This window comes from Gymnoscopelus microlampas (genome assembly GCF_963454915.1).
Source record: "Gymnoscopelus microlampas genome assembly, chromosome: 19".
NCBI classification, from domain to species: domain Eukaryota; kingdom Metazoa; phylum Chordata; class Actinopteri; order Myctophiformes; family Myctophidae; genus Gymnoscopelus; species Gymnoscopelus microlampas.
In genome coordinates, this window is record NC_139956.1 from 34,695,724 (window position 1) to 34,808,213 (window position 112,490).

General features: G+C 41.8%; 3 protein-coding genes across 8 annotated transcripts; 2 read left to right on the plus strand and 1 right to left on the minus strand.

Moving 5' to 3' along the window:
• Positions 1–9,196: 9,196 nt before the first annotated feature.
• On the minus strand, positions 9,197–32,380 carry LOC311034619 (uncharacterized protein). Its single transcript, XM_084042511.1, has 13 exons — positions 32,223–32,380; positions 29,451–29,576; positions 22,780–23,220; positions 21,771–22,154; positions 20,613–20,756; positions 19,935–20,046; positions 18,220–18,367; positions 17,922–17,969; positions 16,005–16,082; positions 15,364–15,501; positions 14,593–14,676; positions 14,380–14,430; positions 9,197–12,714 (listed from the first exon to the last, which is right to left on the minus strand). Exons 2-13 carry the CDS (start codon positions 29,536–29,538, stop codon positions 12,604–12,606), a joined length of 1,827 nt encoding a protein of 608 aa, XP_083898637.1. The 5' UTR covers positions 29,539–29,576; positions 32,223–32,380; the 3' UTR covers positions 9,197–12,603.
• Positions 32,381–36,430: 4,050 nt separating this feature from the next.
• On the plus strand, positions 36,431–96,262 carry acox3 (acyl-CoA oxidase 3, pristanoyl). Of its 6 annotated transcripts, none has more exons than XR_014599725.1 (20): positions 36,513–36,648; positions 38,667–38,870; positions 39,675–39,772; positions 40,104–40,239; positions 44,391–44,465; positions 45,867–45,956; positions 46,668–46,811; positions 48,806–48,894; positions 51,537–51,633; positions 58,099–58,281; positions 60,015–60,137; positions 60,695–60,815; positions 61,481–61,603; positions 62,920–63,033; positions 68,472–68,587; positions 79,235–79,409; positions 79,876–79,943; positions 82,126–82,212; positions 92,960–94,260; positions 94,383–96,262. XR_014599725.1 is itself a non-coding variant. In XM_084043757.1 (19 exons), exons 2-19 carry the CDS (start codon positions 38,700–38,702, stop codon positions 93,077–93,079), a joined length of 2,130 nt encoding a protein of 709 aa, XP_083899883.1. In that variant the 5' UTR covers positions 36,431–36,469; positions 38,667–38,699; the 3' UTR covers positions 93,080–96,262. The 6 variants fall into 6 exon arrangements, 4 of the variants coding, with proteins under 4 accessions (XP_083899883.1, XP_083899882.1, XP_083899885.1 ...); XR_014599726.1 differs by having other exon boundaries at positions 92,960–95,563; positions 95,615–95,649; XM_084043757.1 differs by lacking the exon at positions 36,513–36,648 and adding an exon at positions 36,431–36,469 and having other exon boundaries at positions 92,960–96,262.
• Positions 53,515–53,766, plus strand: LOC311034928 (cytochrome c oxidase subunit 7A2, mitochondrial-like; the record flags this gene model as incomplete). The annotated part of the gene is made up of 1 exon (XM_084042956.1): positions 53,515–53,766. One exon carries the CDS (start codon positions 53,515–53,517, stop codon positions 53,764–53,766), a length of 252 nt encoding a protein of 83 aa, XP_083899082.1.
• Positions 96,263–112,490: the final 16,228 nt, after the last annotated feature.

Sequence of the window (112,490 nt, forward strand, 5' to 3'; positions counted from 1 at the left end):
TATTGGCATGAGAAAACACACACTTACATTGCCAACGCAAGTGTCAAATGAAAACAATACAAACTGAGACATGTATGTACAATTAGAGGGAATAAAGATGTGTACAGAGTAACAGAGCTATCGCAACTTGAAAAACTAGCTTACAAAACCACAAAAATGTTCATTTGCTGTTAAATATTTATATCCAATCCCTGAAGAAGACCATTCCAAGTCAAAACGTTGGTTGTCATTAAATTATTTTTTATCGTGGCAATGGGTGCGCAGACTTTTTTTTTAATCACTTTTAGTCTTCTGCACCAAGGTCAGCACCTCAGCAATACTGGTGTCCGCCCTTCTCCTGTTTATTTGCCAGCACTGTACACATATAGATCAGGGTAGCTTGGTATAATGCTTTTGGGACACAAATAGCAGCAGTTTTTCAAATGTGTTATCATTATTATTATTATCATTTAATGTTCACCTCGCCTCAGTACAGATAGTGCAGGAATACACAATGATTAGTGGTCCTCTATATCCCATTGAACATCCTTCTGTCACAACAGCTCACAAATCTTGTTGTGTTTACACATTGTTGTACTTCATCCAGCAAAAATGGGAGTTTTTTTGTCATTGTTTAAAAGAATAAAAGTCTGCACAACAGCATTGCTCCTAAACGTTTTTTTTTACTTTAAAACACAGAAAGTGGTACAGGTGGCCTTCATCAGGCATAATCAGGTGAGATGAAGGCCATGATGTGTGGACGAAACATTGTACCACTTTTTGTGTTTTAAAGTAAAAAAAAAAAAAACACCTTTAGCAGCAATGCTGTTGTGCAGACTTTTATTCTTTTAAACTGTTATTCTGTGTCCAGCACCAGCGACGAACTGGATGTGTGCAACCCACTTCTGAACTAGTTTTTTTGTCATTGGTCATGTTTTCATCCTCTCTTTGGGTATTGTAATTTGAGGGAAGCATGTGCCTCTGAAGTCTTGATGCCACTCCCCATGTTGACTCCCCTCTGCTAGATATACATACATGAATATCCTCTGTGAAGCCTCTCCAACTCTTCACCTGGCCTGAGCTTCAACACAAAGGCGATGATGGGCTGGGAGGAGGGGTTGATGGGTCACTGATTTAAATTCAAAAGAGCATTTACATTTTAGCACCACCTAAAACAATTCAACCAAGACACGCTTCCATAACAAAGCCACAGAGCGAGATGCCCCATCAAACAACTGATTCTTGGACACTATTCACAAGCAGTTAGCAGACAGAACCCCCAACTCAACTAAACCAAATTAGAAAAAAACAAAAAGAAAACTACCTGACACACTGGGGAAAATGACCCAAAAAACTGAGCAAATTGGAAAACTATTTGATCTTATACAGTCAGAGAATACAGTGGTAGAATACCTGAGCACAGTGACTGGTCCAAAACGATGGAAAGTCTTCACTATACGTACAGACACAGTCTCACAACCAGTGGTGGAAAAAGTACTAAAATGTCTTACTTAAGTAAAAGTATCAATACTGCAATGTAGAAACACTGTTACTGTTAAAAGTTTGGTAATCAAAATGTACTTGAGTAAACGTACAAAAGCATTGGCATCAAAATATACTTAAAGTACCAACAGTAAAAGTACTCATTATGCAGATTAAGTTATCATTGTCTAAAATGTACAAGAAAATCTTTTGAAAATAGCCAAAGTTTAAATAGGGCTGGAGTGGTTAATATGTTTTGTAATAATTATCAAAATCTACAAAGTAACTAGTAACTACGTTTTCAAATAGTTTACTGGAGTAAAAAGTACAATATTTGCCTCTGACATGTAGTGGAGTAGAATATGTTGCAACACCACTTTCCTGGGAGAGAGAGAGGGAGAGAGATGGAACCGCCATGATTATTTTTCTAACATTTAACCTTCATATTCTTGTAAACTGAAAGCCTCCAATTAAATAAACATTTTCTTTATCTTCCTCTGCGTTTTGGCTTATTGACCTCCTTGACCTTGACAATCAAAAATGCATGCATCATACATAATGGATATTAAGTTACTGTATGAAGTTTCATGAAGTTGTGTTGTTATTGGATACAGTGTATTGAATCTGTGGACCGTCATTGTGGACAGAGTTATATAAATACACAATCACACTGCCTTAGATTAGCGGGTGGAAACCTCATATGTCCAAAACTGATACTTTTCAGGATTCAAATTCAAAAGTAGCAAAAGCAGCAGATCTACAAGCTCAAAACGTGGCGCCTCGCGCAGCGTTTCGAGCTTGCAGTCGCAGATCTGCTACTTTTGATGCTTCTGGTGACGCTGTAGTATGATCAAGTAGGGCGTTAATATACGAAAAAACACAAAAAGTTAAAACATGGAGATAAGAGGTTTCTGCCCAACAGCAACGATAGGTCAAATGTGGGTATATGTAGGCCTACTCTAAGGGTGCGTGGAAGTATGTAAGAGAAAGTGGAAAATAGAAATGAACAGACTTTGTGTGTGAGTGACCCTGCTCATCTTTATGTGTTAAACCAAATTCAGTTAAAAATGTACTAGCACAACTGTTATTGAATAGATAGCAATACTTTTGATTGATTGATATCTTTATTGATCGTGAAATAAAACATTATGTCACATGTACCATACATCTGACCCACCATAATCAAAAGGATGATGCAAAAAATCCTGTTTTCATTGCTGTCCTTTTATACTCCTTTGTCATTATGTTTACTGAAATGTTATTACAGTTTAAACAACATTTGGTCAGGAGGCACTAATTGCAACACTCCATTTATTATTAATTCCCAGCATTCAGTTTTCTAAGCATTTTGCTTAAAAAACTGGCTACAACATTTTGTTGTTGCCAGGTAGGCTAAAGGGGAGGGGGCGGGGTACTTTTCGACATCAGGGAAAAGGGGTACTGAAGCCAAAAAAGTTTTTAAACCACTGACTTTAGGGGGTAGACATTAAGCCATTCTTCTTCAAATGAGTCTTCCGGGTCATTCTGTCATTGATTCATGGCCCATTTCATGGACTTCATTTGGGCCTCATCAGAACTGTCTTACTGTATTTTTTAATAGCCTGTTGTCATTAAGAAGGTTAGCTTTTATTAACCACTGACATCTACTATTTTGCACAGGTCTAACTCTATAATCTCTACAATCTCTATAATCTCAAAGGCAAAGCGCATTGCATCGTGAGCTTGTAGATTTCCTATATAATTTAGTTTCGTCATTTGACTGTGTCAGGGTGAAGTTGTTTTAAACCCTTAAGGCCCTGCTGGTCTTAAATTAGAAGCACCACCTCATAAGGAGGAATGTGTATAAAGTCTTCCAATGCAGAATAGAAGAGTTTACATTCCACAGAGCCACACTTCCCTATGCTCATTGAGAGAACGCTGGAACACTTCCACTGTTTATTGTTCATTGTTTATTAAGGCTCCCCATTAGTCTACACCTTAGTGGAGACTATTCTGCCTGGGGTCCAGGCAAAGAACATCACAATACGAATCATAAAATACAGTACAGCATGATCAATGTTAGTGAACAAAAACACAAACTTAGAGAACACAATTTACATTCAAATTAAAATAATAATTAAAAAACAAAACAGGTTTGTCTGTCCAAAAATACCAATAATAATAACAACCTAATCTAATTTCCTTTTTGATTATCGCTTCCTTAAGTTTCTTTTTTAAACCAAATGCATTTCTAGTTAGAGTCAAATGTGGGGGGAGCACATCCCAGTATGCTATGGCTCTGTACATTACTGTTTTCTTGTGTGCATTGGTTCTGGGCAGAGGTAAAGTAAAGTGAACACTTAGTGCCTGTCTAGTATTATAACCTGTCTTGCCCATGCTCATTGAAAGATGGAGAGATGACCCTATGACCCCATGCCCAAGTCAGAGCCTTGTCCTTGAGCCTTTAATGATGACAAAGTGTTTGTGTAGCAACAGTAACTGTATTTCTTAATCACCCCGTCACATTGCTTGTACGGCAAAAACATGGAGCAAAGCGCAATCCAGTAATGCTCGAATAGAATGACCGCATTACATTTGTTTATATGAAAATGTGTTTAGTAGACAATGTGCTCATTCTTTTGCACAGATGAATACCGAACACTTAAGTTTCCTGTCTCGTAGCCGTCTTCTGTACATAGCTAGTTTGGCTGTTTTTTGTTTTGTTTTGTTTCAAATCTTAAAAAAGTCACCACATGCTGCATCCAATGTTCCCTCTAAGCTGTAGACAGACACAGTACACAAACGTGCACGTTTGTGTACTGTGTCTGTGCCATGCATGGCCATGATGGCTTGATCAACTCAGGGCGGCGGCCAGACACAAATCTATCAACACAATGGTGGACAAAGTAGCCTTAACCCCAATACCTCAGTCAAAGTATAGATATTCCCGGGCAAATATTTATTCAACTAGTGAAAGATGCTCTGTGAAATGTGTACTTGAGTTAAAGTACTGGAGTACTTTATTTTAAAGGTACCTTAGTATTCAAAATGACACAGTTTACAGTACAAAGTGCATCTATTTCATATCAATGCATTGCTGTTTGAAAGATGTTTTCCAAATTCTTTGTAGATTGGCTATTTTCACGATATTTGAAATAGGTCTTCGGAGGTTAATTCATAATGTACCTTTTTTCCCTTTTTTTCCTTTTGAAATGTAGTAGTGAAAGTCATAAGCATCCAAAAAAGTAACATACAGTACAGTGCTAAGTAACTATACTTAGTACTCAGATGTTTTACTTAAGTAAATGTATCAATCCCACAATGCAAAAAATGTAACTGTAAAAGTTCGGTATTCTAAATTTACTTAGTAAAAGTATAAAAGTATTGGCATGAAATATACTTAAAGTACCAAAAGTCATTATGCAGAAATGTACGTTTTGTAATAACAATCTGAATCGGCAAAGTAACTAGGAACTAAAGCTGTAAAATAATTGTAGTGGAGTAAAATGTACTTGAGTACATGTACTTAGCTACTTTACACCACAATTGATGCCTCAGGCTGCCACCCGAGTGGCTGTTTTCATTATTTTGTGTTACCGTATGTGTGTACTTTAGTCTTTTGTGTGAGGTATCTGCCCGGGCGTAGCCACACCCACCTACCCCCACTTTGCATAAAGTATTCAGCTACTACATCAGTACATCCCATACTCAGTATAAATAACACTCAGACAGCAGTAAGTCAACACATAGCTAGCTAACCATCATCATGAGTAAGCCGCTTAAGAAGAAGATGAAACTTACAGGCAGCAGTGGTCAGGGCTCTGAAGGCCGGATGCCCGATAGGCCCGCTCTGAGATCCAGCTCTGGCGGCGCTGCATCCACTGACCTCCAGGCCAAAGATTCCAAGAAGAAATGCAGTTCTTTCCAGACGGAATGGCTGTCACAGTTTGTGCAAACGGTGGACAAACAATCGGTGAAACTGGGAGATATTTTTTCTTTTTCAAGCGAGAAAGGACTGATCTGCAAAACGTGCCGCGAAGCCAAAGTTCCGGGTGACTTTTCGGAGGGGAAAGTGTGGAGAGAGTGGAGGGTGGACTACCTCAGACGTCATGTCAAGCAGAAAAGCCATGTGAACGCTGTTGGAGTTCTACGAAGACGCATGCAGGGATTTGGAATCGGCGCATTACAGCAGGAGAGTGCAGAGGAGCAACATCAGAGCGATGAACTGCCTCACGAGGACAAATCTGACGCCCAGCAAGCGAAAGTTGTCATTGACAACATTCTACTCGCCATCAAAATGGACTCATCACTGCTGAACGTTCAACGAATCCACGACCACATGGCAAAGTATGTGAGTATACCAGAAAAATTGCGAAGCGAAAATGAATTTGAATTTCTGGACTCAATCAGTGAAATTGTACGGTGCGAGACAATGTGCAATATTCGAAAAGCCCCGTGGCATACCCTGATAGTAAGCCTGCACGAGAGAACAGACCTGCTAATGTTGTATATAAAATACCGGGAGGAAAACGAAGTCAGCTACAAAACTGAGTTTGCTGACCTCATTCCGTTAACAGCACGCTGTGCTCAGGATATTGCAACGGCCATCCCTTTATTTTACTCCAGACACGAGCTAGACATGCAGAGAATGGTGATGCTGACCTCTGATGATGCCTTAGTGCTAGGAGAGCACGACGGAGCTGCAGCGTTATTAAAACGGCAAATACCGCATCTCACAGTGCAGCACTGCATGATCCACGGGAAGGACAAGCGCCTCGACGCTGCTTGGGAAGACGTGCCGTTGATGCGAGAAGTGGACGCTCTTCTTAAAGCTTTAACAGTTGTCACCAAGTCAGCGTTAGAGGACACGTTTGTGATGAACCTAGAAGAGGTTCTGGGCAGACTGTCATCCAGGCCTTTGAGTGACTTTGAACCACAGTGGCTGGCCCGCTACCGAGCTATGCTCGCTGTTCAGAAAAACAGGAGGATTGAAGGATACTGCAGTGACGTATACAGCGATACCGGAGATCCGGTGGCAAAATACTGCGGCAAAAAGCTGAGCGAGTACAAGGCTGCGTTCCAAGCTCTCCTAAAAGTGTTGGATGAGGTGGTGGGACTCGACGATTGTCTCAAAAAAGGCGACCTGACTGTGATGGAAGTGCACCGCGTGGCAAGAGCAAAGGTCGCGACAATGCGGAAGGACAAGGAAGACGAGGAGGTTGAGTGGAGTGAAGATGAGGCAATGATTGCCTCGACAGATGAGGACATTGACCTGTTCACTCGTAAGGTGTGTGATCTGCTCGACGCTCATTTCCCAGCGGACGGTTTATTAAGCGAGTGGTCTGCGTTTGACATCGCGGCGCTGAGACCTGCGAACCTCAGTTCTGACTTTGGCTCCACGGACGTCGCTATGCTGGCAAAGAAGTACGAGGCCATTCTCCGCCCACAGTCTATGGATGCCATCAAGCGGGAATACGCTGACCTCAAGCGCAGAGTGAAACTGAAACTTAAACGAGAGCCTCATTGGGGCTCATTCTCAGACCTGCTGGATGCTACACTCAATTGCGCCGAGCTGAGAGACGTCTCACAGCTCATGGACATTTGTGGTACATTTGAAGCATCCGTTGCAGAATGTGACAGAGGATTTAAATTGATGAATGAGATCAAAAAAGCATCCGGAACATTTAGCGAAGTGCAAGATTTGGAGCACATGATGCGCATCAAGTCAAGGCAAGAAGCACATGGGGCCATCGACTTGGACAAAGTGTACAACCACTGGAGATGTGAGAAGGACAACTATTAGGCCCCTAAACTGGTGCAAATATCATTCACATCATATACTCTCTAACTTAGTGTGATGCATGCTTCCGTTCATTATAAGTTCAGTTCTCAGTTGTTGATCAAATCTGTGCCAAGTATGTCAATGTATTGTTGGCATAAACGTGTGTGAATACCATGTGTCAAAATGTGTTCATCTATAATACCAATAAATGGACAAGCAAAAACAATATTTGTTTCTTTTTCATTGTAACTGGCCTAGATATATAGTACAATTTATAAAATGTAATCTTGCTGCAAATTGCAATTACTTCTGTAAATACTGCATATTCACTACAGACAAGTGCAGAACAACATTTCATATCCAGGAATTCACAAAGGTGCCATCATTGACTATCCCTCTAACAATTTCATACACAGTGGTGGAACAAGTACTCGGTACTCGGTTAGGGCACGGCCACACCGCACTTTTATTTTACCTATGGGGCCGAATCTGCCAATGCTTTGTCAATGCAAATGCGTGGATTCGCAAGAAAGATGCGCAAGACCATGAATCCACGCATTTGCATTGACAAAGTATTGTCAGATTCCGCCCCAGAGGTAAAAATAAAAGTGCGGTGTGACCGTGCCCTTACAAGTAAAAGTCTATATAGGGCTGAAGTGGTTAATGTAAGTTTTGTAATATTATTAAAAATCTACAAAGTAACTAAAGTCGTCAAATAATTGTAGTGGATTAAAAGTACAATATTTGCCTCTGAAAGTATTGAAAATTGGAAATACTCCAGTAAAGTAAAAAATCCTCAGTAAATGTACTTTGTTACTTTACACCACTGTTCCAGCCTATATACAGGTTGTGTTAGTGGCTGTGGTATGTTGACAGGGTACAATTCTGAGTATTGGCAGGTATGAGAGAGTAAAATGGAACCAAATGAACCCTTATGGGTCCGTTACCTCTGAGCGACTACAAATGGAACATTAACCCTATGTTCGCCCCCTATGCTGGGGGCGAACATTCTGCAAAAATAGCAGATCCACAAGATCATAATGCTGAGTCTGTAGTATGTGAGTCTGTAGACTATTTTCGAGAGATTTGTTGTACAGGGGGAAAAAGGAGGGGGCTAATTACAGACCACTGGGGGACCCCGGTCAACAAATAATATAGGGTTTAAGTGGTTAACTGATATCAACTGAAAAATATGAAACAAATTATCATATATATATCAATTATTATATATCAATTATTATATTAACATTTTCTGTATGAGAAATGACTGTATATCATCAGGCATTACATTTTGTATAGTCAACACACACTCATGTTTGTCACGTCATAATCATTATGAAATTCAGATCTAACAAACATCTTGTCATAATGCAGACTGTATTGTAAACTTCAAAAAGCTATCTGGAAACTCTTTGAAGATTTCCAACAGTTTCCAACAGTTACAGCAAAGATTGCCACTAATATTGCAGTAATACACAGTGGTGGAAGAAGACCTCACATTTTATCAATACTACAATGTAGAAATACTCTGTTACAAGTAAAAGTCTGGTATTCAGAATTTACTCAAGTAAAAGTACAAAAGTATTGGCATCAAAATATACTTAAAGTACCAAAAGTAAAAGTACTCATTAGGCAGAATGTCCCATTTCAGGTTTTCAAAATGTTTCAAAAATAGATCTACAAGCTCACAACGCGTCACGATATGACGTGTTGTGAGCTTGTAGATCGGCTATTTTCAAATAGTCGAAATATATAATTGGGGCTTAAGTGGTTAATGTATGTTTAGTAATAAAAATCTAAATCTAAAAAGTAACTAGTAACTTAAGTTTTCAAATAATCATAGTGGAGTAGAAGTAAAAGTATTGAAAATATTAAATAATTACCTCAAAATTGTACTTAAGTACAGTACTTGGGTAATGTACTAAGTTACTTTCCACCACTGAAAGCAACGCATAAAAAAAACAGACTGCTATGTCAAGTCTTTGTCATGTACATGTTTATTCTTAGCAACCATAATGCATTTTTAGAAGATATAAAACAGTCAATTATGCTCCATCAACTCCTGCTTGGAAAACAAAACAAAAACAAAGAAACAGCTATCAACAAAGATGCGTTTAGTTACAAAATAAAAAGGAGATTAAAACACCACTGTGAACATATTACTGTAACTGTACTAGTTGTCATGGTCCTGACCAAAATATGACTTCATAAGAAATAGCAACTGGAGGAAACGTTTTTTTTTTATATCCAAAAATATTAAAAGAAATTTGCCTTCCTCCTTTTAACATCTTTTCTTTTTTCTTCCAACGATAAGCATAGCAACACATTTACTAACAGAGGAAAACAAATAAAGAGTGTGAAAGATGAACGCAACTACAAAGACCAAGTAGACCAGTTGCTTTTTTTTTTGTCGTTATGGCATGAACTTGAAGGCCATATAGTTGGGCCAATATTTGTTTTACAGACTACAAAGAACCTTGGTTAAGATGTGTAAAAATGTCTCCATGTCTCAGAAGAACTTCCTCCGTGTAAGAAGAAGCCTCATTTCAACGGTTAAAATGGATTTTTAAGGTTGACGTTGCCAAAGATAACAGATTGTCAAGGGGAAAACTGTGGTGTCAAGTTGAAAATGTGCCATTATTGGCGAGTGATGAAGTATAAATTCCCGGTGAATCTCTCTGTCCAAGTGATGTCTCGTTATTTAGTGAATCCGGTTGCAATACACTGTTATCACCAATGGTTATCAAATCATAAGCGTTACGTATAAGAGTTGGCCTGCATTTTCGCTCAGGAATGTTCTTTCCTTCCATGTATTACATGCTCCCCGTTGAAACAGTGTTTTTATTACTTTATACCGATTACAACAACAACAAGGTGATGTGGGACATAGCCATGTTCTGTCAGCAGCACTACAGTATCCATAATTACAGTAAAACAGCGTCCCCTCCAGGGGTATTATTAGCTACAAAATGATACCTACACAAACTGAAGAGTTTTAAGCCCAAGTTCTAAGTTGTATACAGGAATAAAAACATGACAAATATTTGTTGTTTAGTCTTTGCATGTACATCCAAAAACAAAAAGTAGTGGTCACTTTTATCATCTAGCCTCTTCTGTGTCATACAAGCCACACTTGTCATTAACCCAACAACCTAAATGTATTATTTTTTAACTTTTATCTTTAAACAGAAGCTTGGCACAGGCCAAACTCATAGTGCCCCCCAACAAAAACGGCAAAACAAATGCAAAGGTGTAAATCTACCGATATCGTACCTTAAATACGCAGCTGCTATTAAAACCAACGGGCCTAAACTTGCAGGGGATTCAAAGTCACCAGCTTTCAGAACTTTTTTTTTTTTAATAGGAGGGCAAAATCTCATTACTCAACGCAAACTCCATTTGTGACGATTAAACGTTACCCAAAATAAACAGACACCTGCCTACCAAAACAAGTCTATGCCGTTTTTCTGCACAGTAAAATCCTCAGTGTTAATTTATCTCAACTGTAACCAAATATGGGTCCATTTGTACCCTCTCAGTTAAATTAACACCCAGGAGAATGTACAGTTTACAGTGAAAGGTCTCCAACCTTCTTTTTAAGTTGGACAACACCTACGCACTTAAACCACACATTGTCTTGTAGTCGTGGTGAGTTTTTTGTTTTGGGGAGGCACTGAGACGTGAGAGATTTGGTTTGAGAGAGGGAGAAACTGAGAGAGGGAGAAAGAGAGATAAGAGAAAAGTAGAGAGAGTGGAGAAAGGGTGGCGGATCTTTTCAGAAAGAGGCAGGGTGTATGGAATGAAAAGAAACGAGAGACAAAAGAAAAGAGGTGATTGATAGACAGATGTCGTGAAAAACAAAAACGGAAACGTTAAGTAAAGAGGGCATGAGAGAAAAAAAAAAAGAAAGGGAAAAATGCAGTGACAGCTGAGGAGAGCAGACTTGTTTGACTGAGACAGAAAAAAGGATGAAATGTCAAAGCGAATAATTTAGGGAGAGGTCCGATTTTCTGTATGCCAGTGTCCAGGGAGTTTTTTTTAAGTGGTGATGATTGACTCAAAAACCACATCCACTGTGAAGAAAAGAGAACACCACAGGGCTTTATGAAGGTGACGTCGGTGAGAGTTAGTCTCCATCTACAGGCGCCAGAGTGAATCACACCTCAGTTGACAACAGAACCACAACCACTTGTTGCCGTGTAACCAGAAAAAGAAACATTTTTTAATTCTCATTTTCAACAAAAACACATGTCATTCACCAAGATCCTCATTAAAAGAAACGTAACTGCAGTGAGTTCAGTTCACTGTTGGCTCAATATATTCTACATACAACATATCGTTGTTGTCGGGCAGAAACCTCTTCTCTCCATATTGTAACTTTTTGTGTTTTTTTTCGTAAATGAACACCCTACTTGATCTACTACAGCGTCACACAAAAAGTATTAAAAGTAGCAGATCTGCAAGCTCGAAACACGACTTGTAGATCTGCTACTTTTGCCATTTTTGAATTTAGATCCTGAAAAGTAACCGTTTTGGACATGAGGTTTCCACCCGACAGAGACAATACGCTGGAACCAAAGGAACTGTCAGGGTCTGGAGTTTCAAGACCCCTTACTTTATAAAGAAATAAAGACTGAACCATAAACATGTCAATAAACAACAGAACAGAAGAAGAAACTGTCACAAAAAAAGGGAGAAAAAAAAACGAGAGAGAAGCAGCGAAAGAGGGAGGCAAAAAACAAACCAAAAAGGCAAAGAAGAAGAAGACGATCGTTATTTAATCCCCCGCCAAGGGATGTTAAGTAGTACTAAGAACAAAATGTCTCTGGATGATGATGTCATCAGGGGGAGGGGAGGGTGGGGGCTTTTGGGGGGGGCTGTTCCTTTTTTCTTTAAAAGTTCCTCTTTCCTTTTCAGACGATTTGATTTGCTCCCTTGCGTCCTTCAACTGTTATATCCGTGTGTCCTTCCTTCTTTGCTCCCTTCCTTCCTTACGTCCTTCCGTTCTTCTAAAGGCTGACGAAGATGATGAAGAAGGCTTCCCCCTGGGGAGGGGCGGGGCGGGGTGGGAGGGGGCTTGGGGGTGAAGTTGCTCTTATAAGCGCCGACTAGGGGTCAGCCATCGCCCCCTTTCCTCCCACCCACCCCCCACACCCACCCCAAAAATCCTTGGTAGGTAGGGGGGGCTACACACATACAAACACACGCACACACACACACACACACACACACACACACACACACACCTCTCTCTCTCTCCCCCCCTCTGGTCAGCGTCTGATGGGGGCAACTCCACCTTGCGCCCCTCCACAACCTCTTCCCGCCCCCCAGCGGCTCCTCTCCATGAGGAGGAGCGGAGCTTAGCTTGGCTGTGCGTGAGGTCACAGGATGAGCTTGCAGTGACACAGTTCTTTGTACATTTGTCTCCTCAGCTTGGGCATGTCCAGCTGGCCGAAGCTGAACGGCTGCCCCAGCGCCAGACACTTGCAGTACTTAAAGGGAAAATGGAAAAGAAACATTTCACATTATAGACACTATTACCGACCATCCCTCTTAAATGAGTAGTTCACCCCCAAAACATTTTTTAGGGGTCATTTTTAGGGATGCACCGATATATCTGCCAAATATTGGTATCGGGCGATATTTGTGGTTATCGGTCAATATTGTTATCGACAAAAAAAAGTTAAAGTTTTTACTCTAAGGTGTTTATGAAATGTGAGCTTATCATAATCATAGTAAACATTATCATGTCATATTCAAGGACTTTTTTTTTTTTTTTTTAATATTTTTTTTTGGGGCTTTTATTATTGCTTTATTTGGAGAGGGACAGAGAAAGTAGTCTGACAGGAAATGGGGAGAGAGATGGGGAAGACACGCAGCAAAGGCCGTCGGGAACGGGACGCGAACCCGCGGCACGCTGTTTGTTAAGGGATTTCAACCAAGGGTGCCTAGACCGCGACGCCACGGCCTAGGCCTCAAGGGCTTTATTAAAACTAACTCCAGTCACTTTCAGTTCAGCACAGCTGAGGGGTGTGTGTCCAGCTGACGCTCGTTGACACTCATTAATGTTACTTGCATCAAAGCAATTATGTTGTGTTTCTGCAGATTCTGAACAGTTATTTCTTACAATGAAGATTTGTTTCTTTTCCTGGCACAAATGGGGGGAATAATAACACCAAAAACGAAATAAACAAATATCCTTTTCAGTATCTGCTTAATTGTTATTTTAAACATCGGTCTCGGCCAAGAATTTCCATATGGGTGCATCCCTACGTATTTTATATCAATTACACAGAGACTAATAGATTTTTTTTTTGTTTTGGTTGCATTCCTAAGCCAATAAATTGTCTCTGGTAGGAGACTCAAGGAGTCTCTTACCGAGTCACTTATTGACTGATGACCCGGTCATCAAATTATTGGCTCAGGAATGTGACAAAACAAAAGAATCTCCATGAATTCAATGCTTCATGGGGTGTCTCGTTGATTCTTTAACAAAAAGCCCTCAAAATTGGATAGAACACTAAGCCAAATACTTGACCCAGTCTTGCAACTACTTTTACTTTTTATAAATAAACGTCCTAAAGCCCCATTTATACCTTGTCGTTTGCCATATAATAGCTGACGGATGCGACGCATTGCGTGGTTGTAGATTGGCTATTTTCTGCTATTATTTTTTTATTTTTTGCAGACTGGCATGTGTGATATGCTACTGCAGGACATGGTGTAGTTAAATGTTACTGGGAACACTACAGACAAACGCAGAATATTTTGTATGCAGGAATTTGAATTATACACACTACCTGACTGTCCCTCTAACAAACTGCTCATACCAATTCCAGCTCATATACAGGGATTGACACAGTTTTGAGTGACTGTGGAATAGGTTGTCTTAAAGTTGAACATAGAAAGACATACATTTTTGATAAACTAGGAAGATTATCATTATGAATCCATTTCTGAACCAAATTAACTGTTCTAAAAATAAGATCTAATTTCTATTGTATTTCTGTTGGTAAATGAGGCGAAATTAACTTCATAAATCCCATGGGGTTTTCAAAATCTTACCTGCACAACCCACTATTATGCTGTTGTTACAAATGTGTTGTTTTTAAATGTGCAAATAAACAAGAAAAAAAAAAGAGATGCGAGACACTCACCTGTAGGACAAAGGCCCCGCAGTCACTGTCATTGTTCTGACGACCCACATTCTGGAAGGAACACACACACACACACACATTAGATATACACATTACAGACAGGGCATGAAATGCAACAGGGGTAAAAAAAATGTTCAAATGGCAATACTCCCATGACACTATATAGCCGTGTTGTGAGATTAAAATAATGTAAAAGGTTTTTGTGTGCGATACCATTTTAAAAAAGCCTTTCCATCCGGTCAGAAAGTCTCTCTGGTCTTTCTTGATGGCCTCTGCTTGCAGATACTTGCGTATGTGCTGAAAAGGAGATGACAAACAAACTTAAATGAACAAATAAAGTACATATTTGCTTGATGGGTTCTATCTCAATATGCTGAGGCCACATAGTTGGAAGAATGACATTAACTGACTTCATGTAAAAAAAACAAATGTGTATTTTAAGTTGGGTTTTCTTATAAGTTAAATATTGTTCAACACATTAGTGGTCTAGGACAGTGGTTCTGAACCTTTTTAGGCCGCAACGCCCCAAAATAACCACTGGGGACCCCCCACCCTGACAAGCACTTGGAATTGTAGGAGTTGAGGCATTACATTTAGTTTGAGTCGTTTCCACAGATAAATATTGTGGTACACTGGTCTAGGACCCACTAATATCGGTATCGGACCCCAAAATGTTGCATGTGAATCCTCTCCAGCCCTAACACAGGTGACAGGCTGGGGGGGGTTGTTGGTTGTGGGGGGAGGTGTTGTTAGTGATAGATTAGAGGGGGGAGGTTCCCACAGACCCAAAAGCAACCTTTCTTTTTCATGGTAAACGATGACATTAACTCGTGAAAAGCTGTTTTATACGTTTTATATACACTATATAACACCCAAAACAATCTATTTATTTATAGTTTTATTTCTTTTAAATGACATTTCCATTTCCTCAACATCTGAGAAAGGGGAAAAGAAGTCTGTAGAGCCGTCTTTGCGGTCGCTCACCTTTGGACAGCGGCGGTTGAGCGTGCGCTGGGAGTCGAAGTAGGTGATGGCTTGGCGGGGGATGTCCACACTGACCAGAGACCAGTGCACCTCCAGGTGGATGGGGATCAACAACAAGTCCTTCTGGAAGATGTCCACCTGGGAAGGAGGGGGGGAGGAAGGGAGGGAGGGGACAGAAAGAGGAACAAATACACATTTGAAATGTTGTTGCTGTCGGGCAGAAACCTCTTTATAATTGTTTTCATAAATGAATGCCCTACTTGATCATACTATACAGCGTCACACAAAAAGCATCAAAAGTAGCAGATCTATAAGCTCGAAATGCGGCGCGAAGAAAAGGTCAGCTTGGACCGCTGGCGTAGCGTTCGGGGCAACGAGGCTCAATGTAGCCTGACAGCGCGTCGCGGGTTTGACTCCCGATCCTGACAGCCTTTGCTGCGTGTCACTGCCTGTCAGCCTACTGTCCTATCAATAAAGGCATAAAAAAGCCCCAAAATCTTAAAAAGAAAAGGTCTTAAGATGGCTTAAACATTACTGATACTACATTATCAAAAGTAGGTAGAGAGGGAAAGCTTAGATTAAACTCCTCTCTACCGATTAAAAACAAACTTAAAGAATGAATGTCACTCAAGCTGACTTACATTTTTCGTCCACCGTTTCACTCCTTCATAACCCTTTGTCCTCAGCTTGTCATAAAAGAAGCTGTTGAAAAAGTGAACCTGGAACACAGAAAAAGGAACACTTTATTTCCCTGACTCAAGTCTCATTTATGCATTTATAATATCAGGCTTTAGAAAGAGGGGAGGAGAAATCAACATGTAATCTGGATTTATACAATCATATTACACAAAATAAGCAACTATACTAAACCCAGATTACACGGTCGCCTGTGCTTAACTGATTTGCACAATACTGATGCACATGTGTTTAGGACTTCCATTTCGCACTTGTAAGCAACATGATATTGACATGCACTACACTGAATGCACTACATGTGATTTAGGACCTCTTTAAATGACAAGATACTGATTTAAACATGCTGCCTTCTCAGGCTTTTAGTTTTCCTTTCTTTGCTTCCAATTCTTTTCTTTTGCTCCTTGAGCTGCAAACGTGAAAGCCTGCATAAACAAGAGTTTAACCTCACTGTTACCTATAATTGTATTTTGACGATAAAATACCCTGTTTTTAAAATAGGCCCCCACCCCAGAGTGCTCAGCAAGACAGTCTGGGTCTCCTTTCTGCCCCCCCCCCCCCATCCCCCTGCCCCATTCTGCTAGATACATAAACATATCCTCCCTGAAGCCTCTACAGCTCTTCACCTGGGCCAAGGTTTAAGACGGGATGAGTTCACCAGGGGAGGTGTTGATGGGTCGTTGAATTCAAAAGAGAGCAGGACCACCTAAAAGAATGTGACCCAGACACGCTCCATAACAAAGCCGTCACCCACAGAGTGACATAGTCAGTGAGATGGCCCATCAACAAACTGACATTGTTGCCAAGTCTGCTTATTATAAGCGATTTTGGGCTTGTTTATCTGTAAAGTTGCTTGTAAACGTATGGTTTTCAAGCGATGCTTAGCGTTCGTTCAGGATTTGTCTCATTGTGCAGAAAAGACGAAGACTTCCCGCCGTTTGTGAACTATCACTGTGTGATACATCAACAGGCAGTGGCAGCTAAAGCAACCGACATGTCACATGTGGTGAATGTTGTCGTTAAAATAGTGGACTCAATTGGCGGCGCAAAATCGCTACAGCACCGGTTATTTAGGTCTTTATTGGACGAACTGGAATCTGCATATTATGGAGATCTGAGCCTTCACGCAGACGTTAGGTGGCTCAGGGGTGGGCTGACGGTATTGTATCCGTCATCATATCTGTCAATAAAGTATCCTTTTGACATGGTCATGTATGCATTTTTTGGATCAAAAACAAAAATCAATCTAGAACAAAATATCTGTAAATCTGAATATTCATTGAACTGTGAGAACTAAATATTGTGCATCGAACAGATATCTGTAATAGCAATGCATTTATTTCATGTTTGAATTTGTTTCATTAAAAAGTCAAAATCTAACCACAGAAGTTTTGTTTCCTAATATTTTATCATTGATTATACGACTACCAGTGTTTATTAAAAGCAAAAAATAACTGCCTTACTCATGGTTATGTGGGTTTTTTGGAACATATTGTAGTGGTAGATCTCGGCTTACAATTTGGAATAAAAAAGTGCTCTTGGTCTTGAAAAAGTTGGTTACCACTGATTCAGTGAACCCAAGACGCACTGTACACCCACTGCGCACAAGATGATGAGGTGGAAACCGTGCTGCAACTACCTGCCATTACGACATTTTGGTGTTTCACAGGTCTCACTGAAAAACATGGTTCTTAGATAAGATTTTCAACTACAACCCAACTTTCAGGCTCTCCTTAAGATTCACTTTGAATCCACCAGGCATTTCGTTGTCCTAATGTGCATCTGTATTGTGACATCATGCACGTAGCGGCATGAGCTTCAACTGGTCCACTTTTTAAGTAAATACGTTTCTCTCATTCACGTACCTTCTCTGGAACAGAGTCCATAACCAGGTCTCCGTACATGTTCATGACCTTGAACGACACAAGCAGACTGTCAGCAAATGTGGCACAAAGGAATGGCCTCAAAATAAATACAAACAGTCATGTTTCTAACAATGTAGTGATAAATGAATGAATGGTCTCAAAACAAATACAATGTTTCTAACAATGCACATGGGCTAGGAATCAGATGGGACATTTTGTGTGAAATCTGTTAATGTGTTCCCTTTTCGCTGCACAGTTACAGACACAGCAAAGTGAGCGTCATCATGTCTGGTTGTACCTGGTCGTTGAGCCAGTTCTGTCCGTAGAGCGTGCTCAGGTCGTCCATGGTCAGGACGTGGCGTTTGTAGTTGACGCGGAACGTCCGCACGAGCGCCGTGCCCGACGAACGCTGAAAGGACTGGATTAGATGTTGCACCACCGCTTTCCTGGGGAGAAGAGAGAGTGTGAAATGTTACATTTCATTTTTGCAGGACCATATTGGTAACTAGTGTTTCATTACGCTTGAATGCGTTATCGTGGGTTTAAGTTATATTGTTATTTTACTTGTATATCTTTTACCAAAATCAAATCAAATTAACTGCAAATTAAATGAAATAAAATGTATTTTACAGTTTACTGTATTTTTGAATAGTCCCATTCTAATCCAGGAGGATAGCCTTCTTAACCACATTCCCTGGCATCTCCATTTTGGGCAGATTGTTATGGTAAAAATTATTCAACATAGCCTAGGCCTATATGCTTATTTCATACAGGTCATATGCTGCTAGTGTTGCGCACCAAAAATAGCCTATCTAAGCACACAATGCGTTACACGTTGTAAGCTTGCAGATTGCTATTAAACCCAACTATATTATAAGGCGAGCAAAGTGTTGAGATTCTGCCATAAAGATCCTGCTGGTCTAAAATTAGAAGCACCACCTCATAAGGAGGAATGTGTATAAAGTCTTCCAATGAAGAATGGAAGAGTTTACATTCCACAGAGCATAAACGCCGGAGCACTTATGCTCATTGAAAGACAGCCCTACATGGAGATATGACCCCATGCCCACTGGCTTCAAGTCAGTCGTGTCCAGACGGTTTAAGGAATACAGGTGCTATTGATACGCAAACACTTTGTCATAATCACCTTTAGTAGTACTGTTTGTGTGGCAAAACATGGAGCAAAGCGCAATCAAGCAATGCTCAAATGGAATGACCGCATTTATTTATATTAAGTAGACAATACATTCAAATAACTTGCTACTGTTGTCAACATTGTTCTTGGTGCTGGGTCCAAATGAAATCCACTTTTGCACAGAAGAATACCTCATCTCTAATAGCCCAACATGTAATGTATATATTCTTTTTTAAATAATTTGTTGTATGATTGTGTCACGCGGTGAACATAACCTGTCTAGTATCTACATGCTTACGACGACACGTTGTGAAATGTTATTTTATTTTTGCCTATAATGACACGCCCAAAATAGCGAAGCCAGGTCTAAATGTGGCTAGCACATGAAACCACAGGCGAGAAGTGAAAAGTGTGAACATGCCCTGAGGTGTAAGAAGAAGTTTCACAGTTCATAAAGAAAAGCAGAAACCGTGGCCGCAATCGTGACATAACCAAACGTATGTTTTGGGCCAACTTCTGGAAGAGGGGGGGGGGGGGTGATTAGAGAACAGGAAAGACTACAAAAGTTCTACCTGGAGGCCTTCGCACACAATTCCCAATTTAGGCATTTAGTAAGACACCAAAGCGACTTATACCAGAGCGATTTACACCACACCAGTGGACCACACTGCATCCTTTTTGCTCCACGGTGCTCCAAAAGTTTGGCATCTTACCGAGTATACTACGGCCGTAACCACTTTCAACTTGGCATCTTCAAAAATAGCGGTTAAGATAGTTGACATCACATCACAGTGCATGGTCACCTTCAGAGTGAGGACGGTGTACTTGTAAAACTGTGTGACACACACACACACACACACACACAGACACACACTAACCTGTGTGGCTGTGAGAAGTTCTCGTTGAAAATGTCTTGCAGTTTCACCACTACGTCGTCGACGTGGATGGGGATCAGACTGCCGTACTGCTGTAAGGACTCCTCCAGAATACCTGCACACACCAGGACAGTGAAGAGGAATTAACAGACAGAATACCTGCACACACCAGGACAGTGAACACAGAATGAATAGACAGAACGAACAGCCACACACTGATTGTCAATGACTGCGTTTAGTGTTCATGCACTTTGCGTTGCCTTTGTGATGTCTTAAGAGCTATATATGCTATATATATTCTCTCAATGGAGAGAGGTAATTGCAATGATGTCCGAATTACTCTAGTGGCCAAACCGGTGTGCAATCTGCTTCAAATAAATGTATTGAAACCCTAACCCTTGGAGGTGGATTGTAGTTTTACCGTGTGCATTTCACTCATTGTTACAACTAATCTCAATGTAGGACAAATAACACCTTGAAGTTGTACAATAATGTAATGTTTAAAATGAAATCTATAATATTACACTGGATAATCCACACATTGGCAAAGAACAGAAGCACACAGTTCGGTGAAATCCATGCAGGTGAAGACTTTTACGAGTCATTACGCGAGAAGAATTGTGTGTCACACATTCACATCAGAGAGAGAGAGCCTGTGCGTGTGTGTGTGTGTCTACACACCGGTCACACAGCTCATGTGTTCCTCGGTGAGGGCGATCTCGGCGGGCTTCTCCCTGACGGCGGGGTAGGAGGAGGAGCTCTCCACCTCCCTGCGTCCTCCTCTCTGTCCCCGGCTCTCCTCCTGACAACCGTTCAGCAGCTCATCTGCAAGGAGGTGACACGTAGACACTCAGTGTTAATTCAACTCTCAAGAGTACACAAATGGAACATGTGTGTAGGAGCGCAACAGTTAATTGAACTAAACGATTTTAAATCGATTACAAAAGATTATCTATGATCGATAAAATAATTGGATTTTCAAAAACAGGGAAAATAGCATATCGTCTCCATTGTGTGGCCCAAAACTGTTGCTTTTCAGGATTCTAATAAAAAAATAGCAAAAAATAGCAGATTACAAGCTCACAACATGCCGCGTTTCAAGCTGGAAGATCTGCTATTTTTGATACTTTTGTGAGATGCTGTAGTATGATGAAGCAGGGCGCTAATTTACAAAAAGACAAAAAGTGAGATTATGGAGATGAGGTTTACGGAACGTTATCGTTCATCAGTGTGGACTGGAGGCTCGTTACAGTCCCCTTTATAAATGAGTTATCTTTCACCTTGGTATGGACATCCCTTAACAACCCATTAAGACTAGGAAAGCATCTCTGTCATTTTTCGATTTCTTTGGCTATTGAAAAATAGCAGATATACAAGCTCATAGCGCGGCACCGAGTGCTGCACTATGAGCTTGTAGATCTGCTATTTAAAAAACAACATATAGAGATTTATTTTTAAAACGAACACTTTGCTTCTGGGGGATCCCTGGAACAACATATTTTGAGATGGGGGGGTCGGCAGACAAATACATAATTTTGGGCGTCCTTGACAAAAGTTTGAGAACTGTTAGGATTTAGAAGACATTTGTAGAATCCCCCAGAAGCAAAGACTTGAGTTACAAATGCTTTAAAAACATATTCAAAATAAAGATTTGCCCAAATTTTCACAATTTAAAAAACAAAATAGCAGATCTACAAGCTCATAGTGCGGCACTCGGTGCCGCGCTATGAGTTTGCATATCTACTATTTTTAAATAGCCAAAGAAATCTTAAAATGACACGGATGCGTTCCCGGGTCTTATCGGGTTAACTTGTTGAGTGTAGCGTCATCGTCTCCTACCTCTCTCGGAGCCGCTGAGACTGTCGTCGTCGTCGTCCACCGGCGACAGCCGGTACCGTTGCTTGCCCCTCTTCTGCTTGACCCAGACGGGGGTCCAGGGGGAGTCCTTCCTGGTGGTGGACGCCGCCCTCCTCCGGTGGCCTCGAGTCCCCGCCCACTGGGCGCGCTGACGCCAGCTCTTCCAGTTCTGTGACAGCCGGTAGCGCAGGCGCCACTGCGTCTGGAACCGCCGCTGGCGCAGGATCCGGAACCCGTTGAACCGCCTCGGCCTGGAGGCGCTGAAGGGCCGGGACAGCGACGATGACGACAGCGCCGCCACCGCCTCGGCGCGTGGGTCGCAGTAGTCTTCCTCCTCGTCGATGTTGATGTGGCCGTCGCTTTGGGCTGTGTCAACGATTATGACATTTTACGTGACGATTAATTGTCACAAATAATTTGCGATTAACTATTTAATTGTCGTTATGACTAAAAATTACATTTCTGTTTGGCTTTTAGACTTTGAAGTTGCACATGGTCAGAACCTAAATATCTCTGCTGTCCGGCAGAAACCAGCTAACTCCAAAATGTTCACTTTTTCAGGAAATTAAAAAAAAAGTAGAATTAGAGGTCCATTCAGCTGCTCTTATCAATGATTAACAGAACCTCCTAAGCTCACAATGAGGTTGGAGGTCAAAAGGGGGTGGAGCCTGGAGTCAGCAAAACTAGCTAACTCCACCTCCCTTTAGTGGAGTTAGCTGGTTTAGCAGAAAGTTTGAGGATCCAATGGAGTTAGCTGGTTTGTCAGAACTGCTTTTTAATGCTTTTCATTGGTTCAATATTTTTTTTACCAACACACATACATAAAGGGTGTTTAATGGCCCTGATTTATGGAAAAAAATGCAAAAGCGTCAAAATGGAGTTAACTGGTTTCTGCTGGACAGCAACGATATACAAAATAACATTTTTCAACATGGAAACGATTTTGACAATTATGCAAAAAAAAATGTTATTATCTCAAATAATTGCCTACCGACGCTCTGGTTCTGCTGGACGCTGGCGTGGTGGTGATGGTGATGGTGAGGCTGACCATGATGAGGCTGGGGGAGGGCGGGCTGGCTGGACTGCGGCGCCGCGGGGAACTCGGGAACCTCCCACTCCAGCTCCACGTCCTCTTCCTCGCCTTCCTCCGCTTCCTCCTCCCCCTCCACCCAGCAGCCAAACTCGCCCTCTTCCTCCTCCTCCTCCTCCTCTTCCTCATCCTCTGCCTCCATGTCGTTCATCATGGCCTCCCCCTCCTCGTCCGCGATCTCCTCCATCCCGCCGATGCCGCCCTCCTCCTCCTCCTCCTCCTCTTCCTCCTCGATGTACTCGCCCATCCATACCTTGTCCTTCTGGCCCAGCTTGATGTGCATGGGGCTGGGCACGCTGTGGCCCGACGCGGGGTCTATGAGGTGGTCCCCGGGCAGCCCTCCTGCACACACACACACACACACACACACACACACACAGGATTACATTAGAACACAGTTGTCCAAATCCTTCTTTGTATACAGGTCGGATATGATCACAAAATATATGTATCTACTGTAGAGGTCGAACCCTTTTAACTCCCTTCTGGACATCCTAAAGATTAAGCTTAAAGCTGCAGTCAGTCAAATATATGTCCACGAGTGGAACCCGCGTCTCACGCCTGTTTAGGCAAGGGGGATGTTATGCTTTGAGCTTCTTGCAATACCTCTCGTCAACCAGCAGGTGTCCTACCCGACCACAGGATCTTAAGTAGGGAGTATACATTCACCAACATTTTATTCACAAAAAAAAAAGAAAAAGATTGCAGCTTTAAACCCTGTATAATTTGTTGCACAACAAATAGCAATCTGCTATTTGCGCCATTAAAAAAAAAAGTGGAACAAAGTATAATGCTCGCCTATGTAATGACTTGCCCAAACTAGGTTTGCCAGGTTCAAAGTGGTTAAACAAAGCTAGATCCTAAACCAAAATATATATAGTATACTGTAGAGGTTTCAACACTTTCATCCCCTTATAGAGATCCCATAGTCTTAATTAATGCTCCGTCGCACGACGGTGTTTGCGCGCCGAAAATACCAGGAACCCAAAAACGACATTTATCTCTCAACTGCTTTTAACCACAAACCACTATTTTGTTTTATGTCGACCTTGACTGAACTCCTGGTTCTACAGTAAGTAACCATCATTCTGCAGCAATTATCATTTCTAAATCATCCAGTTGTTTAAGTGTCTGGTTACTGTACAGTACACGTCTTCTTGTGTGTTCCTTCAGCTTTGGAGGATACAGAACCAGCTGTTGATAATTATTTGATTAGAACAGCCTCACCATACGCCAGATGTGTGTAACATTTGCATCCGTGCTATGCATCTGGATAGAAACAACATGCCTGCTTAGTTAGGCGATAATGGAACTTCAGATTTAAACCTATTTAAACAGAGTTGTGCGCGGGTGGTACACACCACGAAAATAGCCGAAAGACAAGCTCACGAGAGAGACAGCATGAGACGTTGTGAGCTTGTAGTTCGGCAAATTTCAGTGCTCGACACGGGCGCGCACCCAACTCCTAGATCGGCTAATTTTGGTGCTTGACACGGGCGCGCACCCAACTCCGGCATTAGCTCAACTAATATGAATGGCAAGGGGTATTTCCGCAAGACATTGACGAGGGTTAAGAATTAGAAATAAAACAAGGTGATGAGTATTGTGTATCCCTTTCGCTGAGTGACTATGGTCTCAATGCTGTGGTCTCATAGAATTGCCGTGTCCGTGCATTCACTGAACAATGCATGTGCCAAGATTTCCTTCAGCTCAACAAAGACAAAACCTAGATAATTGTCTTTGGTGGTTAAGGATTGTCCCTTAGTTGAGCCAAACAAACATCTTTGTGTAATTATGGATTCAGATTTAACCTTTAATAGCCACATCAAGGAAATAACAAAACATCAAGCTTATTATCATCATCTTAGAAATAGAGCAAGAATTACACGATTCATAGACGTGGAAAAACATGTGTTTTCATATGCATGTTAGACTCTCAGATCTCACTCAAAAGACATCTGACAGTTCTAACAACCACCAACAAAGCTGAGCAACACATTACACTCATTCTCAGGTCTCTGCACTGAGTCATCTAATGATCGCCGCTTATCTTGAGTCACTCAATGATTTAGAGCCAACATTCAGAGCCAAAATACAACCGACTTGCTTCCATGACCCCTCCAGACATCTCAGGTCATCTGGGACCGCTCTGCTAGCTTTTCCCAGAGTTAGAAGAACAAAACATGGCGAGGCAGAATAATGTAGTTGCAACAAACCTCTCTAGAGAATCTTTTATTATGGCACACATAAAGTAGTTGTGCAGGAGCTGCCTCCCAGTCCCAATTAAAACAACTTTTCTCCACTTTGTTTATTAATTTGTCAGCCTATTTATAATTACATGTTGACCTTTTATTTCATTTCACTTGGCAAGTAGGTCAAGTTGAGCTGTTTGAGTTCATGACTCGACCTTGCTGTCCAAGGTTGCGAGTTTGAGCCCTGTCACGTAGCACAAACATGCTATACTCCAGGAATTTACACTACATGCGACCGTGTGGAAAACAGAAGGTCCACGGTTCGCGCACGGTCTATGTGTCTAGATGTGTCCCTGACCACGTCACTTCACCCCGTCCTGGAGGAGATGACCAAGTAAGAATTGTTTTATACTTTATTGTGTGCTGGTTTCCACAGACTGTAAATACCTTTTCAGCACTTGAAACAAGCCATGCACCAGGTCATCTGCAGCAGTTAGGGGTTTAGTGCCTTGCTCAAGGACATCACCACAACACGCAGCCAGGAGGAGGAGGAGCTGGGGATCGAACTGGGAACCTTCCGTTCCAAGACAAACCACTCTAGCACCATATAAAGCAATAGTAGTAGTGATCCACCAAGTCTCATCCCCGGGGGGGTTCTGTATTCTGACCCGTAGTAACCACCACTTGTTCGGGTCAACATTAGACCCAGATGAAACAACTGGAATAAAACTAGCAGTGGTCTGGGAACCACTGTACTGACCTAAAGTGAAGGCCTCTTGTGATGAAGATGGTGAGCTTATTTTTTTGTGTTAAGAAAGAAATTCAAAATGATTAAAAATGCATTTTCAATATTTCCCCAAAATGTTAAAAAATAGCAGATGTACAAGCTCGGAACGCGTCACTTTGTGACGCGCTGCGAGCTTGTACATCTGCTATTTTTAAATGGTCACGGTAAGACCTTTTGCTGGGGACCCCCTGGAACCCCTCCAAAGGACCCCTGGGGGTCCCCGGACCCCACTTTGAAAACCAATGGCTTACACTCAGCGCTTCAGACGAGAAGAACACGCAGACCTTCAAAACAGAACAGCGAATCTCACAGGACATTGAGGACATGTCCTCCCACAGGAGGACATAGTCACACGCCATCATGAACAGCATCCCCTTGCAGGAGGAGAGGGGACAGAGCCATCTACCCCGGTGGATCACTGAGTAAAGAGCGCATGCTGCATAACACATAAATTAGGCTACAAAATTTCCCTCAGCTGAGCTGACCCTGGTTCAAAGCTGACATGAGCACTGTAGGAAAAAGCGGTTTAAATGCCCCCCAAAATAATTGAATCATGTGGATCCACACATAGGAACAGCGTGGCTCCAATGTGGATTTCAGACATTTCAGGTGACCAGCCTGTTCCATCAGTCGTCTATGACATACCTATGTATGACTCCAAATGTGGGCATGGTTTCAGCCTGATCACAGCCCCGTTGACTAAGATTATCAAATTAAAAGGATAACAAGTATTAAAAGCATATCGCCTCCATCGAGTGGAGACCTCATATGTCGCCTGAGGAAGTTCACTGAGCTCCAAATGCATTTTGTACCAGCGTGTTATAATATGTAGTCTTCTGTATGCACTGATATTGAATTATGTGCTTTTGTTTTTATTTTAAACCACACATACAAGTTTCACTTTTTGCAAGCGAGGAGGACTGTCCAATCGGTTGTCTTTTTGTTTCTAAAGAATACACATGCAGCTATTTTTATCTTGGCATGTGTATTAAGTCCTCTACTGCCTGAAGAGAAGAAGGTCCTTGACCAAAACATTGCCTAGTAAATTGTATCTTTATCCAGCCAGGCCATCAGACAGTGTGTGTGTGTGTGTCCTGGATTAACCACATGAACCCTAGAGTCCTTATTCAGAAATAGCCGATCTACGACTGATTGTAACTTGGCAGTTTTCCGAGAAGAGATCTGGTGTAGTTAGTAGAGAGAAAATAAAGGAGGAGGCCTAGTTAGTATAGGCCCCTGGGGGGCTCTGGTCAACTAAATAGGGTTTAAGTGGGTAAATTATATGCGTCTACTCCACCAACACACACCTGTCTGCCACAAAGATTTTTACTCAAGAGTGTAAGACCTTTGAAGCCCTCTATACTGTAAACTGTTGGGTTCTACTGGGTCAGATGAGTGTTAGTCGGTAACAGCAGCTGCATAGCAGAACATGCAATCAGCAAAAAAACGCAACATTGTACCATACAAGCAATGGCAACATTTGACCAAAACTCACAACAATTTGATTGCATCAAGCATTTCCTCATGTACATAACAGAGACCGTGTGGTACAGGACTTCTAGTGTTTTGCAGACACCATTCTAGACATGACACAAGGTATGGCCTGACAGATATGTCATGTTAATACAGAGTAAAATCCTGATTAAAGGAATATTTAACTTCTTGTCAAGAATCTCCATACTGTAATATGTGTCTTCACAATGAATATAATTTCTGTGTCTACACGCTCTGTGCCTCAGAGGTGTAAATAAATATGATCCAGAAGCACTATTTGAACTTTTTTTTTTACTATGTCTCCGGTGAGCTCAAAAATGTTTTTTTTTTTTTTACAATGCTTTTTTATTGATGCAACAACAGTGGCTTCTATTTCAGCGTGAAACTTTCCAGGAAGAGAAAAGATTGTGGTTTCTATTAGCTTGGAATCCCATTCCCCACCAATGATGTCACTGGTAGGCCGGTTTCTTAATCCATTAAGATCGGGAACGCATCTGTGTCATTTTAAGATTTCTTTGGCCATTCAAAAATAGCAGATATACAAGTTCACAGCCCAGCACCGAGTGCCGTGCTATGAGCTTGTAGATCTGCTTGTAGATCTTTTCAAGATTTTTCAAAAACAGCAGACCTACAAGCTCATAGCGCGCACTATGAACTTGTAGATCTGCTATTCTTTTATAGCCAAAGAAATCTTAAAATGACACAGATACGTTCCCGGATTGAATGGGTTAACTGTCCACATCCTACCTCTTGGCCAGTCCACACAAATGCAACTGCCATTGGGGATAATGGTTGCAAGTAGTTGCAAATAGTTGCATGTTTCAAGGAGTTGCATTGGTGTGGACTGGCCTTAAAGGTAGGGTAAGTGATATTTTTTGGTTAAAACAAAAAGTATTTTGTTAAAAGGTTAGAATACTATATTCTGATAGTAATCATTGCTATATATTGTTTTTTCAGTAACAGATATCTCCCTGTCTCTCCAGCTCTTTAATACACAGAAAATAAATTTTTCAGTAGGTGTCAAAATCTCAGCCAATCAGGAGAAAGTACCAATTTTTAAGCTTAATTTGTATAGTGTTCCAGTTCCAATTTTGCCTGCTCATTTCTTAGTGTCATCACTTCCAATTTCACTTGTTTAATCTGTATCCTGATTGAGTTCTCTGTCCTGGTTGGATAAAATTGGAAATGAAACTGAAACGAAAATGCATTTTCTGTTTAATAAAGACGTGGAGAGACAAGGAGACTCCTAATACTGAACAAACACTCTATAGCAATGAGTACTATCAGAATATAGAGCTATTTAACAATTATTTCAACCAATGCAAATCACTTACCCTACCTTTAAGAAAGTAGACAGAAATGGTGCCATCTTTATAATGAGCATTAGTGAGGACCAATTAAAAGACAATAGTGAAAATAGTTATATAATTCATTTGGTATACTGTCAGTGTTCCTTTAAGTTAACACTGACAGTATACAAAATTAAAAACGAAATGAACTCTGAGGATTTCACCAAGTTAATATCTGCAAAGTAAAATCAAGCTTTTTTTTTTTTACACCTTCACGAGTTACATTAACAGTCTGATTTTTATTGTGTGTCATGGATTAGTGCAGTGGTTCTCAAACTGTGGGTCGGGACCCCCAGATGAATTGTCGGGGGGTCCCCAGATTAACTTAATGTGCAAAATGTTTTTCTCACTCAACAGTTAACAAACCAACATACAGTAAGTGTATACAGGGCATCTGCACATTTCTGAAGTGACAATTTACGGACTTTTAAGACCTTTTTAATACCTCTAAAATGAAAAGATTAATACGACCATTACTGCATCAAAAGTAATCAACAAACTATACTATAATAAAATGGATAAACATTGGCCAAATTGTCAAATATTGCCTAAGAAAGAGGCAAACATTGTGAAAATAGACGATTTTGTGGAACTGAGTCAAACTAAATTTTATGCCTCAATCGCAACAATTGCTTGTCAGGGTGGTGGGGCGGTCCCCAATTCAATAATCATTCCCCAATTCAAATGATTATTCTGAGGGGGGGGGGGGGTGAGAACCACTGGATGAGTGCTCAGAGAGGGGTGGCCCACCTCCTCCGGTGTCCTCCTGGCCCACGGCGGTGAGGCCCAGGTCCCCCTGCCAGCGGGTCTGGGCCAGGCTGCCACCGCTGTCTCTCATGGTCCACGGGCACCCCACAACCTGCGCCAGCTCGTCGCCTGCCAAACAAACAAACAAATTAAATCCGGGAACGCATCTGTGTCATTTTTTAGATTTCTTTGGCTATTAAAAAAATAGCAGATATACAAGCTCATAGCGTGGGATCTTGCGTGAGATAGGGGTCTGCGGCCAAATACATATCTAAAAATGTTTTTATTCTGCTTCTAACTGACATTGTAATGTAATGGGTATCAATACAATTTAGGGCAGCAGCTATGGATTGTTTTCTTGGCAATTATTCTATCCTTTTTTGATTCATCAAATAATGGAGCAATTTTTTAATATTTTGTCTTCTTTATTTATTTATGTATAAAAAGAATTGATTAACCACTTAAGCATTACTTTATGCTTTGTTGGACAATGGTGTTGTAGTAGTTCAAATAGCACATCTACAAGTTTAGATCTTATGATTGATAGAACTATGTGACATTTTTTATTTTTTTAGCTTTTCGCTTATATTGACATGCCCAAAATAGGGACGATTAAGATTTTATTTGATGAAATTGCCAAAAGGAAATTATAAATCGGTTAATTCGATTAGTTAAATTGACACAGTTGCACCTACATTACAATTTGGTCTTTTAGCAGACTCTCTTACCCAGAGTGCGAGGTTACAGTAAGTAAATAGCATGAACCGCAGCATTGTGTGTGAATCTACATAATATATAGAGACAGTGATCCCTGCCCTGGGGCATGGAGTCAGGGCAAAACCAGAAGCTGTTTGTCTTTCCACGTCAGCAGCATTGTTAATATAATAGCTGAAAACAGTGAAAGACTCCAGAGCTAGACTTGTATTACCCGAGGCGTGAGGCTCATTAGACACAGCACAGCCAGTGTCATAACAACCAAACACTGTAGTTAAACATGACAGGTCATCAACTGACTTTGACACTGTGTGTCAACTAGGGGTGAAACTGTTAAATCAAATAATTGACAGACAGAAAATGTATCAAACTAATTGTTTAATAGCAATAATAAAATAACTGTGGTTACTGCATAATAATGCACACGATAGCCTTTAAACAGTGATTTAAAGTAAGTACATGTACTAAAGTACTGTACTTAAGTACAATTTTGATTACAAAACCACTTCAGGACACATACATACATACATATATGTATACATACACACACTTCAGGACACATACATACATACATACATATATGTATACATACACACACAGGCAATTTGAAAAAAGCCAATCTACAAGCTCACAACGCGTCGATGCATTGTGAGCTTATAGATCTGCTAGCCTATTTAGATTATAAGGATTTTTAGACATTTTAAAACTTGTGAAATGGGACCTTCTGCATGATGAGTTACTTCTACTTTAGATACTTAAGTACATTTTGATGACAATTCTTTTGTACTCTTACTCAAATACATGTTTAATACAGAACTTTATACAATAGGGTAATGATACTGTTAGTATAATATGCGAGTACTTCTTCCATCACAGTGCCATTGTATAGAAAGCCAGTGCACGGCAAAAGCAATGCTACCTGGCCTGATGCACCAAATAGCAACTACCAAAATCTTCCAAAAACGATTGCCGTGATATTCCTTCCTGTTGCCATGTGCAAGCTGCACACCACTGTCTGACTGTTATCTTTTGCTTTAGCATCATGCTAGCTAGCAAGGTAGGAGGCTTGGTGTATTTACTGGGTCTTGCAGAGAATTCCAGTTACTATGATTCGGGAGGATTCTCTTACAAATACACCTAAACTGAACTCAAACAATGCAGCTGCACTGTCTCTGTTCATTTTTGCTTTAGCATCATGCTAGCTAGCTTTAGGAGGTTTGGTGTATTTACTGGGATGGATCAGATCATCTTGCAGAGAAATCCCAGGAACAAGGATTAGGAGGATTCTGCAAATACACCTAAACTGAACTCAATGAATGCAGCTGCACTGTCTTAACGTTAGAATTTGTTTTTGCTTTAGCATCATGCTAGCTAGCTTTAGGAGGTTTAATGTATTTGGTGGGGAGGGAGTACATCATCTTGCAGAGAATTCTAGGAACTTAGATTTGGAGGGAGGATTCTGCAAAATACACCCAACTCAGATCAATTAATGATCTTTTTTTGCTTTAGCTAGCATCATGCTAGCTACCTAGGTAGGTAGATAGGAGGCTTATAGTGTATTTACTGGGTCTTTTGCAGAGAATTCCAGGAACTAAAAGATTAGGGAGGAATCTGCAACGAATACACCCAAACTGAGCTCAATTGATGCATGGAGCTCTGCTTCATTAATGTATGATCGATGTATTGATCGCCCCCCCCTCTCAACCTAAGTCCATCCATGATGGAGATGATGAGAGGAATGATGCAGATGGTGCCTCCTTCCTCTCCTGAGAGAGGCTAAAGCTAAAGCCCCCCTCCCCTCAAAATGTATTTAACGTGCACATAATGTGTGTTAATGCGTCATCTACGCGTAGGAAAAAAAACACAGGTCAACAATTAACGCATTTATGGATACAATTCCACGCCACAAATTAGATGGATAGCAGTGCTTAACGTGGCTAGCTCGTACTGTTAGCCCCCCCAGTCGTTAAGCTAGTTTTTAGGCTAACTAGCTTAAACTGGAGGCTAACTAACAACGGGCTAACGCAGGACGACAAAGCACAACAACGCGCTTAAACTCACCGTTAACCTGCAGTTTTGGACGAATGTCGTGTCCAATAAAGGCCAAAGCAGCGAGAAAAGGCGGTTGTATAGGACTAATTTATTGTTGTTGTTGGATGCTAACGGTGCTAATGCTAACCGCTCCTCATTGAATGGAGAGTCAGGTGTAACCTCTTTCTCTCTCGCTCTATCTCTCTCTCTCTAGCGTTGCCATGTCTGCTTATTATAAGCGACTCTGGCCTTGTTTTTCTGTCAAGTTGCTTGTAAATATTGGTCGTTGCAGTTTTTTTGGTCTTGTTTCTAAAGTGTAGTTGTTTATTTGGGCTTGTTTCTAAAATGTAGTTGCTTATTTGGCCTTGTTTCTAAAGTGTAGTTTCTTATTTGGGCTTGTTTCTAAAGTGTAGTTTCTTATTTGGGCTTGTTTCTGAAGTGTAGTTGCTTATTTGGGCTTGTTTCTAAAGTGTAGTTGCTTATTTGGGCTTGTTTCTAAAGTGTAGTTGCTTATTTGGGCTTGTTTCTAAAGTGTAGTTGCTTATTTGGGCTTGTTTCTAAAGTGTAGTTGCTTATTTGGGCTTGTTTCTAAAGTGTAGTTGCTTGGGCTTGTTTCCAATTTTCTAACCAGTGGTTCTCAAATATTTTCACGAAAATGTAAAACCTACAGTATATTGTGCCAGAGGGAGCATTTCTTTTTGTTGTTTAAAAATATATATAAAAAAACTTTTTTTTGCAAGAGTTGTTGGGGAAAAAAAGCAGTTCTGTAAGCTGACGTTGTGAGCTTGTAGATCGGCCTTTTTTGAATTAGCCTATGCATTGGGTAAGTTCAAAGTGCTCATGTGGCCGCTTCTTTTGGGCTTATTTTCATGGACCAGTTGCTTATTTCTCTCACAAGGCATGGCAACGCTGCTCTCGCTCTCTCTCTCTTTTATCTCTCTCTCTCCCTCTTTTATCTTTTTCCGGTCTCTTCCGGTTTCAGAGTGACGATAATAATATTACAAATTAATTAAGTTGACTAATAATCATCTTATCCAACAAGTCGTGTGGGGTATATTTAATTTCAGAAGGGTTTTTGGGGGTAATAATTTGATAAGAGAGAGAGAGAGAGGAGGGGCTGCTCTGCGCCGCCAGGATCGTTGCTACGTTTTTTCTTTTTTCCCCTTGTTTTACGCTCTGACCACAACAAGTCCGTCGCTCGGTGACTGCGTCATGTTTACGCGACCCACCTCATCAGACGTTTTTTTTTATAACAGCACAGTAGCGTCAAGTCAGACCCGATTGGAAACTACAGTTGTACTTCAGAGTAAGAGCCGTAGTTTTATTTATACTAGAGCAGGGGTCTTCAACGTTTTCAGGCCAAGGACCCCATGGCTGAGAGAGAGATAGCAGGGACCCCGATTATATATTGTATACACTATTTTTTCCCCCCATAGATTTCATAGGCAGTTCAAATCGTTACAACATCTGTATTCAGTACAGTAACGCAATTATAAATAACTCGATTTTCAGGCTGCTGTGCAGCCTGAAAATGTAGTATATTGCACTGATCATAGCAATGGTCACAGAGTTATGGTCATTTGTAGTGTTAAACACTGCTTTAATAATGCTGTAGTGCCCCATATTTGTGCAATAGGCTCTATGCACCAAATGGATTTGGTTCCATTTGTACACTCTCAGAGTTATGGGGTCGTGGAAACCACTGTGCTACACTAAATGGAACAGAGCCTTCATTAGTATCATTGGCAAATTTCATTGGTAACACCTGTGAATGTCTTCATACTATGGCTGCTGTGAATAGAGGCTATTTAGTTTTTTTTGGGTGTGACTGTTCTCATGGTAGACCCCTGAACAGTGTTTGTGCCAAGTTTTGTGCGGATTGGAGCAACGGTGCACCTGTGGCCCCCTAGGGTCACCGTGAAGGCCCTGGGGGGCAAACGTGGCCCCTGGTGTGACCATTCTCATTGCAAACCCTTGAACAGCGTTTGTGCCAGGTTTGGTGTGGATCGGAGCAACGGTGCGCCTCGCAAGTCCATCCATGCTACGTTTGTGACATCCACCGTCCACTGTCGGTCAATCCACCCACCCATCCTCTAGGCCAGGGGTCTTCAACAGGGGGTCCGGGACCCCTAGGGGGTCCTCAGAGTTAGGCCTACTACAGGGGGTCCACCAAATCTTTGTGTGATATGATTATTTTTTTTCATTAACCACTTTAATTTCATTAACCACATTAACCCTAGCATCCCTTTTCTGGGGAGAGCTTTAGCCAAAAATAGCCGATCTACAAGCTCACAACGCCTTGCGAGCTTGTAGATCGGCTATTTTTGGCAAAGAGTTATAGGCGTAGAGGGAAAAAAGAGCAGCAAAAGTTTATCTGAAACACAATTTTATACAATATAGAGGGGGTCCCTCCCTGGTTCATCTATCTCTCAGCTAGGGGGTCCTTGGCCTGAAAACGTCGAAGACCCCTGCTATAGGCAATTTTAATAATCATCATCATATTTTCTTTCCACCATAAAGTGAGCAATTTGAGAGTGCAAAAAATATTTTTTTGAATGATATGTTTTGCAAGACAACATTTTGTATTCTGCATCTTACAAGTGTAGCTCCACAACTTAGCCCATGTCAGCTATTTACTTTTTCTACCTAGGGAGACATTGTCAAAAATGTCAGGCTACAGTTATGCAAGAGCTTCTGCAAAAAAAAGATAAGGCCACAGTTGGCTTTTAGTCAGAGTGCAGTGATGATTTTACAGATAGAAAGGTCCATGTTGGAGAGGACAGGGCGCCCTCGTGTGGCCAACATGGGCTACTAAGTACATTCTGAAGCTGGCAGAACTACAATTGTATAGATTTTAAATTTATATTAAACCTACATACTACACATTAAATCGTGCAATAGGCTCTATGCACAGCAGCCATATTGGGAATGAATTGGGCCCCTTCCTTACTTCCTTCACAGGTGTTACCAATGTTACTAATTAAGGCTCTGTTCCATTAGTGTGGCATAGTGGTTGTCTTATTTTCAAGGACCCCCATAACTCTGAGAGTGTACAAATGGAACCAAATGGACCCGTAAGGTACGTAAAGCACCCTGACCAGAATGGAACAGATTGGTAACACACCTGTGAAGGAAGTAAGAAGAGGCGCATATAGCCTATTATATTTAAAGGGTATGGATTCACTCTGACTGAGTAGTAGTAGTAGACAGTGGTGGAAAAAAATTACTCAAGTACTGTACTTTTTTAGGTACTTTGACTTTACTTGAGTATTTCCATATTTCAATACTTTATAGTTCTTCTACTCTGCAGTACATCTCAGAAGCAAATATTGTACTTTTTACTCCACTACAATTATTTGACGGCTTTAGTCACTAGTAGTTACTTTGAGTACCGGTAGTTTAACTTTGGTACTAAGTATATTTTGATGCCAATGGTACATTTTTGCCCTAATACTATTAGAGTATTTTGTATATTAAGGTATTGCTATTTTTTTTATTAGGCAAAACAATCTGAGTACTTCTTCCACCACTAGGTCATATTTCCTTTTTGCTAAATTCTAATGCTTTTATTTTGATAGTCCAATCAATCCATTTCTGGTACTGAAACCTACCCTGTGTTGACGCACCCAGTGATCGCATAACTCCATCAGTGTTGCCATATCGGCTTATTATAAGCGACTTGGGCTTCTTTTTCTTTTAAGTTGCTTGTATATATTGGTAGTTGCGGGTTGCGGTTTTTGGGCTTGTTTCTAAAGTGTAGATGCTTATTTAGGCTTGTTACCAAATTTCCAAATTATTATTTAAACCAGTGGTTCTCAAATATTTTCATGGAAATGTTTTGTGCCAAAGGGATTGATTGATTTGATTGATTGAATACTTTATTAGCAGTTTCCAAAAAAGTACAGTTCAATACAAGGTCAGCTAAGAGGATTTAAAACCCAAGAAAGTCTATGACTTGTGTCCATTGGCCCATTGGGGTCCTTGTACTCAATTCATCGAAAATCATCTGTGTTGTTAACTTGTTAGAATGTTTCAAAAATATATATTTTTTTGCAAGAGTTTTTTAAAATAGCAGATCTATAAGCTCACAACACGTCGTAGATCTGCTATTTTCAAATAGCCCGATGCATATATAATATAGTTATAGGTATATAGGTTTAAAAGTGCTCATGGTCTTCTTTTGGGCTTGTTTTCATAGACCTGGTTGCTTTTCTCTCTCTCTCAGAACATGGCAACACTCAGCCAGTGATAGGTGGAAAAGTCAACACAAGAAGGAGGTAAGAGAGACACATCTGATCTAATATGAGCTTGTAGATCTGCTATCACATAGGTCTAAAGTGTTCATGTAGCATAGTCGCTTCTTTTGGGCTTGTTTTCATAGACCTGGTTACTTGTTTCTCTTGCACAACCTGGCAATACTGCCAGTGATCTAGGTGGAAAGTCAACACACCAGTAGGTAAGAGAGACAGAGATACATCTGATCTATAATATGATCAATTATTATCAGTTATTATTATTACAGTGTTTACTGTATTATATTGATTCCGTTTAAACGCTGTTCTGAAAGAGAACGAGCTGCATCGATCCAAACCTGATCAAAGTACTGAACCCCAGAGGGAAGTGTTAGTTATTTACACTGGTGGAAGAAGTACTATTTAAAAAAAAAAAAACTGAAGTAAAAGTATCCATACTGCATTGTAGAAATAGGCCTACCAGAAATACCAATATCAAAATTTACTTGAGGAAAAGTACAAAAGTATGTGTATCAAAATGTGCTTAAAGTACCAAAAGTGAAAGTGCTCATTATGCAGAATGTCCCATTTCACACGTTTTCAAAATGTATGAAAATCATTTGAAAATAGCAGATCTACTTGTGAGCTTGCAGATTGGCTATTTTCAAATGGCCGAAATGTAGGGCTGAAGTGGTTAATCATGTATGTTTTGTAACAATAATCAAAATCTATATCTATTTTCAAATAATTGTAGTGTAAAAGTACAATATCTGGTTCTGAAATGTAGTGGAGTAGAAGTAAAAGTACAGAAAATTCGAAATACTCCTGTAAAGTAAAAAATACCTGTACTTAGTTACTTTCCAGTTTCCACCACTGCGTACAACCATGTTGTGTCAGACTCAATGTTTACATTAAGAGGACAGTTAACATGGTTACAGTGGTAGTCTGTTATAAAACATTTGTTGATTAGTTATAGATCATAATGCTCGTTTCTGTTATCTTTCTGTTATGTTTTTTCTTTTTCCCTTGAGGGTGAAATATGAACTTCGATCTCTGTGGTTGAATGAATTATATTGCATGAGGTGGACACAGTAAAACCCTCAATCCATAACTTATTGTTGATGAATTATCAATCATGAATCAAAAGTCATTTTAACCAGTATAACCAATACATCTGTATGATAGACACATTCCCTGCCATTGATAGAGATCTCTGTCATTAATACGACATAACTACAACAGTCCATGTGCAGTGGTTGGAGGTGGTCTCCCTATACTCATCCATTGAGACATTTAGAGTGGAGTTGGACACTTTCTGACTTTCTGTATACAATGGAAACAAATGAACTATACTGGTCCATTTGGTTCTATTTTGTATAGCTCATAGCTATGAGCTTGTAGATCTAGGCCTATCTCCTGTAATGTGTAGCATGAGGCAAGTGCATCCCCCCAGCCATGATGTACAAGACAAGTACACCCCCACTGGACTTATACCTCCAATCCAACCTCTGACTAGGCCTATTAGGTCTTATCAAAATTATTTGAGATAATATCAATTATTTCGCATAATTGTCCTAATCATTTCCATGTTGAAAATTTTTCATATATTTGCAAACATTTAAAAAAATTGTGGAAATAGCCCATCAACAAGCTCAAAGCGCATCACATCGTGACGCGTTTTGAGCTTGTAGATATCAATATTAATGTTTTTTTCTTTAAGTATGAAGTTATTAATTAATATGTAAGTTATTTGTCATGTATGCACCTTTTTGTTTTAGCCAAACAGAAATGTAATTTGTATTCATAATGTTCCAATGACAGAACCACAATTCAATTGTTAATCGCAATTATTTGAGCGACAATTAATTGTCAAGTGAAATGCCATAATCGTGACAGCCTTACACCCCGACTACGACTGCCCGTGGCAAGTAAATGAAAACTTTGAGCAAGTGGAGTTTGCTTTCGGTTTCGGGTGCATTCCGTCTTCATTAAATATTATTGGCTATTCATGAAGAATGATGCTACCTTTTTACAACTAGCAGTTGCACTCATTCTGGTTTTTCAAAGTGACTGTCGCCACTCTGCAGTTATTTCTTTTATAGTCTTTGGTAAGGCCCTTCCGGGGCTTGAACCCCGACCTCTCAAATCTCAAAGCAGACGGACACTCTAACCACAAGGCCAGTGAGCTGGTTGGTGTGCGTGTAAGTTATAACAATAAAAGTATTGCATCTCTTGCCCTCAGAAGTCAACCCAAGTGCCTTACTGTGGATCCACCATGAGCACCAGCAGCTACTCAGAGGACAAGTATGAGCAGGATGAGAAGACAGGGGGCGCTGTTCTCCCCGACCTGCCCAGCGGACCCCTGGATGTGTACAGGAAGAGAGCCTCGTTCAACTGGAAGGACATGGTCATGCTGATGGAAGGAGAGGACGTCACGGAATTTAAGGTGAATATTGTTGTTATTAAAACATATATTATACTTGGTGGGGTTGGCGAAAGGGCCTACTCTGTGTGGAGTTTGCATGTTCTCCCCGTGTCTCCTAGGGTAGTTAATACCCTGTACACAAAAACATGTACGTAGTAATCCTGGTCACTATACTGCCTCCCCCTGGTCAGCCGGGGCGCCTGATGGAGGGGAAGGGAACTGGTTGGAATAACGTGTTCCTTCCACGCGCTACGTCCAACCAGGGAAACTCCCCCCTGTCAGGTGATAAGAAGGTCAGTTGGCTCTCATGCATTGAAGGAGGCATGAGCTCGGCCCTGGCCTCCCTAGGCTGGTGGGGGGAGTGTAGTGCCCAGGATCACTTAGCAAATTGGCACCGGGTGAAAAAAAAGCCCCCCCCCCTCCCCCCTTTTTTCCACTGAATCCTACGCACGATGGAGCTTGCACAAAAACAAATTGTCACCCCCTTCTTTACAACTGTAAACCTGTGATGTGACCATAAAGTGGATTCTGATTCTGACCCGTTGAACTTCAGATTCATCGATTTCAGTTAGACACTTCAGCTCAGGATTAACCATTTACCATTTATTGCAATGCTGTTGCATTCGGTTTGGCGATGGTGTGACTCTGCTCCTGTGATGCTACAGATTATCTGCCCAACCATGACACAGAATCTGAGATCACAAACCCCCCCAGAAGCAGAGCATTCTGGGGGGGTTTACAAGCTCACGTCACTTTGTGCCGCACTGTGAGCTTGTACATCTGCTATTTGCGAAAATATGTGTGTGTGTGTGTGTCTTCACTCAGCAACGGTTGTTCAGGACGTTGGAAAACGATCCCATCTTCGCCCGGCAGCCTGGAGAAGATCTACCCATGGAGAAGATGAGAGAGCTCACCTTCCTTAGGTAAACACACACACACACACACACACACACACACACACACACACACACACACACACACACACACACACACGTGTTATTGTGTTGACAAATGTTGGGCACATAAATATTTTATTTGAGGTTTGGCACTGTTGTAATTGATTTTGGATGCATTATAATGACATACGGAAGCTTTTGTCCTTTGGTAAGTCTGCCTCCGAGCAGACGTTAGATTGAGTCAATAATTATTTGATGAATCAGACTCGTAACGTGGAAAGGTGTGTAAATGCTGATAAGTACAAAATATGTGAATGAGGCCCATTATTGACCTTTGTTAAATGACCGTGGTCCACAGAGTGAAGCAGCTGTTCAAGTATGACTTCTTGTCACAAGAGGAGATGATGTCCAACCCAGTGAAGGCAGTCATCTTCACAGACTGTCTGGGCATGTACGACTGGAGCCTGGTGGCCAAGTACTTCCTCAGTAAAGGGGTGAGTTGTAAATTCATACAGTATGGAGTGTGTGGTATGGACACACGCATGCGCACGCACGCACGCACGCACGCACGCACGCACGCACGCACGCACGCACGCACGCACGCACGCACGCACGCACGCACTCACACACACACACACACACACACACACACACACACACAAACCCTGTGAAGATGAATGTTCTGAAATGTAAAATTTCAGAACATTGTGTCACCTTGTGTTTAGGCTCGCTGTTATTGGTTTAGGTTAGCAAGTTCAGTTTAGAGTGAGTCTTGGCCTGCTGTGCAGAGTCACCGTGGTCAGTCTCAGTGTGCCCAGACGCACGCACGCACGCACGCACGCACGCACGCACGCACGCACGCACGCACGCACAAGTACACTTCTTTGCTCGCCCTCTCTTTCCTATAGGCAACAAAAAAATGTTGCCTATACTTACTAATTAAATATAATTGATTGTGCTTCTACTGAAATATTAACTGAGAAAACTGATTTATGTAATGTTTTTATTATTCCATTTTTTTATTCCGATTGAAATGTTTTGAGCACATTCAGCAAAGCGTCTGGTGACCCCTCCAATATATTTTGTGACACTCTTGTCACTGGGTGTCGATACACTGGTCTAGGGTATGGAGGGTGGTGTGATTCTGGATCAGAGTGATTATACCTCCTAGATATCCAGTATCTGTTCCTTTATCTCTTTCTTCAAGGCCAGTCCTCTTTTCACAAGGCCAAGGTGCACACAAAGAAATAATGGTTCTTTAAATGGTTCTTTAAAAGGCTGTACTGTTCCACGAAGAACCATCACCTATACTAAAGAACCATTTTATTTAATTAATGGTTCTTTATGTTCCTCATATGGTTCTAGAGAACCTGTTTTGTCTTTTTTTTGTCTTCTTGTTTGTCTTCTTTTTTGTCTTCTTTTTTGTCTTCTTTGAGGCACCTTTAACCACTTGAACCATGTCTTAATAGGTGAACATTTTGCACATCTAAGTTCATAAGCTGGTGAGCTTGCAGAGCAGCTACTTGTGATGAAGAGATTAGGTGTTGAGGGGAAAAAGGAGCGGGCCAAGTATATCCTCCCCGGTGACACCAGTCGATAGTTGTATATAGGGTTTAAGTAGTCATGGGTTCTTTATAGAACCATTAAAATAAACGGTTATTTTAAGTTATCACTCTAAAGGACCAGTGTTGGTTCCAGTTGGCACCTTTTATTTTTTCTGTGTGTTTAGTGTGTCTGTAAAGCACTAACCCTTAAGCCCCAAGAACATTATCACTGGTAGATATGAGTCATAATGCATTTACCTGTCATCATACTATAATCATACTATCATCATACTATAATTCTAGTAACCTCTGTAGTGGTGGTGAGTACGTGAGTGAAGATACCCGGTTCTCCTCACTGGCTGGACCAATTGCTCTGATTTTGCACACAGCCATTGACCATTACCATCTGAACGCAACTGTGAAGCCCGTTTTTCAATTTCATCAAATCTCAGCTTCTTATTAGCGTTTTTGTGTCAAACACTGTCGCCATGGTTACGGGCCTGCCCAGCTATGGGACGAACTGCCTCCCGGGTTGCCAGATCATGTGCGCATATCCCCCCACGGATGCGCTGCGCCGACGGGTATGGTCTAGTTAGGAAGTAATTACAGTATGTCTTGGCAAATTATAAATAGTGGCTTCAGGTTGCCTGGTGGCTCAGCCAGTTAGTGCACACATAGAGCATATCATCACTGTAGGACAGAAACCTTGTATCTCCATATTGAACCCTTTAAGCCCGGGAACGCATCTGTGTCATTTTGGACTTCTTTGGCTATTCAAAAATAGCAGATCTACAAGCTCATAGCACGGCACCGAGTGCAAATTTGTGCAAATGTTTGAATACATATATATGTGTTTTAAAGCGAACATTTTAACTCCAATCTGTGCTGGGGGTCCTGGAACAACATATTTTGAGATGGGGGGTCCACGGTCAAATACATTTTGGGGTTCCTTGACGGGAAAAACTTGGAGCACCACTGATACTGTATAGCAACATACGTTTTTTTCAAAACGATTTAGAAGAAATCTTTTGAATATATATTCACGTTTTTAAAAAATAGCCAAAGAATAAAGACATTTTAAGTGACACAGATGCATTCCCGGATTGAATGGGTCAATCTTTAATGGTTTTTTTTTCATGAATGAATGCCCTGTTTTAAACTTAAATAGCTTCTAGGTCGGCCTATAATTACTCAGAATAGGGAGGTCAGGTTGAAAGTAGTTAAGTGTGTCTGTGGGTTTTATAAATATTTAACCAATGGAAATTATTAACAAGAGCTAGTGACTAAATAATGACTTTGGATCCATTGGAACATAGTTTTTTTTTTATTTTTTTTTTTACATTTCCTGAAAAGTAACAGTTTTGGAGTGGACATATAAGACGTATACGTTTGTTCGACAGCGATGAAATACTGGACCCGTGTTCAAATCTGAGTCCCTGTCTTTTGTCGCGGGTCTCTCCTGTCTCTCTGTCCTGTCCTGTTCCTGTCTCTATACCAGTGGTGTAAAGTAACTAAGTACATTTACTGTACTGTGCTTAAGTACAATTTTGTGGTAATTTTTACTTTACTGGAGTATTTCCAATTTCCAATACTTTTACTTCTACTCCACTACATCTCAGAGGAAAATATTGTACTTTTAATTCCGCTACAATTATTTGAAAACTTAGTTACTAGTTAGTAAGTAAGTAAGTTACTAGTTACTTTGCTGTTATAAATCATCATATTATAACATTATTATACATTTTGAAAATAGCCTACAAGCTCACAATGCGACGCGTTGTGAGCTTGTAGATCTGTTATTTTCAAACATTTTTGTACTTTTACTTTTGGTACTTGCCAATACTTCAGTACTTACTGGTTTTGAACACAGGACTTTTATTTGTAATTTTTGTATTGTGGCATTGCTACTTTTACTTAAGCAAAATATCTGAGTAGCCTACTTCTTCTGCCACTGCTCTATACTGAAAAATGCCAAAAGAAACAACACTGTAACTTCTTGATGGCTTTCATGTTCAGTTATTCTCATGATATAACATGCTCTTCTTCTGTGGTGTTTTCCAGATGTTCACAATAGAACATGCTCTTCTCCTGTGTTGTTTTGCAGATGTTCACAATAGAACATGGCTCTTCTCCTGTGTTGTTTTGCAGATGTTCACAATAGAACATGGCTCTTCTCCTGTGTTGTTTTGCAGATGTTCACAATAGAACATGGCTCTTCTCCTGTATTTGTTTTGCAGATGTTCACAATAGAACATGCTCTTCTCCTGTGTTGTTTTCCAGATGTTCACAATAGAACATGCTCTTCTCCTGTGTTGTTTTCCAGATGTTCACAATAGAACATGCTCTTCACCTGTGTTGTTTTCCAGATGTTCACAATAGAACATGTTCTTCTCCTGTGTTGTTTTCCAGATGTTCACAATAGAACATGCTCTTCACCTGTGTTGTTTTCCAGATGTTCACAATAGAACATGGCTCTTCTCCTGTGTTGTTTTGCAGATGTTCACAATAGAACATGCTCTTCTCCTGTGTTGTTTTCCAGATGTTCACAATAGAACATGTTCTTCTCCTGTGTTGTTTTCCAGATGTTCACAATAGAACATGCTCTTCTCCTGTGTTATTTTCCAGATGTTCACAATAGAACATGTTCTTCTCCTGTGTTGTTTTCCAGATGTTCACAATAGAACATGCTCTTCACCTGTGTTGTTTTCCAGATGTTCACAATAGAACATGGCTGTTCTCCTGTGTTGTTTTGCAGATGTTCACAATAGAACATGGCTCTTCTCCTGTGTTGTTTTCCAGATGTTCACAATAGAACATGGCTCTTCTCCTGTGTTGTTTTGCAGATGTTCACAATAGAACATGCTCTTCTCCTGTGTTGTTTTGCAGATGTTCACAATATAACATGCTCTTCTCCTGTGTTGTTTTGCAGATGTTCACAATAGAACATGCTCTTCTCCTGTGTTGTTTTCCAGATGTTCACAATAGAACATGCTCTTCTCCTGTGTTGTTTTCCAGATGTTCACAATAGAACATGCTCTTCACCTGTGTTGTTTTCCAGATGTTCACAATAGAACATGCTCTTCTCCTGTGTTGTTTTCCAGATGTTCGGTCAGACGGTCGCCAGCTCGGGGTCAGAGAGACACAGCAAGTTCGTGCGAGACACAGACGACATGACGGTAACGATTATGCTATACACTAACTTCATAGTGAACATATACCCACGCCTTTCATTCTGTAGCTACAGTACGGATAGAGCTAATTTGCACGTAACCCATTCAGTCTGGCAACTAATCTGTGTCAGTTTGATTTCTTTGGCTATTAAAAAAATAGCAGATCTACAAGCTTGCTATGAGCTTGTAGATCTGCTATATTTGAAAAATCTTGACATTTTGTGCAAATCTTTGAATATATATATATATTTTAATATACATATATATATGAAAAGGCTTAGTTTTATTTGAGTTTTTATTAATTTCATGTTAATTTTAGTTTTATTATAATGGGCTGGTAGTCACGGGCAATATACAACAAGCTCAGAATAGTGAAAATGGATCTACAAGCAATGTTGCCTTGCTACGCATTGTGAGCTTGTAGATCGGCTATTTTTGCTGTATATTTCGCTGTAAAGTTTTATTAAAAGATTTGGTGTGGGGCAGATACATTGCATTGTGTTCATTTAGATTCTGTCTTGCTCCTTGTTTACTTTTGTCTACAACTGCTTTTATTGGGTTCAAACGTTCAGGCAATACGTCTGCATTAGTCATTACACAAGCTGGGGTCAACAACTCTGCCGGTAGCGTAGGGGGTTGTGAGTTGATGGCCAGGAGTTCAGGGTACCATGCTCTACAATGCTACTGTTCCCAATGTTTTTATGTGTTTGGTTTGTTTAACATGATAAACATAGTTGTGTATAAAGAAGCAATCTCCTTTGCAATCATAGTAGCGACAATATTTTACCTGTCCTGTCATCAATTATAACCAATCCTGTTTACCAGTTTAAACTGGCCTATCTTTAAAGTGGCAATATGCCTATAATCCATCAAATGCAGGTTTATAACTGCCAAAAAGTGATTACAACTTCTAATTGTTGACTGAAAGATTTTATTGTATTGATTTTGTTTCTGTCCTGGGGACTCAAATGTTGGTGACCCGATTCCACCTTGGGGCACCACGAATAATACATTGTTTTTGAAGTTTCTCATTTGTCTAATGTTGTTAACTGTGATAAACTCAGTTGTGTATAAAGACACAATTGCTTCTGGATTCATCTTAAGGACTCTGCATTATTTTCTATGTTTACAAAAAATGTAAATAAATAACAATCACTTCCCCTGTTGCTAACAATGTACTGCTAACGTTGCTAACGAACACGGTCAGAGAAAGAGGAGCGGACCGTGACATGAAAAGTGATACCACAGCTTGGTGGTGCTCCTATGTTACCAGGGGAGTAATCAGGTGGTACCACTGGCATTATCAAGTGCTCACGGCTGTTTATGAGGCACCTTGTGCAATTCATCGTTGAAAAGTTCTCATATAAATACGATGATGACAATTTACTGCTGTTTTAATGTCTGCAGGTATATGGGTGTTTCGCCCTGACAGAGCTGAGTCACGGCAGCAACACCAGAGCGATGAGAACCACCGCTACGTACGACCACAGCACACAGGTTCGATCCTAGTATAGCATACACACAGAGATAACATAATAAATACTGTACATTCATACCATTTCCAATGCACTAGACTTCTAGTGGCTGAATGTTGTCCAGTGCCCCCTTTCAGTTAATGTAGCCCCTTTCCCTTTTCTAGAGACACCTCTATATCAGTGGTGTAAAGTAACTAAGTACCTTTACTCAAGTACTGTACTTAAGTACAATTTTGAGGTATTTGTTTTACTTTACTGGAGTATTTCTAATTTTCAGTACTTCACTACATCTCAGTGGAAAATATTGTACTTTTTTACTCCACTACAATGTTTTGAAAACGTACTAGCTACTTTGTAGATTTTGATTATTATTACAAAACATACATTAACCACTTCAGCCCTATTTACACCTCTGCCATTTGAAAATAGCCGATCTACAAGCTCACAATGTGTCGCGATGCGGCATATTGTGAGCTTGTAGATCAGCTATTTTCAAAAGGGTTTTATACATTTGAAAACTTGAAAGGGTGCATTCTGCATAATGAGTACTTTTACTTTTCGTACTTTAAGTACATTTTGATACCAATACTTTAATTCTGAACTTTTACTTGTAACAGAGTATTTCTACATTGCAGTATCATACTTTTACTTAAGTAAAAGATTTGAGTACTTTTTACACCACTGCTCTATATGCCATCATCAAACTGATAACGTATGCCTCTCTACCCTGTAGGAATTTGTCATAAACTCCCCAGACTTTGAGGCTGCCAAGTTCTGGGTGGGAAACCTGGGAAAGACGGCCACACACGCCGTGGTGTTCGCCCAGCTCTACACGCCTGACGCAGTGTGCCACGGCCTGCATTCCTTCGTCGTGCAGGTATCTATCAGAGCAGCTGCCTGCAACTACTTTAACCACAATGACTGTCTTTTTGTCTGTAGGTCTATCTACTCCTTTATGTCACTCTGGCCACAAACTCTGTCCACAAGATGGTGCTGCAGCTCAATTACATCTCTGGGTTGCCTTGTTTCTGTTCAGTAGTTCGGCTTCATAACCACTTAAGCCCTATATTTTCAAGCATAGCAAAAATAGCCAATCTACAAGTTCACAATGCGATGTAGAACATAAACAAAAAATGTATAATATACATTTTTTTTGCTGAAAAAAAATTGAGTTAGAAACCAGCTAACTCCATTTTTCCGCGTTTGCATTTTTTCCCCATAAATCAGTGCTATTGAACACTCTATGTCTGTGTGTTGATAAAAAAAATATTGCACCGCAAACTTACCACTCACTGTGGCCCATATGGCATCCCCTTCCAGTGGTGGAAGTACATTTACAAGTACAATTTTGAGGTAATTTTACTGTACTGGCGTATTTCCAATTGTCAACACTTCTACTTCTACTCCACTACATCTCAAAGGCAAATATTGTACCCAGCATTTTCAATGCATTTGTTGCTAGTCACAAATGTTGATCTCTGCACAGGACTCACTTTAACCCATTAAAACCAGGAAAGCATCTGTGTCATTTTATACTTTGGCTATTCAAAAATAACAGATATTCAAACTCATAGCGCGTGGCACGCTATGAGTTTGTAGATCTGCTATTTTTGAAAAATCTTGAAAATGTGTGCAAACCTTTGAATATATATATTTTTAAAGCGAACAATTTTTACTCCAATATTTGCTTCTGGGGGTTCCCTGGAACTAAATATTTTGAGATGGGGGTCTGCGGCCAAATACATATAATTTTGGGGGTCCTTGACATGAAAAAGTTTGAGCACCACTGATATAGCAAACATACGGTACGTTTTTCAGAAACCTGTTAGGATTTAGAAGAGATTAGTAGAATCGGCCTCGTTTGCCTAATCCCTTTCAAACTGGCATCCATATTTTGGGCAAACATGTTCAAAGATTAGCAATTTATTTTCATGAAAAGAGCAGAGCTAGTAGACTGGCTATTTTTGACATGTGATACTGTCATACAACCCAGTATAAATCATGCTCAAGTGGCTATAAGTGCCACTGACCTTCTTACCTCTGAAAAATGCTTTTACCCTTGTTTTCTTTTCTTTTTTATCCAGATCAAACACAGTATTAGACAGCTGTATTTTATGGACCAATACTGATGTTTGTTTTTACCTTTTAAGGACAGAAAGTCTACAGTGTGCAACCCTGTAGTGTGGTGGTAACCCAGTCATAAAAAACACATAAAATATCGTCACCGTCAGGTGGAAACCTTGTATGTCCAAAACCATTACTTTTCAGTAACGACAATTTTCGGAAATAGTTAAAATAGCAGATCTACAAGATCACAGCGTGTCATGTTGTGAGCTTGTAGATCTGTTATTTTCACTACATTTGTGCTACACTCTTGTGCGACGATGTAGGGCGTTAACTAGTGACGAAAAAGTTGAAATAATATGGAGATAGGAGGTTTCTGCCAGGCAGCGACGATATACAGTACATCAGGTGGATCACAAGTGAGTCTTTTTTCCAGGCCATTAACAAGTGAGTGCAGCTGTGTCCTATTTAGTCTTAATAAATGTCTCATAAAGCGCATTAAAGACTGTTGACACTAGTTGGTCTGTCAGTATTAAACTGGATAATGTCCTCTGCTGAACTTTTGGGTATTATTCAGCCAGGAGTTAACTTTGTTCAGTTTGCATATCTGTCCAGTGGAGTGGTTGGGTGGTCCTTGTTATCAGTAAGGCATCAGAAAATACAATTACTAATAAGTAGTGAATAGTGAAAGTAAACAACACGACAATGTTTCACATATAAGGTCTCGTTGTGTATAATATTTGTGTGGAATAGTTATGCATCTGAGGAGGAGAGACTTGATGATGTGTGTTTTGTTTTGTGTGATAGGTGAGAGATCCTAAGACCCTGCTGGCCATGCCTGGTGTGCTGGTGGGAGACATGGGCAAGAAGCTGGGTCAGAATGGGCTGGACAATGGGTAGGTGACATACTGACTGCATGGGACTAGTCCAGTGTTTCTTAAAACCCATTAAGACCTGGAACGCATCTGTGTCACTTTTTGATTCGAGCTAAAAAAGGATTATTTTACACTTTGGCTGTCCAAGAATAGCAGATATACAAGCTCATAGCGATTTTTGAAAATCTTGAAAATGTGTGCAAATCTTTGAATATCGGTATATATATTTTTATAGCAAACATTTTAACTCAAATATTTGCTTCTGGGACCCCCTGGAACAAAATATTTTGAGATGGGGGTCCGCGGCCAGATACATATAATTTTGGGGGTCCTTGACATGAAAAAGTTTGAGCACCGCTGATATAGAAACGTACATTTTTCAGAAAACTGTTGGGATTTAGGAGACATATAGAATCGGCTTCAGGTCTTAACGGGTTAACATCACAACACAACAATTGATGTTGATTTGTTCCTGTCAGAGCAAACAATATACATTATTACATCACATTACATGACGTGCGTCAGAAGTTATTATTCAAATGGTACAAATATTTGACGGGGAGGTGTCATCTGTTTGAATGGGCACCACAACCGCCAATTCCAACTGTTTTACACCAGCAGAGGGCAGTAGAGGTACACAGACTCTGAGGAATCATTTCAAGTTCCAGTTCACACACGTCCAAACTTGGTCAGCAATATAAATGTTTGATCAATCCATTACAATGCTCTGGGGAAAAGCAGAGTGCCAAAACAACCAGGATTTTAATGGATAAGCTTCAAAAACATGATTTTGGGTGGAGTGGCACTCCGACTCTCAGAGGAGAGCAGTCAGAGAGGGAAACATTCCATGTGTTGTGGTGAATGAGGGGACATGCTCTGGTCCGTACGTCCAGTAATGATGACTGTTTAGGTGCGTTCACTACACTATCGCCCAACTTACAGTGGTGTAAAGTAACTAAGTACATTTACTCAAGTACTGTACTTAAGTACAATTTTGAGGTACTTACTTTACTGGAGCATTTCCAATTGTCTATACTTTTACTTCTACTCCACTACAGCTCAGAGGCAAATATTGTACTTTTACTCCACTACAATTATTTGACAGCTTTAGTTACGAGTTACTTTGTAGATATACATTATTTCATTATAAAACTTACATTAACCACTTTAGCCCTATTTTATACCTAGGCTATTTGAAGATCTACAAGCTCACAAGCTTGTAGTGAGCTTGTAGATCTGCTATTGTCAAACATTTTAGTACTTTTACTTTTGGTACTTTAAGTACATTTTGATACCAATATTTTTGTACTTTTACTCAAGTACATTTTTTATTCCGGACTGTTATTTGTAACTACTAGTACTTCTACATTCCGCGCGCGTGCGCGCACGTTTGCTGGAGAGGTTAGAAGAAGGATTGTTGTGTGAGAGGGAAAAGACATTGATGTTATTTTGACTGTAGAGCCAGGGTTGGATTTTATCTGGTTTTGATATCCTCCCGCCCTCTGGTTATTCATTTTTATTGCCGGCGGGGATATGTTTATATTAAATACAGTACATGCATTTGTCTGATATGTTTGATGTTCATGTTTGATAACATGACAATTAAACAATTCAATTAAAAATCTATGTTAACCACATTAACTATGGCCTCCCTATTTTGGGCAAAGTAAGAAAATGTGTCAAAGCTTTTCAAAAGCTTTCAAAATAAAACAAAATAGCTAAATTAGCTCCTTTACAACCTTTGTAGAAAACGATTATTTTAGCTATTTGTCATATGAAGAAGTATATGGGCTTAAAGGGATAGTTCAACCAAACATTTTTTTCCTATCGATTAGTCACCCCATGGAGACTTGAATCCAATCCATGGATATTTTTTAGTTTTTGTCGCATTCCCAAGACAATAATTTGATGACCAGCGGACTGGTAGGCAGCGGTTCCGGTAGGAGACTCCTACCGGAACCGCTGTCGGTCATCAAATTATTGGCTTAGGAATGCGACAAAAACATTGGGATTTTGGGGATGAACTATCCCTTTTAAGTGATTAAGGAAATGTACAAATGGAACCCTGTCTGTGGGTCATTAGTGTTTACAGTTTGGGACATGATGTAACCCCATGTTGAGAGGACTAAACATTTGTACTGTGTAGTGTATATTATATATCGTTGATGTTGTCAGAAAACTCTTATCTCCATATTTTACACTTTTTGTGTTTATTTGAATCCTGAAAAGTAACAGTTTTGGACATAATGAGGTTTCCACCCCCCACAGAGACAATATTGTTTGTCCTTGGCAATAGACTCTATGCACAGCAGCCATATTGGACAGAAACTCCATAACTCTGAGAGTGTACAAATGGAACCAAATGGACCCTCCATTGGGTCCATTTGGTTCCATTTGTACACTCTCAGAGTTACACCCCCTCAAGAAACCATGAGGGTCCCTGGACCACACTTTGAGACCCATTAGTGTTTCCAGTGAGCCGACATGCACAATATCAGCACCCTGACTCTGTTTGACCAGAATGGAACAGAGCCTTCATTAGTATCATTGGTAACACCTGTGAAGGAAGTAAGGACGAGGCCCAGTTTATTTCCAATATGGCTGCTGTGCATATAGAGCCTATTGATATGAGACCAAACACAGGTGCCTTTTTTTCCGTGCAGGTTTGCGATGTTCCACAAGGTGAGGATTCCACGGGAGAACCTACTGAACAAGACGGGAGACGTCACCCCTGATGGCCGCTACGTCACACCGTTCAAGGTGGGTCATTTTTCTCGGCAGACAAATATTTTCTCCCAATTTCGTCATTGTGCCAATTCCTCCCACTGTTTGCCACTGCTGTACCTACTGTCTCACCTGCCAGTGAGGATCCCCCAACCGGGAGGATGCAGCACCATCCCGTCCTACTCGGCCTCGACGCCGTCCTGTTCGCTCTCCGCAAGGTCTGCTTGTAGAGTATAAATCAAGGGGCCAGCCTGAGATTTTTACATTGACGCCAATACGGAAGAGACAGTTCGTATGATTGGTGTGTAGTTTCGCTGTTTTACCCTTGCTGGTGTCAGAAAGAATTTATTTTAACGCAAGCGGATGGGGTTTTGACAAACTTTAGACTAGATTTTCTTACCTTAATAAAAATTGTCATAAATACTATATGCTTCCAGACGCTAGTTTAAAGTCTCCTTTCAATCATCATGATATGCGTTCTGGTAAACTATGGTCCCATTTATTTTAAAATTGACGATAAAGTAGGTTATGCTCTAGGGCAGGGGTATTCAACTAGATTAGGCAGGGGGCCACAACTGTAAAATAATTTGGAGTCGGGGGCCACACAATTTGCGCGCGTGCGCAAAGCGTACGCGCGCGAAATTTTCGGGTCTAATTCGGGTCTAATTCGGTCTAATTCGGGTCTAATTCGGTTCTATTTGACCAATATAAATCAACCTTTTTTCGGGTCTAATTCGGTCTAATTCGGTTCTATTTAAGGTTCTAAGTTAAGTTCCAATGAAAGATGGCCTTTCAAGAACTAATGAAGGATAAATAATTTGTATTGTTTTAACTTTGATAATATAAATCAAAGTTAAAATAAATAATAATTATGAAAATTAAAAAAAAAAAAAAAAAAAAACTTTTTTTTTTTTTTTTTTTTTTGGAATATGGCCAGGGGCCACAAGGAAGCTCCTTGCGGGCCGCACGTGGCCCGCGGGCCGCGGGCCGCCAGTTGAATATCTATGCTCTAGGGGGGAGGGATGATTTGATTGACAAGCTACACAACCAATAGCATTCATTCCCCGCCCCCGCTTTTGATTGACAAGCTACCCAATAGTGATGTGCGGGTCGGGTTTTTTCATGACCCGCCCCGCCCCGCCCCGCCACGGAACCCAACCCACCTCAACCCGCCCCGCGAACCCATATATAAATCTATGGCTCAACCTGCCCCGCGACCCGCGGTGGGAAAAAAAAGATAATCATCATCATAATAGCTCAGATTTATATAGCACTCTTTTAAGTACCCAAAGTTGCTTTAAATGTCTACAGTAGCACAACATTGTCATGGGATGTTGTTCAAAATAGTTTTTTTTTTTTTTTTTTTTGCGTGTGAGAGCGGCTGACCCGCTCACCCGCAGCCCGCATAATTGCCTCTGAAATCCTGACTCAACCACCCGCGCCGCGGGTTGACCCGCGGGTTACGGGTCGGCCCGCTCATCACTACTACCCAACCAATAATGGTCTGGTGTCATTCTGCAGGATAGTGACCAAGATCCTCCCCTCCCCGCCCGGCTTCCCCTACCCCAAACACGGCCCAATTGTGTTGGTATAGCTATGCTCCACCGCAGTGGAAACTGATTTAGTTGTTAACACTGCTGACTGAACACACTGTCTGCTGTGTAAAGCCTGTTTTGACTGCGGTTGCCATGGCGATCAATTTACTATATTAGGGACATCAGCACGCATCGGCGACCTTGATTGGTCGGGCCGACCCAATCAGCTCAGCGGATTGGTCACACCTTGTGCGGCCGAACCAATATAAGCAGTAGAGCACACGATGGGATGTCGTTCTGTTACGTACAGCGAGGCTTTATAAGGATCCGGTCATTGTCGTGAGCTCAGTGACCACACCTCCACTAACATTCCGGCGTCAACATGTACAGACAACTTATGGGTCTTCGGCAGCTGTCCAAGCGGACCGTCAGCGGCAGTGCCCGCAGACAGATAGAGAACACAATCAAAGATAAACAGAAGTTCTTTCAGGAAGACAACGGCCTCCCCATCTACCTGAAGGGAGGTATCAAGGATGCGCTCCTGTACAGAACCACCATTGGTCTCACTGTCTTCGGCAGTTTCTACGTCGTATATGTGTTGTATAATGCAGCCATGCCCAAGAAACCACAGTGAACCAACCACCTTACTGGAGAATTAGACTGTTGTGCAGTTGTGCAGACAGCAACAAACAAAAATCACACCCTGTGTGAAGGTAGCGGCGCCTTTGATACATTTTGTCATCGATATGTGTTTATAATGTGTTTATAGCCACGTGTCACGTGAAGCTTGACCAATCACTTTGTTGACGCACCTGACCAATCAGAACGTTGACGTACGCACACGGACAAAGTCAGGTATAGAGCAGGATCCTAGCGCCGCTAAAAATCACACCCAGTGTGAAGAGAGTGGTGCCTTTGAAAGTGTAACTGGTTGCATCCTTGTGTTGCAATCAGCAACAATAGGTTGTCACGTGACACGTGACAACATATTGTCACGTGTCACGTGAAGCTTGACCAATCAGCCGTGCTCAAACATACGGACGGACGGACATACGGACGGACGGACGGACGGACATACGGACACACGGACAAAGTCAAATGTAGGAGTGGTTGGCACCACTCAAAAAAAAGACTGTGACTGCATCAAAAGTAATAGCTCAGTGGGTAGAGCTCTCGTTTTTCGACCACAAGGTCATGGGTTTGACCAGTGTTAGCCTGGCATGGCCAGACTAATATCACTGTGTAGATATTAGTCTGGAATCTGTTTGGAATATGCATTTCCAAGGGATTTAAAAAAAAAAATGCCTCTGGTGATAAACCCGCCCCACATTTGCATACTTGATCCCTGATTGGTGCCCCACAACTGAGGGGGCAGCCAAATACATTTTTTTTTTTGCACTGGCAGATTCACTCTCCAGGCTAACTCAGCATATGAGTAGCCTTGGATCAATACCATTTTCGGGTTTCTGATCCGTCGGAGTGGAAATAACTTTACATCATCAGGTGGCCGGAACCAACGACCGGAACCTCCGGTCCAAAATGATTCCCCTAGTTTAAAATGTGTTTAGTTTGGTATAATCGTTACGTTTCTTTTGGTTTAATAATCGTTTGGTATGTTCATCTTTTATTCTAACTCGTAGCACGACTAGTGAGACTAAAAGTGAGACTAAACTAAACTAATTGATAGGATATCACACTTTATCAACAACAGCAGCATTTGCTACAGATGGATTCACTTGACGAATTCACGCACGCACGCACGCACGCACGCACGCACGCACGCACGCACGCACGCACGCACGCACGCACGCACGCACGCACGCACGCACGCACGCACACACACACACACACACACACACACACACACACACACACACACACACACACACAAAACAAACCTGTTAAAAGACAGCATGGGGTTTCTCTGGGTGCATCTGCAACGATGGGAACCGGCCAGTGTGAGAGATATTCCTGACACAATGAAACACACACACACACACACGCACACACACACACACACACACACACACACACACACACACACACACACACACACACACACACACACACACACACACACACACACACACACACACACACACACACACACACACACACCACACACACACTGTGAGGGGGGGTTGCATCAGGATAAACAAACAGTTTAGGGGTGTTTAAGAGTGTTGTGGTTCAGCAGTCTCAGCTTGCTGCGATCACACTGGAGCAGTTATGTGTTTAAGACCATTAAGACTGTAAGCAGGTCTTAATGGTCTCTCTGGGAGACTGGAGATAGTAGCCGCTATGGGACCATGATGGCTGTTGTTAGCAGCTGTAGTGGAAGAAGTATACGCAGATTCTTTGCATTTAAGTAAAAGTAGCAATACCACAATGTAGGAAAAATACTTACATACAGGTAAAGGTCCTGCAGAAAAAGTTAAAAAAGTATTGGCATCAAAATATGTTTAAGTATATAAGTATTCATAATGCAGAATGGCTCATTTCACAATAAAAAAAAAAAACTCTACAAGCTCAGAACGCGTCGCATCGTGTTCCGAAATATAAAATAGGGCTTAAGTGGTTAATGTATGTCTTTTTTATGAATAACCTAAATCTCCAAAGTAATAGTAACTATAGTGTTCATACAATTGTAGTGGAGTAAAAAGTACAACATTTGCCTCTGAGATGTAGTGGAGCCTATTGGCCACCCTGCCAGTGAGGAGCCTCTATCGGGAGGATGTAGCGTCTCCGTTCCTTTTCCTAGGCAGGAAAAGTACCTCAGAGTCAGAATTGTACAGGAATTGACTAAATGTACTTAGTTACTTATCACCAATAGAGCACCAAAGTCCTGATGGCACTGCCGACTAGAGGGCGCTATCCCCCTGGGTTGCGGCGTTATTTTTTGTGTTTAAATCCCCATAGGCCCATAGGGGAATCTTAGATCGCCTCATATAAGAACTGTGTTCAAAAATTAAACACACCACCCCGGCGATTTTACTCGTATGGATATGAAGCATCGACTGAAGGTGGAAATGTACACATTTACCCAAAGAGTAACACAATAAACGCTAGAAACGAGTCAAACTACCTAACGACTACATTTCCCATGAACGGGGCTGCTGCCCAGCGCACATAACATATTACGTCACGTCCAGCGCTTATTTTCTTGACGGAGCGTGACGTGTATTAGTAGGGACAGTGATTTCAGACCCTGAAGCTGTAGTTTTTAAGACTTTTAAAGAGATAGTTCACCCCCAAAATTACTTATTTTCTATCAATTACACACCCCATGAAGACTTGAATTCATGGAGATGTTTTTGTCGCATTCCTAAGCCAATCATTTGCTTAGGAAAGGAGACATTAGCACCTTTCCGCCGGTCATCACATTTTTTTTAATTCAATTTTCTCCAGAAACAGGCTGTACCAAATATGAATCAATATCATAAATGATGCAGAGCCACCCCCCTGACAGAAACACCTGTATGATTTGTTTATTTCTTGCAACACAGTTCTTATACCAGTAAGACTCCCTAATCGGGAGATAAGCGACCGTAGGTCACATGTATACAGAAGAGGGCTGTAACGGCGATGAAAGGAGGGATTGTTTGTGGGGGGCAAGCCCCCGAGTTACGGCATTTTATGTGAGCTGCAGTGGCAGGGGGTCCTCCACTGGGGGCGCCACCACTTTTGCATCCGTTCTGGAGCACCAGGAGTGGGTGGTCCCCGGGAATGCCCCGTGAGCAGCCCCGTTGGGGTGGTCATTTGGTAATTTGTCCACATGTGCTCATTTTTTACACTTGGGGGTCCCCGAGGCAGCTGGGGGTCCCTGGAGCTCCGGGGGTCCTTGGAGGGTGTAGTTTGGCAGGTAAGGAGTGTGTGTGCAAAATGTGGCATGGATCGGGGCAATGGGTGCGGAGATATGAGCAGGGCAAAAGTGTGACGTGTGTGACGGAGTGATGGAGTGACGGACGGACACCTGGAGCAGCTTTCTGTAGTAAGTGCGACCTACGGTCGCAATGATCTAAGATTGGGGATTTCAACACAAAAAAATAACGCAGAGACCCACGGGGGAATAGCGCCCTCTAGCGGCAGTGACGTCAGACTTCGGTGCTCTATTCTTAAGAGCATTAAGGCCCTAACCAGGTCTTAAGGGTCTCTGTGGGAGCCTGGAGCTGCAGTAGTGGCCGCGTTGGGACCATGATGGTCTGCTTAGCAGCCAGCGAACGGTCATGGAAAACATTCCTACCTTCACCCCCGTGAGAGATGTAAATATAGCTGAGGGTCAGTGGCGCTCCTGACAGAACTGTCTTAATAACCTGGAACTGTTTATGGCCCAGTAGAGGCAATGACAGATGATTCACACTTTGGCAGCCCTCTTGAATATTTACGTTTGTCTAACGCTGGGAAAACGTTAGAGGTTGTGGACGGGATTTATGTGTGTCCGTCTGGGAGACAGAAGATTTCCGTCTTTCTAACTGAATGCATGTTTGTTTCATTTAGGAGTTTCAGATATTATTTCATGTATTTAAATTGTGAAAAAATAGCAGATCTACAAGCTCACAAGAAGCTCCAATGTGACGCGTTGTGAACTTGTGGATGTGCAATTTTTGGTGGCTAACACTGTCATACCAAGTTTATTATAGATAACTAAAACTAACAAAATAATGAAAACTCGATGTGTGTGTGGGGGAGGGGGGCATTTTCATTTACTGAACACAACTAACTTAAACTGCATTGTGTGTATACAGTACAAGACTTAAACAAACTAAAATGTCCATAGTTTTTACTTTGTCTATTTAATGATACACAAGCCTATAGCTTTTTGGGTGGATATTAAATCTCTCTTCCAATTTCTTTTTAATGTCAGTTTATTTCTTATCGTTTTTGAATTTCGTTGCTGATATTTACCTCATATTACAATAAAATTCTATAAAATTCTTCTTCTCCACTTCCTCCTCCATCCTTCCAGGACCCCAACAAGCGTTTTGGGGCGTCGCTGGGTGCTCTGTCGGGTGGCAGGGTGTCCATCTGCAGGATGGCGGTGACCAACCTGAAGCTGGCCCTGACCGTGGCAATACGCTTCTCTGCCACCAGGAGACAGTTTGGACCCAAAGACACAGAAGAGATCCCCGTCCTGGAGTACCAGCTACAGGTGAGATGGAGAGCAGGGTCACTAGTCACTGCCTCGCCCGAGTCACTGCTTCCCCGTCGGAGGCAGGAATGCGCGGAATGTACAGAAAAACAACAACAGCACGTAACTTCCCTTGGATGCACACATGTGCGGGAATGACATAATGAGATAGCGTGAGAATCGCGATTGTAATTTCGGGTACACCGCATCGAACGTCAATTTCGATTCATTTTTGGTACGTTTGGAGTACTGTAACAGGCTTTATGGATGCGGTGAGAGACGACATGCAGGTGGAAGGAGTCACAGAGGAAGACGCAGAGAACAGAACCAGATGGAAACTAATATTCCGCTGTGGCGAGTGGCGACCCCCGATGGGAATTGGCCTAAAGAAGAAGAATGTTTGTTCAGTAACAGGGGTCTCTCTATCTCTCTCTCTCCATCTCTTTAGTAAAGAGAAAATACATTTTCAGGTCAGGATAACAATTTTAGACCTGGAAACATGTGGTCTGCATTAAATGTGTATGTTTTCTTTGATTTTTTTTATTTCAGTCAATGGAATGTACTGTATAGACGATTTTAAACTCAACTCCTCTCCTCTCCTCGTGTCTCCTCTCCTCGTCTCTCCTCTCCATTCCTTCTCTCCTCTCCTTTCATCCTTTCCTGTCCTCCCCTCTCATCCTTTCCTGTCCTCTCATCTTCTCCTGTCCTCTCCTGTCCTCTCATCCTTTCCTATCCTCTCATCCAAAAAAATCATGCACGCTTTTGTCTTGATTACTGTAATGGACTCTGTACCACCCTGAGCCGTTTGTCAATATCTCGACTTCAACTAGTGCAGAATGCGGCGGCCAGAATTCTCAGAACGCCAACCGCAGAGCACGCATAACTCTGGTGTTAGCCGCACTTCACTGGCTACCAATTAAGTCTAGAATAGATTTTAAAATCCTTTTAACTACTTATAAAGCACTACATGGGCTGGCCCCGCTTTATATTACTGACCTACTGTACTGCCCCCTAAGAACAATGTCAGATCTCTCAGGTCCTCTGACAAAGGCCTTCTGGACTTACTCGCGACCAGACTGAAAACAAAGGGTGACCGGGCCCAGTGGTTGCTCCTACCAGGGTCGGCGATTTGTGTCCGCGCTCCTGGGTGCGCAGCGCGCGCGTGCATGCGCGGCCGGTCGCGCGCGCGTGTGAAAATGTGCGGTTATTTTCCGGGTTTCTTACCTTTTTAGGGGGGTTTTGTTACTTTAATGCGGTTAATTTGGTACCAAAAATGTACTCCATGAAGTGAAGATGTCGGTGTTTTTTTCTTTTTTTTTGTGATGTGTTTGTCATGGGTGCTCTTCATTTCGCCTGGGTGCTTTAGCCCCGAAGCACCCGCAGTATCGGCGCCCTTGGCTCCTACACTGTGGAACGCCCTACCTTTGGCTTTAAAAAATGCTGAGTCAGTCGACGGTTTTAAGAGCATGTTAAAAACACATTTGTTTCATAAGCATTTTGTCTCATGAAGTTTTTACCTGACTCACTTGTACAGGTCAATGTTTTGCTTTAATCCTTGTTGTATTGTATTGCTATTGTGTTATTATACCATGTTTTTAACTTGTTTATATTGTTCCATTGTACAGCACCTTGTAACATTGTTTGGAAAGGTGCTTTATAAATAAAATGTATTTACTCACTTACTTACAGCCTCTCCTCTCCTCTCCTCTCCTCTCCTCTCCTCTCCTCTCCTCTCCTCTCCTCTCTATAAGTAGCAGTGGCGTCTCATTCCCTACCTAGCAGCAGCCTATGCTCTGGATCATTTCTCCAAGTCGGTCTTCATGAACTTCGTGGAGCTCCAGATCGGACAGATGATGAAAGATCGCAGCGAGAGACAGGTGTGTGTGTGTCTGGGTGCCAGCATGCGTGTGTGTGTGTGTGTGTGTGTGTGTGTGTGTGTGTGTGTGTGTGTGTGATCCCATTAAAACCGGGAAAGAATCTGTGTCATTTTAGATTTTAGCTATATGTATGTAGCGACATACGTTTTTCAGAAAACTCTTTGGATTTAGAACAGTAGTTCTCAAAAATAGCAGATGTACAAGCTCACAGCGCGTCACTTCGTGCCGTGCTGCGAGTTTGTACATCTGCTATTTTTTTTGCATTTTTGAAAAATCGTGAAAGTGCTTGAAAATGTTTGAATAATTAGGATTTTTTTAACTCACATCTTCTCTTCTGGGGGGTCCCTGGCGCAAAACATTTTCAGATGAGGGTCCGCGGCCAAATATATATCAATTTGGGGGGGTCCTTGGTTCTCGTTTGAGAACTACTGATTTAGAAGGCATTTGTAGAATCACCCTCAGGACTTACTGGGTTAAACAGTCAGACTGTGTGTTACTGTAATAACTGTGCTTTCTTGTGTGTGTGTGTGCGTGTGCATGCGTGTGTGCGCGTACAGGCGGAGCTGGGCAGGGAGATCCATGCCATCGCCTGCACCATGAAGCCTCTGGGATCCTGGACGGGTCAGAGAGGAATACAGGAGTGTAGAGAGGCCTGTGGAGGACACGGATATCTGGCTAGTGAGTGACACACAAGCGCGCACGCACAAACACCAGGCGCTCGGGTGGTGAGTAGTCAAAAAAACCACATAGACATACAGTAGGCAGGAAAATACCTGTGCGTTTCCATTGTCAGACTTTAGGCGGCTTTAGACGCACCAGCTACATAGACACACAGCGGGAGTCTCAAGTTGGACTTCAAGGGTTCCGTTCATCACTTTGAACCTGGCTATTTTGGGCTATGTCATTATATTGTCCAAAGTTGTAAAAGAAATGATCAAAATAGCGTTGTGAGCTTTCATCTATTATCGATTTTCTTCACACTTCACACAACAAAGTATATAGCCAGGGCTTAAGTGGTTAAGATTCAGAATTGTGCAGTGTACAGTAGTTGATTTATGAACATAAGACAGGGGAGTGAGACAGCACAGCAGGGAGGGAGGAGGGGATGCAGGGATGTTGTTGTAACGCGGTCGGCATCCTCACCATCGCAGCCAGTAAGCCACCCCTCTCTCTCAACCAAATAGATTCCACATCACATCAGTCATTAGTTAGCGACTAGCTTATTATCACTCACTTCCTCCTCCACAATGATGAGTTTGATTTATTTATGTATTTTCGTCCTGCATTGACGTGTATGGTTCTTATGGTGTCTAACTGTGTGTTGTATTGTGTGGTTTATATAGTGAACAGGTTGGGTGAGCTACGCGACGGCAACGATCCCAACGCCACGTACGAAGGAGACAACAACGTCCTGCTGCAGCAGACCAGCAACTACCTGCTGGGATGGATGCAAGCCAAACATCATGGTCAGAACACACACAGGGCCCTATCTTGCACGCCGCCTTACCCCTTATGCCTAAACTTATTAGCCATATTTGACTATTTTGGGGGAAAAAATGTAATAGTCCGACTAGCTGATCTACAGCGACGCATTGTGAGCTTGTAGATCAGCTATTTTAATTATTTTAAAATGTTTTTCAAATTGGGTAAAAAATGGCAAAGAAGTTTAGGGATAAGGGGTAAGGCAAGATAGAGCCCACACTCATACTGTACGTAAAGATACATTTTAGCCACGATTACAGATCAGTTATTAGTTATTTGCCCCGGCAAACTAGGGATGCACGATATTGACATTTTTGGCCCATATCCGAACATAAACAACTTAAAGGACAGGTGGCTAAATATGTATTTTTTTACACGATAAAAAAGGTCCCGTGGTCTTTGATGGCCAGGTGTGAGTTATTGGGGGCTAGAAGAGCTACTGTAAATAATAATAAAGAAATCGCCGGGTTATTGTATAAAAAAATACGTATTTATCCATCTGCCCGAAAAAAAAAGCTGTAAATGTTTTTTTTTAACACTCATCTTTTATTTACTTAAAACATAAACCTTGGTTGTAAATGTATTATTATTATTCTTTTTTTTCAACTTGTTGTCTATAATCTATTGTGAGATTATAGATCTTCAGTTTTTGGCACCGTCGTACAACTAAGTATAAATCAGGCTTAACCTGAGGTAGAGTTGTTTTACCTCGACAAGAGAGATTTAGGAGTTCAGACTCCCAAAGCATCATGGGAAGTGTGTGGGTGGAGGACTGGAAAGTAGTAGAAGTAGAATCAAACAAATTATAGTCTGACATGTCTGTAAGGTGATGCTGTACTCCGGGGGTTCTCAAAGTGGGGTCCGGGGACCCCCAGGGGTCTTGAGAAGGGGTCCTAAAGGGTCCCCCAGCTAAAATGATAGATAGTTGGGAACCAAATAGACCCTTATAGGTCTGTAACTAAATGCAATCAAAATTGCATGCTCACTCGGTGCCGCGCTATGAGCTTGTAGATCTGCTATTTTTGAATAGCCAAAGTGTAAAATAATGTTTATTAGCTCAAATGAAAACATGACACAGATCCAGGTCTAAATGGGTTAATTTTCGAAAAAGCACAAAAAGTTTAAATATGGAGATAAGGGGTTTCTGCCTCAAGTGTCTTGAGACAACTTTTTGTGATTTGGCACTTTAATAAAATTGAATTGAAATTGAACTTATCAAATGGGGGGGGGGGGGGGGGGGGGGGCGTACTTCAAAGTGAACCGTTGTGAGAAGCAGTGTCTGTGCTGGATTTGGTTGCAGGCGGCACACGGATCAAGTCTCCTCTGCAGTCTGTGGACTTCCTGGAAAACATGGACGCCATCCTGGAGAGTAGCTTTACTGCCACTGGAATGGAGGAATGTATGGACTCAGCAGGTAGGACCCCCGCACACACACACACACACACACACACACACACACACACACACACACACACAAATTTATGGACTCAGCATGTAGCACACACGCGCATATGCACGCACATGCTAGCGCACGCACATCATGCACCCATCAATCCACTCACACAGGAAGATGTATGTCTGTCTGTCGGTTTCTCCCCATTTCCCTCTCTCTCTCTCTCTCTTTCTCTCTCTCTCTCTCTCACACACACTCAAACGCACGCACACACAAAATAGCCGATCTACAAGCTCACAGCACTGTGCACGTCGACACCAGTGTGAAACTAAGTGTATTACACGGCTTGGTTGAATGCTTGATTCTGATTGGTCAATCGCTGAATTCAGACCTCTGTTATTTTTTGTTATTCGCTGTCTAATCAAAGACTCTAGAACACTTGCACCCGTGTCCAACATGGCAGCTGTGTAAACAAACACATAATGTCATTTACAGCTAAACGGTACTCTCAATAATGTTTTTGAGAACATTTGAAGCGATGAATAGACAATGCAGTAACCGAATATTGATTCTATTTTAGAAACACTTTCCGTTGTTTTCCGAGAAGACCGCGTTGCATTGGACGCACCTGGCATAAATAAATCGACTACTTTCATGATTGCGGCAGGCAATGAAATCCTTTTTAAAAATCAAATCAAATCGTTTTGTTGTTACTTTCGGGTCGGTGTAACTCCCCAAATCTGTTTTAACCATAAAGCAACCATTTCTGTCCTCACAATATCTATTTATCAAATTCTACTATATACTTGAGGGGACATTTGGCCCTCACAAGTAATTCAAGTACGCACACAGAGGGAGATGCCAAGATGTCTTTCCACCTTTCATTTTCTGTGACACACGTGCACACAAATCACTGCCGTGTTCCATTTCAAAGTGAGGCTTCTTTTTTTACTCTCGTTTTTTCGTTCCATCTGGATGAAACATTAACGGCGTTCCCCTGCCCCGGGCGGGGCTGTGAGTTGACATCTCGGTGGAAAGTGCGTGGTCATGTTTTCTTTCTGTCGGGCCGCGTCTCTCACACCTGCCCTACGGCAAGCAGACCAGCGGTGTAAAGTAACTAAGTACATTTACTCAAGTTCTGTACTTACAATTTTACCTTATACTTGTATCTCAGCGGCAAATATTGTACCTTTTTACTCCACAACAATTATTTGGAAACTTTTGTTACAATTAACAGGACTTGTAACAGAGTATTTCTACTGTACATTGCGGTATTGCTACTTTTACTTAATTAAAGCATAATTGGAGTACTTCCGAAGCAGACCAGTGATTGCCCCCTGGGAAGGAAGGACCCCGCAGGGCAGGGCAGGGAGGGCTGCCCTCGGAAGTGCCTGTTTGACTTGGCCAGCACGCCTGTGTGGCCACAGACCAAACACCCTGACCACATATGCTGCTTTGGTTTATTCTTTGCATCAAGTGCCAAGTGGGGCTTTGTGTGACGGAAGGAGAGATTTGGCAGCTATTAGGTTCCACAGGGGAGTCAGTGATATACTACAGTTTGTTTCAATAGTTTAAACGCTTTTCCTGAAATTACAGCATAAAGCAGTGGTTCTCAAACTTTTTCATGTCAAGGACCCCCAAATTGATATATGTATTTGGGCGCGGACCCCCATCTGAAAATGTTTTGTGCCAGGGACCCCCCCAGAAGGGAAGATTTGTGTTAAAAAAAAAAATCTACATTATTGAAAAACATTTGTGATATTTTTCAAAACTTTTCAAAAATAGCAGATGCAGAAGCTCGTTTGAATATCCAACGTATAATAGATAAAGTGGTTAAAATTATTGTGAAGCTATTTTAACTACTTTTGCTGGGGAGCCGCCCTGGAATAAATGTCTCACCTTGCTGAAAAAAGCAGATCTTGTGTTGTGTACACACAATGCGTTGTGAGCTTGTATTCGGTATTCGCTATTTTTGGTGTGCAACACCGGCATCTAAATTAGGCTTTATCCAAGCCTGGCAGGCATCTACATACATAACGGTACTTCTAACATGGCCTTGAGCAGCAGGGTCATTCCAAAGATACTTGGTATACCAGAAGATAACGTCATTCCAAGTCTCGCCAACGGTATGAAATGGTTCACACACATCCAGTCTCCTAATACAGTGATTCCCAAACTTTTTAGCTCGAGACCGAAAAGAGAAATTTGGTGTATGCCCGGACCCAATTCCAAAATACCCAAAATAATAATATGATTTAATATTTATTTATTTATAGTGAAAATATCTAAAAAGCTCACAACGCGTCGCATCATGACGTGAGTTTTTTCTCTCTCTTGCACAAGGCTTTTGTTGGCAAACACTGACCTGATCACATGGCGGCCATTTTGAATATGACGTAATTGGTGTATTCACTCTGAGAATAATGGTCCGTGACCCTCTCTGTCTCTGTCTCTGTCTCTGTCTCTGTCTCTGTCTCTGTCTCTGTCTCTGTCTCTGTCTCTGTCTCTGTCTCTCTCTCTGTCTCTCTGTCTCTGTCTCTGTCTCTGTCTCTGTCTCTGTCTCTGTCTCTCTGTCTCTCTCTCCAAATAGTTCAAATAGCCAATCTACAAGCGCACAACGTGTCGATGTAGATCATCTAGTTGAACTATTTGAGAACGTTTTTTGGGAGAAGAATTTTAGGGATAATGGGTAAGGCACCGGCGAAAATAGAGCCCTCTCTCTCTCTCCCGGTCTCTCTGTCTCTCTCCCTGTCTCTCTGTCTCTCTCCCTGTCTCTCTGTCTCTCTCCCGGTCTCTCTGTCTCTCTCCCTGTCTCTCTGTCTCTCTCCCTGTCTCTCTGTCTCTGTCTCTCCATCCTCTCTCCGGACCCTGGCATACCATGCATTCCCATTGCTGTGCACACTTTTTTCCCTTCAGGGTCGAATGCCCATCCATGGAAAACACACACGCACGCACGCACGCACGCACACACACACACACACACACACACACACACACACACACACACACACACACACACACACACACACACACACACACACACACACACACACACACACACTCACAGACACACACATTTTTAAAGCCAGAGAGGCCACTTCTCACCACATGTGCCAGACACATGCATGCGTGTGTGTGCGCTTTCATGCTTAGACAACAGACATGACTCCTTGCACATACAACGTGCATGAAACGGTGTGTATTTTGATGGTATGGATTCACTGGCCTCAGTCATTACAATGTCCAACGACTCTCATCAGAACGAAACATAAACAAAGCACAGCTTTATGTTAATGCGACATAACAAACACAACTGCAGTGGTTGTAGTGGGTCTACCTGCTCTTCTACTGATAAATGTGTGCCCTGGTGACACCTACTGGTTGGCAAGAGGTATTGCATGAAGGTCAAAGTGAAGTTTAACGGTTGACCTTGTAGATCAGCGAAAATAGCAGATCTACAATCTCACAACGTGTCACAATGCTTTGTGAGCTTGCAGATCTTCTACTGTGTTATCTGTGTGACTTGAAAAGCCCCTGCTTCTCCCCCACACTCAACCACAAGCTCTATGCTTTTACTGATTGATTGATTGAATACTTTATTAACAGTTGCAAATAGCACAGTGGTACGTTATTACAATGATTTGTTTCCATTGTGGTCCTGTGTATTCAATTCATCCTGTAAAATACACACTTATATATGCACGCACGCACGCACGCACGCACGCACGCACGCACGCACGCACGCACGCACGCACGCACGCACGCACACACACACACACACACACACACACACACACACACACCCTTTTCTAATAAAGTGTGCCAAATAACTTGAGCTCTTCTAAGGGTCAGGTGTGTGCGTGTGCGTGTGAGAGAGAGATCTGGCTTCCTCATGGTGGAAACTCTTCACTGTCTACTTCCAATTCACCAGGAGCTGTGTGTGTTAATTCATATCAGAGGGTGTAAACATGGACCCATATGGGTCCAGGAGCTGGTGGTGCAGATCTCCTGACCTCTCTCTGGGGGTTAGACATGATATCCTATCCATGTGGCTGCAAGTGAATGAACATACGTGCTTCTCTTCCTCTCTGTTCCAAGTGCTGCTGACTTATACATTGTTATCACGAATGCACCGGTCAGTTTTGTTATATTCTACACACCCTGTTAAGTTATAGCCTATTGATTTTGTTATAGGCTTATTTCTTAACCACTTAAACCCTCTACACTTAGTAAACGGGACCTGAGTTGTATCAGTACTTGGACTGCTTTTTTTCAGTAAATATCTGGAAAATCTACAGCAAATCTCTTCACCAAAAATAGCCGATCTACAAGCTCACAATATTGGCTATTTTTGGCGAATGTTCCCCTCAGAATATGAAGGCTGTGGTTCGAGTTTCATTTTTGTAGTCTTTTTGGCGACACCTCTGATAGCTACGTGGTCATTACCGCAGTCTGTCCGAACTGCCAAGTCTGTTCCTACTTCCTCCGACTGCCTCCATCATTCTGGTGCGAGTGTGGAGGGTGACTAAGTCTCAAACAACACATGTATGTGGAATTGTTATTGTGGAAAAAAATATAAGTTATATCCAAAACAACTCTTTGTTTAATTGAAAAGTTTACACAGTAAACGGTGAATGCATGCGATTTGCTCCTATAGCTTTGTGGTACAACAATGCACTTATCGTTTTGTATAGGTTCTGTCCCGAGATAGGCGCCTGTGGCCAGGATATAGCGCCGCGGTTCCGGCGGCGCTCAAGGGCACTTTGACGCAACGCAACAGCTCTGTCGTCAAAGTCAAGTCAGTTTTATGAGCAATGATCAAGCTCTTGGAGACTTTGGCAAGGGAGAAATCCTTGTGAAGAAACCTTGAGCAGAAACCTGGCTCTGGGAAATCCACTATCATTTAAGAGTCTGCACATGTATGGGATTGGTGATTTCTTGGATCTCTCAGTTCAGCATTTTTGGATGTCCAGTGTGTTTGCGTTCCTTGTTTGGCGACCAGAGCTGTCTTTCCTGGGTGGGGGTAGCACATTTCTGTAGTTGGACATTGGCGACACAGTTGAGTGACACTGTGAGGGTGCGGAGAGGGTGCGGAGAGCCTCTGTGTATCCCGAGTTTTTTAATCTGGCCACCAGTCAAGAAGGTCCGCAATCACGATCAATGGAAGTATGTGAGACGAAAAAGTCGTCTGTCACACTGTCTGGGAATTGAACTTGGAACCTTGGTCACGGGGAGGCCAGTGTCTTTAATGACACAGCTAAATCCCTTGCTGGTCCATTCTCACTGTGTGTGTGTGTGTGTGTGTGTGTGTGTGTGTGTGTGTGTGTGTGTGTGTGTGTGTGTGTGTGTGTGTGTGTGTGTGTGTGTGTGTGTGTGTGTGTGTGTGTGTGTGTGTGTGTGTGTGTGTGTGTGTGTGTGTGTGTGTGTGTGTGTGTGTGTGTGTGTGTGTGTGCTTCCAGTGATCCTGCATGCCTACAAGTGGCTGGTGTGTTTCCTGTTGAGAGAGAGCAGCAGGAGGCTGGCCCAGGAGAAGAGCTCCACCAAGGACGACTTTGAAGCCCGCAACAACAGCCAGGTAAGACCCTCACACCACACACATACATAGATATATAATGTACATACATACATACATGCATTCATACTACATGCGTACACAGTATGTCTACTTGTTTGATCAGCACCAGAATTTGAATGCACCTCTCCAAACGAACCGGACCAAAGAAGTAAGTGGACAATGGTCCCCTTTAAACAAACCAAACAGTCGTGGTGTGAACGAGCCCTTCGTTTCAAGGACCCCCACAACTCTTGAGAGCGTACAAAATGTGTACACTCTCTCCCATTTGAGACCCCGTCAAATAACCCTGATGGTCCCTGGGCCTGGACCCCAGTATACCACTGCTCCAGGTGAAACTTGTCACTGTCAGGTGAAGAGAAGCAGCCTTGACGTCACACGTATATCAGAAGAGACTCTCCCTATAGGACCAACTGTAAGAGTCACACAAAGATAAGGACACACGGTTACACACACACACACACACGCACGCACACGCACACACAGTGAAATGTGTGCCAATGTCTGACCTCTCTTCCAGATGTTGAGATGCACGGTCGTCAGAGAGAGAGAGAGAGAGACGGAGAGAAACAGATAAGATAGAGTGTGAGAGGAAGGAAGGGAGGACTAATGGAAGAGAGGAGAGAAGCACAGATGTGTGGGCACGGGATAAAAGGACGAGAGACATCCTACCCCCCACCTCTCTGTCTCTCTATCTCTCTCGCCCGTCAGTCAGGGAGTGAGTGAGGGATTCCTACTCCCCTGTTAAGACATTGCTCCATTGAAACTTCACGGTCTGGCCTCATCAATCACACACACACCTGGGGTTTCTCCTGTGTGTGTGTGTGTGTCAGTCACACACCTGCTGGTTCCAAACTAAAGAGCAGACTCCAAATGTTCACGTGTGCTTTGAAGAGCGGCCGTGACACATAGTTGGATCATATTTTACCTTTAGTGTGGCCTATATTTTCGGTGACCTAATTCTGCTGTCTCAGCACAAGGAAAGCCCCTTGAAAGAAACTTTTATGAGACGCCAGACACAAGCAACAGGGGGGGAAATGAGGGTACGGTTTCACAGGTCACGAGCCGCGATTTGAACCCCGAAACTTAACGATCGTGCGACCGACGCCGAGCCCCAAAATAGTTGACCTCTTTCAACCTGGCGACCCTATTATGGACGTGTCATTATAGGCGAGCATTTTCAAAGTATTTCAGAAATAGCAGATCTACAAGCCAGTCGATTGGCTTTTTTTTAATGGGGCCTAACTCAACTCAAATTAAATAAATAATAAACTAAACTAGTGAATTTCTGAAACTAAAACTGCTTATGCACTCATGAAACTAATCTGAAATGAAACACCAAACGGAACAAATGTCTTCTAAATCCTAACAGGTTTCTGAAAAACTTATGTTGCTATAATCAGGTTCTCAAACCTTTTCATGTCAAGGGCCTCCAAAATGTATGTATGTATTTAGCCGTGGACTCCCCATCTCAAAATATTTAGTTGCAGGGACCCCCAGAAGCAAAGAGTTACCCCCCCCAGAGTTACAAATGTTCGTTATAAAAAATATATATTCAAAGATTTGCAAAAATGTTCACAATCTTTCATAAAATAGCAGATCTACAAGCTCATAGCGCGGCACTCGGTGCCGCGCTATGAGCTTGTAAATCTGCTATTTTTATAGCCAAAGTATAAAATAATAGCTATAGCTAAAATCGAAAATGACACAGGATTGACTGGATTAAAAACTATTATAACTCCGTAAGGAACTAGGATTTCCCTCGTTCATTCTCACAGTGTTCACATTCTTTCCTTACATCTGCATGTGATTTCAGCGCCACATAAAAAGTTCTTGGAAGAATCCTTGAAGCAGCATGTTGTCAATTTCCTGCACAAAGTGCACATACATCTTCAGGCATTGAGGAAGTCAAGTCACATTTTATTCACACAGTATAAGCGCCAAATCACAACATGTTGTCTCTACGGCACTTTACATATCGTTGCTCTCAGGCAGAAACCTCTTATCTCCATATTCTAACTTTTTGTGTTTTTTCGTAAATTAATGCCCTACTTTTTTTCTTTTTTTAAAACATTTTTAGAGTAGCCAATTATTTTTTTACCCCTTTTTCTCCCCAATGTAGTCGTTATGCCAATCAATTCCTCCCACACACATTTTTGTGTTGTCACTGCTGTCGTATCCTGCTGACTCACCTGCCAGTGAGGAGCCCCCACCAGGAGGACGTAGAGCCTTCGTCCTACTCCTCCCGCCCAACACTCCCCGCTGACAGGTGCCGCCCCCAGCCCAAAGAAGTACATGCAATGACCGATATCACCCTCCTCCCCGCCCCGGCTTCCCTCCCCCGAACACAGGCCAATTGTGTTCGTGTAGGCACTCGACAAAGCCGGATGCACCACGGTGGATTCGAACCCACAACCTCCGTGGTGGTGGGCAGTGACTTTACCACTGCGCCACTCGAGCGCCTCAATTAATTAATTAATGCCCTACTTGATCATACTACAGCGTCACACAAAAGGATCAAAAAGTAGCAGATCTACAAGCTCTAAACCAAGCTTGTGGATCTGCTACTTTTGCTATTTTTTTATTTGAATCCTGAAAAGTAACAGTTTTGGACCCCGACAGAGACGACATAAAACCACCTTTAAAGGTTATCTTTGCCTGCACAACCCTCTGCATTGCGTTGAGGTCGGTACAGTTCCCGTACGAGGCAGTGATGCTCTCAGTGGTACCTCTGTAGAATGCCTGAGGACCTTGGGGCCCATCATACCAAACTTCTTCGTCACCTGATAAATGATGATAATTATTGTAGGTTAAAGCAACCCAGCAGCACTTCAAGTAATTAACCCACTATTTTTTATATACTGCTCCGCTCACCTACAGTACACTTATTTATAGTTGTTTTACAGTAAGTAGACTGTTTTTTTTATGTTGTTGTTCAGCAGCCCCTTACCTATAAACATTTTCTCGTAGGAGTTCGGCGTCTTGCTCAAGGGCACTTTGACGTGACGCAGCAGGACTGTCATCAGATCAAATCAGTTTTATGAGCAGTGAGCAAAGCGCTTGGGGACGGCAGCAAGGAAAAACTTCCCTCGTTAACGGGAAGAAACCTCTAGCACTGCCTGGGTCTAGAGACCACTGGTTGGGTTGAGGGAGAGGGAAAGACTGAGGGAGGAGGGGAGATGGATAGAAAGACTCACAACAACAACAATAAAAATAATCATTAAACAGATATAATCAGTGTAAGCCCTCTATTTGCAACCGAAGGGTCCCCAATCACAGTGCCTGGAAGCCCCAGAAACCAGAACCCTAAATATACATCTATAAATTCCCTTCCAGAGAACTTATTAGTATATTATAACTGTTTTAATGCTCCAGCTTTATGGAATAAGCAACAATTCATGCAAAAAATGTGTGCTCCAATATCCCACGGACAATTAAATAACTCTCTAATCTCCCTACCTCACTATGTAACAGTTTTTGACTTATTTTTTGGGGGTTTATTTTGTTGTTTCAGTGTCTTATATCTGTGTGTGTTTTAATTGTTGCGCTTTTTGTGTCATCTCCACAACATTGCAATTAAATGAGGTCAAATCTCAAAGGTTTCAATCAATTAGGTATTAGGAAGATTTGTACCATCGTATTAGGAGGAATTGTAGTGATCCCGGAGGGGATCACTACAATTCCTCATATTATGATGTACTTTTGTATTGGTTGTTCTTCTCTGGAATGGAGTTAATAAAAACAAAATATGAATCAGTCTAGCAATAAGTGGAGAGAAATACTGTGTGCAACCCAACATGACATCTAAAGTATTACTTCACAAGAAATGTAGTCACTTCATATTAAACGCTTCGCTGCCAAATGGAACCCGATCAATTCCTCCGTCCTAGTGTCTCATCCTCGCATCCTTCCTCGTGTCGTTAAGGGGGGGGGAGCGGCTAAATTGCGAGGGATGTAAGGATGGAGCAATGAGAATTGGAATTTGGCCCTAGACAGCTAGGCAGCACACACATTAACATTTCAAACCATCCTCAAGGACCATCCTCGACCCACCCACAACAATATGTCCTATAGATGTTCGAAATCTCTGCTTGCGTGCGTGCGTGCGTTTGTGTCTGTCTGCTCGTCTGTAGTTCATGTATCTCGAGAACAGTCTGACGAGCCAACTTCAAACTGAGCATGTGCGTTGCCAACGACCGAGCGAGTGTGGTGCCGGCATTGAGTTTGGTCAGATAGGTGGTTGTCCACAACTACCGATGTGATCGGTATGGCAATACATGGCCACACCCATTTCCGCCAAGATTTTGTACTGTATTATGTTTGTTTTTTTGTGCCAAAATAAGGTTTAATGGGTAAAAAAGCTAAACTGAACTCCTGGTTACACACACAGACATTGTTTTGCACACTATAAGAGCACGTGTCAGTGCAGGTGGGTGGAGAGTATACGTGACATTAAACGTGTAGAACACGTGCTGGTTAGAACTATACTATGTTAGGTCCAGGGTGACATCATGAGGTCACTGCATGAGGTCACTGTCAGCTCATGTCTAACATGTGGAGCTACAGTCACGTTCAATAACATACACATGTGCTGCTCTGATTGTATTGACATCATCACGTGCTGTACTGTACTATAGATGATTTGATGTATAGACATTGTGCGGTCCGTTTTCCTGGTCCCCACAAGAGAAATAGTTGTTAACGCTTTGCATTTTTGGGAGTTTTTAGGCTTGATTTATACTTAGTTGTGCGCTGCTGTCGCACATCCAGAATAGCCGATCTACAAGCAGCGCGACACTCTTGTACAGTAGATCGGCTATTAAACTCAGGCTTTAGAGTTAGGGTTAAAGTTGGCAAAACATTGTGTGTGTTTTCATTAGATGACATTTAGACTTTTTTTAAGCCATGCTGAGTGTGTGTCCAGTCTCCACCATCTGGTTCATGTTATTATGTCACTAAGTGTGTGTGTGTGTGTGTGTGTGTGTGTGTGTGTGTGTGTGTGTGTGTGTGTGTGTGTGTGTGTGTGTGTGTGTGTGTGTGTGTGTGTGTGTGTGTGTGTGTGTGTGTGTGTGTGTGTGTGTGTGAGAGAGAGAGAGAAGGTGAGGGAGAGTTTATGGGTGTAGTTAGTGTTATACGTTGCTTAAGGAGTAGTTCACCCAGTTTTTGGTGCATTCCTGAGACAATAATATGATGTCCGGAGACTCAAAAAATCTCCATGATTTCAAGGCTTCATGGAGTGGGTAATTGATAGAAAATAAGTGAACTACAGTACTCCTTTAATTCACTTTGTTTGTGTGTGTGTGTGTGTGTGTGTGTGTGTGTGTGTGTGTGTGTGTGTGTGTGTGTGTGTGTGTGTGTGTGTGTGTGTGTGTGTGTGTGTGTGTGTGTGTGTGTGTGTGCGTGCGTGCGTGCGTGCGTGCGTGCGTGCGTGCGTGCGTGCGTGCGTGCGTGCGTGCGTGTTATGACACGTGCACATGTGAATACATGTGATGATGTACATTGTCGTAACTGTAACAGTATCCTGGTGTGCGCGTGCTTGTGTGTGTGTGTGTGTGTGTGTGTGCGTGCGTGAACAAGTGTAACCTCAGGGTCAAATAACCATGTCATGGTCGTTGGTATGGCGATGACACTGTGCAGCAGCAATAAAACCTACTTCTACAAACATTCTACATAACTTTAAAGCATTTAGACAATGCTAGCATGCTCCGGACGAACCGTAAACCACATTGAGGAACCACAATCGGTTCCATCACATTTGGAACCGTTTGCGTAACCGGTTTTATCTACACTGTCGCTGTTTGTATGTGGACTTGTATGTGGGTCCATTTGGTTCCATTTGTACACTCTCAGAGTTACAGACATGCAAGGGTCCATTTGGAACCCACTCGAGTAACCCAGAGGGTCCCTGTACCTCACTTTGAGAACCACTACAATAATACGTATGCAAAACTTTATGATTGAATTTGTATTTGTAAAACATTATAATTATAATAAAGGCCAAAATGATATATGTTTTTAAAGAATATACCGTATATAGGAATTGCTAAAGGGAACTGTAAAACAGTGGTTCTCAGGGGGTCCTTGAGGGAATTCCAGGAGGTCCCCAGCTAAATGATAGACAGTTAGGAACAAAATGAACCCTTATGGGTCTGTAACTCAGAGAGTGTACAAATGAGTGAGTAACATTGATTTTACAATATAAATTGGGGTCCCAGAGATAGAAATGCCATTAAAGGGGGGTCAGCAGCCTAATAATAAGTGTCAATTTGGGGGTCCTTGACATGAAAACGTTTGAGAGACACTATTGTAAAGGACTCCGACCTTCAAGACGGAATCGTTAAAAACCCTGAGCCTATTCAGGGTGCTGCTCGTTTAGCTCATTAAGATTTAAATCATAAAAAGAAGAGGAGATCCGAGCACTCAAAACAATGTGGAGGAGAGGATGTTAAAGTTAAAACAAAGTTAATGATAATTTATAAGAATGGCCAACATGTTTTGACCGGTTAACCCATTAAGACCGGGAAAGCATCTGTCATTTTAGATTTTAACCACTTTAACCATTAACTTATACTTTGGCTATTCAAAAATAGCAGATATACAAGCTCATAGCGTGGCATCAAGTGCCGCGTTATGAGCTTGTAGATCTGAAGCAAATATTTGCTTCTGGGGATTCTACAAATGTCTTCTAAATCCTAACAGTTTTTTGAAAAAAACGTATGTTGCTATAATATCAGTGGTTCTCAAACTCTTTTCATGTCAAGGACCCCCAAAATGTATTTGGCCGCGGACCCCCATCTCAAAATAAGTTGTTCCAGGGACCCCCCAGAAGCAAAGATTTGAGTTAAAAATGTTCGCTTAATATATATTCAAAGATTTGCACAAATGTTCATGATTTCTTTTTTAAATAGCCAAAGTACAAAATTATGGTTAAAGTGGTAACACAGATCCGTTCCCGGTTTTAATGGGCTACGGTCTTCATCAGGGTGAGAACAAGGTTAAACAACAACAAAATTAAAGTCATACTGGTATCTACGTGGTCATTTCAGCATCTGGTCATTTTCTGATGCTGGCTTCACCAGTGAAATATTTCTGGAAAAAAATAAAGATGAAAGAGAAAAATACATCTTCATTCCAAACACTTCCTGTAAGTGCCACACACACACACACACACACATACACACACACACACACGCACGCACACGCACACACCACACACTCACGACTAAAAATAGGACGTTGATTGAAACCCAATGGTGGTCTTGATTGTTGATGTTTCTGTCATGTTGTGATGTTGTACTGTGTGTGTGTGTGTGTGTGTGTGTGTGTGTGTGTGTGTGTGTGTGTGTGTGTGTGTGTGTGTGTGTGTGTGTGTGTGTGTGTGTGTGTGTGTGTGTGTGTGTGTGTGTGTGTGTGTGTGTGTGTGTGTGTGTGTGCGTGCGCGTTCGCGCGCGCGGGGGGGTGTTTAACTGATGTCTATGTGTTGACAATAATGTCTCTCTTATATTGTAACTAACTATTATTCATTGTTCAAGTCAGGTCTAGGTTAGTCTGGGAGGGTTAGCGTCGGAGCTTGGACAGCAGGGGCGCGGCCACTGCGTTGTGATTCAAATCAACAGCCAATGAAGAAAAGGGGGCGGGATCCACATGCAGTGGGTGTTGCATCTAAATAGGATCGACGGGAAGCAATTTCCCCTTGAGAAATTTCGGCCGCCATTGTTGTGTACTGCTGTTTGCCTCTCGTCGGACTTTTTAGACGAGTTGCACAGCTCTCAGACCGGTAAGAGGCGTGTCCGCTCAGATTCAGAGCGTAAGGTACATCCTGCCCACAAATACCAGGGCTCTGGCCCAGAAGTTCCTCGCCAGAGCTGGCGAAAACTTCTGGGAACTCAGATTAGGTCTAGGTCAGCTTTTGCACTCTAAGTTCAGACATAAACTGTGTGTGTGTGTGTGCGTGTGGTTTCTGGTCTTTTTCAATGCAGGTGTCTATGAGTTTACATTGACAATAATGTTTCTGTTCTATTGTACTGTAACTGTTCATTGTTCAGTCAGGTCTGTGTGTCAGCGTGTTGCACTCTCTAAGTTCAGACGTAACAAAGTTTGTCTTGGCTGCCCTCCCAGAAGCACACACACACACACACACACACAGTGTGACGTTGACTTGTCTCACGACCGCCCTAACACCGTATCCAGCCTGTGTGACTGCACTTGTTTTACTATACTTGCGAGGACCAAATGCCCCCACAAGTATAGTAGAATGTGAGAAACAGACATAGTGAGGACCATGTTGCTGGTGGTCCTCCTCTCAAGAGAAAGGTTGTTTTATGGTTAAAAAGATTAGTGGTTGGGAGGGTGGGGTACAGACTTTTTCCCCCCTGTTTTATACGTACAACGACAAATAGTCGATGTCCTGTACAAGCTTACAACGCATCACACTGTGACGCATATATCGATAAGCTTGTAGATCTGCTATCTTTTTTTCCCTCTTTTTTTGGTCCTCATAAGTATGATAATACAATATGAGAGAGAGAGAGAGAGAGCTGTGTGAAGCACTTCCATGCTCTATACTTCCAGTATTTCGTTTTGACTCATCAGCTCCATCTCAGAGTGTTTTGACATGTTTAATACAGCCTCTGGCTGTAAAGAGACTTGACCTTCTCCGCTGCTCCCATTAGTGCACTCTGGATTTATTACAACTATCTGCATGCTTGACAGCCTGATGTGTCACTATGCTCAATACAATGGAATCGAATAGGATAGCATCGAATTGAACAGGACAGACTCTTTCTCTGCATTTCTTGTCTCTCTCCACTGTCTGTGAGATAGACAGAAAGACAGACTATTGTAATACACAATATTACACCATATCACACAAGGACAACATAAGTCTCAAGTGAATTTATAATTCTTATAAATAATACAAATATTTATGTTGATGAGTTCAGTGGTCTGTATGGAATGAAATGCCATTTAAGTTGATTTATCTCGTCAAAATGTTAGCTTCACTAACACTACTCCATCATTGAATACCTGTATGTTCCTAACGTCCTACTATGTGTTTGTGTGTGTGTGTGTGTGTGTGTGCGTGCGTGCTGTTAATCTATTAATTTTACATATTAATGTTTAACAAATCTCAGCTCACAGTAAAACTGTAAAAAACGTCTTTGTGATGCTAACAGAGATAGACAGACAAACAGACCGTTGCTAGGTAACTCATTTATGGTCCAAATATAAAGGCGGCTGGAGAACTCTCTCATAGGAATGACAGACCTTGACACGTGTGTGTGTGTGTGTGTGTGTGTGTGTGTGTGTGTGTGTGTGTGTGTGTGTGTGTGTGTGTGTGTGTGTGTGTGTGTGTGTGCGTGCGTGCGCGTGCGCGTGTGGTGCGCAGACGACCTTTGTTCTCCGTCCCAAACCGACATTCCTCAGGAAGGATGGGCATTACCCAGTCTGTTACCGATGGTGCTTTTCCACTGCATGGCACTGGTTTAACTCAGCTCTACTTGGTATTTTTTTGGTTTCCACTGGGCAAAACTATACAGTGTTTCCTGGTGCTTATTTTTGGTATCACCTCTTATCGAGGTTCCAAGTGAGCAAAAGAAATCACTGGAGACTTACTCTAAAAAGCGACAAACAATTATGTTATTATTATTATTATACATGAACAGATGTACAATTAGTGCAATATCACATATTGATTCTTTGTGTAATTACTGCACTTTGGCTTTGAATTGTTCACGGAAAGTCATCACTAGTGTCATTGTGTCATTGCATCATGTCGGACTCCCCATACTGCATGGAAGCTCCCGAATACTGTTTTTGCTCATTTGTTTTTTAGTTAGTTTTAGGGGCTTTTTGCCTTTATTTGGATAGGATAGTGGAGAGAGAGAGTCCGCCACCAGGCTTCGGAATAAAAACCGGAACTCGTTGTCAGGCATCAAAGCCTATGTGGCATCAAAGCCCCGACCACTTGACCATCGGTGCCCGGGTCCCGAGTACAGTTAACACACTTTTAAACTAGACTTTGTAAATGTGAAATGAATCAATATTTAACAATTGCATGGCCTGTTTCTCGCCTAAACAATGTTTTTGTTGTTTTTTTGAACTGTACAAGATAAATAGAGATTGTTTCCAGGCAGTATTACTGTCAGCACTGGCCTTAACTTAAGCAAAACAAAGTAAAGCCAGTAGAGTTGAGAGAAAAAGTGACATGCAGTGTGTGTGTGTGTGTGCGTGCGTGCGCGTGGGTTCGTCTGTGGGTTCTGTCTCCCATACCAACAGGAAGGATGGACATCGCCCTGGCAAAATCTCTCTCTCACACACACACACACACACACACACACACACACACACACACACACACACACACACACACACACACACACACACACACACACACACACACACACACACACACACACACACACACACACACACACACACACACACACACACACACACAATGGCTGAGAATGAGGTTAACAAAACAAGCCTTGGTTGGCTGGTGTGTCCTGTGTGGTTCCCAGGAGAATGTCCATTTGACCTTCCTTTTCACTCAGGATCATTCAAGGTCAGCACACTAACGTGTGTGTGTGTGTGTGTGTGTGTGTGTGTGTGTGTGTGTGTGTGTGTGTGTGTGTGTGTGTGCTCTAGGTGTACTACTGCCGTTCTCTGTCCATCGTCTACATTGAGCATGCCGTGTTGCAGCGCTTCCACGACCTGACCGTTGACCCGGACACGCCCGCTGGCCTCACACAGGTCCTCAAACGGCTGTGTGCCCTCTATGGCCTCTGGTCCCTCAGCAACCACATGGCCACACTGTACCAGGGTCAGTCTAGTGCTCTGCTCTACTCTACTCTACTCTACTCTACTCATGACGATTACTTTGCGTAATCGTCATAAACGTTTCCATGTTCAAAAAATGTTCACACATTTTCAAATATAAAAATATAGCAGAAGAAGCTGATCTCGCGTTGTAAGCTTGTAGATCAGCTACTTTTACTGCTACTTTTACATGTATAAAATTATTAAGTATGTCAATAATTTCTTTGTATATGAAAATTATTTGTCATATATGCGATTATTAAGCCTAAAAAACAAAAATGTTAAATTGTATTCTTATGTTCCAATGTTCAATGCCAAAAACACAATGAAATTGTTAATCGCAATTATTTGTGTGACAATTAATCGTCAACTTAAATGTGTAATCGTGACAGCCCTACTCCTCTCCTAACCTCTACGCTAGTCACCATGTGTTCCATGCATAATAATGAAGCACCATGTGTATATTTCAGGTGGGTTCTTCTCTGGAAAACAACCTGTTGAATTGGTCCAAACAGCCATTCTTACACTCTGCTCACAGGTACTAATATGAATTCTCTGCTTATCTCTTCTCCTCTGTCTGTCTGTCTGTCTGTCTGTCTGTCTGTCTGTCTGTCTGTCTGTCTGTCTCTCTCTCTCTCTCTCTCTCTCTCTCTCTCTCTCTCTCTCTCTCCCCCCCCCCCCTCCCTTAGACCTTCTCTGACTTTCTCTCAAATGTAGAATAATTGTTTCTAGATGCATTTCATGTGATTTATTTGGTTATGATGACTTCATGAATCAGTATGTAATTGCCTCGGGTAAGGAAGTCTCATTGGGAGTGATACATATTGACTGTTGTAGAGTAAAGCCCATTACAATGTCTCGCACAGCCAGAGAGATGACATATTCATGTGTTTAGTTTGCAGGAATGCAGTTAGTGACCTCCAACTGGTTACTTGGCTAGAACACTTTGCTAGTGTCTCTCTCTCTCTCTCTCTCTCTCTCTCTCTCTCTCTCTCTCTCTCTCTGTCTCTCTCTCTCGCTCTCTCCCCCTCTCTCTCTCTCTCTCTCTCTCTCTCTCTCTCTCTCTCTCTCTCTCTCTCTCTCTCTCTCTCTCTCTCTCTCTCTCTCTCTCTCTCTGTTATATCTCACTTTGTTCTTGGAATAGTATTTGGTCATTCTGCCAAGTTTGTGAGAATGGTATTTCTGCAGCTAATATTACATTACAGACCTCAAAATCTCAACAACATTAAAAGCCACAGACTTACGTTTCTGCATGTTTGCATGAGTCCATATTAATGCAACATGCATGCTTGCATTCATGCATTTTATTTCTGCACACTTGCATTCATGCAGTGTCTGCATGCTTGCATGAATCTATATCTCTTCCTTTTGTGCATGAATCCAGTGAAGAAGTCCTGCAATACCTTCACTAATTAAATCACAGTGCAAATGTGTGTTTACCATACGTCCAAAGACAAGAATATGTCACATGCAAAGATACGCAATATCCAACTATATACACACACCATGCACTGTGTAAGGCACTTGCTCTTTCTAAGTTGGTTAAAAGCGTCTGTTAATAAACACCTGAATTGTAATGTACACAGAACACCCTGTCTTATATATATACAATGCCCACTGTATGCACATACAAGGTGCAGTATTGCCTTGCCCCACAGATAAATGAATAGGGGACATATATACAGTTCATATTAGTACATACAGTACTGTACTGCATAAGAGTGTCGGCGATGAGAGGGATTATCATATACACGTTTCTTGGATTTCCGTGTCTGGTATGTTCCATTACACGACGGGCGGCCATAGCTGACTGGGTAGACAGAGAGGCCGTTTGAGGAATGGGAGGGTCGCTGGTTCAGCCCCCGGCTCGTCGGGACAAAGTGTCCCTGAGCAAGACACTTAACCCCCTGACAGCCTTCCCCTCGTGTGCTCATAAGCAGGGACGTGCAGAGGGATTTGGAGAGGCAGGGGCTGGAATTTCAAAAGGGCACCTATTGGATTTTTTCCAATAGGAAGGTATCATTGCGTGCCTAATGTCCTCAAAGTCACGCACCCAACAAGCTTTGAACTGAGCAGATTGGACCCTCCGTTCCAGAGATAATGGCCAAAACATCTTGAAAACGGCCACTTTCGCCGGTTTTCGATCGCAGATTTTAGATTCAGTTTTGGCCATTGTCGCCCGTTTTTCTTAAATAACACAGGCTAGGAAGGTCGTACGGCGACAATCTAGATACCTGAGGAAAGTTCACTTTGAGCTGCACCCAACACTGCCATTTACGTCAGCCTTACCGTTAGGCCGCTATAGGGGGCAGTTGATTATTTTTTTTTCCCAGTCTTGAGAGGGCACTTTTTTAGGGCAGTGTCTCGAGCCCCCTTTCATGTCTATGTGTGCACGTGCCTGCTCATCTGAGCCATCTGAGCAGCCACCTGCTGTTTGAAGCAGTAAATTGTATTTCCGAAAAAGAGCGGATCTACAAGCTAACAACCCGTCGCCATGTGACGAGTTGTGAGCTTGTAGATCCGCTCTTTTCTGAAAGTACGACAGCGTCATACCACGGACTAGGAATCAGGCTTTAGCCTTCTCTCATGTTCTCTCCCTTTTTCACAAATATTCGATTCAAGTCTCAGGCGTTCACAGTATGTCTCTTCTCTATCGTTCTCTCATCCTGTATCTGTGCCTTTTACATGTATTTATGGTCTCTCTCTGTCTGTCTGTCCAGCTGAAAGATGAGGCGGTGGCACTAGTGGACGCCATGGCCCCTCCTGACTTCATCCTCAACTCTCCCATCGGCATGGCAGACGGCCAGGTGAGCATGGTGCACACACACACACACACACACACACACACACACACACACACACACACACACACGCCTCTGTCTGTCTCTTCATTCCTCTCTTTCTCTCACTTGTTCGGTCTCTCTCTTTCTCCCTAGTGTTTCAGTCTTTCTGCCTCTCTCTCTCTGTCCATCTCTCTCTCTCTGTCTCTCTCCCTTTCTCTCTCTCTCTCTCTCACCCCTTTTATAGGGGTGTGTCTCCTTACTGGAAGAACACTGCAGGACTTTGGCTCTCCTCTGCCTTTCTTCCAGGAATACAACACACACACACACGCACACGCACGCGCACGCGCACGCACGCACGCGCACGCACGCACGCACGCACGCACGCACGCACGCACGCACGCACGCACGCACGCACGCACGCACGCACGCACGCACGCACGCACGCACGCACACACACACACACACACACACACACACACACCTGTACAAACACACATGCATGCATGGCTACACGTGCGTGTACGCAACATGCATTCATTACCTGAGCACCTAATGATACTGTAGGGTGCACTTTAACTTGTGTGTTTTCGTAAATGAATGCCTCATACTACAGCATCACACAAAAGCGGCAAAAGTAGCAGATTGTAGGCCTGGGCCGCAGCGCGGCGGTCCAGGCACCCCAGCGCGTCGCGGGTTCGAGTCCCGATCCCGACGACCTTTGCTGCGTGTCGCTCCCCATCTCTCTCCCCATTTCCTGTCAGTCTACTGTCCTATAAATAAAGGCATACAAGCCAAAAAACAAATCCTTAAATTGTTTTTTTTTAAATAGCAGATTGTAGCGTGCTTGTAAGCAGCTTGTAGATATAGCAAGATACAAGAGTAACCCGACAAGAGACGATATCTACTTTATTGTCCCACTGACATTACATTAGCCCTCACACTGACCTATTATCCAGTAATGTCATTAGTCTGGTAGTCTCTCCAGACATTTCTAATAAAACGACAGACCTTTCTTGACACTTTTATAGTGGCACAACATGTCATCATCATAACACCCACTCACTGGTCCATGACCTGGTCCTTTCACACATCACGCTGTTTGCGCTGAATTGGACGTTACACTGACTTAACTCTAGGGAGCTGGCAGTGTCCAGTCTGGTCTATGTCAGGTCCTACTGAGTTCACACATACAGCTCTACTGGTTAACCACATGAACCCTAGCGTCACTATTGTGGGTATGACATAATAGACGAACATTATTATTATTTTCTATGCCTTGATTAGAATTTGGTTTAATCTACTTTTCATCGTTATGTTTTTGTTGTTTTGCCTTTGCTGTTTTTAGGCCATTGTTTTTAAACCCTGTAGCACTTTGAGATTTGTAACAATGTAAAGTGCGTTACAATTAAAGTGTATTATTATTTAAAAATATATATTATTCAGCAAACAAAAAATAGCCATTCTACAAGCTAGATCACCTATTTTTGCCTAATAGATTAGGTGTAGAGGGGAAAAAAGGAGTGGGGCCTTTGTTAGTCCACTCAGTTTCAGCTTCACCCAGCTGATCAGAATCAGAATCAACTTCATTGTGACATCACAGGTTTACAGGTGTAAAGAAGTGGCTGAAATCATTTTTTCAGAGTAAGAGCAGCAGAGAGAAAAGAAAAACAGAATAGAAACAGATCAGATGGCTGCTCAGATGGTCATGATGAGCGCTCGGCGAGGTAACTGTTACTGGTTAAGTGTATTGTTCCCAGGGACACTTTGACACGTAGACATGGGGCGGGCCGGGAGGCCAACCAGTGACCTTCTGATTATTACCAGACGGCATCTCCCCCCAGTATACCCACTCACCTACCATACGGCATCTCCACCCATTATACCCACTCACCTACAGCCGCCCAAAAGAGCCCAGGGGGGGGCTTTTGGCCCAGTGTTGTATTTGAAAAGCTATCTCTCTATCTCTCTATCTCTCTATCTCTCTATCTCTCTATCTATCTATCTATCTATCTCTCTATCTATCTATCTATCTATCTATCTATCTCTCTCTTGCCTGCCTGCCTCCTTCTCCCTCTCTCCTTCTCCCTTTCTCCTTCTCCCTCTCTCCTTCTCCGTCTCTCCTTCTCCTTCTCTCCTTCTCCTTCTCTCTCTCACTCTCTCGCTCTATTTCCCTCTCTCTCTCCCTTTCTCTCTCTGCCCCCTTTTCCCATCTCTCTCTCTGTCTCTCTCTCTCTCTCTGTCTGTCTCTTTCTTTCTCTCTGTCCCTCTCTCTCTGTCCCTCTCTGTCTCCCTCTCCCCTCTATCCCCCTGCCCCTCTCTCTCTCTATCTCTGTCCCCTCTATCCCCCTACCTTTCTCTCTCTCTGTGTCCCCTCTATCCCCCTACCTCTCTCTCTCTCTCTCTCTGTCTCTCTCTCTCTCTCTCTCTCTCTCTCTCTCTCTCTCCCCCCCCCCCCCCTCTCTGTGCCCCCCCCCCCCCCCCCTCTTGGCCAATCACAGCGCAGAGCACCATGTCATAGTGTTGTTGTGTTCCTATAACTCAGTGAGTCAGTGGTCCAGACAGATGTAGCTCTTGGCTGACGGTGTCTTCCAGTTGTTGCACCTCGAGCACGTCCCATGACTACATGTGGTGACTGCTGTCACCGGGACACACACTCATAGCCACACTGAGGTGACACACACACACCGCTACACAACACAGGGCTGTTGTCTGTCTGTCTGTCTGTCTGTCTGTCTGTCTGTCTGTCTGTCCCCAAAAAGTCATCATCAGCTGCTAGACAGCAGGTGTCTGTGAGAGAGAGAGAGAAGATGATGAGTAAGATGTAGGGTTGAAATACAGACTGAGGGGTGTGTGTGTGTGTGTGTGTGTGTGTGTGTGTGTGTGTGTGTGTGTGTGTGGGGGGGAGGGGGTGGGTGGGTGAGACATTAGGTTAGGTTTATGGGTTGGGGTTGGAGCTATGCCCATTTGTACCTTAGTTGCGCGTCGGATCTACAAGCTCACAACGCGACCCACTTTGTGTGCGTGCGTGTGACTTCATTCTTGTTCTCCTGTGTGTGTTTGGCCCTCTCTGGATTTAATTACTTTGACATTTAAACACAAGCCAGATGCACAAAGAATGTGTACAACATCAGGAATTAGAACGACCCACACCCAAGGTGTGTGTGTGTGTGTGTGTGTGTGTGTGTGTGTGTGTGTGTGTGTGTGTGTGTGTGTGTGTGTGTGTGTGTGTGTGTGTGTGTGTGTGTGTGTGTGTGTGTGTGTGTGTGTCAGCGCATGAATTCTCTAGGGTCGTTGTTTAGAGCAACCCACACCCAAGGTGTGTGTGTGTGTGTGTGTGTGTGTGTGTGTGTGTGTGTGTGTGTGTGTGTGTGTGTGTGTGTGTGTGTGTGTGTGTGTGTGTGCATCTGTTTCTGTCTGCGTCTTTCTGTCGTGTACTGTAAATCTGTGTGTGTGTGTGTGTGTGTGTGTGTGTGTGTGTGTGTGTGTGTGTGTGTGTGTGTGTGTGTGTGTGTGTGTGTGTGTGTGTGTGTGTGTGTGTGTGTGTGTGTGAACTTAGCTCAGGCAGATCATTCGTGAAGATAGCACTAATTGATTCTAAATTAGAATGTCCAAATAGAGCTAATGATGGAAAATACTTTAATTAATGGAGCACTTCACCTATTTTCAACCTTATCTTCATATAATAGGACTTAACTAAAGCTCATTACAAGATACAAGCTAGATAGTGTTTTCAACCATGACTCTACAGTATTTAGAAGCTTAAATGTCATACTATAGACAAATGAAATCTTTCCACCCAGTGGCTGAGAATGATCATAAATAGTCTCAATCAAGTACCAGTATCCTGTCCACCAATATGCAGTGGTGTAAAGTAACTACATGTACTCAAGTACTGTACTTAAGAACAATTTTGAGGTATTTTTTTACTTTACTGGAGTATTTCCAAATATTGTACTTTTACTCCACTACAAATATTTGACAGCTTAACTCTCTCAGTGCCAAGCCACAAGTTATCCCGAGTTTTTTCTGAATGCCCTCACTGCCAAAACGAGTTATCCCGGGTTTAATTTTTTATTTTTTTTTAATGTTCAGAACTCAAGATATCATTATCTGAAGATTTGCAGCTCCATCCACTCTTTGTTTAACTTATAACTGAAAAAGGCTGTATCTCGCTTCCTAAGCACTTTTTTTTTACTTTGAAAAAAAAAGATTTGCTGGCACAGTATGAACATATTTTTTTATTTCATTGGCATATAGTTAAGTTACTAGTTACTTTATATATTTAGATTATTATTAATTCGGCTATTTTCAAAAGATTTGTAGACATTTTGAAAACTTGAAATGGGACATTCTGCATAATCAGTACTTTTACATTTGGCACTATATTTTTAAGGCAATACTTTTGTACTTTCACTCAAGTAAATTCTGAATACCAGACTTTTACTTGTAACAGAGTATTTCTACATTGTGGTATTGATACTTTTACTCAAGTAAAAAGAAATCTATCACTGCCAATATGTACAACTGTGGTTGTCCTTAATAGAGCCCTGCATGGTCACTGGTGCGGCTAAGGGCCCTTACACCTAAACGTTTTAGGCATTTTCTCCTATTTTGAAAAACAGCTTTTCTCACTATTTTCAAAATAATAAAACATGCCAAAAAAGTTTATGCATAAGTGGTAAGGCGAGATATCTATTTGGCAAAAATAGCGACCTACAAGCTACACGGTGTGAGTTTTTAGATTGGCTATTTTCTCTGATGTTCGTCTATTATGTCATACCCACAATAGTGACGCTAGGGTTGATGTGGTTAACCAGTAGAGCTGTATGTGTGAACTCAGTAGGACCTGACACAGACCAGACTGGACACTGCCAGCTCCCTAGAGTTAAGTCAGTGTAATGTCCAATTCAGCCCAAACAGCGTGATGTGTGAAAGGACCAGGTCATGGACCAGTGATTGGGCGTTATGATGATGATGAGGATGACATTTATGTTATGCCACTATAAACAAGTGTCAAGAAATATCTTTCGTTTTATAGAACATGTCTAACTGGAGAGACTACAGACTAATGACATTACTGTAGGACGCTAGGTCAGTGTGAGGGCTAAAGCAATGTCAGTGGGACAATAAAGTTATATGCTGTATTTACTGTATATGTATATATTATACATACAACGTATATATATACATACGATATGGCGAATATATTGGCAATCAGCGATTGGATGAGTCCAATCGTCGGTTGTTTTTATTGGGCGATAGTCTGGCCGATATTTGCCATTTTATTTAGCAAATGTAATGGTCTGCCTCCTCGAGAATTCAACTCTACAAATATAGACATATTCCACAGTACCGAGTGGAGGACAGGGCTCTTTAACCCCTACTATACGTAAAAGCCTTGTTTATATTTTCAAAGAATAGCTGTAAAAACGAAAATGAAACCTACAGTAGCTGTTTTCTATATCACACAATTAATTGTCTGGCACAGATTTTTGGGCTGGCGGTGGCTGCTATTTTGGCATATATACGTTTTTTTTTTAATTGAAAAAGTTATCAATACAATAATCACTAAGAAAATAGTCGACGCTAGCAACCTTGAAGAACAGCGAAGGCTACAACTGAATGGCCATGGGGCCACCATAATCAGTATGTTCTTTATCCGGGGAGCATAAAGGTGATTACAGGGCAATCCAGCCAGTAGTTTTTGAAAACATCTTGTTTGGGAGTAAAGTGTTCTGTTAGACAGACATAGCCGTCTAAAACGGCTAAAAACACAACTGTTGACAACACACACTTGCACTGAGTCACTCGTAAACACTCCATACACTTTGCTGTTGGCTTTCACTGGCTGGCCTGCACACACACACGCACACACACACACACACACACACACGCGCACACACGCACACGTACGCACGCGCGCACGTGCGCACAAAGCCTGGCTTTCCTTGACCGCCCAGGAATTCTTAGGATTACACTGTTTAGATGGAGATGACTCTTTAATATGTGTACAGGGCCAGGTGCACAGGCTCCAAAACTCTAAATGATGACAGAAAGTAGGAAGAACTCACACAAACAGGAAAAAACTAACCTTTCACCAAATGTAGTTATTATTTAGTCATAAGCTCTTGTTTAATACTTTTCCATTGGTTACGTACATATTTATAAAAACCCACAGATAAACTCTACCACAGTCATTTTCACTTTTAGCAAAAAATAAGGTTTGTTTTTGTATACTTTTGTGTGATTCTATCGTACGATGAAGTAGGCGATTAATTTATGGGGGAAAGAAAACAAAAAAAGTTGAATTATGGAGATACAAGGTTTCTTCTACAATTGTGCACAATAATTCATTCAGAGGCAGTATCAACAAAATCATAAATAAATAAAAAAGAAAATGAGCACAAATATAAAAAAGTGACAAGATGTTTCGGGACGGGGACGGGGACGGGGGGTGTCTGGTTATTGCTTCCTCAGTGCCAAACACAATTCAACCACACCTGGCTCCAATTAGACCTTAATTAATGATTACCGTAAATCCTGTAGAGTACACCCATATAACATGTCAAATGAACAGTGTGGTGGACAAAGTATACTCAAGTAAATACTCAAGCGTTCAAAAGTACAGATTATGAATTACATTTTCAGAAATTGTCTGAAATTTTCACTGAAAAACACTGAAAATAGCAGATCTACAAGTTTACAACGTGTCACTCTGCGACGCGTTGTGAGTTTTAGATCAACTATTTTCACTATATTTGAAATAGGGCACACCCCCAGCGCTGTGGGCGCTGGAGGCGTGTCCTCTCCTCCGCCTCAGGTATCGGCGTCATCAGTGCCCATACCCTGGGTGGGGTTGGCGAAAGGGCCTTTCCGTGTGGAGTTTGCATGTTCTCCCCGTGTCCCCTAGGGTAGGTACCCTCACAAAAACATGCAGTACTCCTGGTCTCTATACTGCCTCCCCCTGGTCAGCCGGGGCGCCTGATGGAGGGGAAAGGAACTGGTTGGAATAACGTGTTCCTTCCACATGCTACTGTACGTCCCCTCTGTCGGGTGATAAGAAGGCTTGTTAGCTCTCATGCATTGAAGGAGGCATGAGCTCGGCTCTGGCCTCTCCCTAGGCTGGCAGAGGGAGTGTAGCACCCAGGATTACTTAGACAATTGGCACTGGGTGAAAAAAATTGGGTTGCAAAATCTTGTCTTACAGGGTTCCCACGGTCATGAAATTCCTGGAAATGTTTTGAAATCATAAAAACATAATTTCCAGGCCTGGAAAAGGTTTGGAATCAATCAAATGTTTTGGAAAATGTTTGGATATACATAGTCTAACATTACGTTTGCTAGTTTGTAGATCTGTTCTTTTTGTCACGTGACACCTTCGCTTGAGTGTGTCTTTAGGGCATTGCGATAGGCCTGGAAATCGGGTGAAATACTTTGGAAGAGTTTTGAAAATGAATTGTTAAAAATGTGTGGGAACCCTACTTAGTTACTGTCCACCACTGCAAATGAGCTGCCCCAGTCCCACACATTATGAAGTTAAAACCCCTCCATCCTCACTGCATTTATCTTATAGAATTATACATTTTCTGTCAGCTTCTGCTTCCTATACGCGTCCATGATCTATGCGTATTGTCTTCATATTGTACAGTCATTTGAAATAATAGTGAAGCGCGTTACGACGTATCAAGATGAAGCACTATATTAAATGTCAATCCATTATTATTATTATAGTCTACTCCATATCGTCGCTGTTGGGCAGAAACCTCTTATCTCCTTATTCTATGTTTTTGTCCCCTTTTTGAATTTTAATCCTGAAAAGTAACAGTTTTGGATATATGAGGTTTCCACCCGACAGCAACAATATCATATGGCCTGTCCTCTGGGCTGTAGCAGCCCCAATTTGACATGTTATCTGGGTGTACCTACACTAGGAGATTTACGGTAATCATTAAGGTATAATTGGAGCCAGGCCGTGGGCACTCCATCTTGTTGTTTTGGCATCGATGAAGCGATAATCCCCGAAACCTTACGTCAATGTTTTGGTTTTGGACACCGCGGACCTTTAGTTGTTATTTATTAGCTTGCCCTGTGCCCCTGCACTTGTTATTTATTAGCTTGCACTGCGCACCTTAACTTGTTCATTGCTGAGCTGCGGAGAGTGCAAGACTGTTGTAATGAAGCTCTTTGTTTGTGTATTTTTTGTCACTCACATTTGACCACCAGAGGGTGCTGCGACTCAAATATGTTCTAGGTTGAATTGTAATTTTGGCCAATAAATTGCTGTGGATATAAAAAAAATCATTTTCAAAAATCTTTGAAAATATTGAAAATAGAAGACATCTATTAGCCAATGTAGCATACCTTTTGATTGTCCGGCCTACGGTTCTAGAGTTATAGGGCCAAAAAGTAAAGCTGTCTGTTTTGAGGCCACCATGAGGCCGATTTGAAAAGTTTGGGGTTTAGGGTTGAGAGTGTCTTCCTTGGCCTACTGGCAATGTGCACGAAACCATTCCAGCCGGTTTCCTATTTTAGACACACAACAGATTATTCATTCATCACTCTCTTTACTAGGCCTCACTCAACTCACGATACGATTCGAATCACGATACTAGGTTCACGATATGATTTTTCACGATTTTTGAAACACAAAATTATTTCCCAGACAAAATGATCGAAAAATCTTTTTTTCTTCTCTCTCTCTTACACAAATCCAGTATTTTCTTCTCTTTTTTTCTTTTTACAGTACAATACTGTGTTTCCTCTTATCCTCTTTTCAATACAGTTGCAAAAACTTCTTTTTTTTTTATCAATTCTCTTACAGAGATCCTGTATTTTCCTCTCTTTTTTTACGTGCCCTCTGCTGTTTGCATCACGATAATGTTTTCATTAAATTGATTTAAATTGTCACCAGTTTGAATCGATTTACGATAAATCGTCACATGCCTACTCTTTACTGTAAACTGTAAACATAGCAAAAACAAGAAGCCCGCAAAGACAAGAGGCCAAAAAAAAAGAATTGGAGACACTGCAACAACGAGGAGTCAGCCTTACTCACTGGGCGGGTGGGGTGGGTGGGGATGAGGGGTCGGGTGGATTCTCCCTCTCAGAAGCCCCTCCATCTTTCATAAACACTTCCCAGAGTTCTTCATGAAGTGGAGGACTTGACTGAGCCTCTGGTTAGCCACACAAACAAACATAGTGCTGCGTGAGCACAGCGGTGTGTGGACGGTTTTCTCGTAGTGGGGTCACGGTCGATCATTAACCCATTCAATCCGGGAACGTATCTACAAAATGTCTTCTAAATCTAAAACTGTTTTCTGAAGAAAAAAAACGTATGTTGCTATAATATCAGTGGTTCTCAAACTTTTTCATGTCAAGGACGCCCAATGTATTTGCCTGCGGACTCCCATCTGAAAATATTTTGTTCCAGGGAACCCCCCCTTCCCAGAAGCAAAGACATTTTCCCTTTAAAAATATATAGATTTATAGATTTGCACAAATTTTCAAGAATTTTCAAAAAATAGCAGATCTACAAGCTTGTAGCGCGGCACTCTGTGCCGTGCTATGAGCTTGTATATCTGCTATTTTTCAATAGCCCAAAGTATAAAATAATTCAATAACCCAAAGTATACATACTAGCTAAAATCTAAAATGACACAGTTGCGTTCGCGGATTGAATGGGTTAAAATCTGGTTTGGCTTGTGTTGTTGTTTTGTAATCAATTGAAGATGTGGTGCGTTAAGTTAGTAGAGCATGACTGTCAAGGTCTGGCAGGAAGTACGGTGATGCAAAAAGACCCTCTCAAGGGGCTTGTTTACACAGCAATGTGTAACTGATAGTAGACTGATACTGTACGTGCCTTACTGCATGTTGAACTGTTGTTGTCGTCGTTTTTTGTGTTTTAGTTTTTCCAAGAATCAGCTTTATTGTCACATCGCTGCTTTACAGGTGTAAAGAAGTGGGTGAAATCCGGTTTTGCGCAAGCTCCATCATTATTTAATTTTTGATTAAACTGTTTTATTTCAAACATTAACTCATTAACCGCCAGAGTAAAACATTGTCTATGGCTGCCCTTGCCAGCGATTCCGAGCATTTTCACTAACCTTTGAAAAATCATAGAATATTATTCTTCACAAGGATCCATCCACCGATTGCTTTAAAGACGTAGCCGAGTCTCGTAGAATCGGGGGGCGTGCCAAAAAGCAAAAAAGGCAACAGAAAGCAGAGAAAAAGGCATGTTTCCAAGTCCATTAGAATGGCAGTGAATGTGGCTGTTTTCTTTGCGATCACGTGATTTCCTGCTTCACTGGGAGTCAAATGGTGACTCATAGGTTAGCAAAGAGCACCATCTAGCGTAAACACTGAAAACACCAGAACACGCCAAAACACATAATTGGCAGTCAATGAGTTAAAGAACTATGTCAAAGAACAAAAAAATCAGACCAGCAGATACAGTATGTACATGAGGTTAAACATAAGGTGTGAAAGTGGTAACACATCTGCAGGTCCACATAGCAGACCTCCCGATTAACCATAAAACAACAATTTATCTTGTGACGATCAGGAGAATTGTCCTCACAATGTCTATTTCTCTAAATCTACTGTACTTGTGGCGACGTTTGGCCCTCACAAGTATAGTAATACAAGTTACACACACACACACACACACACACACACACACACACACACACACACACACACACACACACACACACACACACACACACACACACACACATTTTAATGTTGTCCTGGTGTGTGTCCTATGTAGCTGTACAAGAACCTGTGGTCCACGGTGATGCAGGGCAACAAGGTGCTGGAGCGTCCATCTTGGTGGAAGGACTTCTGCTTCGACAAGCCTGTGGTCGGATCCCTCCAGGCCAAACTGTAGAATCCTCAACCCTGAGGTATACCCGGAACTCTGTACGCCAAACTGTAGAACCCAAAACCCGGGGGGGTCCGCACCCTGTACTGTTCAGTCAGGAATCACCTGAACATCTCCTAACTAGAGGATCATAACCCAGTAGCTATGAAGGGAAACGTTGATGGAATAGATGAGGGAGATTGAGCCTAATTTGAAACAGTGGTTCTCAACCGGTTTGAAAGCTATAAATCCAGGACTTATTTTAATGAATAAAATGTTATTTTAACCAATCTAACCAGTTGCATACGTTATTTCCTAGGGATGCATCAATATGTCGTCCGTACATCGGTATCTACCGATATTTGCCTTGTTATACTGCCATCTGCATATACTGGTTGACAATGTCAATAAATAAAGTTATTTCAAGCAGACAGTGCACCGGATTGGACACTAGGGGCCCTATCTTGCGTGCCGCTTTTCCCCTTATGCCTAAACGTTTTAGCCATTTTTTACTATTTTGAAAAACGTTTTAAAATAGTGAAAATAGCTGATCTACATTTACATGTAGTGAGCTTGTAGTTTGGCTATTTGAACTATTTAAAATTGTTTTTCAAAATAGTAAAAAATGCCTAAAAACTTAAGGCATAAGGGGTAAGGCACGGTAGGGCCCATTATGTGCTGCCATCTTCATTGTAGTTCGGACATTGTTGCAATTACCTCTCTCCGTCAGGAAAGGGAGACAACGGACATGCAACTTATGGAATGTAGATTTCTTTCTTTTCTTTGTCAAAATAATTGATTAGAGAAGTTAATTACACTGACTCCATGACACGTTTGAACATCCTAGGCTGAGCCATCATCCCTCAGTGCTTTGGTCTTTCTTAGGAATGGATTGTAGCTTTTTAACATAATATTCTCTGCTGTTTGTCCATGACCCTGTCACAACATGTATCAACCTCATGCACGAACCTCTGGGTAGAATCCACACTAATCCAACACACTTAACACATTCGGTGCCAGAATTTTATAATAACAAATTACGTTCCGTGCCAGAAATCTCACCGTTGAGCTGTGCGGCGCTGTTTAAGCTGTAGACTCCACGACGAGCAATCCATGTGAAACAAGGCATGCGTGCATTTTGCACGATGGTCCTTGCTAACGCCTGAAGCGATAGCATCTTTCACGCGGGTCACAATGGCGCAGCGATCGCGCATACAAAATGAGTCGTTCTCCCCAGCGTAAAAAAGTTTCGGAGTTATAGGGGTTTTAGAGAAGGAGATAGAACGGAATCGGATGGGGAGCCATGTGTTTTGGCACGGTGATCTATAAGGCCCTTCCTTCTCAGAATCACCGTGGGTGATTCCAGAGCTGCTCCAGCCCCTCCCTTGTGGAAAAAAACTAAAAAACAAAAAAAGACTGAAAACACGGTTCAGACCGTGTTCGGCACCGAAGCGCTACTCTGTGCAAACGCGGTTCAGTCCGTGTTTGGCACCCGATGTGTTAACTGTGACAGGCCGGCGTTTAAAATGCTAAAAGCCAGGCACATAAAAACATGCTTTTATTATTCACGTCTCTGTGATTCCTAATTTAACCCTGACCTGGAAAGCCTATACGTTGTTATGCCTTTCAAAGCATCTGTGTCGTTTTAGTGATACTATACAGTATATCGTCACTGTCGGGTAGAAACCTCATATCCCCAAGTTTCACATTTGTATGTTTATTCATAAATTAAAGCTCTACTTCATCACACAAGAGTGTCGCACAAAAGTAGTGAAAATAGCAGAAGAACTTGCTTGTAGATCGGCTATTTTCTAAATTGTTTTTAAAATAATAATATAAAAAGGAACGGTTTTGGACAAGGTTTCCACCCGACAACAACGATATATAGCAACATAATTTAAAAATTATTAATAATCTGAATCAAAAATTGGGAAAAAAAATCCAAAAACTTTAGAAGGTGTTTTTAGAATCGACCACGGGTCTGAATGGTTTTAATAAAAAAACAACTATCAACCATGTGTGAGGGGCGTTTTTCTAGGAATAGGCGTCCAAGCCGTCGCTGACGGCGCCACCTGCCACCTCCCGTATGGAGGAGAAACGCCTCCACGTCGGTCCCTCTCTCCAAAACTGTGCGTTACGCCTGGGTTACAAATAGAGTACAGTTCACCACATTCCCATGTCAAGTTTGATTCATCACAATCTTTTGCATAGAAACGTTGTGTACTCTGGCTTTTGTGGCTTTTATACAGTGCACGAGTCCCTTGATGATGACTGACTGTACTTTGTTTTGGGTCCCCACCCACTGGTTGAGAAACGCCGGTCTAATGGCTGCAACCCTGACAGCTATTCTAAATCAGTGCTTCTCGATCCTTTTCATGCCAAGGACAGCCAAATTAATGTAATTAAATGTATTTGACCGCGAACCCCCATCTGATATTTTGCACCAGGGACGCATTTTTCACAAGATTCAAGCTCACAACGCATGCATCGCGACGTGTTGTGAGCGCGTTGGTCTACTATTTTCATAAGGCTGATATTATGGTATATAGGTATATATTATAGAGTTAAAGGGATAGTCCACCCAATGGAGACTTTTTCATGGGGTATTTCTAAGCCAATAATTTGATGACCAGCGGACCGGTAGGCAGGTATTCCGGTAGGAGACACGAAGGCTCTTTGTGTCTCCTACCGGAACCGCTGCCGGTCATCAAATTATTGGCTTAGGAATGCAACAAAAAAAAAGAAAAATCCATGAATTCAAGTCTCCATGGGGAGACTAATCGATAGAAAAAAAGTCATTTTGGGGGTGAACTATCCCTTTTAAAGTGGCTAAACTGATGTTCATACAATACTAACTCATTTTGCTCTGGACCCCCTAGAACCCCCCCAAGGACCCCTGGAGCCCACTTTGAGAACCACTGTTCAGGGAACCAGTTAAGCGATTCAGATTGTACTTTTGAGTTGATTAATAAGCTGTTTCATATCTGTGATATTGTAATCTGATGGACAAAATAATTTGGCATACAATTTGAATACAGTATGTATATATATTGAACTGTGTACTTTTGATTGTATTTTAATGTTAATTAATGAGCTGTTTCATGCCTGTGATATTGTAATCTGATGCATAATAACTTGATAATGTACATATACTTATGTATTTTACAATATACTATACAATGCTGTGGAAATATTAACAGAATAAATGTCTTCGCCTAATAGATTTTCATTTATTTTATTTACATAAACAATTAGGTCAGATATATTCTTCATTCAAATCACTAGGGTGATGCTGGTTGGGAACACATCCCCCTTTGGTTATGCAAACCTGTTGCAGCTGTTTTATTAGTAGAGTACTTAGTGCAGTCCATTATCATAGTACTTGGAGGCCTGTCTATGATGTCAGGACTATGACATCAGCAATCTCCATATATGGCCATAAAAGGGACAGACAGATGCAGAGATTTGTGGATTTATAGATCAGCTGACAACCACTGGTCTGACTGACTTCACACTCGACACTGCACTCTCTCAGGACCTCAGCGACACACACTATGTTTGAAGTTGGTCGGTCGGACGGTTCTTTAGATACAGTATGGGAGACACAGACAGACAGACAGACAGACAGACAGAGATTCTGTGCATTTACAGATATCATCAATATAAAACATTTGCAATACACGTTACCAATATTGTTCAAATTCTTTATCATTTTAATGTCGGATTTGACATTTTATGTCTGTGGATGTCCCGATATCAAACCAAATTCACATCATACAAAAAAACTATTTTTAATTATTATGAAACATTAAATCCTCGGGGATTTGTAACTCAGTTAAATACAGTGAACCACTATTTGTGCTACAGCATCAGCTGTATTGCACAAGCCTTCGTAACTATATTGTCTTTCAGGGTATTGTACATGAGTTTGTTACAAACTCTCATTTGTATGACATTAACAGCCAGAGTGTGTGGTTGTTGAGGTACTGTACAGAAATCATTTGGGGCATCGTGTCAAAGTTCTCAAATGAACCTGGTCCTCTTGGAGAGGAAACCAGAGGTCCATCCATCTATGGAGTTTGAAGTTTATCAACTGGCACACACACACACACACACACACACGCACACACGCACACATGCACACGTACAGTACAATTCCACACTTAGAGAGACCTAGAAACTCTTGACCCAGTTTTGTGTGTTGTGTGTGTGCTGGTGTCATGGTGAGTTTGTCTGGTCTGGAGAGGAAACGGTCATTATTCAACAGCTGTGTGTGTGTGTGTGTGTGTGTGTGTGTGTGTGTGTGTGTGTGTGTGTGTGAGGTGTACACAGTACAACCTTTGTACCAGTGCTGACCGTATATCAGGAAATTATTACCGTACCAAATCATTATGAGTGGAAATCATTACTGTGTGTTTGTCTCCACTATACTTAGGGCTAATTTATGAGACGATATGTCATGATGACGAGGAAAAAATGTTATTTTCTAGTTTAAAATACATCACTTTTGTCATACATCATTTTTACAAACTGTAGTGCAGATGCAGCCTTTAGTGGGTCTCACGTTTCAGCCGACCGCCACAAGGCACATTGTATAACACCATAACCTAATTGTGACATAATCATAAAAGATTGTTACTTCACTTGATCCACATTGTGGTTCCTGTGTCCAGAATATAATACTGTAGTGTAGTGGTTAAAGGAATTGCTTCAGCCCCAACACAAAAAAACGTTATATTTTGGGGGTGAAGTGTCCCTTTTGTCTCCAATTAAAGACAAAATAAAGTAACCGAACCTGAAGACCCATACTTCTGTACCCACATGTAGCATACTCCACACATAATAGACCAACAGGAGCGTGTGGAGGAGTGACTTACTTTGATGGACGGACCACAGTTAACCCCCCCCCTCTCTCCTCTCCCTCTCCCTCCCTCTCCCCCCCCCACACACACACAGCTGGAACCCAGAGTTCAATGCTCCATCTATCTTCTTGGCTGGCCTCCATGTTGTTTTGTAATCGTCCACTCCTCCCTTCTCCTCTCTCTGCTGCTCCAGCGAAATAGGCTTCATTTACAGTCTGTAGAGTCTATGGGCGTAACGCTGTCCATATTTTTAACAGTATGATTTGAACCCACAACCTCCGCGGGGGTTGGCAGGCACTATACCACTGTGAGTGCCACCTGAGCGCCCGTTGGGACAGTTTTAGCCAGTTAAACCATCTTACTCTTAATAAAACGGACCTGAGTTACAACTGTACTCCCCCCCCCCCCCCCCCATCTACACCAAATATATGTGTCAAAAGTAGCCGATCTACAAGCTCACAATGCGTCGCGTTGCCGCCATGTGCTCTGAGCTTGTAGATCTGCAATTGCCGGGGTTCCCTGTGGTTGACTGTGACAGTTCTTTTTAATGGTATGATGTTTTGTTGAGGGTTTTTTTCAGACCTTTTTGAATCTCATGCCGTGACAAATGACAACAAAATGAAAACACTAAAACGAATACAAACTAAACCTTTTCAAAACAAAGCGTATAAACTAAACTAGCAGACCCACTTTAAAACTAATCAGAACAAAATTGAAACTGAAAACAGAAAGTCAAAATGAAATAAAAAAAATGCTCTGCCTGACCCACACTCTGCCTGACCTCTGCTATCTGCAATCAAACCACACGCACACGCACACACACACACACACGCACACACACACACACACACACACACACACACACACACACACACACACACACACACACACACACACACACACACACACACACACACACACACACATTGAATGATTACGTTGAATCACTTTAATCTTTGCGAGTTGAAACAAATAAATTCACGTGCGTGCGTGCAAACATACATGTGCATGCAAACACAAACGTGCGTGCAAACACACACATGCGTGCAAACACACACACACACACACACACACACACACACACACACACACACACACACACACACACACACACACACACACACACACACACACACACACACATGTGCACGATGTTAATTTATTGTTGATAAAATCCACACATCGGTCGTCATCATGTTTGGTCTTGATGATGATCTTGAGTCTCCTCCAGGTCAACAGTTGGTTTTCACATCCCGGTGTGTGAAGATACGGGAACTAAAACCCACCACTTCCTGTTTAGATTAGACTTTATAAACCACTCATATCAGGATGGATGGAAATAAAAGAAAAGGCCAGACTCACACGTGTTTACACCATCCTGGGAAGGGGTCAGGAGTTTACTTGTTCTGTTCATGTTCTGCTGCAAGGAAATGAATAAAACTCTCCCGTTGTGTGTGAAAAGGGCAACGGCTGATTCCCTGCTGGACATTTTCCACAGTTCAGATGAGAAAGAGGCCATGATGAGTGTTTTACAAGCTCTGTTTGCATCCAGATGTAAACGTGCATTTTTGTAGAATGTTGCAAAAAAATAATAATACTGATTCTATGCAGTATATCTGCATCAGTTGAGTTGAGGTGAATAAATAGTCATAGTCAGTCATATTTCTTATCTTATTCTTATTACCAGTGTTCACAGGCTTGGCATTTGTTTGTACACTCAGCAGTTAAAGGTAGGGCAAGTGATTTTCTTTGGTTAAAATAAGTGTTAAATAGCTCTATATTCTGATAGTACTCATTGCTATAGAGTGTTTGTTCAGTAAAAGGAGTCTCCCTGTCTCTCCAGCTCTTTATAAAACAGAAAATGCATTTTCGTTTCAGTTTCATTTTCATTTCCAATTTTATCCAATCAGGATAGAGAACTCAATCAGGATGTAGATTAAACAAGTGAAATCAGAAGTGATGACACTAAGAAATGAGCAGGCAAAATTGGAACTGGAACACTATAAAAATTAAGCTTAAAAATTGGTACTTTCTCCTGATTGGCTGAGATTTTGACACCTACCGGAAAATGTATTTTCTGTTTATTAAAGATCTGGAGAGACGGGGAGACTCCTGTTACTGAACAAACACTCTATAGCAATGATTACTATCAGAATATAGTGCTTTAACCTTTTAACAAAATACTTTTTGTTTTAACCCAAAAATATAACTTACCCTACCTTTAAAGGAACATTTCTCATTTTATCAACATCATCTCTAGCGGACGCTCCGGTCGGCGGGGCGTGGAGACGTCGTCACACTAGAAATCTGACATGATTTGCTACCTGGGCAGTAGGTCCTCGTTGCTCACTATGGGACAGTACCATTTCTGTATACTCGCCGGACTGTGGACAGTTTATAAAATCATGCATTTTTATTGACACAAGAACAATAACTTCTATTGCATCGCGATGAGAGCCGTTGTGCACTTTGTCGATCGCCTAGTTTCGCTGCCCGACAACACCAGCGTACAACTTATTTAAGCATATAATCCTTGGATATTATATTTTTTGCCAATAATGACATGCCCAAGGATGCCAGGGGGCATAATGTGAAACACTCGGAGCTCATTTCTGTCAAGCCAGCAGTGTGAGCAGTGTGGAGAGAGAGACTCACAGGGGACCTCACCATTTATAGTATCAATCCTCCTCCTCCGCCCAGGGAGAAGGAAGCAGTAAATTACAACGTTGGCTTTGGACAAATTACAGCCGACAAGATTGAGACATACTGTAGCTGCCTGCCTGCCTGGCCCTGGAGAGGCTGGGTGGTGAGTGGTGGCGAGACTGAAATGAAGTTGAGAGACATTATAGGCCTGGATTTTTTTTTATATACTTCGTCGTACGAAGGGGAAATAGCCGATCTACAAGCTCACAACACGTCGCGGATGCGACACACTGTGAGCTTGTAGATCGGCTATTTTCGGACACGGGACATATGAGGAATGGAATATGAGTTTCTCCCAGTGGTGGAAAAAGTACTCACATTTTTTACTTAAAGTAAAAGTATCAATACTGCAATGTAGAAATACTCTGTTTATGTAAAAGTCTGGAATTCAAAAGTATATCAAAATGCTATCAAAATGTACTTAAAGTCCCCAAAGTAAAAGTATTAATTATGCAGTATGTCCCATTTCACAAGTTTTCAACTATATAAAATGTCAAAATAACTTTTGAAAATAGCCGATCTACAAGCTCACAATGCATCGCATCGCGACGCATTGTGTGCTTGTAGATCTGCTATTTTCAAATGGCCAAAATGTATGTACAGTAGGGCTGAAGTGGTTAATATATGTTTTGTAATAATAACCAAAATCCACAAAGTAACTTTTTTTTTTTTTTTCTTCACAGCACCAGGATATATCATTTTCCGAAGATTTAGACTCCAATCCACTTCCTGGTTAACTTATGACTTCAAAAGCCTGTATCTCGGCTCCTCAAAAATGGTTAAAAATCCTGGCACTCAGTTTACTCTGTTTAAAAAAAAAACTGGCACCCCATGTGTTAAGTACAGTACTTAAGTAAATGTATGGTTACTTTCCACCACTGAAGTTAAGCATTCTGTACGTTCATGACACATACTGTAGTAGAGGTTTCTGTGGGAAGAGTACTCACTCATTCCGGCTGGATATACTTTCCATGGACAGTTCTGACAGACACACATGGAGGTGAAGTTTCTACCCCTCTGATGTTACAGTGTGTCTCCTTATAAAGCCTCCAGTCTAAGATTCTTTATAAGCATATCAAGTGTGTGCATAATACATTTGATAGGTTATTATATTTTTGGTGGTTGGAGCTTTTGCATTGCTCTGTAAGGAGGCCAGCCAGCAGGGAGTGTGTGTGTGTGTGTGTGTGTGTGTGTGTGTGTGTGTGTGTGTGTGTGTGTGTGTGTGTGTGTGTGTGTGTGTGTGTGTGTGTGTGTGTGTGTGTGTGTGTGTGTGTGTGTGTGTGTGTGTGTGTGTGTGTGTGTGTGTGTGTGTGTGTGTGTGTGTGTGTGTGGCACTTCAAGTTATGACCTAGTTAAGATGGCCTTGCAGACTTACCCTGATCATTACCCAGGCATGTTTTTTTTCTTGACCATAAGGTTAAAATATCATTTAGATTTAGGTTCATTGTTTATTGTTATAGTGATATAGTTTCAATGTACAGATTATTTAGTTTACTGAGGCACTGCACTGCCTCCATGCATTCTATGTGTGTGTTTACCTTGCTTACTGTAAGTCACTCTGGATAAGAGCGTCTGCTAAATGCTTAAATTGTAAATTGTAATTGTGTGTAGAATAGATTAAATAGAATAGTCCCCACTGAAATTTGTCCTCAGCATTTACTACGAAAAAACACCCCAAGTTAGAATATGGAGATAAGAGTTTTCTACCCGACAACAATGTTATAATAAGAGGTCAACGGGGTTCAGATCGGGGATGAAACCTTGGCCCAAAACAAGCGTCACACGTCATAAGACGCCTGACGTCACATGCAAAGCGGCCCCAGATCCACATGGGAGCCACGCCGTCTCCTTTTAATATATTTTGACTTAAGATCGGTGCCTCGAATGTCAAATTCAATTGAGCTTTCCAGCTGACTCACATGAGAGCTGACTGGGTCAGTACAGCGCAGTACGTCACGCCGCCTTGTGAAACACGTTGTGATTAACTGTCCAGTTCTTAAGAGGTAAAGTCAACAGTGTGTGATTCTCATGGGATTACATGGTGTCATATCATGATGTTTCAACCCAGTAACACACACACACACACACACACACACAAATCTCTCTCTTTGCTTCACTCCCACTGTCTCCCCTCTCTCTCTCTCTCTCTCTCTCTCTCTCTAATGCCCGATTTATGTGCTGAAAATAGCCGATCTACGCAAGCTCACAACATGTGGCGTCCGTGGCGTGTTGTGAGCTTGTAGACTATTTTCTGCATGCCGTTGTACTTAACCAAGTATAAATCAGGCTTAAATGTCTTTAGTTTAGTTTATTTGCACATTTAAAAAGACATAATGATGATACAAAAAATGTATATGGAAAGGAAGCAAAATCTAAATCAAAACATGATGTGCCGGAAAGGCAAAAAAACAACCCAGAAGGGTTTGTCGAGTGGCCTTCCCAAAAGCTATCATTAAAGCTTAGAAACTAAGGTGTCAATGAATATATGATGCTATGATGCAGTTTATATCGTCATGGTGTATCTTGATTACTAGACGAGTGTAACAGAGTAGGCCTGCTCAAGGTCAAAGGAGGGTGAATGTAACGCATCATCAGCATCAGATTGTTGAACAAGGCCTGATCACCGCCTGTCAGAATCATTTGCTTTAAACAGGCGTTTTCCGCCCTGTGTGTTTTTACCTGCCACTATCTGGACCTGTACCGATGTGTTACCACTTTCACACCTTATGATTAACCTCATGTACATACTGTATCTGCTGGTCTTACGCTATGTGTGTATGTAGATCTTTTCTCTTTCACATGCTTATTTCATGTTCGATTTTTCTCCCTGTCCCCCGCCTTTTTCGTTTTCTCCCCTTCTGAAAATCAACAAAACAAAAAATGAATTTACACCTGTAAACCTGTGATGTGACAATGAAGTTGATTCTTCTTCTGACAGGCCGACTGACTGACAGAGTTTTTTTTTCATTTTATAGAAGGATATATGTCCTACAAAAAAAGAGAAACAAACAAACTAACTTAAGATCGGTGTTGCTGAACTGTGTCCAACTAACTGGGACTTGAATTCGCCCACTGTTAAACTGGAAGCACTATTAGCCTAACACATTTTATCCTTCATCTTGAGTTTTTCTTTGTCTACAAAGATGTCATCTCACAACCTACTTATGGTTCTCAACTCACCGGTTAATTGTCTCCACTTTCAACTTGGTATCCCTTATTGTGGGTATGTCATGATAGGTGAAAATGTGTTGCATTGATTGATTGATTGATTGATTGATTTGAATACTTTATTAGTCAGAATTGTAAACAGCACGTGGCACAGTAAGACATTAAGGCTTAAAAGGATAACACAGAAACGTCCTTGTGGTCCTATGAATTCAATTCATCAACATAGCATAAAAGACACTATTGACACAATAATACATGTCATCAACAATGCACAATACAAACAGTATACTGTACAAAAGGGATGGAAAATTTACATTTACCTCCCCTTGTTGTCTCCTCCTGATAGATGTTTTTTTCAGGCCAATTGTGAAAGAAACTAGTGATTCACATCCTTTAATGGATTGTGTCAGGACATTCTACATTTGGTATCTATCAATCAATCAATCAATCTGTGTGGTTCCCTGTAAAAGTAGATGTAGTACATTTGTTTTCCACCAAAATGTTGTGGTTTCACCAGCTTCACGTACTGATGTGATGTGATGTAGCGATGTTTGTTATTCATGTCCTCACTATTTTGCCTAATTCACTGCCTTTTTTGCCATTATTTTAATGTTGTTTTATGCTTTTGCTTTTCTTTTTTGCTTTATTGTTAAATTATGTGTACTTTTTCTGTAAAGCACTTGTGCTTTATTCTTGCTCTGTAAAGCACTTTGAGCTGCATTTCATGTCATGATAGGTGCTATACAAAGATTATATACATTTTTTAAAATTATTTTCATTATTATTATTTTGGTGGCGGGGTAGTACAGTTGTACAGTAGATGTGCTATTTTCGTGCGCCGCTGTCATCCGATAGACAGAGAATATAATAGGGTTCAAGTGGTTAACACAATGGGGGGTGTGTGGACACTGTCAGAGTGCATTATGGGTCAGCGGGGGAGATGAGGCCGGTGTCATCATAAGAATGTAACCTCATTAGTGGAGTGGATTAGTGCTGCCAGCTTTAGGACCCAGGGGGGGCTCAGAGGAACTATGTTTATTCACTTAGCCGTACCAACATCTGTCTGACAGTTGCAATTGCAGCTGTCTCCCTTCATATCCTGGAGACACATGGGGAAATGTCTTTAGCAAGAAAAAAGCTGTATCTTATTGAACATGAACTATTTACATGCCTACATGTTGTGTTTTCAAATATAACGTGGCAGTCCATTGTTTTCTTATGTCTCCACTGGCGGACAGCTGTGGCTGGAGGCATTGTGTTTTCGGGTTTTCTGTCTGTCTGTCTGTCCATCCACTTGGACTCAAGGATTAACTGTTTTGAAGTACTGTAGGGGGGGTTGAAGGTCAAGGTCACTGCAGCGACCTCACAAAAGTTCCTTCAAAGCCTTCATTCATTCCCTACATTTATGAGTCCGGACAGACGTGGATGTAAAATGCAAAATGGTTGCGTGCATGTGGTATTTCTAGTTCTTATTCAAGGTTCAAGGTTGCATTTATTGTTATACAGCTTGTGCACAGGTTAATACGTAAAGAGTAAAACTTTTGCGTTTTCTTCTAGCCTGGTTTATAGGTTTTTAGCAGCCTTCTGCCTGCCTGTGGCTCTGAGATCGGCTAGCAACCATTTTCCATGCGGCATCATCTGAAACAGAAAACATCTGAAATAATTTCTCATTGTTTAGACAGAGAAGCTGACAGAGAAAAGAGTGAAATGCTGACACTGTAGGAGAGGCACTGATAACATCTCACTGTGGACCAGCTAAATATTATGTGTGAAGGACATCCCCGACATGCTTCTTGCTTATACTAGTCCAAACTCTCTCTACGCAGCAAAAAGTCCATTAAAACAAACCCACTGTGTACCTTAACACACCCTGCAAACCCAAATAAGGTTGTGGAGATATCCACTGGGAAAGGTTGATGTGAAAAAGTGTGGAAGGCGCGGTGGAACTGGAAGCACTTTGTCTCAACAAACACAGACATCTGAGAGGCTGAGAAATCCAACTAGGGCAACACGTCCCTATCTCTGACAGGGGGGATTTCAATTTGATGAAACACGGTAGCAAAATAACTGATAATAACGCAAATAAAATATGGATTTTACATGTGTATTTATCACATGCGCACTTTTATTTGACCCGAATAACAGTGATAAAAGCACAGCGAGGATAATGAGGCCGACCGACGTAACCTAAAACCTTATCAGGGACGGCAGGCAGTAGCTCAGGAGGTAGAGCGGCCGTCTTGGAATCCAAAGGTTCCAGGTTTGGTCCATATGGCTCCTCCTGGCTACATGACGAAGTGTCCTTGAGCAAGTTGGTGCCTTGCATGGCTATGTGCGCCGTGAATGTGAAGTACATTGTAAAGGGCCTATAAATGCTATAAATGCAGTCCATTTGCCATATCTGTAACCTTTTTAAAAAATCATTCCGGATAACACATCACATCGCGACATGTTGTGAGCTTGTAGAGCTGCTATTTCTGCAATTTGTTATACATACTTACAATGTAAGTATGTAGAGGGCACAACAACAGCATTCCTTTACAGTATAGAGGAATGCTGTTGTGCTGTATACTTCATTTTTGGTGGTAAAATAATGATCATGTTGTAATACTATATATAGTCTATACAGCATGACGATTATTTTACCACCAAAATGTTTGACTGTCTCAACCACAAGCTTCATGGTTGTCAATAGAGTCAGGGATCCAGTCACCCAAAATTGTTGAGAACCTTACATGGCATGCTATACTTTTTATTTGTGTTTTTGAGTGGTGCCAACCACTCCTACATTTGACTTTGTCCGTGTGTCCGTATGTCCGTCCGTCCGTATGTCCGTCCGTCCGTATGTCCGTCCGTATGTTTGAGCACGGCTGATTGGTCAAGCTTCACGTGACACGTGACAATATGTTGTCACGTCTCACGTCACAACATGTCATAGTAGTTCCCTGCTGAAAACCCCCCAGCAAAAAACAACTTATGATGGTTGCTGGTTTTAGCTGGTTTTAGCTGGTCTTAGGCTGGTTTAGCTGGTTTACCAGGCTGGACAAACTGGTCAGGCTAGTCTTGCTGGTTTGTCAGTATAGTTGGTCAGCTGGTCACCCAGTCAGGCTAAGCTGGATTCTGCTGGTCAAGCTGGTCGGCCAGCTGGCTGGCTGGAATGACCAGCAAAGCCAAGCTGGTAAACTGGGCTTTTGTTAATAACCAAATACATGTTCTACTGGGAGCTACAGTGTGCGAACTTCCCTTCCTTTCCTCCAATGTGCATATTGTTGTTCAGAACCTGAAAGGTTTTTGTTGGGATGAGCGTGCTTCCCTCTGGACTCTATCTCTCAAGCTGGGTTTTGTTAACATATAAACAAACTTCAAAAGTCATTGACTGAGCAATCTGGGAACCATCGTCAAAAAAAAGAATTCTGTCTTAAGAGATTATTGACTGAGTAATGGTTAGTATACTCAATCTTTCTGCAGAGAGTTTCCATTGTCAAGTCCAAGGCTACGGATGCATACTGTTGTTGAACCGAATGCTAGAGTACTTTAAAGTTTTGCCAGCTAGATTACAAAAGAACAACTCAAAATCACTAAAAGACAAATGCGGGGTCGAACAGGAAAGTTACATAATGCAGCTTTAAATGCTGGAGTAATTAAACTTTACTAACTGAACGGTAATATACAAAGGAAGACTTCAACATTGTTAAGAGACACATGTTGAGAATAACTGAGTTATTGGTGTAATGATCAGACTCTCAGCACAGAGATTCCATGTTCGAATCCTAGTCCTACTATTGTTCAATGCTGGAGTACTTTGACATTTTCTAAATATATGTATTTTTAGTAAAGTGCATGAGCCAATTGTGCCTTTAATTATTTTGGGGGAATGACCCATCACGTTCATTCAATGTACAATGTGTCTTATGTCTCTGTGTAGCTCAGTCGGAAGAGCTCTTGACTCTGAACCTCAAGGTCATGCTATCGAATCCTGGCCCCGGCAACTCAGCATATGAGCAATCTGGCTCCTTCTTTCTATAAAATTGGACAGAGTTCTTTCAGACAAAATCCCCCATCTTTACTTCTCAGGAAACAGGGGGAGGGACACGGCACTGGGGGAGACCACCACCACCATTGTGCCAAGGCACCTTTGGGTCCCGGTGTTTTCTAATGCTTTTGAGTTGTTCTTTTGTATATTATAGCCTTAAAAATTCCAATGTACTCCAACATTGAACTATAGGAGGACAGGGATTTGGACATGGAATCTTTATGCTGAGAGTATGATAATTAGACCACTACACTATCACTCGGTCTCTCTTACTGTTGAAGCATTATTTTATATGTTAGCCTTCAGTTAATAAAGTTAAGCTGAAATACTCCAGTATTGATCTGTAGGAGGACAGGGATTTGAACATGGATCTGATGATTAGACCACTAAACCACCACTCAGCAGACGTGTTTTGATACTGTTGAAGTGTTCTTTAGTGTTTCTTCTAAGTTTTTATCCCACGATTTTTGTAACCCATTTTTTCACCCAGTGCCAATTGCCTAAGATGTAATCTTGGGTGCTACTCTCCCTCTGCCAGCCTGGGTAGAGCCCCGAACTGAGCTCATGCTTCTTCAATGCACAAGGAGTGAGCAGGCCGCTGTATCATAGTGTGGTCACACAGAATTGCGTAGTAATCTTGACCTCTGATTTTGGGCAGTTTGAATATATTTTACTGTTGAATGACAAAAATATCTGCGACCTTAGCTAGGTTAACACAAGCAATTTTTACACCTACAGTATATGTACCACACCGATAATGCATTTTAAAGTATCGGCAGATAATGTAGTCTACCAATATGACGACATGATATATTGTGCATCCCTAGTGAACACTACTATTGTAGACCTTCAAGTCTGTGCGAATTGTGAATTGAAGTGCAGGAACAAGAACACATTCATGTGTGTGAAGACATTAGAGAAGTAAGTTACCCCAAAAGTATCACAAGTTGATGAAAACTTTTATTTGTTGAAACAAAACGTCAAAAACATTGTTCTATCGAACTACCCCTGCAGACTAACAACGTACTGTAGGTTTTATTGCTATGGTGAGTTCCTTTACATGTAAACATTGTATTCTACATTGTGCGATAAGGGCGTGTTTATATTCATACTAGAAGCAAAGAGTCCGATATTAGGCATTAACAAAAAGAGTAGCAAAAAGTACAGCAGCAGTGAGATTGCTCACATTTCAAGCTCTTTATCTCAAATGAATAAATCCTTTAAAGCACAATGACACGTGGTAGAGGTTTGAGTCGTGTAGTTATACCTTGATGATGTATTATTGTATGTATAAATATTGGTGAGATATCTTCCATAGTTACTCTGTTGATATTCCACACCTACTGATTGACTTATACATTGCAGTGAAATAGCTCTCAAAGTCACGAACAGAAACAAAGTGGATTCTGATTCAGTTTATAGCATTGTGACACTATTAAAATCAACATGAAGTTGTAATTTTTACATGACTGGTTTCATAGCTGTATTCATTGTCATAATCTACTTTTGTTTGCCTTTGTTTATGTGCTAAAAGAGTGATTTTAAGACCTGTTTCACCTTGCAATGTAAGTCCATAATGGGGAGGCTACTTATCGAGGAATTAGTCATTGCTAATCAACGAGATATCTCACCAATATTTGTGGTGACCATCATGACAAGGTGACTTACACAACCCAGACTTCTTACCAAAGTCTCACTGTGCTTTAACCCATTATAACCGGGAACACATCTGTGTCACTTTAACCATTATTTTATACTTTGGCTATTCAAAAATAGCAGATCTACAAGCTCATAGCGCGACACCGAGTGCCGCGCTATGAGCTTGTAGATCTGCTATTGACAATTTGTGCAAATCTTTGGATATATACATTTTAACTCAAATCTTTTTCTCTGGGGGTCCCTGGAACAACATATTTTGAGATGGGGGTCCGCGGCCAAATACATATCATCTTGGCGGTCCTTGACATGGAAAAAGTTTGAGAATCACTGATATTCTAGCAACATACGTTTTTTCAAAAATCTGTTATAGCAGGGCGGAATTTTGCCGTTTTCAATACACGATAGTGCACTTGGTGATACAAGCGTGAAATTTGGCACAGATGTCCTTCATATGACTCTAATTGATAATCAACCTCTGGCCACGCAAAAATCCTAAGATTTCAAGATGGCCACCACCAGTTTTCAAAATGGCTGCAACTGGGCCAACATTTTGGACTATATCACTTTGCTGGGGCTGTAAATCTTTGATTTCCCTCTTATTTTAATATAGGAGAATATGTTCTGAAGGTATTTCTACCAAGTAAGATAAAAAAATAATATTAGGTTCCAATATGGCGGCATATTTTCCAATATGGCTGCCGATAAATTGCATAAATGTACATTCACATGAGCTTGAAGCACATGAATTTGTATTAATTACCATACACAGAATCGATTTATAGCACATTTTAAAGTGATTTGGTAGCTTTTTAACGACCTAGGGCAACTAAATACAAAAACCTAGATATATATAGGGATATTTTCTCAAACAGGTGCTGGCCTTTTTCTCTTTCCGTGGAAGGACAAAACTGTATGGCATCTGCTGAACGCATGAAAGAAGCAAAGACCTGATGACTTTGATCCAATAGCTGATGCATTTTCATGAAGGGGGATCCATCTGAGGTCCTTCGACAGCTTTTTCAAGCCAAGTCTTTGTGTCTGGGTTGCTCAGTCGGTAGAGCTTTCACCTTCGGATCACATGGTCATGGGTTCGATCAGGATCAGTGTATGAGTAGGTACGGTGAGTGTGGCGCTCCACCTCAGCAATACCAGGGGGTCTATAAGACCCCTGAGTTCTCAGCTGATACTGACAATAAGTCTCAGACTTATTTAATTTGAACAAGTGCAACTGCTATGACAACAACGTCAGTATCTGAGCTGCGAATCATGATGTGTCAGATGCTATCCTCTGCAGCTCTGCCTCAGATACTGACATTGTTGACATAACAGTTTCACTTGTTCAAAGACTTGGCTTGAATTAGCTGTGGATTGCCTTTGGAAGGAGGGAAGGATCTCAGATGGATCCCATTCATGAAATTGCATCAGCTATTGAATCAAAGTCATCAGGTCTTTGCTTCTTTCATGCATTCAGGGGATGCCACACAGTTTCGTCCTTCCATGGAAAGGGAAAAAGGTCAGCATGGCAGACAACTTCTCCAAATTAGGTTCAACACCTGTTGCAATAAATGATAAACATATGCAAGTCATTGAGGAGTTCATAGTACTCATGTACGATAGAACTTCATAGAAGTAGTTCCTACAAGGAAGTGAATGCAAGTGAAGTGCATTCCAAGCAGGACATATATGGGGCCAGTGACTCTTGTGCAGTCCTGTTTGCCAAATTATGCCAGAAGCTGACACGATGTGGATGTAAAATAGCATGTTCTGGACACTGCAAATGCTTTAAGTTTGGACTTATCTGCACACCCCTCTGTGGTTGCAGTTGCTAGTACACTGGCCTGTCACTTGCCCAGCCACCATTGTAAATGAAAATGTGTTTATAATGACTTGATAACAAAACAAAAAGTAAGCACTAAGCTTTACCAAGCTAATAAATCACTTTCAAATGTTCCATAAATGGATTCTGTGTATGGTAATCAATACAAATACATGTACAACAAGCTCATGTGGATAAACCATAAGCAGGTGCACATTTCTGCAATTTATCGGCAGCCATATTGGAATACATGCCGCCATATTGGAACCTAATGTTATTTTTTATCTTACTTGGTAGGAATACCTCCAGAACATATTCTCTTATCGCTTTGCCCCAGCAAAGCGATATAGTCCAACACATTGGCCCAGTTGCAGACATTTTGAAAACTGGTGGTGGCCATCTTGAAATCTTAGGAATTCTGCGTGGCCAGAGGTTGATTATCAATTAGGGTCATATGAAGGTCATCTGTGCCAAATTTCGCGCTTGTATCACCAAGTGCACTATGGTATCAAAATTCCGCCCTGCTATTATGATTTCGAAGACATTTGTAGAATCCCCCAGAAGCAAAGATTTGAGTTAAAAATATATATGTACAAGGATTTGCACACATTTTCACGTTTTTTCAAAAACAATAGCAGATCTACCAGCTCTTAGCACGGCACTCGGTGCCGCACTAACAGCAGATGTGCTATTAAAATAGAGCCAAAATAAATCTAAAATAGCCAAAGAAATCAAAAAATGACACAGATGCGTTCCCGGTCTTAATGGGTTAAAACTGACCACAGCTAAGTGTTCACATTAAGGTTATGGAATGACGTCGAGTTACAGCATTCGGAGGGCTCAACTATGCCCTCTGTCATCCAGAAGCAGAATAAAACAAACACGTCACAACTTTTTAAAAACTGATGTTCACTTTCATTGGGAGGGAGTGAGTGTCATAAATTGCAATTTAAATGTAATACAGCATGACCACAGTGGACACAAAACATAAAAAAACTGAAGAACAAAAAAATATCAAGTGTCTCCTATTATGAATGTCCAGCTCACAGCCACAATGTTCTCTTGTTGTGGGGAAAGTGTCCAGACATTGTCCGACCATCAATGTTCAGTGTGAGACGACCTCCATCTTTACTGGTACAGAGTGGTCCATGGAAACCTCCATATTTACTGGTATAGGGTGGTCCATGGAAACCTCCA

Bases quoted from the DNA above. Each gene is read 5' to 3' on its own strand.
- LOC311034619 (XM_084042511.1), bottom strand. From the start codon at position 29,538: ATGAGAGACAGCGGTGGCAGCCTGGCCCAGACCCGCTGGCAGGGGGAC. The intron at 17,970-18,219 runs GTACAACCAGAC...GTGTCGTTCAAG, and splicing joins AGAACTGGCTCAACGACCAG to GTCATGAACATGTACGGAGA. The intron at 12,715-14,379 runs GTGAGTGTCTCG...TTTCCCTTTAAG, and splicing joins GCGGGGCCTTTGTCCTACAG to TACTGCAAGTGTCTGGCGCT.
- acox3 (XM_084043757.1), top strand. From the start codon at position 38,700: ATGAGCACCAGCAGCTACTCAGAGGACAAGTATGAGCAGGATGAGAAG. The intron at 38,871-39,674 runs GTGAATATTGTT...GTCTTCACTCAG, and splicing joins AGGACGTCACGGAATTTAAG to CAACGGTTGTTCAGGACGTT. The intron at 48,895-51,536 runs GTAGGTGACATA...TTTTCCGTGCAG, and splicing joins CAGAATGGGCTGGACAATGG to GTTTGCGATGTTCCACAAGG.